Here is a 144,179-nt window from a genome sequence, read left to right as displayed (position 1 = left end):
ATTATATACATTTTGAATGTTGAAAGTGGCACCAAAGAATTGTGAGGCAAAGTTGTTCGAACTAGAGAAAGACATTTGCTGGTGAAGTGACTGGGTGGGGCGAACATCAAGATCAACTTGTTCGACGGTAGACAGTGGTTGTCTAGGCTGCATTTCGGCCATAGTTTCGGTGCATGAAGGTGAACAAGAGGAATCTGTTGGATTGTTACATTTACTGGACTGAGCAAGAATGAACACTTTTGCTGCTGTTCAACAGATATGTTGGAATAATTGGTAATGGACTGGACATTTTTTGCCCTGTTATGGCCATGGTTTCAGTGGGTGGAATGTTTGCATTTCGAAGTTTTTTGACCAGGAATTTGCGAACTGAGTGGTTCGTTATTCTCTTGTGCTTGAGAAAGCCGGCGTCTTTTGCCATGGCCTTCAGCATCTGACCTAGCTTGTTGACACCCAATTGTTGACGCAAGAACCACTGGGATGCAGTGTCATTTGTGCGTATTGCCAGGTTGGAAAGATGCTTTGAAGAAAAATCAGATGGACACATATCCGAGTACAGCTTGTAAATTAACACAGGATTTCTTGGTCCAGACGATTGTTTTCTACGGTCAAAGGGGAGCAACTCGAACTGACTTCTTCAAAGGGGAGCTACAACAACAGAACCTATTTGCATAGTGTTAAATTTACCTAATACTAGAGGTTTTAATAAAAATAAATGACAAAAAAAACACGTTTTTTTGCTACTTTTCTTTGTTTTAAGGTCATTAAGATTGACAAACTTTTGAGTGTTTTTATTATTGATGCACTTGGCAAATACAGGTGACGAGGTGCGTGGAAAAAAGTAGTCCCGGTTCGGCAGTTGATGACGTCATTTCGTGCCATTGATTATAGCCTTGCCGTTGATTACAGATGAAATTTAATCAACGGGGCTTTAATCAACCGAATTCGCTGTAAAAGTGGGATAAAATACGGTAAATCTCAACTATGCATGGCCCCATGACCATTCCTGGGGCGCCCTCACCCACATAGACCACGCCCACGCCAAATTGCCTTCTACTATAAATTCTTCATTTCTACGCCGATTTACTTCAAATTGATACTGAACATATCTTATGACAATACAGTCAATCTCAACTTTGCATGACCCCATTATCAACCCTGGGGCGCCCCCTGGGTCAAACATGGGGCGTGGGGATACGCGTCGGCCTCTGCCGCGCCATTTCTAGTTTGATTTGTTTTAATAAATAACATTTGTATGATAAGTGATTATTGCAGAAATACCATACATCTGGTAATGGTTGACCATAATAGATATTTATATAAATATTGTTTTACCTCACATGTAATCATATATTCATACATCGAAACGTTTAACCATGTTATTTTAATCAATTAAATAAGATGATAAATATAATATTGAAGGAATAAAAATAATACAATTTAACTCACATTCGCATCTGATTTAAGTAGTACTAGTGGAATACCGCGTTATATGTATTCTTAATGTGTCAGCAAAGTTGCATTTATCCACAATATATAGCATTATGTCATCAGATACAAAACATGGTTAAATACAGAAATAAAAAAGATATTAAGTTAAAATAATACAAAAAGTCATTTGATATAATTATACACGACTAAGCTCAAAACAGTAAGGCGAATAGTGTGATATTTCGGTATTTACTAACTTTATGAGTTTAAACATGCTAAGTATGACTCTGTTATAAGTTATCATGATTTGTTTTCTAATTTCTGAAGAATTTGCCAAATCTCAACAGGCAGTGGAATCATTTTCAATTTTATTGCTGTCTCATAATTGACAGGGCAGCAATTTGTTTCTATTCGAGCATTTATATCAGTTTGAAATCTCAGCTTATGTCCACAAATACGTAATTTCGTAATCGCTCTTCTCAATGTTCTAAATAACATCTTCTCTATGATTCAAACGAAATTGTTGTTTTTTTTGCTTTCCATACGATTTGTACAATATCATCTTTAACATCTCGCTTACGCTTTTGTGAGCATTCATCGTTAATCCTTTATTTAAACAAATAACTAACCTCATTCATTTGTGAGATTTTACAAAACACAAAAGTAAGTCTATATCTCGATGGAATGTATCTTATCTTTCCAAACCAGTTCAATTTAAAAATTATTTAAGTAGATCAGACCATCTTCTAATAAAGATAGTACTACACTTGTAAATATATAACGACTTTATAGGCGGTTGATTTTCTGACACCAAGAACAGTTATATACATTTTTAGGTGCATTTTTCAAACTCGTTACGATCAGAGAAACCCGATACTTTTGGAACGAGTACGTAATGGTTGAGGACACAAAGGGCTAATATAAATTAAAAGCTACCTTACAAGTTGGATAACAATATGATAAGCTGAGTACTTATGCTACTAATTCGAATAGTAACTTAATAACGCGATGCCTCTATGGTTACTAGCATCTGATTCATCCCCCTTCTTATGTATCGGGATCATAATTCCTTTAGTTAAAACTAAGGGAAACTTGCCCAAGTTTAGAATCATATTAAAATCGCTGCATGTACTAAAATACTACTAAAAATCGTTGCATGTGGATAAAATACTATTAAAAATTGTTGTGATAGTGCCAACCAAAATTAAAAATTCATTAAGAAGTTTGTTTACACTAGGAGGTTACTTCATTACATACTGTTGTTCGGTAAACAAGATCCCCAAAAACGTTTTGGAAATTTTCAAATTCATGGTTTGGATTAAATTCTTCCTCATAAGCATTATAAATATGTTTTTCATATAAAAAAAAATGTCAAAATGATTTTTTAAATCAGTGATATTCATGATAAAATACCTTAGGAATTGTTGCACGAATGTCCTCTCCTCTGTTAAGAGAGTTTTGGAACATATATAGTGTAATAAAACAATGGAACTTTGTCAGTTAAAACCTTTCATGTGTTCTATTTGAGAAATATCTGAAAAACAAGAAACATCTTAAAAAACGATATGCGGCGTATATCCTGACTTTGAAATCAAGGTAGACAATTTACATTTTTATTAAGTAATTAAATTAAAAACAAAGGTTCAAGTATTGTTGTGTTATTTTTTCACTTAATAGTCACATAATCACTGCATGAAATGTTTGTTATGAAGTGTACGTATATTAAACTACATAATAGTGCTCCTAGATACATATTTTACTACATGACATCACGTCATATGTGTCGTCACATAACTTTTTTTGAATTTATTTCTGCTTCATCGAAACATATGGTATGTTGATATTTGATTAAGACGCAGTCTTCTTTCCACACATTCAAATAACACTGTACAGACGGTATACATAATGCTGACCATAAGTCATTTGGATAATGTATGCGTTGTGTATTTGAAATAACCACAACAGTTGATAGCAAAAATTCCAACTTCATCCAAGAAAATTCACACATTAGAAAAAAAGGGGATCGAAGATACTTTGAAGTGTATAAATAAACTAGCCTCCAGTGATAGCCCTTAAGTCCGATATTGACTAGGATTCGTTATGAAGACCTATTGCAGGTTCCTGCTCCATCTTATGTCCATCCTAACTTACTAAAGAACACAGTTTATGTCCCCGACCTACTCCAGTCTATGATGTCCTGTGAAAATTGACAGCATATGTTAAAGAAGTGATAATTGTAGTAGCAATTGTGTAATTGACTGCCATGCTTCCATGTGGTGGGGCTCAGCCTTGAAGGAAAGGTTAACATTTACAAGATTTGATTAAAACAAACTATTGCGGGCTTTACAAACAGGTTTCATTAAGAACCAGGGGCAGAACAGCAGCTCAGATCGAAGTAGGCTTCCAAATAAGTGATCAATAAGTCCGTTTTGACGCTACCAAACTTTTAACCACGACCAAAAAACCATGAAGCGGTAAACAGGTTGTACCACTGTGTAAATCCTTAAACTGTGACTTTCTCGTGCAACTGTGTAGGCCGAATTAACGCACAGGTTCACAAATTTAACAATAGCTGTGCTGACTATATAATCACAAGAATCGCTTAACTTCATGCTTTCCCATGGGTCAACGATAATTAAGCAGTTATCACATGAAAATAGATTGTTATCATGATCTCTTTTGGCATAAACGACCTCTATCAAGTAGCCCTCGCTTTCATCTACCTTAAAAAGGTTGAACATATCCAACAGAATGAGATATAAATTGAATTAACAATATAAATGTATGTTTTTAAAGTGTATTTCTATGAATGAAAGGAAGTGACAAAGCTTATTTTATTCATTTTTACCAAATATTCTCGCTACAATGTCCGAACTATAAATATGTCCGCCGTTCCATGTTGTTGGTTTTAGGCTATATATTTAAATTTTCTGACTTTACACGCAAGATAATGTTGTTCAAGTGGCGCGTATGGTCACATTTAGCCTGTCAAGGTCATATGTAAAGATTTTGCATTGATAGGCGTGACCGGTCCATATTTTTGTCATTAAATGATGGATTTTAAAATTATGTTGCACACTGTAAATCACAGAATGTCGCGCTCAAGAACCAGGTCCCTAGCTCAAAGGCCTAGTGGATAATAAGACTTTCAAGCTTATATTTCATGATTGTTCATTTATAGGCGTGTTCTGTCCAAAGCTTTGTCATTAGTGGATGGATTATTTAATTACTTGGCACATACATAAAGCACAGTAAGACGAAAACTCGCGCGCAAGGTCCCAAGCTTAAAGGCTTAAAGGTAAATGTAACACAAAGCATTTCAAGCTAATATTTCAATATTGTGCATTGGTAGGCGGGTCCATTCCATATCTTTGTCGTAAATGGATAGATTCTAAATTAACTTGGCACTATTGTGTAGCACAGTAAGACGAAGTATAGCGCCAAAATCCCATGTTCGTAGTTCACTTGTCAAGGTTATGCTTGGACCTTAACGGATTGTGCATTAATAGATGAGAGATGCGAAATTCTTTTTGAATTGTTAATCAGCATAGTAGGCTAGTAGTATACACTTTCTAAATAATGTCCCAAAATATGACCATAACTTGTTTTAGTATTGCGTTGGATGAGGGCGATGCAATGTGGTTTTTTGTGAATTAGTCTGCCCGGATGATGCTTGTCTGGAAAATTACTTTGTCATTAGTAGGCATAGTTTCAAATAAATTATCATAAATGTTCACAATCATGCGACTGATTGACATATCTAAGAACTGTGGAAATGTCTAAAGGTCAAGGTAACAGATTGAAGTCAAAGGTGAAACGCAGGGTATTATGTTTTTGTCCATATTTGTCATTCCTTGGTCGATTGTTAAATAACTTTACACACATGTTCATCACGATGACACGATGTGTCATGAGCAAGACCAACGTCCCTGTCTTCAAGGCGAAGGTCACATTTGGTGGTCAATATTTAAATATTGGGTATTGGGTACATTCTTGAAATGTTTTGTTAGTGAAACACTGTATCACTATGTTTACAATGATAATCCTAAATCCCCAAATAAATGACTGCCAAATAACAAACAACATCTTTTGTTCCCGATTTAACTTCTTGCTATTTACCTATTCACAGTTATCTGACTCGTTGGTTTCCCTTGTTTCTAGTTTGCTATACACAAACATAGCGATACTTCATATACACAAAATGTTAAGTGTAACCCAATTGTTTCAACTCATTCGTTGAATCCTCTGTTGAACATGTAAACATCCAAAATTAGCTGTTTCAACAAAGTTCATCATCATAGTACTAATTAAAAGATTAAAATCCATATTCGCCTAATATAGTAACGTAGTTTAAACTGTTTAGAGTCCAAATGCCTTTAATGACCGCATACCACTTTTGCAAGATCACTTATTCGAATGGTGTGCTTTTCAGACAGGTTCGACTTTATTAAATGCACATCGTATGTTGAGTCTAAATATGTTTTAAGAAAACAAGTATTTTAACGCTTAATAAAAACTATACTTATCTACTTCCGTTTCTTTAGACCTTTCCATGAATAATTTAACACACAACCTTGCTTTTGAAAAGAACAGGGACCTATACATAACCCGGGAGACCATTTCAATAAATATCGTAGTACACTTTTACGAAACGATACAGTTGCCGAAGATGCATAATTGCTAAATTCCATTTCATAAGATTATAAATTATCAGTACTTAGTTAAGTGCTTAATTAATTATCAGTACTGAAGTGGCATCTCTGACGAAGAATATATTTGAGGAGAATGGTGATCAAATACGTCTACATTGTTAGATTACATAATTCTCTCGTAAGTTAAAATTGACGTTTGATCATTTATAAAACAGCCCCCTGAACACTACGGTAAATACTTGTCTCAAAATTTACTACAACTTTTTTTTATCATTTAATTCGATTAAAACTGAGGAATTGCGTCTGTCTGGAACTGTTTCTTTGTAACCTTTACATAAATTTCATGAAACAAGTTTTTCTTCATACTTTGGTTGTTGCCCACATAAATTTAGTCGGATGGTCTCAGTGAACCCAGAGTTATGCCCCCGTAAATGATTCTAATTGATGAATTGTGTCTGTTCGGAGCTGTTTCTCAGTAACCACTGTATTGAGTTTCATTAAACATAACTATGTTTTATACTGTGGTGGTGCATTCATAAATTCTGTCGCAATCTACTTGTAATGCCAGAGTTGGGCACCATTTATTAATTGAACTATTTCTCAGTTACTATAACATAGAAATGTGTATTATCATACTGCGGTAGTGGATGCTGAAGTTTTGTCGGAAACCATTTTCGCCCATAAATTGCATTAAATTGAGGAACTTGTTTGTCCTAAGCTGTTTCCTAAGTTTTGATGTCATGATATGTTAAAAACATCGTACTGTGGAAGTACACTTGCAAGTTGTTTTCGGATCAACTCTAGAATTAATATGGCCTTTTTATTTGCTGAAACTGAGTGTTCTTTTTATCTTTTTTCGTATAGAATTTGATAAAATTCAAATTAAATGTGAATTATCATGCTTAGGTTGTTCTTACATAAGTTTCGTAAGAATGACTTGGAAAGTTCAGAGTTGTAGCCTAATCGATTGAAATATCAATAAGTTTCGGTGGGGATATACATTCTTTTAATATGCTTGTTTTGCCTTTATGTTAAATAAATTCATTTTAAGGAGCACAGTTCACAAGTATGGACATATGATATAACCCTTCCATTTAATTTATTGTATTCTACTATTTTTCAACTTTTACTACTTCTACTACCACCACCACCTTCACCACCACTCCTTCTATTGTTATTATTACTACTACTACTACTACTACTACTACTACTACTACTACTACTACTACTACTACTACTACTACTACTACTACTTCTACTAGTACTTGTACTACTACTACTACTACTACTACTACTACTTCTACTACTACTACTACTACTACTACTACTACTACTACTACTACTACTACTACTTCTACTACTACCACTACTACTACTACTACTGCTGCTGATACTGCTGCTACTAGTAGTACTACTACTTCTACTACTACTTCTACTACTACTACTACTACTTCTACTACTACTACTACTACTACTACTACTACTACTACTACTACTACTACTACTACTACTACTACTACTACTTCCACTACTACTTCTACTACTACTTCTACTACTACAACTACTATTTGTAGTATGATACTTATTAATATTATCATTATTATCATTACTATAATTATTATTATTTTTATATTTTTTACATGCGTTGGATCATCACATTTGTTTAATCCCAGGGTTCATTTGGTGTCTACGATGCATGGGTCAAGGCGAATTTTAACCCCGCCGATTCTTCCGGCGTTGTAAAGTACGAACAACTGATCAACACTGCCGAAGAAGATGGTCACATTGACAGGGAAAAGGCGCTCGATGTGTATACCGCAAGCATGAAGGGGGAGGCCGGATTCTTTGGGGCAATCAATGTTAAATAAGAAGAGACGAAATAGACCAAAATGCAGTGACGTTGGGCCTGATTGTACGGGTCCATCGAGGACATATACATAAAGACTTAGTTTGAACAGAACATAATTTGATTGCACATAAACATTACATTTTCTTAAACAAATTGATAAGAGACGTTGCATAAATATAATACGGCGTTGACCGCTAAATTGTATCGTTTTTTTTTTGACATACAATATTCATATATTGATCAGACTCGAAACGTTTCTGCCCGCGTCATATATTTTTGCGATGTAAATCATGGGCCACTTAGTTGCATAGACACTCCGACAAATGCTATATCAACTGTCTATGCATACCTCAAGACGAAATACGCCAGGAAAGTCATTGTTTTGAAACGCATCGTTCTCTATCTTCTTGCATTGAAGGTTTTTCTCCGCCAAAATACGAGTTTTGGATCTCAATTGATTTGCTTCCTGTTTTCTGTTTCCCGGCTTTAAGGGAATAAGCCACAGTTCCAGACTGGTAAACCACAAATGGCGATATTTTTTTCCAAATACAATTTTGGTTAATATAACCCATCTAAATGTTTAGCCTAAATCCCAATGCAATTAATCGAATAAGATTAGGCGCGAATTCATTTCCTTCGCTCAATTCTAAATCTTATTGTTATTGTTATCCTCGTTAATTAATAAACATTTTTCTAAAAAAGCTTTATTTGTTGAAATAATTTACGCCGGCGATGTTTTAGAGGTCTCATATTTGATATTTCAATTGCGCCCCCTTACAGGTCGAAATTGGTGATCCATTTCCCATTCGCTCTCAGAAAGCAGTTTTACCTGTGATCATGCGCAATAGTTTGGTAAGTTGCGATTGTTATCCATCAGGAACACGATTATTCACCAAATTTAGCGTAATTCCGATTTAACTTTCCAGTATTTTTTATCTTCTTTTTACTTCGTCTGCAACTTTCCACGGTCACATTTATGATTTATATGCATATGGTTACACATCACTATATAAAGATTAGGCCTCAAACCACATAATCTAATAATGTTGTGATCTCCTCGGAATATAATTAGGATTGGGTTGAAAATGTAAGATCACACATTATTTTATTTGCAGAAAATTAGTGGGAGTAAGAAGCCATGCTTGAAAACATTATTTGTGTACCACAACCTTACCCTTTTGTCAAAATCAACAAAAACGACATTTACAAAATGTCTGTTTTGTTTTTTATTTATCAAATTTTATGGGTTTTTTATGGGTTTTCCATTTTTAGGAGCTGTTGTGCTGGGCATCACATAAGCTATTTCATAGAGCAAAACAGACAGTTTTCAGAAATCAACAAAGGAGTGATTCTTGCACTATCAAAGTTTCCTATGAAGAAAGATACAACACGTGGTGATCTTGTTCAATGATTTTCTTGGATGAAACGTATGTGAACTTTTATAGAACTGTGAAGATTCTATATATCTGTCTGTATACAAAAATCAGCTACGTTGTTATGAAGATCAGATGCATTCTATACATAGATGGTGACGTCACTGCGTTATTGTCTGAAAGATCGTTTGTTGACACATTGAGATCGAAGTTCAAACATGGTCAAAGTGTTGTAAAATTAACAATTAGAAGGCAATTAGCATGTTGAAGAAATACGAATCATTCGTAGTCTGCTTGTCGACCAGTGCATGCAAATAAATGTTGAACTAGTAATACAAAAACTAGGTCTACCTAGATCACTGTGTTGTGATCTTTTTTTAGTAAGACAGTGTAATTCTAAACAGTAGCAACAAGCTTGTTTATTTAATGCATAAAGGTAATTTCCTGTTTATTGTGTAATTGATCAATTTGCAGTTTCTTGTTGTTCCATGATAAATTTGTAAACGCTTGTTCAAAACCAGCATTTTGTATTTTTATGTAATACAATTTTATAAGATATTGTTTAAAACAAACTGAATAGAGCTACTGTGCTGTATAATACTTATTTTTCATGCATGTATTAAATGGTTTATGATACATAAGCCAGTGATTTCACCGTTTTAACATCACTTTGTTAGTACATGTACATAAATATTATTGTAAGTTAATGACACTGTTTTAGTATTAATTTATTTTGTTACTATTCTTATACATGCAAATAAGTGATTAATGTGTTTTTAATCTCCAAACATTACCATATACCTTTGTATATATATATATATATATGTACTAAATATATTAACATCTTTGACATGCTTCTGCTAGCAGCTAAGCATAGAAAGACAATCATTGACAATTAAATAAGCTCTTATGCTTACTAATACATATATATTTGTTTTAGGTGTTACGAAAATCACTGCGGGGAATCACGTGATCACAAAAGTACATCGTACGCACAAAATGGCGGAAAAAGCTCTCGCTTAATGACGAAAATCAATGTATTCTCATATTTAATAATATCAAAATAAATGATAACAATGCGCAGAGTACCCGCTTAGTCGCCTTATGTACTCTGGTAATTGTCGTTTTTCTTAGATTTCTGTAGTTTTCTCAAACATTCAGGAACAATAAACAATGAAACTTGTACATCGTCTGAACATACTTTATTTTGATGTGTTTGCTATTCAAGACGACAAACAACGAAATAAATACAACATTTTTTTTGCTTGATAACATGCTTAGAATATTTCGTACAAGGTTTTGCCCGTTGTTTAAGCTTTTTTAGATATGTGGGGAGGAATTTGGAAAATAGTACATCGTCTGAACGTTTTTTGTTTGAGTACATCGTCTGAACGGTTTTGAGTACATCATCTGAACTGCTTCTGTTTTTACTTTTAATGCGATGTTTATCATAATAAAAATGTAATAACATATGTGATCAGCCAATAACTTTATTTATGACGCTAGTATTCTTTTAATTTTACTACAAAAATAATAGACAAAGAAATCCTTAATGCCCATCTGTGAATGTGTGTTTATTCAATGTGTTAAAATGTATTTCCTTTTTATTGACAACTGTATGCTATTATATCTTTAAATTTCAGAACTGAGATCAGATTGTACTACACAAGGTCCAAGAAGACTTTACCATATATGCCAACAGCAAATCGAATCCGGTAATGTTCTACATATCGATGGGCAAATAAATTAAGCCATCAATATGAAATGGACAAATTCCACTGGATTGCTTTTGATTGTTTCATATTGAGAAATATACAACAGTGAACGGAATGAAACAAGCTTCAGTAAAAGCAATTTTATAACTGCACTACCATGAATAATAATATTTGTGCTAAGGTACAGCAGGCTTGGATTGGACACGTCACGAGGCACGAATCTCTGTGCAAGACTGTTCTCCATGGCACGTTAGAGGGAGGTCGACGCCGAGGCCGTAAGAATAAAAGCTGGATGAATAATTTAAGAGTGGACATCCCTTATCATAGCTGAATTACTCTAAGCAGCACACAATAGGGTTGACTGGAGGATGATTTCTGTATTGCTGTCACTCATTTCCCCTCAACAGCCGAACCGGCCAAGGGGTTGATGAGAAAATTATCACCGTGATATGACTTTAATAAATCTTGAGAATGACTGATAAAGAATGTATTTAAACTAACAGTCATGTGTTTGAATTTTTGAAAATGCCAATCTATGTACTGTATATGTGCATAATATTTACCTCTCTGACTATGACATAATCAATATAAAATACTGGCAAATTAGTTTAGTGCAAATAAAAATTACATTTGTTTCATAAAACATATAACGTTAAGTGTCTTATTTGTAGCTCACCTGAGCACAAGGTGCTCATGGTCTGCTTTAAGGCTCACCATTTGTCATTAATGCGTCGTCAACATTTTTCCTTGTTAACACTCTAAAGGTAACATTTATTGCTTGATTGTCATGCAACTTGGTAAGAAAAGTGGTCCCAATGATATATTTTTCGTGTTCAAAACTGGGTCACACCAGGTCAAAACCTAGGTCACTTTGTCAAAATAAAGAAAAAGATTGTTAACACTAGAATTCACATTTGTAGTTCAATCTTCTTGAAACTTGGTCAAAACGTATCTCTTAATGATATATCAGCTTTCTTTGAAAACGGTCCAGGTTCATTGAAAAAGATGGCCGACAGGGGGGCATATTTGCTCACATGGCTATAGTAAAACCTTTTAAACACTCTATAAGTCACATTTATGCTTCAATCTTCATGAAACTTTGTCCGAACATTTGTTGTTATGATACCTCGGCTGAATTCGAAAGTTATTACGGTCCGTTGAAAAACATGGCCACTAGGGAGCGGGGCAGTTTACCTTGTATGGCTATAGCAAAACCTTGTTAACACTATCGTTTATAAGAAAAACCTTGCTGCACTGATGTTGTCTATTGGAACTTGTATCTGACATGTAGAAAATACCATATAAGCACTAGTTTTAATGCACATCATGCTGAAGTGTACAAATGCATAATTTCAACATTTTGCTAGGCTATCAACAGCAGTATCTTATGATAGGAAGACATTCATGTACCGGGTAAAATAGATATAAAATAGATAATAGATATAAAAGTCCTCAAACTGCTTTAATCCAGTAAATTCCTCTTGAAGTATCAAGTATATCTATATATTATATGCTAGTGTCTTATATCTGCCCTCCCCTCCCCCCCCCCCCCATCAAATTGGGCACATGTCCGGTAGAAGTTATTTTAGCTATTATTTAGCTATTCGAGTCAATAAAATATTTTACTTCCTGTGTGTGGCCGCTTCTGACCCCAGTCAAGATTAAATAACACATACATGTATTCGAGGGCCTCTATATGATGCTTCATATAAAATATAAAACTAGGTCATAATGACTTCGTTATTAACATTAAATTGTATTTCATGACATAACATTAACATAATTTGTATTTGGCATAAAGTAGCACAAAGCATTCTCAAAGCATTCGGAAAGTCTATATTAAAAGGAGGTGGTAGAATCTGAGAAGAGTTAAACTATGAGATGTAGATATACAACTATTTTATACCTTAGATACATTAGTACAACATATTTTCTGAATATGTATCTGGTTAAATTGTCTGCTTGTTTTGTAGTATTCTCATAGCTTTGAGATTCACACGATATCGATTCCACTTAACTGTTCGTTTTTTGTTTTGACTGATCCATTGTTAATGTTCAGAAGATAATCTGATTCAGTAGCGAATGAATGCCACAGCATATTTTTTCACAAGATGGCTGCTGCTCAAAAAGATATCTTGCATAATTGCTTTTCTTTGCTCGCGTTTTGGGTGGAGATACTTTATACACTGGTGAACGAAATGGTGACTTAATGGGCGTTTGAACAGGTGTAATTTGTTGCAGACAAACTCCAATGTGACATGCAGTTGACGAAATGCATTTTGGTGTAACTAATCGTAATGTTTGCGATGTTTTCAAGCGCTTTCTCTACAAACGATGAAGCGATCGACTTAACTTTTTGCGCATTCTGAAATAAAAAACAGCTACATATAACAGACATCTAATTATATCAACTTATTTGATGAAATCAATATTTTATCTTCACAAAAATACTTATATATCGATTACCAAATATATGTAATTCAGACTAAAGATTTACATTTAATATTATAAACTACATATATTATTGAAGCTTGAAAAAAATCACCGCAAGCTCAGAGCTGCCACTGTTTCGAGCCGAGCATTATATTTTTAATAAGCACTCACATGTGCCAAGTATGTAAAAAGAAATGGTAAGTTCAGTTTAGTTTTACTGCAAACTACATTTGGTCTTTTAAATATAAATATGTGAAAAGCCAAGTATCTTTCGTCCAAATAACATGCCTCGTATTACATTATTGTCATGCCTTTATATATATATATATATATATATATATATATATATATATATATATATATATATATATATATATATATATATATATATATATATATATATATATATATATAACAACCTTTTTTTCGAGCGTGACTTGTATTTATTTTAATGCTTTCCGGTGGTTTATAGAGAAATATCAGTGAATTAAAACTGATAATTTCACTGTTTCAAACAGTGAAAATTATCAATGAAAATTATCGATAATTTTCACTGTTTACTGTGAAATGACGTCATTTTTTTTGACGAAATAACGTCAGTATTTCAGCGAAATTCTTTCGTTAAACTCTTTAATATAATGTATATGAACTGTTAAAAAAAGCATAAAAAAAAGAAAATTTGTCGGATTCGGTGGAATATCGATTTTAATTCACTCGTGATCATAGAAAAAAATATATTTTCTATAATCAATAGTGAATTAAAATCGATAATCCACCGAATCCAACAAATATCCTCTATTTAATTTTATAAATTTAATTTAATAAAATTAAACACTATGTAAACATGTAAAATAACACAGGATTTTGTGTTTTCTGAACCTAGAACGGAACGTCATTTGGACGAAAAATCGCTTGGTTGATCTCAGATGTTATTACAATTTTGTTATGATAAACATCGCATTAAAAGTAAAAACAGAAGCAGTTCAGATGATGTACTCAAACCCGTTCAGACGATGTACTCAAACCAAAAACGTTCAGACGATGTTCTATTTTCCAAATTCCTCGCCACAGATCTAAAAAAGCTTAAACAACGTGCAAAACATTGTACGAAATATTCTAAGCATGTTATCAAGCAAAAAATGTTGTATTTATTTCGTTGTTTGTCGTCTTGAATAGCAAACATGTCAAAAAAAGTATGTTCAGACGATGTACAATTTTCATTGTTTATTGTTCCTTTATGTTTGAGAAAACTACAGAAATCTTAAGACAAAACGACAATTACCAGAGTACATAAGGCGACTAAGCCTGTACTCTGTGCATAGTTGTAATTTATTTTGATAATATAAAATATGAGAATACCTTGATTTTCGTCATTAAGCGAGAGCTTTTTCCGCCATTTTGTGATTACGATGTACTTTTGTGATCACGTGATTCCCCGCAGTGTAAAATGTATAAATAAAAAATATGGAGTATATAACATTTTGTTTGTTTGCTTACAACCAATTGTATGCAGTTTAGACTGTTATTTATGAATTGCTACACAACGGCTATTTTTTTTAGTGGCAACATAATTTCAACTAAGCAACATTACTTTGCTAACGGAAAGGAAAATCCTTTCAGATGCATGTATTTGTGACACACTTCAATTGCAAAACAAGTACGCTGTCCTTCAGTTCCACATAATTATACATTGTTAATCAAAATTGATTTGACAAATCACATTATTTTATGTTTAATCAGTTTATGTTAGAATCAACGAATTTAGCGAGATTTAATTGAATTAAGACATTTTATGAAACAACATTTTTCCTGGATACGACCAGTACTGGGCGTCTTAAGGGTCATCTAAAGAACACTCACACATAAGGGATCAATACCAAGACCCCACAGTCGCTAAGCGGACACCATATCCACTACGCCGAAGCCACTGAACCAACTTTGAATTACAGAGGCTAACAAGCACGCAATTATAAGATATAAGATCTTAAAGCTTGGCTGATATATAACACTTATAATCAAGCACAAAATATAATTTAATTTTTTGGATGCATAACTTTTTATTAAAGGTCTTGTAATGTTTCTTACACAATAATTTCCACATGTGTATTACAATACATGGTAATCAAATATCTAAGCTTTTGCCCGTAAATTAGGTAGCATCTATTATCATATTAATTGAGTATTGGAGAAATACTATAACTGCATGAGTTTAAAACAGGCTAGGTATACTATTACTCTGTTTTTAAGTTTTAATATATTTTTCTCTAATTTGAACGAATTTGAAAAATTTCAACAACTAGGGGAATTATTTTTTATTTCAATGCTGTCACATAATTGGCAAAGCCGCAAGTTTCTTTCTATTCGATCATATTTACCAATATGCATTTTCAGCTTATGTCCAAACAAACGTAATTTCGTAATTGATGCTCAAAATGTTCTTAATAAAATCGTCTCTAACTATTATTCTAACGAAATAGTTGTTTTTATTGCTTTACATGAAATGAGTACACTTTCATCCGTTGCATATTGTTTCCACTTATGTGAACATTAATCGATAATTCGTTGTTTAAACAAAGAAATGAATAACCTGATCGGTTTGTGAGTTATTAAAGCACGTATAATATAATCCATATTTAGATAGTCTCTGTCCGAACCAATTCAACATAAAATTTATGACTATCTTCCAATATGGATCGTTCATATAATATTTTCACTATAAGTTATTTTAAACAAAGCTTTAACGATACGTCCTCCATTGTTAACATATGACGGCTTTCTACCAACTTCGCCCTAAACGGCTTCGTTTGCAGTTATTTCCTGACACCATGAACAGCTTAACAAAATGTTAGGTGCATTTTTTCCAACTCGCTACAGTTTAAGAAACCCCATACCTCTAAGTTTGAAATACTTGAAGACACAAAGAACCGAGATCACTTAAAAGCTACCTTTGGGTTACAATTAATAGTTTTCAAGTTGGATAACAATATATTAAGTTCTTTAAGACGATTAACACGCAAAGTGTTAGTATTGAGATTGAAATTTCCAATAAAATTACGTGTTACACCCAGATGTATAACATATTTCACAATATCAATGTTATAATTGCCGTGCACATTGGTTAAGTACACATGTATACATTTTTGCAAAGTTACTTAAAAATGTGATGCCTCTATAATAACAAGCATCTGATTTCCCCCCCCCCCCCCCCTTCTTATGTATCGGAATCAAAATTCCTTTAGCCCATGCCACGGACTCTAGATTACACGGATATGAAACGGGACCGTTACGCCAAATATCTTGTTGTGTCTAAGTCACGTGACCGTGTCGTATCTGTCGATCTTTTATCGAAGCGCCGATGTTATATATTTGATGTACCCACTCACGTATTTTGTTAAATTATAGTTTCATTTCTTGGCCGATTTTGACAAATTATATATCATTAGAAAGCTTACATAATGTAGTTTTCAGATATATAAATATATATTAAGTTTTTCTTCTGATTTTGGCAGCTCGGCGAGTTATAACTTTAACTTTTGCAAATATCATACCGTTTTGGAGTTTTAGAATCTAGATTTACGGTTGACATGTTCGTACTTTATACCGATTTGTAGCGTTTATATTTGGAGTTTAGTTTTAAAAATAACATCTTGCTTAGGAGAATAGAATTCTGTATATGATAGAAAAAAAATTGGTTTAAAAATGAAAGCAAGTAAGGAATGAAGGCGGAAATAAGTAGCGCGCGGTCCTAACGAACCGAACTGATGGCGCTTATGCTTTTGTTTAGATACCGGCCATTGAATTTCCTTTGCCACGATTATTATATTTTTTATGGAATATATTGAAATATTTTGTTCTAGAGACATATCCATAAAGCTAAGTATTAATGAAGCTTAATAAATTTACGATTTCAGCTCTTGATTATAACACAGAAAGGGTGTTAATTTTATGATGAAACAGCGTATACAAATGTATAGCGGATCCTCTTGATATTTTTCGGCTTTGCATACTTCAAATATAATGGGTGTCAAAACATTCATCGTTTGTTGTTTATTATCAAAAAGGTAATTATGTAAAATTATATGAAAGGTTATTAACCATAAATTATCAATTAATTAAAATTATTTAAAGATTCTTGAAAATCACGGTCAACTGTCTATGCATGTATATTGAAATATCTTTATAAGTTCACAGAGTTATAAATATATAGAATTCTAAATTAAAACTCTGTATTATTTGTAATTTTCGGAAAGATTATTTAACCCCGTTGTGGTCAAATGAGAATGCTGTTTTTAATTATGTTGTTCCGTACACTACCATACACTCTTTATAGGACTACGAAATGACGGATTTTTTTTACCGGTACCCGCTAAATACGTTAAATGTTAAGTATTAGATTTTTTAAATGTTTAAAATGTACATGTATAGGTATTAATCACTTATAAATATTGTGATTTAGCTGGCTGACATCTATACAGTATTTAGTTTATGGCAATCTGTATGGGCAGATGACTATAAATGTTTTCAATACGCTACATATCTTATAAACGCAAAATTGAGTATTTGGCGTTACATTACTCCAAGAAATGACCACTAATACCACGAGAAGACATGGATGTATCATAAAAAGTGTAATCTGACCAGACATTGCCACCTGTGGTTAGGGACCAATATACAAGTATAGGTCCCTGCTGTGGCGTATGACACCATAGTGTTATTTAGTATTGGTCGGCACAGTTTCTGATCATAACGAGATAATTGGTTTGTGCTGAACACAGGGGCAAAAAAAACACAGATCTATCAATAAACAAGATTATTGAGATATCTTTTTTTTGAACACCGCGATAAAAATGCTCAAACCATGGACTCTAGATTACACGGATAAGAAACATGGCAACATTCTCAGAATCATCACTGCTATATGTGTAATCAGATAACAATTCGTCTAAAAATAATTTATATATTTGAGTTGAAGACGATGTACTGTTGTTTAAGTCTGAATAAACTATCTGTCTGCCTGTCTAAATCCAAGCCGTCATCGTCCCGGTGAAAAAAAAATCTGATTTTCAATAGTTGGACATGATGCCCTGATGTCAAAATACGAAATGACCCGCGTAACACCGACCGTGATTTTCAAGAATCTTTAATAAATTGATAATTTAAGGTAAATAACATTTCAAATAATTATACATAATTATCTTGTTGATAATAAACAGCAAACGATGAATGTTTTTGACACCCATTTTATTTCAAGTATGCGTGCAAAGCCGAATAATATCGAGAGGGTCCGCTATATACGCTGTTTCATCATAAATTTTACACCCTTTCTGTGTTATAAACAAGAGCTGAAATCGTTAATTTATTAAGATTCATTTATAATAAGCTTTATTGATATGTTTCGTGAACAAAATACTACAATATATTCCATAAAAAATATAATAAGATGGCAAAAGAAATTCAATGGCCGGTTTCTAAACAAAAGCATAATCGCCAAGACCGTAGCATCAGTTCAGTGCGTTAGGAACGCGCGCTACATTTTCCCGCCTTCATTCCTTAATTACTTTCGTTTTTAAACAAAATTTTTTTCTATCGTATTCTGAATTCTATTCTCCTAAGCAAGATGTAATTTTTAAAACTGAACTCCAAATATAAACGCTACAAATTGGTATTAAGTACGAACATGTCAACCGTAAATCTAGATTCTAAAACTCCAAAACGGTATGATATTTGCAAAAGTTAAAGTTATAACTCGCCGGGCTGTCGAAATCAGAAGAAAAACTTAATATATATTGATATATCTGTTTACTACGTAACGTAAGCTTTCTAATGATATATAATTTGTCAAAATCGGCCGAGAAATGAAACTATAATTTAACAAAAGACGTGAGTTGGTACATCAAAATGTATAACCTCGGCGCTTCGCTGTACGCTAATCGTAAAAGATCGATAGCCACAACACGTTAAAACGCGCGGTGGTAAAACATAAAATGTGTATTTCTTGTGTTTAACTCGCTATAAATCCATTAATAACAACGGGAATATACTAAAAGTTATATTTTTTTAAAAGAGGAATTAATAAGCAACAAGATAACGTATAAACTAATAAAATCGGATGAATAGTTTTTGCATAAGATTGAATTTACTACAGTAAGGGTCAAATACTCGATTCATCTCCTGTCATTATACACTCCGTGCCCATGCTAAGTGGAATGTGCTTGTCATAAAAATCATATTAAAAGTGTTATCTAACCAGCAAAAAAATATCGCTGGTTGGTTTCTATATAAGATCATTGATAAAATTGTCAAAGGCATTGTTTGACTTTAATTCATCTACATTAGCATTTTCAATATAGTTTTCATCAGAAAACATTTGCTGAAAATGATTCTTAAAATCAGTGATTGTCACGATAAAATCCCTTAGAAATGGTTGCATGAATGTACCTTCCTCCGTTAAGAGGGTTCCAAACAGAAATGTAAATTAAACAGCTAAACTATTTGCATTTTAAATCTGTAATGTTTTCCGTATCTTCTTAAAGGGATCTTTTCACGCTTTGGTAAATTGACAAAATTGGAAAAAGTTGTTTCAGATTCGTAAGTTTTCGTTTTAGTTATGATATTTGTGAGGAAACAGTAATACTGAACATTAACCATGCTCTAATATAGCCATTATATGCATCTTTTGACGATTTTAAAATCTAAAAATTATAAAGCGTTGCAACGCGAAACGATTAAATAATTTGGAGAGTTCTGTTTTTGTCGTTAAATTTTGTGAAACTACGAAGATTGCTTATATAAGGTATAAAATACGTCTGTAATGTGTACTCGGCGGAATAGCTCAGTAGGTTAAAGCGTTTTTACTTCAGGACTCTGGCAGGACTCCAGGGGTCACTGGTTCGAAACCTGCTCCGGGCAATGTTCTTTTCCTTTTTTTATTTTTTTTCTTGATTTTTTACTGGAGCTTTTACGATCCAATGTTTACATTTATCAATATAAAGCATTTAATGAATAAGTTAAAAAAAATGCCAAAATCTGTGAAAAGGCCCCTTTAAATGCATCGCTTTCAAATAAATTGCATTAGGAGTAGTCAATGTTGTGTATATCGTGCATTATCAGGGTGCAGGATCAACGGGGTTTACACACGGGATGGACAGAATGTAAACACACCGATAAGAACTTCATTTTTGTAAATATCTCAAGTTATGAAATACATTCGAAAAAAATCGTTGGTGCATAAAAGACGGTTTTGCTTGCAGTTTGTGCCGATATCTTAAGAGTTTAGAATAAATCATTGAATACGTATGAAATTGGTACAAACATTTTGACAGGTTGAGAAAACGATGTAAACAAAACCGTGTACACGAATGCTGTACACATCGAATTTTTGGCCAAGAACACAGGCGTATAATATAAAGTAATTCTGGCGTATTTCACATTGCCATAAGCAGCATACAAAACTGTCTTTTGGCACTAGTTGAAATTCTTACGAAAAGTTGTTTTAAAAGTTATTTGGAAAAAAAGCACTACTTACCGGTGTGTTTACATACATAAACGTTAAATTGTGATCCCCACAAAGTCACGCGATCCTGCACCCTGATTATAAGGCACGTGTAATTACTAATGGCGGTCGCAAAGTGTACATTGTGTCTTCGAAACCGGGAAAACGGGAATTATTGAATATGCACAATAAATATTTATGTTGCAAATTTTCATGTGTTCGCGTTCATTAACAGGTCATAAGGTTTTGCAGACGTTTTAACACTGCGTTACGATTGTTTAAGCGTATGGTTTTCGAAAAATGTGTGTGAAATTTTAGTCTCATCAAACAAAAATAAGCAATTTAATTCGGAACAAACCAACTGACATGTTACCGAGCTAGAATTTGTCAATCGAATTTACGGGTGCTTTCGAAATAGTCATTAGGTGCTTTCGAAATAGTCGTTATTAGAGAACGTATGAATGTCCTAAAGATATAATTAGGAATCATGTTCATCTCCAGTCGACAGCGGTCCTTGCATGTCTCTACAGACATTCGACGACACCTAAGGTATGGGTAAAAAACAAGAATAATAAATAGCTATTTTCATAAACTGTTTATTTAAATGTCGGGTTGGAAGTGATGTTCGATGTATAACTGAGCGCATTTCAGTGTTTTTCATTTGTTGACTACCGTCTTGCACGGTCAAGAAATACTTTGATGTGTATGTGTGTTATTCCCCGTGCAGACAATACATATGAAATTAATCTGCAACAAAATCATTGAATTAAAAGACACCAAAATATCTGGTATTATGTAGTTCTGATGAAATATAGTGGCTTGGTACTTGTAAGGTTTATAAGATAGATAGAACTTTTAAAATTGTATTTATTCATCCTATGACAATATTCCCCCGGTGTATAAATGGCGTCCCGACATTTCAAATCATATCAATTTCAAATATGTTTTATCAGCCCATTTATCATAAATAAATAGGGTTCTTATATTGAAATAAACAATCTCATCCAGATAAAAGAACGGATGGACAACGCCAAAACAATATCCTCTACCAGATAAAATTATGAAAGAAGAACGGACAGACAAGTCAGCTCTCCCTTATTGGAGCACAAAATCTCTTATCTGTAATTTCTAAGTACAAAGATGTATACATAATTCTGGAAAAAATGCTGGTCAGTTTAGGGGTTTAGCGTATGACCTTACATGAACTTAGCATTTGTGTAACCTTGACCCTTGATGTGAATAGTATGACCTTACATGAAGTATAGTGTGTGACATTGACCTTAACCCTAGACATGAACCTTGACCTTTACCCTAGACATGAATCTTACATATGACACACAGCAAGGAAGAAAATGGAGAAGAATTATGGAAAGTTATTACAGAATCATAGTAAAAAAATGGCTAACTAATAAATATTTCTACAAATGTGTGACCTTTGATGTGTGACCTTTACTTTGGTAAAAAAACACATAGGTCTTGCACTGCCTGATAATTGAGAACAATTACATCAGAACATGTTGAGAATCCATTTTAGTATGGTAGAATCCTTACCAAATAAGGCATATTTAATAAAAATGTGTGATTTTGACCTTTGTGTGTGACTTTGAACATGACCCTAGCAACCTGAATCTTATATTTGACACTCAGTTAGATAATGGAGAACAATTGTGGATGGTTATTACAGAATCCCTTGATGCATAGTAAAGGAATGACTAAATAATGAATAATTCATCAAATTTGTGACCTTTGACCTCAATGTGTGACCTTGCCCTTAGCCCCTAGGATTATGGGTGTTGAATGTGAAGCACCCCCAGATGATTGAGAACAACTATGGCTAGTTTCATGGCTCTGGCTCATGTGTAAATGGAGATAAAGCTCAAAGCTTATATTAAAAAGCATTTTTTCAAGATACAAAGGGCCATAACTCTGTTTTTAACAGATGGTGTACAATGCCATTTGGCGTGCATCATCCTCTTATCCATATATATACTCATACCAAGTTTCAATGAAATCCGCCACAGCACTTCCAAGATATGGCTCCGGACACATAAGTGCCGAACGGACTGAAGGACGGACAGAAAGACGGACGGACAACGCCAAAACAATATCTCTCCGCCTATGGCGAGAGATAAAAAGCTCCGGGTTGCAAAACCTGTACCACAATTTATCTGTTTAAGACAGACTGGACAAACTCAGCCAAATTTTATACACATTTATAAGTTTAAAAAAAAGAAACAACAAAAAAACACGAAAAAAAACATTAAGGACTAACAAAACTTTTGAGACAGCTTTAACAATTTTATTTATTAATATTTTATGAATTTCAATGTATACAAAATATCATCATCACCAATAAAACTATGTTACACTTTCTGAAAACCTACAATTTCACAGGTTACCCTATGAAAACAGGGTATGACGGTTTGTATTAATATGTTCTTGCTTTGGTTTTTCAGCATTGATGCGGACAGCTTTTGACCTACATTTCTTGAAATAACTTTGCATAAAAAATGAGTGCCAATAGAATTGAGCATTTTTCTAATGACGATATGCCAGTTATTACAAACAGGTCATTGTAAACTGATGCATATTTTAGTCGCTAACTGCAAATTGCATTTTTAAATACTTTTTATGCAATTATAAAATGCAGAAAAGTGCTAGACTCAAATCAAAAACTATAAACGCTTAATGCTGCAAAGTGACAAAACACATTATTTAATCACCAATGTTAAAAACAGACGTTCTACAAAGACAAGAGGGCCCTGATGTCCCTTAATGCTCACCTAAGTTCACCTGCCACCCAGACTTGACCTGACAGAACGTTCAAACTTAGTAAGAGAACAATGGGATGGACCTAAATGAACAAGAAAGGAACAAGGATGCCCCAACATTCCACTTTTGTCTAAAAAATCCTCTTATCTCTAGAGTGGTAAGAATGTTTTTCTAACATTTGACCTGGTGCCCTAGTTTTTGACACATGACACGAATTAGAACTTGGCTTCAATATTTTAAACAAAAAAAATCTAACCAGGTTGCATTAAGGTAGCACAAAAATGTGGCCTCTTGAGTTGTAAGAGCTAAAAGTTGACGATGAAAACCATACAACGACGGATACTGAACATATTGTGATCACAATAGCTCCTCAGGGTCCTGATACAGGAGAAATACAAAAACATGGGACAAAATTGTCACAAAACCAGGTTTTCAATAAAAAAGTCTGATAAAGGGAGACAACTGCAACTCAAAATGTGCAATGCTACTAATTGTTAATCACAATTACCCTCCTTGTTTCAAAATCAATCTGTTTTTCGACCCCGTGACCTTGTTTCTGACCCGGCATGACCAATATGCAAACTTAACCTAGATATTGTCTAGATGCAACATCTGACCAAGTTTCGTAAAGATTGGATAAAAACTATTTGAATTAGAGAGCGGACATCATGCTCAATGTTTAAAACGCACTAAGTGACCCCGTGATCTAGATTTTAACCCGGCATGACCCATATTCGAACTTGACCTAGATATTGTCTAGATACAACTTCTGACCAAGTTTAGTAAAGATCGGATGAAAACTATTTGAATAAGAGAGCGGACAAGTTTGTTCCGCCTGCCCGCCAGCCAGCCCGCCCGCATTCGCCAATCTAATAACCAGTTTTTTCCTTCGGAAAACCTGGTTAGTATAATAATGCATAAATAGACCAATAGACTGGCAACTTGTGTGATGTATTTTCTGAACTTCATCAATATCATAAACCATCACATATTTTGTTAATGAATGAAACTTTCAATACATTAACTGATGATCTTAACAGATCTTCTTGAACCCAGCTTAAAGGGGCCTTTTCACGTTTTGGTAAATTGACAAAATTGAAAAAAGTTGTTTCATATTCGAAAAATTTTCGTTTTAGTTATGATATTTGTGAGGAAACCGTAATACTGAACATTTACCATGCTCTAAAACAGCCTTTATATGCATCTTTTGACGATTTAAAAACCTGAAAATTATAAAGCGTTGCAACCCGAAACGATTGAATAATTTGGAGAGTTCTGTTATTGTCATTAAATTTTGTAAAACTACAAGGATCCCTTATATGAAGTATAAAATACATCACTTATTGTATAAGGAAAATGGCCGAGTGGTCTAATGCGTAGACTTTTTACTCCAGGACTCCAGGGGTCAGTGGTTCGAGTCCTGCTCTAATGCGTAGACTTTTTACTCCAGGACTCCAGGGGTCAGTGGTTCGAGTCCTGCTAACGGAAACCTTTTTTTCTTTTTTTTTAAATTTTATTCTTTATTTTTTACTGGAGCTTTTTAGATCCAATGTATACATTTATCAATATAAAGCATTTAATGACAAACTTCAAAACATGTCAAAATCTGTGAAAAGGCCCCTTTAATTGAACAAAAACAAAATAGTAATTGAAATAAAATTCTTTCTTTTGCATTCAGTTTACAATTAAAAGCGTAATCAAAAGTTTGTTTTGAAAGTATATAAAATGTCTAATTTAAAACAACAAAAAACAATAATATTTTCCAATGATATGAATTGACAAAGAAAGCATCAACACCATTGACTTGAAAGTTTCCCATTCTTATTACCCGTGCTTGCATTTCCAACTTATTTTTGTTACTGGTAAACATATTCCCTACATATTTCTGTTAACAGTACATGCATTTCAAGTGGTGTTTCATTGATTTCAACACTATTTTCCATCTCACCCATGTTATCTTGTCCCAGAGTCCATGCAGAAGTATGAGACTTCTTAACAAGAAGTACATCGTTAAATGTAATCTATAACATTTTTATCTGTTTTAAACGTAATCCCACCTCAACAACAAACAAGAGATGTGTTTTTCAGAAACGCAATGCCCCCTACTGCGCCGCTTTGAATTTAAAAAAAAATTGTGTGATTATATCCCTTTAAAAAATATTATTTCCCTTGTGAAAATGATCTGTACCTGCCAAATGATATAAAAATAGAAATTATCTCCCTTAAAAGCTTGTCACTTCCCTTGGATTTTGTTTTTTGACCTTTGACCTTGAAGAATGACCTTGACCTCTCACCACCCAAAATGTGCAGCTCCATGAGATACACATGCATGCCAAATATCAAGCTGCTATCTTCAATATTGCAAGTTCATGTGCTGTTATGTATATAACATCATGTTTTTCAAGTTCATGTGCTGTTATATAATATATATATATATATATATAGATGTGGATTTAAACCAGAAGATGTCCATTCGTATTTTAATGCTCCTAAACTTGAACCTCCTGTCCAGCAATCAGTCATAACTGAAATTAATAGCTAAACTGCCTACTGTTGAAACAAAAGACTGCACAAAGCAGCATGGCTTTCCCATTTCTATGGATATGGAAATCCAGCTCCAAACACAAGATATAACCTCGTGGTCAAGGTCGACCCTCATCTAGTCTAGAGATTGGTACTTTATTCTCTGCTGGGACACCACCTTCGTCATGATGCTTGGTAGAGTTTAGACACATCCTCATATGCAAGGTTTTCAACAAGCCTCCCATTGAGTGGCCCCTGAAAATAAATACCAGTTAAAACTTAATAAAATACATGTTATCAAAAGATGACAAAAAGCATGGGCACATATGAGGTTAATAAAATTCATACAATCATCTGCATATTAAGGTCATTCAAATGGGAATGTTTGAGCTACATCCACCCTATAGTTGAAGAGCAATTGAAAACACAAAATGTTTGGACTTAAAATCCTATTGTGGACAAACAAAGGAAAATAATTCATCAAAACCTAGTCACAGCTACGTTTCCTTTCTTTACAATCATCTACATATCATCTACAAATTAAGGTAGTTCAACTGTGAAAGTTTGAGCAAGATCCACCCAGTATTTAAAGAGAAATTAAAAACTCAAGTTTAGGTACATGAACACAGACCATGGGTCATAATTCTGCCAAACTTTAATGCAGCAAACAATTGCCTGTTTTGCAAGCAACTACACATTAAGTTCATTCAACAGTAAAAGTTTGAGCAAGATCTATCAGTATTTACAGAAGAGTTGAACCACACAAAGTTTTGGGATGGACGCACCGAAAGACAAAACAATGTGCATATTCCCGTATGGCCCTCTATCACCATTCCTAGCATAACTACTGTTTGTGTTATTGCAGCAACCAGATCTTAGTTTTTACTTATTTCTGTTACCATAGCATTTGTAACCATAGCAACCATGTTTTTTGTCTGTCCGAAAAATACAATAGTGTGCACTTTCCCCACTCTATCCACATACCATGTTTCATTAACCTAGCTTAAGTACTTTTTGATTGATGGCAGGATCCATATTCGGACATTCAGACAGTAGGATGGGCCAAATGGACGGACCATTTACACGTAGGTGACAAAAAAAGTTATATGATTTGCCTTACAATATTCACCACATATATATGAACAAAGTAATTACACATATAAGAAATAGAAGCTTGTCATACATACAGAACTTAACTTGACAGAGCAGTTGAACTTTTTTTCATTAATTTCTTCCAGCATGGCCGTATCTCCACGATAAGCCCCATTGACAATAAGCACCAACTTTCCTAAAGTAAATAGATATGTTTAAAAAATAAAATAAACGGGAGACAAGGTATGTGTTTGTCATAAACAATATGTCCCCTTTTGTGCCGCTTTGAAGCTATATATTTTACCTTTGACCTTGAAGGATGACCTTGACCTTTCACCACTCAAAATGTGCAGCTCCATGAGATACACATGCATGACAAATGTCAAGTTGCTATCTTCAATATTTCAAAAGTTATTGCAAATGGTAAAGTTGGCGCAAACAAACGAACAAACACACAAACAAACCAACAGACAGGGCAAAAACAATATGTCCCCCACTATAGCGGTGGGGGACATAAAAATAAGGAAAACATGGAAAGGATTTAAAAACAAACCAATCAAACATGCACAAAATACATTATAATTGGAGACTTTAAGCAAGCTTTAAATGAGGAAACAGTCATGAAAATGTGCTCACATAATGTTACTATTTCTGGTTCATAACAAGAGATGTGTTCTTCAGAAACACAATGCCCCCTACTGTGCCGCTTTGACATTTGACCTTGCAGGATGACCTTGACCTTGAACTTCCACCACTCAAAATGTGCAGCTTCATGAGATACACATGCATGCCAAATATCAAGTTGCTATCTTCAATATTGCAAAAGTTATGGCAAACATTAAAGTGTTTTTTTCGCACGGACGGACAGACTGACATTCTGACTGACTGACTGACGGACAGTTCAACTGCTATATGCCACCCTACTGGGGGCATAACAATAGTGAAGTAAATGGGATGCAAATTTTTTTAAATAATAATTTAGATCAATTTTTGTTACAGGACTCACTTAATTTTTCTTAAAAAACACCAACAAAGTTAATATTGTTATATCCAGGAAAGTGTGAGATATAAATAAGTTTAAACTAAAGCTAAGTATTGATATCTGTAAAAAAGTAATACATTTCATAAATTGTTGTATAGAATAAAATGGTGTAATAAAACAAATTTTTAAAATTAAAAATCATTTTAATTATTAAATACTTACCTGTTATCGTATGCTTATACTTTCCAAGGGGAAATAACTCATCCGGAATTTTAACTGGGAATCCGCCACCTCAATACCGCAACACAGGCCAGGTTAAACATAGTGCAATGCAACCTAGCCAAAAATCGGTAACCAACCCTCAATATTCTTTCAATATATATACAAAAATATTAATCGAATAGCGGGGTGGGAGGTGGGACTTACCGATAACAGGTAAGTATTTAATAATCAAAATGAACTTTATTTTAAAAATTTGTTTTAATGTCATAAATACTGACCTGTTATCGTATGCTGATTTTGCAGCTGCGGTGGGAAGGTTCGTATATATTTTCCCAACACAGTAGAACCCATAAACAGGGTTATCAGCTAATGATATCAAGTAATCTTCGTTAAAACGGTATTAATTATGACTTCTCGGACAGAGTAATTTGTCTATGTCGTAAAGAAGACACTACCGTTAGTGAAACCACAACAAGCCCAAACGAATACAAATTGTATTGTTGGCACTTCAGAAAACGAAGATAAAAAGATGACAAGGTGGTCGGATTCCTCCAGTAAACAGCTTAGAGCACGTCAAAAAGTGGGGTGTGATTAATATATGCCCACAAAACAGACAGAGCTCTTAATTCATGCGGTCAGATCCTAAAAAGGAATGAATCCTTAGATAGGATAAGATTAACTTTCCTTAGTCGAGATCTAACCCCGAGAAATAGAAGCCGCAGACACATCTCCCCCCCCCTTTTTTGGGGAAATGAAGAGTTTCTTTGAGAACCTCGAATGGACTTCTGACTAACACTGCTGAGATAGAACTTCAAAGCCCTGATTGCCCAAAGAAGTTTATCCTCATCTTCATGACTACCAGTTTAAGAAAACTTGGAAACTTCAAGGTAGAAGCCATATAGAGGATTTGATATTAAGCAAGGAATCCTGGCTGACACAACAAAGTGAAAACGACAATAGATCCAACTGGAATTGGTCGTATTCAACAGAAAAAGCATGAATTTCACTTCTCCGTATGGTAAAAGCCATAATAAGAAGGAAAACCGTCTTAAGATTATATTGGAACTGTTAATAAGCCTGATGAAAAAGGTTCATAGGGAGCTCATTAAGCATCCTAACATGTTACACAAGTCAAAACCGCTTAAGAAGGTAAAGGAACGAAAAACATAGTGTTGACGTTCCATAGTTTGGATCAGTTCCAAAATAGGTAAGACAGCACAGAGTTGCGATGACTTACACAAAACAAGGTATACGAAAGCATAATCTCTATCCTTTGATGAAGAAAAGAACAAATTTCTTATCATCAAGAAAAAGATGAGAAAAACCTCTATGTATCTAGCAGAGTGATTAAGGTAATAACTATGCTCTCAATTACCCAGTAAAAAAAAAATGAATTTCCATAGAACCTTTATACAGTTCTGATGGAATTATCCTTGCACAAGTAACAAGGATTGAAACTCTAACAGAAAAACGTTCTTCTGTAGAGATAACTAAAAGTTATTAATGGCCAGACATGTAGTGGCACATGTTTGGATCAGTAAAAATATGTCTCAGTGAGATATGATATTTGACCTGTGAAGAAGTTTCCTGAAAATAATTGTACAGGAGACTTAAAAGGTCGTAGAACCATAATCCCATGGTTCATTAAGTATATTTCATAAAATTATGGCAAAAACTCAGTTATTGCAAAAACTCACCAAGAAGGCAAGATATTCCAGTTTATGTCAATGGACGAATGTATAACAATCGCACACCCAGCTGGATCGATTTCTGTGAACTGCATTATTGACGTTGTTCAGCATACCGGTATACACTGCGATATACGATCGCATAACGCTAATAACTAGCGTTTGATGATAAACAACATTCTTTGATGTACTATGTTCACCATGCAACTCGTCTGCAACTTCACTGCCGCGCATGCGCAATTACATTATTGAACCCAACGGAAAAATAATTCGAAAGAAAGAACTGCAGGACAAAACGTCCAACAGGGCGTTGAGACGAACTGGTATGAGAAAGACGATAGAGAAAATTTGTTGTTCTTGCAAAGAACGAATAAGTTCCTGATTTCCAGTTACAAGGAGTGACAATATGATCACCTCCGTGTCTGTAAGTAAACCACGACCGATGTGTGATAGTTGAAACCATCACAAAGGAATCGTGAAAATGTGTTGTAAATGAAAAACAGCTATAAAGAATTTTCGCTTTTCAAGATTTAGATGTGCAGGTGATATTCGTTTGGATACCACATAATTGAGAAAATCAAGATACTTTGTTCTATGTGATCGTCCATAACCTTCACTGCTCACATCTGTATAAGATGTAAGGAAGGTTGTGGTAGAATAAACTATATTCTTGCCAAGATAATCTTCTAGTCTAGACACCACTGAATAGTGGTAAATAATGACAAAAAGATGGAAATCTGTGTCATTAAATAATCCCGAGATTAAAACAATTATCTTAAAAATAAAGCTGAAACGGACGTAAGAAAAGACGTCTCAGCAGAAGGACCGGTGACCGGACCGGTAAATACCGACCGGTGACCGGAACCATTTGTCAAGGATGGGTGGGCAAAGAAACCACGGCAAGCCAAACTTTCCCACTCCAAACACACTTGAAAATTGGTACAATAGGACAGTGTTTAACACTTATAAGTTTATGACCTATCTACAGAATATAGCCTCTTCTTGAACCAATAACAGGCGCCTTTAAAATCCTGGATAATACAGGTCGCGAAGTCATCGATTTGCGAAGTACGGAAAAATGATTGATAGTGGTACCTCCGGAATCGGAGGTGTGATGGCAGAAAAAGGTGAAAACCCTAGGGGTAACCTTAAGCGGGTCCACGCTTGCCGGTAGAATGCATGGAAGTCTTAAATTCTGACTTGATTAATCCATTTACTTCAAGACTTCTAACCGGGACGAATTCCGAAAGGAATACGACCAGTTATAGGAAGACGGCCTGTTATGGCCAGAAGTGAAATAGAAGAATAACTTTAAGATGAGGTCCCTCCAGATCCTAGGATCTAAGATCTGAGTTCAATAGGTCCTAAGCCATCTACAAGACTGTAGCCGCTATGCGGTCAATCTGATAGGCAATCCTATGTATCAGAACTCTTGTTGATTCCAGTAGCTTGAAAATATGCACTGCCGTAGGAGCAATAGAAAAGCAGAAGTCGATACAAATGTCGTCTTGCTAATCCTGCTAGCGTCATTAATGTGTCCCAACTGTTCCGTGACACTGACTGCAAATTCTGTAGCCGACAGGTAAAAGCGGTTAAAACAATTCATCCTTCGGGTCTCGAACATAAAATAGTAATGTTCGACCTCATTGCTAGTCTCCGAGCCCACTTCAGCCGATCTATCTGCAAGACCAGTAGTCTGCATGTAGCCGGTTAAGATAGAAGTACAAATAACAGATATAGCATGATTTGGTAACCGTCGCCAGTAGAACATCAGTATTGAAAAACACAAAAAGTCATGTAGATTGTTGAATCCATAAAATATAGTATTCAATACAATCATAGCCGGGGTATACAACTATGTAATGTAGACGATACCCGTGATACTAAAAATTGACCGATGAAAACACAGTGGAATACCGGTAATTGGTAAGTGGTGACCGAACCGGACCGGTCAATGACCGGTAACTGTAGCCCGGTGAACGGACCAGTCATAATATGACCGGTGACGTTACCAGTTAAAGACCGAAAAATGGTGGAATCCATATGGTCTGTTATCAATGTCAAGCATTGCTCGGAAAAGAAGATCATGCCAAAAAAATCCAATCCGATGGCGATGAGACATCACTTATTTTGACCGGTGATCAGTGATCGGTGATATGACCGATGAATGGTGACCGATGTCCGGTGATCGGGACCGGTATAATATAACTGCGTCAGAATGGAAATATCTGGTGCAGAAGAATGACCATCCACGAAGTCATCTGATAATGTTAACCGGAAAACAACGGTAGATTATCAGTATTAATAGGCATAAGTGTCCTTGTAGTCGTAGTGGAGAAAAGAACAGCTTATCCCGAAGCCTGAATGTTAAACGAACTAGTGTTCGTATACAACTACGGCTCGGTGACTGCAACATGTGTGGATGCCATAAGAAGAACCATCACACGTGGAATGGAGACATGATATTCCTAAAGGAATAAAATGGAGAACGTCGATATGACCAGTAGGTTCATTAACGCCTACGTGAGAAGTGGCGACATCCATATAACTTCGATGCCGAAATATTGTTCGGCTACGCTGGAAATATTGTCTTCTACAATATTGTCTCCGTGAGCATTGACATGATCGCTTACGAGCGTATCAACGCCGAGAACTGCTCAATGAAGGAGAGGTATGTTCGATAACTATCCAGTGGTGCTCAATGCAGTCCGCTGATGTCTACGTGAAGGTTGACGACGTCCTCGTTTCCTGCGATGTCGAGATCTGGATCGGCCGAGATGTGGATCGGCTGCGATGAGACCGAGATCTTCTAGAATAACGTCTCCGTGAGTGACGACGTGATCGCTTACGAGAGCCGCGACGATGAGAACTGCTCGACGAAGAAGAGCGTGTCCGATGTCTAATCCTTGATGAAGACAATGTATTCAACGAAGAATAGGAGAATAATTCAATGAAGAAGACCGATTCTTCTTCTTGACCGGTGACTGGTGTTATCGGTGGCATGCCTAACTGATGACTGTTGACCGGTGACCGGAGCGGTGATCAATGACCGGACCGGACCGGTGACATGACCGGACCGGTGACATGACCGGACCGGTGACATGACCGGTGACCGGACCGGACCGGTGACATGACCGGTGACCGGACCGGTGACATGACCGGACCGGTGACCGGACCGGTGATCAATGACCGGACCGGACCGGTGACCGGACCGGTGACATGACCGGTGACCTCCGGACCGGTGACCGGACCGGTGACATGACCGGTGACCGGACCGGACCGGTGACCGGACCGGACCGGTGATCAATGACCGGACCGGTGACCGGACCGGACCGGTGACATGACCGGTGACCGGACCGGACCGGTGACATGACCGGTGACCGGACCGGTGACATGACCGGTGACCGGACCGGACCGGTGACCGGACCGGTGATCAATGACCGGACCGGACCGGTGACATGACCGGTGACCGGACCGGCCGGTCAGACGTCGATCAATGGTCCGTGATCAACGTCCCCGGTGACGTACCGGTCATATCATGACCAGTGTTGTCACCGGATAATGACCGTATGGCGGATGCCAAATGGTCCGGCATTGGTCGATGTCCTTGACCAATGCCATCGGGCAAAGACCGGCTGACGGGTGTCGCCATATGGTCTGATGTTGACCGACTGTCTAAGAGACTTAGCATAGTACGGTCGCGATCGTGCCCGATACCCGGTGACTGATACTGCAACTATCATCCATGATCTGCGAAGTCACCGGGTATTTATCCACTCTTGTTTCTGCGACCATCATGTAGTCGAATATATGAAAAACAAGAGCAAAGCATATTCAACCATAAACTGGTCACAGACCAGATTATCATACGGCACATAAAATCATTATTTGACCATAATGAAAATTATAATAATACTGCCGTAGATCATAAATTAAACAAAAGTTTAATTCAAAACAGATGAAAAATAAAATGACGATCAATTAGATTGTCATACGGAACGTTACAATCATTATTGCACACAATGGCAAATGATAAACAATCTGTCAATAGAAGAACACGCTTTGCACGATCTCGTAACACATTAGAAGAACATGCTTTGCACGTTCTAGCAATGTATTAGAAGAGCACGTTTTGCACGTGGTCGTTCGCGCCTGAAAACACCCAGCATGGTAGAAATAAACCATTGTTCGATAAAAACAAGCATGGCTTACCTTTTACAAATGAAACAAAATCCATTAAATCCACACAAATTAATCCGAATGAGAAATAAAAAGATAAATAACACAATTTATCTATTCAAAACCCCAATCAACCAAGTGAAAAACAATATTTTAATTCAGAGCCGTAAAAGACACGTATACACCTGGTTGATCCGGAAAGAATATAGAGGGTTGGTTACCGATTTTTGGCTAGGTTGCATTGCACTATGTTTAACCTGGCCTGTGTTGCGGTATTGAGGTGGCGGATTCCCAGTTAAAATTCCGGATGAGTTATTTCCCCTTGGAAAGTATAAGCATACGATAACAGGTCAGTATTTATGACATTAAAATGCCTTTTTATAACAAAATACAGACTGTATCAATTATTAAAATATGGCAGAAAAACAAAGTTTATTAATTATTATACAACTCAATGTTTTTACCAATACCACATAAAAAACTTTTTATGCATTAAATGTTTTCCTTACACAGCCAAGAGAAAACAATATTCCCATTGTTCATAAATCATCTAGTGAACCTTGGAAAATGAAAGAGAAGGAGTTTTAATAATTAAAGTAATTCTTGGGCAATCTATTGTTTCAAGTGTATCATCAGCCTCTTCAATTACGCCATTTGGTCAAACTTAAAGCAATTCCATTTGTGTCTTGTTCTGAGAAAACTGGTCATAATGCATGTGCGTAAAGTGTCATCCCAGATTAGCCTGTGCAGTCCGCACAGGCTAATCAGGGATGACACTTTCCGCTTTAATGGTATTTTTCGTTTAAAGGAAGTCACTTTTTACCGAAAATCTAGTTTAAGCGGAAAGTGTCGTCCCTGATTAGTCTGTGCAGACTGCACAGGCTAATCTGGGATGACACTTTACGCACATGCATTAAGCCCAGTTTTCTCAGAACAAGACACATGTATGCTCTTGAAACAATCTACGTGCACAACATTCCTGGGGTACCTGTAGCAGGGAGGACTGTTTCCACGTGTGACTGATCCACCTTGATTTTATCTCCACTGTCAATCATCTTGATAATGGCTCCATAAACATCCTGCACTGACTGCAATACATGTAGTTATTGTTTTACAATAATACAAGAGCACCACATAACGGGTGCCAACGCTCGGCTGCGGGTGCAGTTTTGAATAAATGAAAGCTTGTCAGAATTTTTTTTTTTTAGAGGTCAAAGTGACCTTGACCTTTGACTTAGTGACCCAAAAATGGGTGTGGCATGTAGAACTCATCAAGGTGCATCTACATATGAAGTTTCAAAGTTGTAGGTGGAAGCACTTTGATTTAAGAGCCAATGTTCAAAAGGTTAACAAAATGTAAAGGTTTTAGCACAACGCTGGAAGACGACCTGGCTATGACAATACCTCGGGTTTCTCAGAAAACAGCCGAGCTAATAATAATAACATCACCATCATAATCAACCTCAGTATCTCTGTTTTGAAATTGATAAAATCATAAACTCATTTAATCAATAAACTTTAAAAACACTTTTTCATCGAAAAAAATGAGAGGTACTACAAGCAGAGAAACTGAGATTGTAAAAATAAATATGTAATTTAATTGTATGTTTACTACCCAAATTATTTCTGAATCTGTACAATATAGTTCAAATCGTAACAAGTTATTTCACGTAAGAATCAATTTTCCAGCAACATAACAACAACAATTTGTCTTAAAAACTCTTTCTAGACTTTTATAACCTGTTATCAATAAATTTTTGTAAAACACTAAACAACTTACTTTGACATATCCTTTCTTTTTATAATATTTATCACCAAGCTTTTTTGAGATCACTTTCACAACAATTCCCTCATGTAACCAATAGTCTTTTCTGTTCTTCTTTTCCTTCATTTTCTCCTCGTGCTCCATTATTTCATCCAAGGCTGATTTACGCTTATCACCCGTTGAGAGTTTTTTCGAGTCTTTCTGGCCTTGACTATTGTCTTCTTTCCCAGATGGCCCTTTGAAGACATTTTCCACTGGAACAGGCCTATGGATAGTAAAGCAGCTTGTTTGTCATGCTATGTGGTGAATAAAAGCAGCTTGTTTGTCATGCTATTTGGTGAATAAAAGCAGCTTGTTTGTCATGCTATTTGGTGAATAAAAGCAGCTAGTTTGTCATGCTATGTGGTGAATAAAAGCAGTAAATGAGCCTTGTTCTGGGAAAACAGGGCTTAACGCATGTGCGTATTAAAGTGTTGTCTCAGATTAGCCTGTGCAGACTGCACAGTTTCATCAAGATTGAGATGTAAGTGTGGCCTGCAGAGTTGTAATAATGAGTTTTTTGTTGTTTTTTTAATCTAGATTTTTTTAAGATTTGACTTGTTGACCTAGTTTTTGGATGCATGTGACCCAGACTTGAACTATTCTTGAGATAAACGTTCTGACCATGTTTCATCAAGATTGGGTAAAACAGGTTGCCTCTTGAGAGAAAGTTGCAGCATATCCCACAACCAAGGATGATCACAATAGCTCACTTGGAGCATTACATACTAAGGTGAGCTAAAAACTCAAACCTACAATCAAGTAGGCAAGTGGTATTTTTTGATGACCAACTACTGAACAAGCCATGAGCTACCGCTATCCAGTATTATTGTCAAACCCTTCTATTACACATTTTACACATCATATCTTGTATTGCCTATTTTTTATATTGTTTCAAATTATTCCATTTAAAGTTTATAATAAATGTTATACATTTTCTGTATGAACATTCTTTACAAGAAAACTAATGAATGCCTTGACTTTGTATATCTTGGTACAGCGTCAGCATATAGCAATACCTCATGATTTATTACCGTATTAAAAGACATTTCAAAGTAAACCAAATAATAACATGTTTTTTTAATGTATAAATTTTACAGATACATGTACATTTAATTATATATAATTTATCATTGATTCAATTTAAATAAAATAATAACTTACTTTGGTAATTCTGTTTTCTTTGAAGTCCCAAGGCATATTGTCACTGAAAACAGAAATAAACATCCAAGTAATAATTAAACTTAAATCTCAGTACCATTTCTATTTGATCAATGAGGGACACCAAATTAAATGTCTATCTTACAATTAATGGTTTAGCATCAATAAGGTGTTAATAAGTTGTTGCTCTTATTTAGTCAAATAATAAAATGATAACATTATAATTATAAGATATATCAATATATATTTAAACACAAACAAGGACAACGCTTTTATGCTATTTTTCTGTTTAAAGTAAGTCACTTCATAGCAAAAATCCAGTTAAGGTAGAAAGTGTCCTCCCAGATGAGCCTGTGCAGACTGCAAAGGCTAATCTGTGACGACACTTGCATTAAGCCCCACTTTCCCAGAGCAAGGCTCATTTTTATTCCCTCCATCCCCCGCAGCCTGGTCCCACCTTTCTCCTCCTCGTTGTCCCGTTTCAGTTCCGTGTACTCGGCCTCGTGTGCGTTCCTCTCTGCCTTCATTCCCCGCTCCACCTGCTCCTGTATCATCCGGGCCGCCCTCTCGTTGTCATCCATGTCCATACGCTCCTTGGCCTTCACTGAAATCCGTTTGGAGTTATTAAACCTTTGCATGCTGGGAAATTTGTTGTCTGCTAAAATATTGTCTGCTGAATTTCTAAAATTAGCATTTTTTTCGATTTTTTTTCAAAGAATACTATCAGAATAGCAAACAGTTTGGATCCTGATGAGACGCAACGTTTTGCGTTTTGTGGCGTCTCATCTAGATCCAAACTGTTTGCAAAGGCCTTCAAACTTCGGTTCCAGCACTGAAAGAGTTAAGGGCGTTTTTTTCATTTTAATCCATCAACCTGTATTAACACTCCAGTATAACAACAAATCTGTATTTCTACTTTGTTTAAAACAGCAACAACGAATTGGATTATAACTTCATTTTGTCATTTTTAAAACGTCATTAGATGTGTTTTCTTGTTTTTGTTGTTTCTCTTGGTTTTTCCTCCTTTAATTAAATTTTTTTTTTTTTAACTACGACAAATAGGTGAGAAAATGATGGGATAAATAAATACCAATTAACTGTCAAATACATATATGTTTATTTGCTCTGCATTAAACCCTGTCAGAACAAATTGCTAAGCTTGTGGTTAAGATTTTCTTTGCATAACAAACTTATATTTAACTAAACATACCAAATAGCGCATCTTAAAGGGACTGTCAACCACGAGGACGAAGAAAAGACAAGTTGTAAAATACTGTATTATTTTACAATTATTAGTTTATATTGATTAGAATATCACGACATGTATATTACATAACTTGAAAAAAGTTCATATTTTTAGTATATTTGGTAATAAAATTTCGCGATGTGAAATCGAAAGTACATCGCGAAAATAGGTGACATAACGATATACACACTATAAAGAACACAAGTAGATTGATCATTTTATATATACAATATATACAATTCACTACGCATTCACAATTTGCATTCCTATGTTTACAAGGTGACGATGATAATCAATCTTCGGGCGTTATTTATTGTTAACTGGTAGTTACCTGGTAGACATACCCAGTAAAATTTATTACCGAATATACTGAAAATATGAAAACTTAACAACTTTGTTCAAGTAATGTAATATACCAGTGGTGATATTTTAATCAATATAAACTAATAATTGTAAAAAAATACGGTTTTTTACAACTTTTCTTTTCTTCGTCATCATGGTTGACAGTCCCTTTAAGAATGAAAAAACAGCAAATAAGAAAATGCTTGATTTTTGGAACAATATAAAATTCATAAATATAATTTTTATGATCCCACATTGTTTTTTTTAATCAAAATTCTACCATAACCAACACAAACTAGAGCTTTGTCACAGACCTGACGAATACCCCCACATGCCGCATTGACACATAATATTTTGCATGTCGTCTTCACAAAAAACAGCAGACACCATTCTCAATTTTTAAAACGCACTAAGTGACCCCTTGACCTAGTTTTTGACCCAGAAAGGCCCATGTTCTAACTTGGCCTTATGATCATCTCAATAAACTTCTGACCAAGTTTGGTGAAGATCAGATGTAAACTACTTGAATTAGAGAGCGGACACCATGCTGAATGTTAAAAAATGCACTTAGTGACCCAGTGACCTAGTTTTAGGCCCGGAATGGCCCATGTTCAAACTTGTCCTAGAGATCATTTAAATAAAACTTGTGACCAAGTTTGGTGAGGATTGGATGAAAACTAATTGAATTATAGAGCGGACAACATTGTGATGTTTAAAACGCACTAAGTGACCATGTGACCTTGTTTTTGACCCGGCATGACCCATATTCAAACTTTCCCTAGACATTATCAAGATACAACTTCTGACCAATTTTGGTGAAGATTGGATAAAAACTACTTGAATTAGAGAGCGGACAACATGGTGAGGTTTAAAACACACTAAGTGACCCCCTGACCTAGTTTTTGACCCGGCATGGCCCATGTTCGAACTTGTCCTACACATCATCTAGTTACAACTTCTGACCAAGTGTGGTGAAGATCGGATTTAAACTACTTGAAATAGAGAGCGGACACTATGCTCAATGTGTAAAACATACTCAGTGACCCTGTGACCTAGTTTTTGATCTGGCATGGCCCATGTTCGAACTTGGCCTTCAGATCATCTAGATAAAACTTCTGACCAAGTTTGGTGAAGATCGGATGAAAACTACTTCAATAAGAGAGAGGACACCATGCTGAATGTTAAAAAACGCACTAAGTGACCCCTTGACCTAGTTTTTGACCCGGCAAGGGCTATGTTCGAACTTGGCCTTAAGATCATCTAGATACAACTTCTGATTAAGTTTGGTGAAGATCGGATAAAAACTACTTGAATTAGAGAGCGGACAACATGCTGAATGTTTAAAACGCACTAAGTGACCACGTGACCTAGTTTTTGACCCGGCAAAGCCCATGTTGAACTTGGCCTAGACATCATGTAGATACAACTTCTGACCAAGTTTGGTGAAGATCGCATGAAAACTACTTGAGCGGACACTTAATACGGACCGACAGACAGACCGACCGACAGACAAGTTCACTCCTATATACCCCCCTTAACTTCGTTTGTGGGGGTATGATGCACAGAACCAACAATAGCTTAGTCACATATATGATGAGCATCCAGCATCACTTTCTGAGCTATGTTCAAGGGCATTTAACTCAGGCATGTTTGGATGATTGGGGATGAAAAGGTCTTAAACATCAGCACGCTTTACGGGGTGATGAAATACTAGTATGTAAAGTTTAAATTTAATCTCATGAGAAAGTTGGAAGTGGTTCAATCCACACATTCTTTGCTGACAAAAAGTGTGTTAAATAAGTGTGATATTGAAAATGAAGAAATAAGCTGAAATGAGGAAAAATCAAGACCCTAGAATGTCATGCCATTCTCCAGGATCATTGTTAATGCTAAGGGGCAAGGACAAAGACGTTAAGTTGGCAATTATTCATTTTTTCAAATTGTATGTGTACTTTATTAGTTGCTGCCTAAGAAGTACTTCAAAGCAAAAGCAAACAAAAGAAGAAATATTTTAACAAGCATAAAAGAAATATTTGGACACTTTCGTTCAGTGGTTCCCCTGAACAGCACATTCATGTCTGAGATAAGAATGCCTACACTGCTCCTGTTTCTTGATGGTCTCAGGGTCCCTGTCAATGTACTTGACAAACCAGCCCTTCTCTGTGTCATCCACCTCACAGTGACCTGAAACATCCCACATTAACCCATTTATGCCCAGTGTACTCTCACATCCTTCTAAAGTGGAGCAATTTATTTCAAAAATTAAGGGTGTCTAGTATATCTATATTTCTTTATTTAGAATATTTCTTACAGAAATTCCTTAAAGCAAACAGCGCAGACCCTGATGAGACGCCGCATCATGTGGCGTCTCATCTGGATCTACGCTGTTTGCCAAGGCCTTTTTTCTAGACGCTAGGCATAAATGGGTTAAACTCTAAATACAGTAACTTACTGGTATTATAATCCACTGAAATTACAATGTAAAATTCCCTGATTTTTCTTGCTACAAGAAATTTTATTTTGCCTCATTTTAATATATTGTAAACCCTTTACCACTTATGATACGTAGTTTGACGCACTTGTAGTCCCTTAGAAAGTTAAAGTCAATTAAAGACCTTTCTTACTAGATTCAAGTTTTTAAAGCTTCATCTCAAACCCGTACATACTGATGAGCAGCAAACATCATAAAACCTGAACAAACTGCGAGTTACTCGCTGGCTGTTCTGGTTTTTTGCTGTTTGCACATAGCCATTTTCACTTTGCTTTTGAGAGGGAAAGGGTTAATTTACTTTTATAATAAATGCAAGATTTATTGAACATGTTTGCTATGTTAAACTATAATTCACAACAAAACAGCAACACATGGTCATCAAAAACAGAAACATCAACATCATGAAATAATTTGGGAATTGAAAAGACAAAATATTATAGTGAAATCCAATTCACCTTCCCGTCCAAGCCACTTGACAAAGTCCGTAAGTGTCTCCCACTGGGTTGAGTTCATGTGGGTGTGATCCCTCTGGGAGATGTACTCCTGGTACACGACATTGCAGTGCACACGCTTTGTGCCGAACCTGCGCCGTAACAGTTCCAAATATCCGTCTTGAAAGTCCCTGAATTAATATGATTGTACCACTTACTTAGATATTGTTTACACAACACGCTCATATTTCTTGCAACTGAGTTTTTCATCAAATTCTTTGGTGTCAACTTGTTGTCTTTGGAGTTTATTCCATTAAAAATATTTTCTTTGCCTATCCTAAATACTATTAAAACAGAGAAGGTGAAAAAAAGCATAAACATTAGACACAGAACCAAGCCCATAACAACTAGAGCTTTGTCACAGACGTGACAAATACCCCCACATGCCACATTTACACACAATATTTTGCATGTTGTCTTTACAAAAAACAGCGGACACCATGCTTAATGTTTAAAATGTACTAAGTGACCCCGTGACCAGTTTTTGACCCGGCATGGCCCATGTTCGAACTTGACCTACAGACCATCTATAAAACTTCTGACCAAGTGTGGTGAAGATCGGATGAAAACTACTTGAATAAGAGAGCGGACACCATGCTCAATGTTTAAAATGCACTAAATGACCCTGTGACCTAGTTTTTGACCCAGCATGACCCATTTTCGAACTTGATCTAGACATCATCTAGATACAACATCTGACCAAGTTTGGTGAAGATCAGATGAAAACAACTTGAATTATAGAGCGGACACGTAATACGGACCGACCAACTGACCAACCGACAGACAGACAGACAAGCTCACTCCTATATACCCCCTAAACTTCGTTTGTGTGGGTATAATAACTTATGAATTAAAAAAAACATAGATTAGATTTTTAAATAATTACTTGGAAAATGTGTCAATGTATTCATCCGGGTTTTCTGCAAAAAGCAGCAGCTGCCTCTGATGGGACTCCGACATCATGTGACATTTGAAGCCATTCTGAAAGATTGACCAGATGAACCTATTTTACTTGCTTGGAGCCCATTCAAGGTTGTTGGTTCTTCATAAACGACAAAATATGTGTGAGGCTTTGCAAGATTATAACAATCAAGTAGGACAAAATATGTGAGGACTTGCAAGATAATAACAATCAAGTAGAACAAAACACAGGTGGTTAGCGTGTGGCTATGATATTAATTAGTGGAAACATCATTTTGAATGATAAATAATCATATTATAACGAGAAATTAAATTTTATGAAAAAAAAAATCACTATCAAATATATATATAACAAGGTATGCAACTCAAAATCACCCCAAAACGGGGTGCATCGCTTTGAACAGCCATATCTTCATCAATTGTGCAGCGATTTTCACCATCTCGGTCTTATTCAACGCAGAAATGAATTTCCTTTCTGGAAATGTATATGTCTTGCAATATTTTTACAAATGCTGGGTCAACTTTTAAGAAATAACACGATACACAACTCGCATGACCCAGTTGACAATGATCATGCAGACTTTAAAACTGAAATCTTCACAGAGTAAAGGGCATCTTCCCTACAAAGTTCATGTACCTCGATACCATAATTCAATAAAACGTATGAAAAAACATTATTATCGTTCTTGTTGTTACATTATGCATCAAGACTAACTGTCCAGCGCGGTTTGAAACCTTTGTTTACATACATTTCATCTAACTGACATTTTAAACACACGAGTGATTTCATTAGTTCCAATGCGGAGGTGTGTCTTTACAACTGGAGCTTTCATTCATAAAGACTGCATGATCATTGTAAACTGGGTCATGCGAGTTGTGTATCGTGTTATTTCTTAAAAGTTGACCCAGCATTTGTAAAAATATTGCAAGACATATACATTTCCAGAAAGGAAATTTATTTCTGCGTTGAATAAGACCTAGATCGTGAAAATCGCTGCACAATTGATGAAGATATGACTGTTCAAAGCGATGCTACCCGTTTTGGGGTGATTTTGAGTTGCATACCTTGTTATATATATATTTGATAGTGGATTTTTTTTTTCAGAAAAGTTAATTTTTCGTTATAATATGATTATTTATCATTCAAAATGATGTTTTCACTAATTAATATCATAGCAACACGCTAACCACCTGTGGGACAAAATATGTGAGGCCTTGCAAGATTATAACAATCAAGTAAGACAAAATATGTGAAGCCTTGCAAGATTATAACAATCAAGTAGGACAAAATATGTGAGGCCTTGCAAGATTATAACAATCAAGTAGGACAAAATATTTTAAGCCTTGCAAGATTATAACAATCAAGTAGGACAAACCTGTACCAGTAGATATCCCTATTACTAATCCATTCTTATACAATATCAAACACAAACCAATACCAAATTGACACAACTTCTTGGTTCTTGGTTAATTTTTCATATGATTACATTCTTGTGGGGTAAGAATTTAATGTAACAATACGATTGTCTAAAAACAATCCTCTTATAAATTTTAAGAAAAAATATGATTGTCTCAAAACCATCCTCTTATAAATTTTTAGAAACAATATGATTCTCTCAAAGCTACATGTATCCTGGTATGAATTTAAAGTAAGATTTTATTTTCTAAAATCAAGAATGGTATGAATAAGAAGTAACAATATGATTGTCTTAAAAATATCCTGGTACGAAATCGAAGTCACAATATGACAAACATATTGCACCGCATAACGGCAGCCACGCTCGGCTGCGAAAGCTTGTCAGATTTTTTTAATTTTTTTTTAGAGGTCACAGTGACCTTGACCTATTGGCCTAGTGACCCAAAATGTGTGTGGCGTGTAGAACTCATCAAGGTGCATCTACATATGAAGTTTCAAAGTTGTAGGTGGAAGCACTTTGATTTTAGAGGCAATGTTAAGGTTTTTGTTAAAGTGTTATATTAGAGGTCACGGTGACCTTGACCTTTGACCTAGTGACCCAAAAATGGGTGTGGCATGTAGAACTCATCAAGGTGTAACTACATATGAAGTTTCAAAGTTGTAGATGGAAGCACTTTGATTTTAGAGCCTATGTTAAAGTTTGACATTAGAGGTCACAGTGACCTTGACCTTTGACCTAGTGACCCAAAAATGGGTGTGGCGTGTAGAACTCATCAAGGTGCATCTACATATGAAGTTTCAAAGTTGTAGGTGGAAGCACTTTGATTTTAGAGCCAATGTTAAGGTTTTAGCACGACACCTACGGCGAACGTAGACGAGCTGGCTATGACAATAGCTGGGGTTTTCTCCGAAAACAGCCTCGCTAATAAAAAAACAAGCTGTGAATGAATTTTAATGTATTTAAAGTAAATGTTTCATTAATTGATTCGATTTGAAACACTGTAGAAAACGAGTTGACATCAAGGCAGTACACACTTACAACACATCAAAAGTTAAGAATCATGAAAAGCATGCAGTCTTGCTTATTTATGATACATTCTTAGCTCAAATACTAATTTAAAATTAAAACAAGAGATGTGTTCGTCAGAAACACAACGCCCCCTACTGCGCCGCTTTGAAATAATAATTTTTATTTGACCTTGAAGGATGACCTTCACCTTGAACTTCCACAACATAAAATGTGCACGTTCATGAGATACACATGCATGCCAAATATCAAGTTGCTATCTTCAATCGTGAAAAAGTTATGGCCAACATTAAAGTTTTTTTTCGGACGGACGGACAGACGGACAGACTGACATACTGACGGACAGTTCAACTGCTATATGCCACCCTATTTGGGGCATAAGGGGGCCAAAAAATATATCATAAATTTAAGATGTAAACTCTGTATATAATATATTCTGTGTACCACAACCTTACTGACATGACTCTTACCTCATCTCGACACTGTTTCTGACACATCTGACAATACCACCTCAGTTTCTGCAAACCCTTGGCTTTGATGCGATTTGCAATGGCTTTAGGAGTTAAAAAGCCAGCTTTCTCTTTCCCCATGATGGCAAAATTTCCAGTGACGTATTAAAACTAAACTGCAACAGATACAATTCATTAAATGTCCAGTAACGTATTAAAAGTGTAACAGATACGATTCAGTTAACAAGCACATCCATTCAATCACTATAGACCTAAAGTTATGGTTTGGTTCTGGCAACACAGTCCTGACCCTTTTCTCATACTCCAAGGTTTTGGAATCCATTACAGATAAAATTGAGGGATAACAGACCCAACAAATATTTCAAAATCAGCCATGGCATAGTTTCAAGGGATTTGAGTGGTTGATGTTATACATGTACTGTATATATACTTATACTGTTTCCAAGTGTACACTTTTTTATGTTGCCAGTAGGGTGGCATATAGCAGTTGAACTGTCTGTCAGTCACTATGTGTGTATGTCAGTATGTGTGTATGTCAGTGTGTGTATGTCAGTCTGTCCGTCCGTCCGAAAAAAAAACTTTAACGTTGGCCATAACTTTTGCATTATTGAAGATAGAAACTTGATATTTGGCATGCATGTGCATCTCACGGAGCTGCACATTTTGAGTGGTGAAAGGTGAAGGTCATCCTTCAAGGTCAAATGTCTAATATATGGCGTCTGTCCGTCCGTCCAAAAACTTTAACATTGCCATACATTTTTCACTATTGAAGATAGCAACTTGATATTTGGCATGCATGTGTATCTCATGGAGCTGAACATTTTGAGTGGTGAAAGGTGAAGGTCAAGGTCATCTTTCAAGGTCAAATGTCAAATCTATGGCATCTGTCCGTCCGAAAACTTTAACATTGGCCATAACTTTTTCAATATTGAAGATAGCAACTTGATATTTGGCATGCATATGCATCTCACGGAGCTGCACATTTTGAGTGGTGAAAAGTGAAGGGCAAGGTCATCCTTCAAGGTCAAACGTCTAATATATGGCGTCTGTCCGTCCGTCCAAACACTTCAACATTGGCCATAACTTTTTCAGTATTGAAGATAGCAACTTGATATTTGGCATGCATGTGTATCTCATGGAGCTGAACATTTTGAGTGGTGAAAGGTGAAGGTCATCCTTCAAGGTCAAATGTCTAATATATGGCGTCTGTCCGTCAAAAAACTTTAACATTGGCCATAACTTTTTCAATATTGAAGATAGCAACTTGATATTTGGCATGCATGTGTATCTCATGAAGCTGCACATTTTGAGTGGTGGAAGTTCAAGGTCATGGTCATCCTTCAAGGTCAAGGGTAAAAAAAATAAAATCAAAGCGGCGTTCTCATGAAGCTGCACATTGTGAGTGGTGGAAGTTAAAGGTCAAGGTTATCCTTCAAGGTCAAAGGTAAACAAAGAAAAAAAATCAAAGTGGCGTTCTCATGAAGCTGCACATTTTGAGTGGTGGAAGTTCAAGGTCAAGGTCATCCTTCATGGTCAAAGGTCAAAAAAAAAAATTTCAAAGCGGCGCAATAGGGGGCATTGTGTTTCTGACGAACACATCTCTTGTTTCCAAAGCAAAACAATTTCTAACAAGAGCACCGCATAACCAGTGCCATGCTCGGCTACGGGTGCAGTTTTGAATAAATTAAAGGCCACAGTGACCTTGATCTTTGACCTAGTGACCAAAAAATGGGTGTGGCGTGTAGAACTCATCAAGGAGCATCTACATATGAAGTTAAGATTGCAGTGGTGTAGTGGATGAGGTGTCCGCTTTGCGATCGGGAGTTCTTGGGTTCGCTCCCTACTCGGGGAGCGTTCTCATTATCTCCTCCAAAGACACCAAGTACTGGTTCTTCCCAGGAAATGGGCTCGATAATGTCCCTCTGCCTATAATGCTCTAAAGGGCGCTTGGCAGTATATTATAGGTATAGTTTCAAAGTTGTAGGTGGAAGCAATTTGATTTTAGAGCCAATGTTCAAAACCTTAACAAAATGTTAAGGTTTTAGCACGACACGGATAGCGGAGGACATGATGAGCTGACTATGACAATACCTCGGGTTTTCTCCAAATACGCCGAGCTAAAAAGAGAAGTCCTGCCAAGAAACCAGCTGTTTCAACCCAGAAAACAATTGCAATCAATTATTGAATAAAAAGCTGATATGCAAGTTAAATGTTTATATAATTCAACATATTTTTTTAGAAAAAAGCTTGCAAAAGTATTGTCAATCATTTAAAACATTGTTTCTATAAATAATGAAAATAAGTTTCACTGTACAATTTTAATGAATACTTTGAAGCTTCAAACAAATCATGTGATCATATAAAAAGGGCATGGTGGGGTTTGGAGGGGGTAGGGTGAGACGTTGAGGTGCTGCAACCTTTTATTCTAGCCTAGCTTGAGCACTGTTGCAGCATAAGCACACCCCGATACAATTATAATCATTCACAAATAAATATTTTTTATCGTTTTTTTGTAATTAGAGCAATGACTTACAAGGTTGTTCTATTCTAACAGAAATTTTTTAGATCTGAACAGCATATCTAAATGCATAGTGTTAATGTGATGGAGGAGAACAAATCCAGATAAAACAAGATGAGATTTATTTAAAATAATTAGATACAAATGGAACCACAGACAATATATCATATATTTGCCATTTTGAAATAATGGTTTGCAATGTTGTGGATCAGCATTTAAACTGTCATATTCCTTTTTTGCTTTCAGTACAAAAATGGTCAAAAGACAGTCTGCTTATCTGCACATGAAGACGTTCGAAAGAGCAGAAAAAATATAATTTTCGAAATCAACTGACATTTTGAAAACATGCTAACATTTCGGATATTTAAACATAACGATTCATACTTTTGCATCAATCCTATTTTGTTCGCAAGTATTCATAAGTGATCTTACAGTTACGCTAAAATATCATGTATACTATTCAAATCTGTGTATGCTTTTGTTTGCCAGAGCCGTTGATCTACGTCTCTGTGTTTATAACTTTTCTTCTTTAGAACTATCCGAAAACGCTATTTAAATTAAAAGTCGTGAAAATAGCACTTAATAGGCGTGATACCGCCATGAATATCATAGGTTACAAGACCGCGATTCGTCATTGTCGGCTCGGGTACTTCTTAAAGGCGCATTTTCACAGATTTTGGCATGTAGTTGACGTTTGTCAGTAAATGCTTTATATTAATAAATGTAAACATTGGATCTAAAAAGGTCCAGAAAAAAAAAAGAAAGAAAGAAAAAAGGAATCCTTAACTGTGCTCGAACCACTAACCCCTGGAGTAAAAGGCTATCGCTTCGACCACACGGCCATCCGCGCTCATACAATGAAATAGGAATTTTATACTTTATATATGCAATCCTCGTAATATCACACAATTCAACGACAACAACAGAACTATACAAATTATTCAAACGTTTCGCGTTGCAACGCTTCAGAATTTTAAACCGTAAAAAGATGCATATAATGGATATTTTAGAGCATGGTAAATGTTCAGTATAACTGTTTCCTCACAAAGTTCATAACTTAAACGCAAATTTGCGAAGCTGATTTTTGTATTTTGTCAATTTACCAAAACGTGAAAAGGTCCTTTTAAATGTAAGCCGGGTACAGAAAATGTACTAAAACGCACATGTGATTAGCGTGTGGCTATGATATTAATTAGTGAAAACATTATTTTAAATGATAAATAATCATATTATAACGAAAAAATCATTTTTTTTCTGAAAAAAAAATCACTATCAAATATATATATAACAAGGTATTCAACTCGAAATCACCTGAAAACAGGGTGCATCGCTTTGAACAGCCATTACTTAAACAATTTTGCAGCGATGTTCACGAACCCGGTCTTATACTATTTGGTTAATGTTAAAGAATCGACAGGTTCGTCCATTCAAGGGCATGCTCGTGTGTCTGCCGGATTCAATAGCAAGTTTATGAGAGGATGTTCTGAATCTTGCAAGAGCAAATCTGTATTTCTTTTTATGAATTGTTCGCAAATATGGCTCTAATTTGAGTTCTTGTTTAACAAGAAAATATGTTTTTATTTTACATGATGCATTTACGTCGAAATGCCAGGGTTGGAGACAACTATCTATAAATCGCCTTTTAACAATTTCAAGAGTGGTTAAATCTAAATTTTCTGTATTCAAAATTTCACCAAAACCATCAGTTACGAGACATTCCCTTATATTCGATACCCAATTGTTTTTGACATTAATTCTGTTCCTTAGCGTATCTCTTTTAAGCATGTTATATACCTTGTTACAATGTGATCGTTGTGTAAATAGATCAGTTTATACCAATATTTAAGCGCATTATTTTGGCGACATATGAAAAGGGATCCTACCGAGTTCTCCGTACAGTGCGGATGAGTTTGTGGATTTTTTTAGTCCAAGAAATGTCTAAAAAAAATGTGTGTATTAATTCAATGTCGTTTGTTTGATGGATTCCCATGTTTCAGAGCAGATATTTAGGATTGTGCCAACCAGGGAGTCAAAATAATTGTATTCTTTGCTAGGTTGGTAAATCATTTGCATCAAATATCTGACATAATTTACTAAATGAAAATGATGCTTGTTGTGCGATCAATTTTTGGGATTTACCATTTTTAAACAAGTTTATGCCTAGGTATTTGAACAAACTTACAGTTTCAACTAAGGTAAGGTATATATATATATATATATATATATATATATATATATATATATATATATATATATATATATATATATATATATATATATATATATATATATATATATATATATATTCACACATATGGCCAGTTACGGGGTCTCTGATTTAGAAATAGGTTATGGGGTTCCCACTTTAAATACATGTATCTCCATACCCTTTTTTATCCGATATAAACACGAATTAAGGTATATAGGGGTACCTACTATTATTATTGTATATAAATACGTCATTTATTTAACGTCTTATACAAGGAAATATATAGCGAACTTATTTGCGAGGTATATACAATTTCAATTTCAGACCTGATTGTGGTTTTCGATTTAAGACCTTATTGTGAGATTTGATTGCATTACCTCCCCTACACCCCCCTCATAGTAATTAAAGGAGCCTAGAATGCGGGGTTGTATATAGACCCCGTTTTTTATATTGACCTCGTAAGTACAGTCTGAAAACTACCGAGACCGCGTAACTGGCACTATATATTGGTATATATATATATATATATATATATATATATATATATATATATATATATATATATATATATCGCTCAAACTTTGTAGCCCTTCCCCTTTCAAAAACCATAGCTTTTGTTTTTGAGACACTTATGTTTAGCCCCCATGCATCGCAATAATTTTCAACATCTTTTAGCATAATTTTAAGTGTTTCTGGTGATTTAGCGAACAATACCATATCATCTGCAGATAGTAACAGAAAAAATCTTCAGAGTATCAATACATACAATTCCTGAGAGGTTGTTGTGAAGTGTTGAACGATGTTTTGGTTTTGCTTAATATTTGGGTTTATTATAGGCATTTTATGCCGTTCTCATTATTTCAATTAAAAGAAGACCAATACGGTGTTTTCCCCGTTGTTGTTCTTTTATTCTGCAGCAAGCTGTCGTTCACATTCCTGGCATACGCTGTACTAATTACTCCAATCAAAGCGGCAATCAAGTTTCCAATAAACGTGCTAATCAAGCATATGCCATCTTTAATAGTGACACGTGCAAACATCAATGGCTGATTTTTGACAAATGTTATGCTTTATTTAGGAATTTATTTAATTCATATATTATGTATAGTATAATGAAGTAATGTTTAATAATTACTAATTATAATAAAAAGTTGCATAAATTATTCCATTGATGTGAAACATCGGAACGTTGGACATAATGCGACGGCATTAATATATTCTATATCTTTATAAATACGACATACAAGTATATTTATGTTGTATTAATTTCTATCTGTGGTCTGCCATGGCCAGTGTGTGACTGTCCTTGTCTGCTGAGAACAATAGTTAACGTTACAGTAATTTTAAAAGTGCATAATGCCTCGTTTTTATGAATGCTCATTCAACGCTTCTTTTTACAAAATTTCAGCTGGTCCCTTGGAACTCTTATAAAGTGTACCGAAAACTCAGTTGTAGCTGTAAAACAGTTATACATAGAATGTATATTTAATACCCATATACGCATGTGCATAATCAATAATGGGAGTTCTCTGTATTGTATAATTATCATTCTCAAGTAGGCTATGTTTTGCAATACGTGAGTTCGAATCCCACTGGAGGCGTGTATCGAATAACATTTTTTGGCATGGTTTATTTTCTTAACGGTTTCGTCCATTAAATATTGTGACTATATTAACATAATTATGCTTGGCATAAAACGAGACTACGCATTGTTTCAATGTATTATTTATTCTGGTGAAATGCCTTCGATGCGCACATTTAAGCAGGGACCTATACAAACACAATATAGGTTCCTGATTTAGGCTATTGATTGAGATTGAAATTGTTCAAACGGACATACAGTACATGACCACTGAACCCAAACCAATTCAGGGATTAAAAAAACAATAAAGGGGAACAGTTTATGCACTTCAAATTCCGACTTGACATGCATTTGTCTCCCTTGGAATGCTTCGCTTGTGACACTCACTCAGGTGTGAACATCTTCAAAGGAAGCCGCTAGACCGTGACATGTGTCGCTAAAACTACAAGGGAGGACAATGGAACAGCCCCGATAGTATTGAACTCGATCGTAGCCATTTCAGTTTGGATTTTGGGTTACTAGTATTGATTACAAGGAAATTTTGAGCATAGGAGAGGTCATAAAAAAGTGAATGTGTAATTTATGTTGTGTGTTTTATGCACGCTAGTGACTTCAATCTTATCAATTCTAATGAATTAAATAATTAGGAAAGTGTCGTCTGCATTTTGCTTGACGAAATGCTATAGCGGCGCTGTTTGTAAATATTGAAATAATTCGAATCTTTCAACAAAAGTCGGAATAAAGTAAACTGATTTAGGTATTGATATGATGGTATAGGTTCGCGTGATGTTCATGAAAGTTGGCGAATCTTGATTCACACTTTGGAATTACAGGTGTAGTGATCGGAATAAGAGAAAATATGGGGTGGAAAAAGTTTCTATTGGATTTCGCTGCATTGTTGTACATTTTATATGTGCCGGTGGTGAATTGTGTAGAAGTGACGTTCGATTACAAATCGTTCAAAGAAGATGAGACACATGTGGTATTCAATGCCAGCTTGGGGGAGGGGTGGGTGTATAATGTTGCTGGTATCACAGATATTGGAGACGTTTTCATTATGAATTATAACTCTGGAGTGCTGTATATTAGAAACAATAAAGACTTTTGCAATAACATTCATAGCAATCCATTAGAAATCCAAATCTTGGCAACATATCATATAAACTTGAAAGAACTTACTGCATTGAACTCTACAAAATTGGCTCTTGCAATAAGTTTTCTAAATTCACCATGTGGAAAATCAATGCAGAGCAGCCCCCTGCATAATGTTCAAGAGAAGTATTCATTTGAAATTGTGATATTCAGTAAATTATTTTACACAACTCAGTATTTGTACTGCCTTAATAAGGATAACAGTATCATAGCATTGAAAGATTTTTTCCCAAGTGTTGTTAAACAGAATATATGTGATATTCAAATCCAAGACAGATCAAATAAAGATTTATATACTTTAAAAACCAGTTCATATGAAATAGTGTCAACACAAGATCGATGTCTCTATAGACCTGAAATGGTAATACCCACACACTTAACAATGTGTGGAAAGAACGTTTTACCCCTTTATGCCAAGGTGATTTTGCGCCCTTTTGGTTTCAAAAGTTACGATTTTTTGGTAGTGACAACAAATTCTCATTCTTCAAGACTCAAGAGACAGACAAGGTCCTCAGATCCACAGTTTGCAAGGTCTGATTACAACACCTCTATCATGGAAAACCTTCCAGTTGGGACACCAGTCATCACGATCACAGCGACAGACCCTGACTCTGGGGATGATGGTAAGCTGACCTACAGTTTGACAGCTATTCGTAATACACAGAGTATGGACATGTTCGTAATAAATCCTATTTCTGGACAAATCACTACAAAACAGTTGCTTGACAGAGAGGCCATCCCAGTCCATATGTTCTATGTGACCGCTACTGACAACAGTGTTTTCAGAAAGTCTGCAGTTGCGACATTAACAGTCACTGTCAATGATGAAAACGACATCACACCTACTTTTGATAAACAAACTTACACAGTCAACAAACCGGAGAACCTGCCTGTGAATACTGTCATCACTACTGTTCGTGCAATGGATGGTGACTTGGGTGAAAATGCTGATATACGATATAGTATCATTTCTCCGCCAAGCTCAACTATGTTCCGAATTGATCCTACATCAGGAAGCATTTCCACTCTGAAAGTCCTTGACAGAGAATCACAGGCAAATTACACTCTCATTGTTCAGGCTGTGGACCAAGCAACAGTTGGGAGACAGCGATCATCAACTGCAACAATCGAAATCACCGTCAATGATGAAAATGACAATACTCCACAGTTTCTGCAGTCATCCTACGCTATTAATGTTACAGAAAACCTGGATGTTTCAAGCAAACCAGTTATTTTACAAGTTTCTGCAACAGATGCTGACGAAGGACTCAATAAGAATATTATCTACAGCATCTCATCTGGAAATCCAAGCAACACATTTATCATTGATCCCACCACTGGCCAGTTGTCTGTTCAAAAGCCACTTGACTATGAGACAAACACTGATTTCAGGCTTCAAATAAAGGCATCTGATCAGGGCCAAACTGCCAAATCTAACATCACCAATGTGTGGATACAGGTGCTGGATTTGAATGACAACGATCCATACTTCCAGAGCCCAGGAGCTGTGTACAGAGGCTCTGTGTTGGAGGGAACGCCTATCGGTACAAGCGTACTGACTGTTAAAGCTTTAGATAGCGATTCTGGCGAAAATGCCCGTCTGATGTACTCATTGGTTGATGTTCAGCCTGATTTTCCATTCGCGATGGATAGTGTGAGTGGACAGATTTCAATCCGCGCTCCTGTGGACAGAGAATTGAAGGCCAGTTACTCGTTCACAGTCGAAGTGAAAGATAATGGCAAACCGCCGAGGTCTGCAAGAGCGTCTGTAGAAATAACAATCAATGACATAAATGATAACAATCCCATTTTTTCACCCAAAACTTACAGCATAGTTTTACCTGAGGATACACCACAGTACAAGCAGATTATCCAAGTCACTGCTACAGATGCAGATGCTCAACAATTTCCCACACTGACCTACCAAATTCAAAGCGGAAACAATGACCAGACTTTCATGATTAGCAGAGAGAATGGTTGGATCACGTTACAAAAGCTCCTGGATTATAAAACTCAAACCAGGTACATCCTGACTATACGAGCATCAGATGTTGACAATAAATTTGATACAGCTGAGGTGTATATCAATGTTTCAGATATCAACAAGCACACACCTTCGTTCTCGTATGCTCCCTACACTCTGTCTATTGAAGAGGAACTGCCTGTGGGGACAAGCATCGGTCAAGTGACGGCCACAGATGTAGACATTGGTGAAAATGGAAGGATATCCTTCACAATTTTGAGTAACGTACGAGAGTTTGCTATCGATCCGAACAGTGGCGTTATTACCACCAGGGAAAGTCTGGACCGTGAATTGCAGGCTGCATATTCATTCGATGTCAAAGCAAGTGATCACGGAAATCCGCCAAAGAGTGAGGTTGCCAATGTGATTGTTGAAGTGAAGGATGTAAATGATAATCAGCCTGTCTTCAATCCAGCCACTTACAAGGCTAAAGTCAGTGAAGGAGATATTGGAGGAGCGCTTGTTACCACAGTTACTGCGACTGATAAAGACTGGAACATCAACGCACAGATTCGTTATCAGTTTCAAGATGGTATAGAGGGATCTGCAGACTTTGAAATTGATCCAGCAAATGGTCAGATCAGAATAGCTAAAGGAAAATTAGATCGTGAAAGACGTAGCAATTATACACTGACAGTGATAGCGGTTGATGGAGGCTTTAGACCATTGACTGGTTCAGCAGTTGTTGAAATCGAGGTGGAAGACATAAATGACAACGCGCCAATATTCTCACAGGGAGAAATCAATGTCATGGTTCCAGAAAACCAAAAGATTGGATCAACCATTGCCGTGATATCAGCCGTTGACAATGATGTGGGTGCAAATGCTCTAATCCAGTACTCTTTAGAACCAGGCTTTGATGCAGAATATTTTGTTCTCAATCAAAATAAACCTACAGATCCAGCCAGTATTATTAACAAAATTGATCTGGATTATGAAGCAGAGAAAAATGTGTACAGGTTTCGCCTGAAGGCCTCATCCGGACCGCTATTTGGGACTACGGTGGTTGTAGTGAATGTACAGGATGTCAATGACAATGCACCAGTGCTAAAAGATTTCACAATTATTTTCAATAACTATGTCGATCATTTCCCTTCAGCGCCAATTGGACGAATTCCAGCGTTTGATCCAGATGTTTCTGACAAAACTAGGTTAAATTATGTGTTTACGATGGGCAATGAAGCAGGTTTCCTGAAGCTGAATGAATCTTCAGGGGAGATAACACTAGATTCGAGACTTAACTCTGATGTTCCAAGGAACGGGACCATACAAGTCAAAGTTTCAGGTGAGAAAATTAATTTGTTGACCGATTTTTCATTGTTTATAAAAATTGAAAAATGTTACATCTTGAATATTGAAATACTTAACATTTCTTGCTCAGTTTGTACTGAAGAGCACTCGGCGTTTTGGGAATGGGGCCGGGTGCCTTTGGATTGGGAAAATTTGCGGCATTTTGACTAAAATTGGGAAATGAGTGTTGTTGTTTCGCTACAAAATGCTTTAAAATTGAGAATACAAGTGTTTTCAGTATTATATTTACTAAGGTTGCACTCACATGGATGGGAAATGGACAAAATATCAAGATAAAAAACATAATTTTTTTGGCAGCCTTCATTTAGGAATTTTTAGCTTCCATTTGGGAACATGTATACTTTTTTCCATTGGGATTGGGGCCGAATACCGGACTGAATTTTGAATGAAAAAAGACACAGTGAGTACTTGATAACATGTTTACCCAGGAGTAGTGCGAGTAGGTTTGCTGGCCATGAGATTACAGAAATATTGTGTTGAAAATGGAAAACAATCTAAACAAACATAACAAACCCTAGACAAGTAGTGACCCTCCAATATAGGGTTTTTGTTGACAATTTTGCCTTTTATGATAGGTTTTACTTTATTAAGAATTCAAGAATGATTAAACTTAGGACTTCACTAGACTGTGACAGTACTCAATCCATCTTGAACAAAGCCAGTCACTGGCAACCACACTACTTTGAGTGGTAAATCTTTGTTTTAGATCTTGCATGCAAGATGTGTAATCTGTAACCTATTATGTCTGCTTTAGGCTGTAAAATCGTGGCTTATCAAAGTTTTAAATCCGGTGAGATAGGGTCCTTTGATATCACTGACAGTTATCTCCCTGAAATATTTACTCTTGTGATAGGTGAGCTATAATAACTGTTAAAATTGAGATATTACAATCATTTTGTGTAACTTGTATGTGTATGATGAGAAAGGGGAAAGTCATGCATTTAGCTGTATTCAACATTTAAAATGGAGATCCAGGCACACATTTCAAGCAGTTTTACCAATAAAGATTGCACTGGCATTTTTCCCAAAACTTGTCTTATCAAGTCTTCAGTATTCAGTGCATTTTCTCTTGGCTTGACAGCTATTTATTTATTTTTATTTAAAAAAAATGCTAGTAATAAAGATGTCAAAACAATTTAGGAGTGCTTTTGAACTTCTGACGGGCCACTGCAATTGGCTTTTATGATGATTTTATCTGTCTATACGTGTTACAGGGAAATGTTTGATCAGATAATACAAACTAAGGGACCTTTAGGGGCTTTTTAAGGAAGTCAATTGTATGTTGTAGGGTACCTTTCAGTGGTTCACATAAAGTTTCTCTATTGGCATGTACATGTAAATAGCATATATTTAAGATGTCTATGATATCTAATTGCCTGACCTTAATTAAATTAAAATTAAAATGTGCCTAACTGGTAAGTTATCATAGAAGTCCGATAAAAGTCATTCAGTTGTTTTTGTGTTACATTACAATATAACAAAATACTACATGTAGACTCAAGATTAATTATAATTGTTAATATTATAATAAATCAGATACTCATTGTGTTATTAAATGTTACAAAAAAGCATTTTATAATGAAAACAAAACAAACACGTTATGTACTTAAAAATTACACCAGCAATTATTTACCCTCTTTATAAAGAAGCTGGCAAAGGTACGTTCCCAATTAATGAAAAACTACAAAATTGCGGTCAGAAAATTTCCTTAAAGGAAGGAAATTGTTTGTCAATTTTGTTCCAAACATGCATTATCTGAAAAGTGTACAAATAAAAAGATCACTGAAGCTGAACATTTCAAGCCAAAATTCAATTATCAATGAAATTATGAATATTTGAATTGGTTTGTGCAATTTATACCAAGCAATTAAAAAGACCCTTAATTCCCAATCTGAAGATTTCACAATGCAAATGTTCCAAATGTAAGGGTTTTGTGCACTTATTGTTCCCAATTGGTATGGTATGGGTACGTTCCCAGTTGGGCAAACACAAAATCGCTGTACAGATTAGTCAGACACTGCTTATATGCTGCTTATCTTAACAAAGCAACACCATTCTTGTTAAATGTTTCTGTTGACACATGCCTATATCACTCATTTGTTGTAAAATTGTGCATTTCCTTTACGTAAATATCTTTAAGAAAAAATATATACCTGTTAACGGTCTATTTGACATTTTTAATGCTCGCCAGTTTGTGCCTAATCCTTTGTTTATACAGAAATCTTTGCCACAGTGGTTAACCCAGCTTGGATTAGTTAACAATGTGTCACTGTTTTTGATCTTGTTTGATAACTATTTAATAAAACCAACATTTAAAGTTGGGTTTTGGTTCAGACTTTTATGTCTTTATTTAATGTAAGCTGACCTTATAAATATTTTCTTTCATGTTAAAACCAGCCTTTAGGATTGGTGAAGTTTTGCAAATTCATTTTCCCGATTGTTGTGGCACATTGTGAAACTTGAAGTTTGCTTATTTATTTCTCGATTAGAATATATTTTTAAAATGAACACTTTCAACAAAAATTGCATTAGTTTGGTGAAAATGTAACTGTATGACGGTATGCTACAATTTTTTTCCTGATTTTCCATTAAATCCTTACGTCAAAGTTACTTGCGGATATTTTAAATATTAAAATTCTTGTTCATGTCACAAAGACTTTTATGGCTATAAAAGTTAAATGCGAAGTAAATTGTCCATTTTTCACAATACCCAACCTTTTCAGCTGTAGTGCCCTTGAGGTTTTACACTTTGTTACATAAGTGAAATGAGGTTTTACACTTTGTTACATAAGTGAAATGAGGTTTTACACTTTGTTACATAAGTGAAATGAGGTTTTACACTTTGTTACATAAGTGAAATGAGGTTTTACACTTTGTTACATAAGTGAAATGTTTGGCTTAAATTTAATAGAAATGTTTGACAAAACGGTATAAAGAGATTTACACTCCCACAACATTAGGTTAGGAGCTGTTTAATTGCATATTTCCTGTCAAAGTTTTACAACTTCTGAATACCTTTTGTACACTGATTCATATAATTATTGTACCTATATTTAATGGTCAATTTATGCAATCAATGATGAATCATCAAACTTAGCAAATTAAGCTTCATGTTTTGCCTAAAGTAATGGACAGTCTCCTGAATGTTAAATGTATGGAAAATTGACATTGAGATAGCCTTCTCTCTTTCTTTTGTTAAATTTTATCTTAAAGCTTTATATTTATTATCCCTGGATTTTTAAATGTACACTGTATGATTTTCAGATAGTGTAAATGAGGTGCGAGCCACATGTCGACTTCAAGTCAGACTGGTTACTTTTGAAATGCTTCAAAACAGTGTCACAATCCGAATCAACAACATAACAAGTCGTGTGTTCCTATCCCCCCTGTTTAACTTCTTTGTGGACGCGCTGGCTGCCATCATCAATGTGGAAAAGAGCAACATTTTTGTGATCAACATTCGGAGTGACACGGATGTTCAGGCGCAGATTCTAAACATCACGGTAGCAGTACGGCAAAAATCTGTTCTGAAGGACCGCCAGCTGGTTGATGTATTTTACAGTCCAGAGTTTCTGAAGGAACAGATCTATCTGAAGCGCGTTTTGCTTGCAAACCTGTCCACACTTCAGGTAACTGCGTCATAATTATGAATTCAGCCACTTTTGACTCTTGTTTACAATGTCACATCATTTATGGTAGAGACAATTGTGCCAATTGTGCTAAACTCTTATTAGTTTGATACATGTACATCATAATTATTATCTCACATGAGCACAATGTGCTCATGGTGAGCTTTTTTGATTGCCTTATGTCCATTGTTCGTCAGTGCATCGTGACCATTTGCCTTGTTCACACTCTTGCTCAGGCCACATTTATTGTCCGATCTTCATGAATTTTGTTAAGAAGGTCAACACTAATCATATCTTGGACAAGTTTGAAAATGGTTCGGTTTGGATAAAAAACATGGCCACCAGGAGGCAGGGCATTTTTCCTTATATGGCTTTAGTAAAACCTTGTTAACACTCTAGAGGCCACATTTATTGTCTGATCTTAATGAAACTTGGTCAGAGGATTTGTCACTATTATATCTTGGATGATTTGGAAAATGGTTCAGGTCTGTTAAAACATGGCCACCAGGGGCTCGGGAATTGATCTTTATATGGCTATGGTAAAACCTAATGTTAGCACTCTAAAAATTACCTTTTTTGTTCACTCATCATGAAACTTGGTCAGAACATTTGTTCTAATGATATCCTGTCTAATTATACATTTTCTTGACTGAGGTAATTTAAATCAATCATTTGTTTTGGGGATTTTTAGCTCACCTGATTGCTCAGGTGAGCATTTGTGACTGGTCTTTGTCCGTCGTATGTCTGTCCGTCCGTCTGTCCGTAAACATTTGCTCGTAAACACTCTATAGGCCATTTCTTGTCCCATCTTCATGAAACTTGGTCAGAAGCTTTGTCCCAATGAAATCTCGGCCGAGTTCGAAACTGGGTTGTGCTGGGTCAAAAACTAGGTCACTAGGTCAAAAAAAAGAAAAACCTTGTAAACACTGTAGAAGTCACATTTCATGCCCAATCTTCATGTAACTTTGTCAAAATGTTTGTCTCAATGATATCTTGGTTGAGTTCAAAAGTGGTTCCGATCCGTTGAAAAACATGGCTGCCAGTGGGCGGGGCAGTTTTCCTTATTTGGCTATAGAGAAATCTTGTAAACACTCTAGAAGTCACAATTTTTGCCCAATCATCATGAAAGTTGGTCAAACCATTGGTTCAATTGATGTCTTGGATGAGTTCGAAAATGGTCGGGATCGGTGAAAAAACATGGCCGCCAGTGGGCAGAGCATTTTTCTCTATATGTACAGGGAATAATCTAGAATTCACTATCTAGGAGTCCCTTGAACTCGCAGATTTTAGACAAATGAGTCCCAGGCCAAAATTAATGAGTCCACCTTGAAAAAAAAATGGGTCCCAAATTTTGAAATATACCAAGTAATGAAGAAAACGAGTCTTAATCACACTAGCTCACGAACTTTATTATGCATTAAACTTAAAAAAATATCAAAAACATGTTCAAACCAAAACAGCAAATTCAGGTTTATCACTATCTTGTTTGCCTTCTCATAGGCTAGAACATTATCTGTTTCATAAATGTAACCTGTTACAACATTTCAACTTGATTCAAATCAATTATAATATTATTGTTAACATCCGAATTGCGAACCTGATAATATAATTGTTAATGTCCGAATTGCGAGCCGTTGACTTGTTTGTTTTGGATTTACCTTATTTCGGAGGCATTTTCTGTATTATTTATGACTAAGTTACAAAAAGTTAAAGCAGGTTTTTATCCGGGGACTCGAGAAAATATCATAACACACTCTATTTAAAAGGTCAATTCTAATTGGTTCGTATTATACAGCAGCTGCTCGACTAGAGCCAATCAAAAGTCTTGTTGCCGTCTTTAAGCCTCATTCGGTTAAACTCGGCGTTCATCGCTACACTTTTAACTCATACCCAAGATGGTTCGTACTTATCGTGATTCGCGTATGCGTTAACGGATTCGTTTCAGCAATTCGTCCGAGTGGACGCACATATTTCAAAACAATGCGTCTATTTCGATATTTGTGCGTCATAGACGCGGGACGCGCATGTACATTATTCCCTGAATGTATATAGTGGCAGTTTTCCCTATTTGGCTATAGAGAAACCTTGTAAACACTCTAGAAGTCACAATTTTTGCCCAATCATCATGAAAGTTGGTCAAAACATTGGTTTTATTGATATCTCGGACGGGTTTGAAAATGGTCGGGATCGGTGAAAAAACATGGCCGCCAGTGGGTGGGGCATTTTTCTCTATATGTATATAGTGAAAACATGTGAACACAGCAAAGTCACATTTTTGGCCCAATTTTCATGAAATTTACTCAGAACATTTGTTTCCTTGATACGAGAGTTGAGTTCAAAAATGGTTCCTGTCAGTTGAATAACATGGCTGCTGGGAGGGGGGCAGTTTTCTCATTATGCACCCCCCCCCCCCCTTTTAAAGAAGAGGGGTTATATTGTTTTGCTCATGTCGGTCCGTCCGTCCACCAGATGGTTTCCGGATGATAACTCAAGAGCGCTTATACCAAGGATCATGAAACTTCATAGGTACATTGATCATGACTCGCAGATAACCCCTATTGATTTTCAGGTCACTAGGTCAAAGGTCAAGGTCACGATGACCCGAAATAGTAAAATGGTTTCCGGATGATAACTCAAGAACGCTTATGCCTAGGATCATGAAACTTCATAGGTACATTGATCATGACTCGCAGATGACCCCTATTGATTTTCAGGTCACTAGGTCAAAGGTCAAGATCACGGTGACCTGAAATAGTAAAATGGTTTCCAGATGATAACTCAAGAACGCTTATGCCTAGGATCATGAAACTTCATAGGTACAATGATCATGACTCGCAGATGACCCCTATTGATTTTCAGGTCACTAGGTCAAAGGTCAAGGTCGTGTTGACCTGAAATAGTAAAATGGTTTCTGGATGATAACTCAAGAACGCTTAACTCAAGAACACTTATGCCTAGCTAGGTTCATGAAACTTCATAGGTATATTGATCATGACTCGCAGATGACCCCTATTGATTATCAGGTCACTTGGTCAAAGGTCAAGGTCACAGTGCCAAAAAACATATTCACACAATGGCTGTCAAGGTCACGGTGACTCAACTTAGAAAAATGGTTTCCGGATGATAACTCAAGAATGCTTACGCCTAGGATCATGAAACTTCATAGGTACATTGATCATGACTCGCAGATGAAATAATGATGAAACTTGACCAGGATGTTTGTCTGGACAATATCTAGGTCAAGTTTGACATTTGTTAAAGATTGAATGAACCGACTCCTCTCAGGTGAGCAAACTAGGGCCATCTTGGCCCTCTTGTTTATCAATGTTACTAAAAACCCAGTACAATATAATATTAAAGAAATTAAAGCCTGTTTTAAAAATGTTGTTAACGTGGAGTGCAGTGCCGAGTGCAAACTACATTTTAAAGGATATCTTTTACCGTAAATAAAGTTAAAAATAATTCATTGCATGACCCAAATTTGAACATATCATTAAATGCTTTTCTTTATGGTGTTATATAAAAGCCTTCCTTGCACAGCTATGTACTGGCAGCTCTATGTAAACTGAGCTGTCATTTTAAACCTTTTCCAGTTGTAAATTGAAATTGCATGCCGATCAGTGGGATTTCAATGAGCGGATATTATGCTAATTTATTGCCCCCCATTCAACTCAAGCCATGTTTGAATGACAATCCATCCCAAGTTTTTGTCATCTTAGAAAAAAGAGCAGCCATAATAGTTTATATTGAAATTCAACACCTGGGGTGTTAATATGTAGTTTGTTTGAAAAAAGGCATACTGCATATAAAGTTAACAAGAAAATTCCATGAGATAAAAATTATTTAAATGTGTTTGTTACAGATAATTTAGTCAATGGCAGCAATTATAATTTTGGCTTTTGACAATGATTACACTCAAACTTGTGTAAAGTTTCTGTAATAATGCAGAATTAACTTTAAATTTGATTGACACTTAAATTAAAAAAATTATTGTAGACCTATTATTTATCTGATTTAATATGGTTGACAGTTTCTCTTTGTTTAAAAGTCCCTGCTAGTCATCGGTGTTCTAATGATCATGTACATGATCTGTCTATGCTTTCTTTCAACACCTACTTAAGATCAGCAAATATTGTTATATGATCACCGGCTTGTCAGGTTGATAATAATAAGGCCATAAATTTCCAAAATAACAATCTGTAAAGTGGGCTGTCTGAGATGATCTTTGAGGGAGTAAGGTGGTAGCAGGCTGGGGATCCTTAGTTTATGAATCATTATTGGGGTATGACAAGGTGCAGTTGACTTCACTTGGCATTCATTTTCTTTTATGAAAGCTTTCACACAGTAATGACATGTGTTCAAATGTATAAAAATTCTGGTAGAAGTTGTTTGCGAAAGTGAACAGCAAACGAAGCGTTTTATCCTTTATTTACAAAAACAAGAAGCTCATTCATACACAAGGGTAACCAGTTAGTATTCATTGTTTGAGTCAGATGACATTTTAAGGATTCTTTGCTTGCAATGGTTAATTAAAAAGAAACAGAATGGCCTAAACTCATCCGACTAAATATTTACATGGACAACTTATCTTAAAACAACAACATGCTTCACATGTTTGACAATTATAGGTATAAAATGTCATTTATTCAGTTAATATACCATTAAATATTAATAATAAAGCTATACAAATCTTGTTATTGGATACAGTCACTTGTTACACATGGGTTTTTGTCATTTATTACTGGTTAATGGCTGATCATTTGTTCAGCTTTAATGGCCACATGAGAATGAAACAGTGACTTAATGTTCTTTAATATGTGCATAGGTATAATGATTTCAAAGTATAAAGTCCATCAGCGACTGAGGTTGCATATTGTGAGGACCTGAACTGTGTCCTAGCACTCTTACTTAATTCCTTTGCTAGACTCTCAAAAGTTTGGACAAATTTTTATGCTCCCCCAAAATTTATTTATAGGGGAGCGTATAGTCGCCGCTTCGTCTGTCCGTTTGTGCGTCTGTCTGTCTGTCTGTCTGCCTGTCTGTCCATGCACAATTTTTGTCCAGGCTATTTCTCAGCAACTAATGACTGGAATTCAATGAAACTTTATGGGAAGCTTCACTACCAAGAGGAGATGTGCATATTATCAGCGGGTTCTTGTCGGATGATTTTTCACAGAGTTATGGCCCTTTGAAATTTTCTATAAAAAAATTCTTGTCCCCACAACTACTGTGCCCTCAAGACGTTTCCTTTTATCTGAATATATAGTGCAATATTGTGACAAAAAAAGTTTTGGGGAGCATCACCCGTCTCTGACGGTTTCTTGTTTATTATGGCTGCAATTACCAGCTACCTGTTTTAAGTATATATATATATATTTTTTATTTTTTTCATTGAAAAAAACAAAACTAACTGGATTTTGAAAATGATCAGTTGAGCTTAAAATCAGACTCAATTATCTCATGAATATGACGATAGTCTTAATGTTGAAAAGTTAACGTTGAGAAAGTGAATCCCAAATGTAGCATCGGTCAGCATTTGATTTGAGACTTAGAAAGATAAAGTTCATAGTCATATATGTTGCCAATATAAAAAAGAACGAACCTTAATTTCCATGCTCAACTTGAAGCACTGATATTCAAACCTTATTTCTTTCTGAACATGAGATTAATGATGAATGTTGTTCCTGTTACCAGATCTTGCCGTTTGATGACAACCTGTGTCTGGGGGAGGTATGCCCCTACTTTGAGCAGTGCCTCTCCGTGCAGTGGTTTGAGTCAGCCGCCCCCTTCATCACCTCGGAGACCATGCTGTTCCGGCCCATCTACCCAAACAGCGGCTACAGATGTGTCTGCCCGGCGGGATTCACCAGTAAGCACTTAGCATATGACCTTACCGACATTTACTAATCAAGGACAGTTGAATTGGACACTACGCATGCACTAAGCATGTGATTGTTCTCAAAATAAGTCTTTAAAGTTAACATTAACAATGAAATTAACCTGCAATAGGTGGCTAGTATAGATATATCACTATACCCACATTTCTGGAGGAAAGGTTTCAGTGTACGCTTGTATTCTACACATACATGAAATTCATGCAGTTATGTGTTTTGACTTTCTATCACAGTATTATAAACAAGGTGTTTCATTTTACTTGTTGTGTCTTTCTCTGTTATTTTATTTGCAAATGTATCTTAAGTTAAATGTGCATTTTGTTCAAAATATCACTTTTTTGTTAAAAAAATAATTAAACCTTTAGAAAGCTTGGTCTTTTAGCAAAAGAAATAGAATCCTCAGCCCATACGATTGCATTATTTCTGCATAAAAATGAGAAGAATTTAGATGAAGTGATACTATAATGCCTTTCCATATTCTAGCAGTACAGCTATTATAGGTTTTTTATATTAATTGAATAGAATGATGTAAAGCATGGTGTAAAATTACACTGTGGCACTACTTTGAAAAGTGTTATGATTGCTTTTGTGACATTGAAATATATTGCATATACCGGGTAGTTCAGAATTATTTTGAAATACAGGCTTCACTTTAAAGGTTTAGTGTTGCACGATGATTGCAAATACATTCAAAAAAACAAGTTAATCTGTTTTAAGGAAGTAGATTTAGTGAAAAAAAACATCACAAAAAATCAAAAACAAGAAAAGGTTACATATGTATACCATTAAATGCAAAGAAATGTTACTCATTTTTGGATGAAGTTTTTTTTGCACTTGTGAACATTATGTAAAATCTCACATATTTGATGCATGTTCCATACGCAAACAACAAAATTATCATTGAAAAGCTGCCCAATAAACACCTTTAAAAAACCTTATCCTTTGAAAAGTTTTGTTCACATTTCAATCCCAAGAAATTCAGGACCATATGATAATCCAAATAATCACCAATACAGTACTTAAAGGTGTGATTTTTTAAGCAGATAGCTGATTTCCACAGATCCCATTATCCATGGGGTCATTTCTGATTGCGTGATTTTAATTGATAAAAATGCTATTATGACACTGGTACTTGGAATTTGCTAGTTTTTCCTTGGTTACAAGCAAGTTTGCCAGAATTAAGATTGATGATTGATGATAAACAACAAAATATGAAATATATTATTTTAAACAATTACTCTGAAACCTTTGGACCAGCTCAGATGTGACTATAGAAATGACCCTTGTAATGTATGTTGGTCACAAGAGAGCAACATGTTGCGGTAGTTTTCGTTTTGAAACTGACCTCACATCATCCAGTGAAGCATCATTGGCCCACTTTGGCTCTTGGCTCAGTTTTTCTGCTTGTTTACATCATAAATAACTTAGGAGGGATATTGCCTTGCTGGCATTGACATTGTGTCTCCAGGGAACAGATGATTAAGGATTCTTGGCTTGGTATTGTCGACTAATTCAATAGTTATTCAAAGAAATCTTGATTTATGTATTTTTTTAATAAATCTAATATGGAATAGATTTTAAAACTTTTACAATTGAGATACATGTACATGATTATTCTACAGAAACTGATCAATTATTAATGTTCCAATCCATCCTTTCTGTTAATCAATGAACATAAAACATACAAATGCAGGTCAATAACCTAATGCAGACCTTGCATATACACAGTTATTAGATACCCAGGCAAAAGATCTTTCACATTATTCAGGAAATCAATATCTCTACCACCATCCTTCCTTGCTAAATTGCTTTCTGTGTTGACCATGGCTGCAGTGTGTGCAAACCAATCTAACAATTCTTTCTGTTTTGTTTACCATGAAATCTGTAATTATTCAATTAGGTAGGTTAATTAAGGTACTTTAAATAGTGTTTGTTTTTGCACATGACCTTTAGCTTGTGTGTGGCATTTCCATCATGCTAAACAATAATAACACTGTATTTTATTTCTTTGATGGTAGATCAACTGTAACCTGTGTGTATAATGAATACATAAAGCAACTGATATGCTAAGAGTACTAGTGAGGCATGACATCTAATGTGTAGGTTGATGTTCATTTCTGAGTAATAATGCTGCTGTGAAAACTGAAATTCTATGCAAATGCATATAGATTAAGAAATGTTCCCAAGTTATTCACATGCTAAATACCATGAGATGACCACAGTCTTTGTTTGATTGCATGCTTAATAGTGGTATTTTGTGAGTGAATTGCTGCCCAAAACTCATGTGTTTGCTGATATGTCAATAAACATAGAGGTTCACATTTGACACTTCTTAACATGGTAATATTACTATTTAATACTTTTTGGCTTTCTTGTTAATTATTTTTTATATAAAAAAATATGTAAATAAATCTGGGACAATTGTTTTCTGTGAAGCATTACCTTTTTATTCTTGGTTCATGAGGCATTAACCAAGGGCCCCACAAATAGATCACCTGGTTTCCATGGCCACAAAGCCTGTCCCTTTGAACCCCTGAGCTCTTTCTTTGTAAGCCCATGACACGCACATAAGAGGTGTTAGTTGTTATTTATCCACCCAGTATTCCTAATAAACCAGCCATATTTGTGACAAGAAGTGTGAAGCCACATTGTCCAAAGTGAAAGAAATAATTCACAGTGACTGTAGTGACTATTTTAATGCTGTCTGAAAGAGGCCAATCTTATTCAAGTTGTTCATTTGGCTTTGGTTGATTTCCCACGATCATGGTCTTACAAGGGCTTACTTCTTTTAATCTCTGTTATTGAGATGCTTGATTAGTATAATGAGTCTCATTTTAACAGCAAATTGGAGCCCCTACTTTATAGGACAGGTCATGCTGAGCCAATTAGGGGAAATGAATGAAACCCTGTCAAGGGTCACTTCTGTGTATGAGATTTACTCAGAGCTGACATCTGTTACAACAGTTGTAAACCATTGCTATGTTGGTGGATGCCTTGAAATAAAATACAATCTGCTTCAAATCATATCTGTTCCACTAGTTTAAGAAATCTGGAGTTTCCCACAGGGAGTCAGAAGTTGTCAGCATACTCCAAATATAATTTAATACACTGCTGAAATCAATGATATATTACTGCTTCGATTCAGTGTCTGGTTTGTGCCTTTCAGTCTGATACAGTCAGTTTTTCTTCATTGATTTTGTTCTCCTTTGGAGTCCTTGCATGTGCAGCGAATTTTTTTGCCCAATTTGGAAAAGTACCTGTTCCAGCCCATTAGGGAAAAATGAGCGCCAAAACCCCTGAAATTTGGAAAATTCACGTCTTGAAGTATTCACATTGGGAAATTTGTGTATTAAATATTTTGCTCCCAAGTACTTTAAAATTGATAACAAAATGTTGTCAAGTTGTCAATATTATATTAACTTAAGCTCAAGCCAGAGAGTTGCATAGCGCAGCTAACAAAATGTTGCACTTTATTTAAAAAAACAAAAATCAAAGTCCCGTTTTCCGGTACTTTATAAAGAAGGAAAAAAATCGCTGATGTGATATAATGAAATAATGACAAGAATCGGATCCTTTTAGTTTATAAATGTTTTCAGGAACCAGAAGGTGACCCTGATGGCCACCAAAGTCTCCTGTGTTCTTTTGTGTCCCTTTTTATGCCCCCGGATCGAATGATCGGGGGTATATTGTTTTTGGCCTGTCTTTCTGTCTGTCATTCTGTCCCAAAACTTTAACCTTACAGTAAAGTTTTGCAATAACTTTTGAAATATTGAACATAGCAACTTGATATTTGGCATGCATGTGTATCTCATGGAGCTGCACATTTTGAGTGATTAAAGGTCAAGGTCATCCTTCAAGGTCAAAGGTCAAAAATATCATGGCTCCAAAGCTGCGCAATAAGGGGCATTGTGTTTCTGACAAATACATCTCTTGTCTATTTCTTGCTTTAAAAATCTCATCCGCAACTTGTTATGCCACAAATTTCCAACAAACAACTGCATCAGCTTTACTAAAAATAATGCAAATCCTGTATTTCAAGAAAAAACTATTCACAGATAAATAAATAAATCTTATTGATTTCCTAGTCATATATAATCTTATTATGGCTAAAACAATATATATGTAGTTTAATAGTTGCCGCTAGTAGAAAAAGCTTTTGCAAAGAAGGGCTGTTTGTAAAACATGCATGGCCCTCATATGGGCTGTCAGTTGTAGTGGAGCCATTGTGTGAATACGTTTTTTGTCACTGTAACCTTGACCTTTAACCTAGTGACCTGAAAATCAATAGGGGTCATCTGCCACCAGTCATGATCAACGTACCTATGAAGTTTCATGATCCTAGGCATACGCTTTCTTGAGTTATCATCTAGAAACCATTTTACTGTGTCAAATCACCGTGACCTTGACCTTTGACCTAGTGACCTGAAAATCAATAGGGGTCATCTGCGAGTCATGATCAATGTACCTATGAAGTTTCATGATCCTAGGCGTAAGCTTTCTTGAGTTATCATCCAGAAACCATTTTACTGTGTCAAGTCAACGTGACCTTGACCTAAGACCTAGTGACCTGAAAACCAATAGGGGTCATCTGTGACTCATGATCAATGTACCTATGAAGTTTCATGATCCTAGGCGTAAGCGTTCTTGAGTTATCATCTGGAAACCATTTTACTGTGTCCAGTCACCGTGACCTTGACCTTTGACCTAGTGACTTGAAAATCAATAGGGGTCATCTGCGAGTCATGATCAATGTACCTATGAAGTTTCATTATCCTAGGCGTAAGCATTCTTGAGTTATCATCCGGAATCCATTTTACTGGTTTGAGTCACGGTGACCTTTGATCTATTGACCTGAAAATCAATAGGGGTCATCTGCGAGTCATGATCAATGTACCTATGAAGTTTCATGATCCTAGGCGTAAGCCTTCTTTAGCTATCATCTGGAAACCATTTTACTGGTTTGAGTGACCTTGACCTTTGACCGAGTGACCTGAAAATCAATAGGGGTCATCTGCGCGTCATGATCAATGTACCTATGAAGTTTCATGATCCTAGGCATAAGCATTCTTGAGTTATCATCCGGAAACCATTTTTCTTTGTCGAGTCACTGTGACCTTGACCTTTGACCTAGTGACCTGAAAATCAATAGGAGTCATCTGCAAGTCATGATCAATGTACCTATGAAGTTTCATGATCCTAGGCGTAAGGGTTCTTGAGTTATCATCCGGAAACCATTTTACTGGTTCTAGTCACCATGACCTTGACCTTTGACCTGGTGACCTGAAAATCAATAGGAGTCATCTGCGAGTCATGATCGATGTACCTATGAAGTTTCATGATCCTAGGCGTAAGTTATCATCCGGAAACCATTCGGTGGACGGACCGACCGACGGACCGACCGACCGACATGTGCAAAACAATACACCCCCTCATTTTCGAAGGGTTGCATAATAATCAGCAAGCATTTTTGTTGTATGATTTTCTCTAATCTGTTCTATGAAGTGAATCTGGGATGACAGAACCTATTCCATAAAGTATACATGATGACTGTTGTGTATATTTTCAGGATTTGACACTTACAAGTATTGTGACATTGAGGTGAACCTCTGCTACTCCAACCCGTGCAACAATTCTGCCACATGTCACAGTAAAGAAGGCGGATACTCGTGCGAATGCAAGCAGGGATTTACTGGTAACTGATCTTTATTTACAATGCTGTTAAGATTATAGTAATGAGGTAGATTACCACAAAGTATTTGCACATATAGGCCACTTTCATGGCATAAGGTTTTCAATTTGTTCATCAACAAGTCAACAATATTAATTTTCATGTCTGACGGTGTAATTACCCACCTTGGACTATTGGGACAGAAAACTTTCACATCCCTGATGTGTCATTTGATAAAATGGCCAGCAGTTTAATACTATTCTGTGATAAAATTGTCAGTGCAAATTTTGATCAATATAGTGTTCTCTTCAGAAATTAAAACAAAAAGTAATTCCATTGACAAACTTGACATAAACATCAAATGAATGCATAGGCAATTAGGCTGCTCTATGACCAGGGGTCATATCTGCAAGTTTGTAAATATCCCTGTGCAATTCCTGTATCTTCCATTTTACATTTATAAAGGACCTTAATCCTCAGGAGTCAAACATTGTTTATTTGTGTCTTAAATCACATTCAATTTATTACTAATGAGTAAACACAGGCTGGTTGTGGTAGGAGAAATCACAAGACCCTGCAATAATCTGCATTGATAGTAACCTGAATATAACATACATCTGCCGGAGACAGATTAAAAGGAGATTTGCTGAGCATCCTTTGTAGAGTATGTAACTTTGAGCAAGGATGATATTAGTATTTTGGCATTTCATTGACCAAATTGTTCTGTATTTTTCTTAAAATAAGCATTCTCAGTCTATCAAAGCAATTTTAGTGTTCATTATGATTCACTAATAAATGTTTTGAGTGCCTTCATGCAAGAACATACTTGATAAACGTGGAAAACATGCCACTTGTGAATCTAAATCATGGAGCTCATGTTTTTGAAGTTTATGACTTAAATCCAAATATTTCATCTGTTTTATCAGTTGCACTTGAAAACTGGAGTGCAATGATTTATTTCTCACTTTCCATTTCTGTTAAGCAAAGTTTTTTTCTACATACATTTGAAAATTATTCAAGTGTCAGCTTAACTTCATTGCAAAATTGATATGCGGAGGTATTTAATGTTAAACATTTGTTTTTATTAAGCAGAAAAGTTCTTTAAAAATGTTAACTTAAATGTCATAGTGTGAGGAATAGACATTTGTAAAAATAAACACTTGGTTAACTTGGTCAAATGTGGTGTGCAGGTGCAAAATGCTTCTCTTCTAAAAAATTGCTATATCTAATCTCACATAAAAGTATTGCGTCATTTGATTAACTTTGTAACATTTTAATCTTTTGTCAAAAATCTTTGCTGAGTTGTATTAAGAATAAAGAATCTTAAGATTTTCTGAAGGAATGCCAGCGCATGTTATTGTTACAGATTATTCTATGCATGCATAAGACATGCTTTTCTTTCTCTTTTTTTGTAAAAATTGTGAGCAGCACACTACTTAATGTAATTGGTCTTGCAATCCTGTGTCCCCAGAAATTTATGACACTGAGAATAATGAACATTTACAGCTTGAATTCCCACACAAAATTGCTACTACACATAAAATACCTTCATGTGCAACCTGAAGGCTTCACTGTTAATCAATCGCATTGAATATTTATGTTTCATTGTTCTCCATATATTTTTACCTTCTTTTATGACATGCATTTCCTAAATAACTGTTTTGTTAAATCTTGCATCTCAATATCATTTTTAGCTCAGCTGTTTTCGGAGAAAACCCGAGGTATTGTCATAGCTAGCTCGTCGTGTCTGTCGTCGTGTCGTCCGCTTTGTGCTAAAACCTTTACATTTTGTAAAGGTTTTGAACATTGGCTCTAAAATCAAAGTGCTTCAACCTACAACTTTGAAACTTCGTTTGTACATGTAGCTGATCCTTGATTAGTTCTACATGCCTCACCCATTTTTGGGTCACTAGGTCAAAGGTCAAGGTCACTGTGACCTCTTAAAAAAAATAATCTGACAAGCTTTCATTTATTCGAACCTGCACCCGCAGGCGAGTGTGGCACCCGTTATGCGGTGCTCTTGTTATATGAGGAATTATTTGCTTGTTTTGAAGTCTTGACATTTTTGGGGTTGGACTTTGCAATCTTATGTGATAAGTTTAATTACATTAGTGTTGGGGTTCAAGTTAACAATGTAAAGTGGTAAGTTTTTAATTATTATGTGTATTATTACTGATGTCTTTATGACCACTTAGTGGGTTCACATAAATCAAGTGTGTCTTTCCACCTCATAATAAACTGTCCTGCTAGACCATCCAGACTATCTGAGATCAATACTGGGTTGTGTGCACAGCTATTCACCCTTTATCTGAATTACCCAGGTAGAAATCTTCTTAGATCTTATTTAATTGGCATCAGCAATTTGTGATTCCTGATCAATAAAGTTGGATCTCTAAAGCTGTAATCTAATCCTGCTCTAGTGACTCAAATAGCTGGGTGTCTGTAATCTTATAGCCTCACAGGTGCTTTTGTCTCTATAGAATGACAACTAATTATTCTATTTTTTTAATAAATTATCACAATAAAGACATAGTGTAATAAGGACTAAGCTTGAAAATATTACAAATGACTCAAAAATCAGATATAAATTCAATTTTCTCCCTGGTCAAGCATGGATAATTAACAAATATTAATTCATATGAGATGTTATTTATTTGTTTATATTTGTGAAATTTTTTGTACTGATAATACATGTATACAAATCGGATCTTCACTTTTCTTACTTTTATGACATATTAAAACTTAACTGTCACAACATTGTGTACAGCAATCAGTTTAAGGTGACTTCAATAACAATATCCTTTTTTGGGAAGCATATTTTTCATACATTGGTTGAAACAAATGTGCTTTTGCCCATTAATTTTCTTCAGTGAGAAATGCTGTATGCATGAGCAGTGACTCTGGGGAGTCATAAACAATATATCCCCTTGAACACACAACTGCATTGTTATCCCTCAGTCCCTGATTTTCACATGGCATGGCTGCTTTTGTGGAAGATTAAATGCTGTAACATTTAATGCTTCAATGACAAATGTCAGTGTCTCATTTTTTCACTATTTTTATTGTGATGTACCCCAGTTCAGAATGTTGGTTGTGTTTAATTTAGTAACAATTGATAACTTATTATTATGCCCCCCCTTCGAAGAACGGGGGGTAAATTGCTTTGCTCATGTCGGTCTGTCTGTCTGTCGGTCGGTCCGTCCACCAGGTGGTTGTCAGACGATAACTCAAGAACGCTTGGGCCTAGGATTATGAAACTTCATAGGTACATTGATCATGACTCGCAGATGACCCCTTTTGATTTTGAGGTCACTAGGTCAAAGGTCACAGTTACTGGAAATAGGCATTTTAAGGATTTAGCATGGTTCAAACTAGGGAATCAACTACCGTTTATGCATGTTCTTTTTGTTACAGCATTTGTCTCCCTTAAATTCATTTAAAATCTCATCTTACAGCAGAGATTCCAAATATGACCTGTAAATATTTACTGCCAGTGCTAGGTTACCTTTTCCGATTTGATCATTCTTAAGTATTGTTATTGTAATGCTACGTTACCACCACCACCACCACCAGAGGGGGTATATTGCTTTGCTCATGTCAGTATGTCTGTCTGTCTGTCTGTCTGTCTGTCTGTCGGTCAGTCCGTCCACCAGGTGGTTGTCAGACGATAACTCAAGAACGCTTGGGCCTAGGATCATAAAACTTCATAGGTACATTGATCATGACTCGCAAATGACCCCTATTGATTTTGAGGTCACTAGGTCAAAGGTCAAGGTCACAGGTGAAGGTCACAGTTACTAAAAATATGCATTTTAAGGATTTAGCATGGTTCAAACAAGGGAATCAACTACCATTTATGCGTGTTCTTTTTGTTACAGCATTTGCCTCCCTTAAATTCATTTAAAATCTCATTTTACAGCAGAGATTCCAAATATGACCTGTAAATGAGCCCCATATTTACTGCCAGTGCTAGGTTAACTTTTCCCATTTGATCATTCTTAAGTTTTGTTATTGTAATGCTACGTTACCACCACCACCACAACCACCGCCGCCACCGCCGCCACCACCACCACCACCACCACCACCACCACCACCACCACCACCACCACCACCACCACCACCACCACCACCACCACCACCACCACCACCACCACCGTTGTTCACTATGACAAAAAACGTATTCACACAATGGCTGCTACTACAACTTATATCCCATATAGGGGGGCATGCATGTTTTACAAACAGCCCTTGTTCTGAACTTCTGATGATGAAACCTATCATTTGTTGACCATTTAAAACTTTAATTAGAAAACTATTTACAATTCTATTATACATTGGGGTATACATTGTACCAGTATGCAAGTTGATCATTTTAGCTTTTGCAGTAAGAAGACAGAATACTGTATCTTCCAGTCACAAAAGTCAATTTTGGGGCTATAAAAATCTGATCTTTAAAATAATTGTCCCCATAAATTCTACAATTGCTCACATGTTTTCTATTAAACACACATAAACAGCCCATACATAGGGTTCAGTATCACAACTGTGCATCTTTATGAGAGTGTTTACTGAGGGTTCCCTTTTAAGTGGTGCTCAAATGGTCAATTTGTTTTGTTGTTCAGGCAATTTACTTTGTTTGGTCTCTACTGGTCATTTAGATGTGACCATTTTCTTGTCTGTTTTGCCGAACAATTATCTGGGTGTTTTACTAGTAATTGCCAAACAGCTCAACAGTTAAAGGGAAAAATCCCACCCAAATCACCATCATCATTAGCAGCAGCAACAGCAGCAGAATCATAGCTTTTGAATCATTCAACAATAAAATCAAATGTAATTGTGTAATTATTGTAAAGTAGAACATAAGTGGACATTCAGTTTAATATGTTGTTCAGACTGCAACACCATTTCAAAGTTTATACAAACGTAACATGGCAATTTTTGAGTCCCATGATTCGACATTCTCCTGATATTTTGTGTATGTGCCTTGTGTGCCTATTGATTTATCATTTGAAAAAAAGAGTGACATTCAGCAGTCTTTGCAAGATGCTCATTATTCTGTGTACTGTTAACCGTTACAGATCTCCAGCTACCAAGCTGTTTCACACATCATTAGGCCTGCATGGACATCATGATAAAATCTGAATACAAACGTTCTGTGGTCTTTTCACTTTATCTCTGTTAAAACACATTTTGCCCCATGTCAAACTGTATAATTTATTCTATGCATGTATTAAATGCAATTGTTTCTAACATGTTGTGAATTGTACCAAACAATCAGTTCAGATTAAGCTATAATTTGAATACTCTCAAATAAAAAAAAAGAAACTGTGCGTCTATGACAAGTTATGCACATTTCACACAGGTTAATGTAATAATAGACTAATTTACCTTTCCTTAGCTATTGTTTAGGGATTATTTTCCATTCATACAATATCAGAATATTTATCCAAATACGTTGTTGCATGTACATCTTTAATTACTTCATACTAAATTATCTCCAATTATTGGGATAATATTGTATTATTTACACAATTTAATATAACCTGTTTATGCAAATAAAAAAATATCAGCAAATACAGAATCACAAACACTAATAACTGCAACTTTCTTATTCCTCATTTTTTTCATTTCCAGGGAAGCACTGCGAAATTGACACCACCGCCAAGTATGAGAACACGGCCTGCCCGAGCGATGCATGCCCTGCCCCATCCCATTGCGTGCCCCTGATTGAAGGGGGGTACCGGTGTGAGGGCTGTCCCAACAGTAACCATGCCAACCAGTTCTGTCAGCTAAACACCAGGAGCTTCCAGAGAGGGTCATTTCTGACATATCCGACCATGAAGTCTCGCAACAGGTTTCAGATAAAACTGAGGTTTGTATTAAAAAAAAGCTGAAATAACTTATACTCATTATGTTTTGTGTTTTTAATAAAAATGTTGAATTGAATATGTATTTAAGGGATTTGCCCTTAATAACCAATTTTAATCTGGCAGTGATTTATTTCTGTTTACACAAATTGGATTGAAAATTAAATGGACATCATGTTTCATAAGGTGCAATTCAAACAAAATCTACTTGTCATCAGATATACAAGACGGCTGCTCTTGATATTACCAGGTCGTAGTGTAAAGTTTTCTTATCAATACACAATTTCGTTACCATATTTGTTTTTTAAAACCTTTACAAATTTATTTTAACAAATCTTTATCAAACAATGTTCCGCAAGCATTATATTAATTTTAGTGTTTATATAGTCATTTATATCTCTTCATTACACGAGTTGTGAAAGTGGTTGTTTAAATTATTATTAAAAAACAAATTAAAGTCTGAGACACATTTTCTGCTGTGTTTAAAAAATAAAAAATCTCACAACTCTTATCACTGTTTTATCACGGTTTTCCTTTATCGAGTTTTTAAAACAGGAAAATGTTGTGTACTTAACCAGCAAGTATTCTAATCTTTGATGTGCCGAAATCGTACAATTCTTTATTGCCATAATTGTAACAGAAAAATCAATATTATGAATCACTTTGACATTCTCTGTCCTGAAAAAAGCAAACAAAATTCATCTTATCGTATTAACAGCAAAATATGCCTCACAGAATATTGAATTGTCAGTCATAATCATTCCTAGGCCTATATAATGATTTTGAAAGGGCAGTTAAATGCGAGCACTTTTGTTAATAAACCTAGCAGTTCAACGATATAAATCAGCTGATTAAAGGTGTGTGTTCAGTAAAGAATGTCATACATTGTGGTTGAAGAAAAGAATTGACACTTTCCCATTAAACGAGGTACTTTTACAAGGTTGTCCTACAACTGTAAAACACGGGTTTGACATATATGTTTCTGGTTAGCTTCACATTATTAAAAAAAAGTGTTCTTCATGCAGTTTTTCTTTATAAGGGCATTATGTTCTTGTTTTTTGCATACTTTCACCCACCCTGCTAACAAAGTCAAGATTCAACTTTGACTTCAAGTCTCTGTAACTTAAAATTAAAATTTAATCTTGACTTGATGTTGGGGTGTGGGAGATGTAAGTATGTAGCAAGCTTTATTTTTGTGTAAAGTGAAAAAACACAAATAATTGCAATTCTTTAGTCAAACTTCATTTGCTTCAATGGTTCTCATGCTATACTAATCCATTAAGTTTTTTATAGTTATTTTTGTAGAATACTCTCGCACTTAGATGTTGGCATCATGCCTTTAAGTCCTTGAACAAATTATCCATTGATGAAGAGTGATTTTGACAATTTGACAATTTGACGAAAATTGTCAATAATTTCTAATTGAATAGCAGTGGTTAATATTTTTAAAATGCTTTGAGGATTAAATGTACTGAATATAATTAAGCTAACTAAAATAACATGAATGCTAGCCTTTCAAAAGCAATTTTACTTTGATAGGTACCGATATAATTGCCCTCTGCTTTTTATAGCGACAATTTATTGGATTTGGCCATAGTCTGCTGTATAAAAAAAATAGAAGAGAAGCTAAAAGAATTAAGTCATCTAAGCAGTCTTGGCATTAATTGTTTTAAGGCACTAGCCCGGTTGGGCTACCAGCTTTGAAATTTCACTAGCTCGAATCAATTTTAACTAGCCCGAATTAAAAGTTACAATTTTGTTACATATATAACAACATGTATGTTTGTATTGAAGAAACATAGAACAATAAAGATTAACACACTTGATTCTGTTTTTATTCACAGTTAATGTCTGACAAAAAAATTTAAACAATGTGAACAGACATCTCCATTCAATCATGGTCATTGTCTGAGTCTCTGACATCCAGGTCTGACACATTATGTATGCTCCTTAAGGCGGCCTGAAAAAAACAATGTTATAACATGATATAAATTTTCCAAACAAATATATGAATAAAGTAAATAAAATGTAAAACTAGCAATAATATCTGTGCATAAGAAGTAGCACAAGAAGGCAACTTTTCTTCCCAAACGTCTGAGTATTCTAAATCTAAAACGACATTTGTAGCAGTAGTTCTATGGCCTAAGCCACAAATGGTTTATCGCCGACTTGCCGATTTTACCAGCATCTAAAATGCAGTATAATACACATTTGAATTTACTTTCAGGATTTGTACCTTGACAGATAAACTTTATCTGTACAAAAAAACTATACTTGCAAAGTGCATGATATTTAATTGCTTTTTTAGCTCATCTATTTTTTGAAAAAAAATTATGAGCTATTGTCATCACCTTGGCGTCGGCGTTGGCGTTGGCGTTGGCGTTGGCGTTGGCGTCGGCGTCCGGTTAAGTTTTGCGTTTAGGTCCACTTTTCTCAGAAAGTATCAATGCTATTGCATTCAAACTTGGTACACTTACTTACTATCATGAGGGGACTAGGCAGGCAAAGTTAGATAACTCTGGCGTGCATTTTGACAGAATTATGTGCCCTTTTTGTACTTAAAAAATTGCAAATTTTGGTTAAGTTTTGCGTTTAGTTCCACTTTTCTCAGTAAGTATCAATGCTATTGCATTCAAACTTGGTACACTTACTTACTATCATGAGGGGACTGGGCAGGCAAAGTTAGATAACTCTGGCATGCATTTTGACAGAATTATGTGCCCTTTTTATACTTAGAAAATTGACAATTTTGGTTAAGTTTTGTGTTTAGGTCCATTTTATTCCTTAAGCATCAAAGCTATTGCTTTCATACTTGCAACACTTACTAACTATCATAAGGGGACTGTGCAGGCAAAGTAATGTAACTCTGACTGGCATTTTGACAGAATTATGTGCCCTTTTTATACTTAGAAAATTGAAAATTTGATTAAGTTTTGTGTTTAGGTCCACTTTATTCCTACAGTATCAAAGCTATTGCTTTCATACTTGCAAGATTTATGAACTATCATAAGGGGACGGTGCAGGCAAAGTTATGTAACTCTGACTGGCATTTGGACGGAATTATGGGCCCTTTATACTTAGAAAATTGAAAATTTGGTTAAGATTTATGTTTTGGTCACTTTACCCCTAAAGTATCATAGATATTGCTTTCATACTTGGAACACTCACAAACTATCATAAGGGTACAGTAAAAGGACAAGTTGCATAACTCTGGTTGTCATTGTTACGGAATTATGGCCCTTTTTTGACTTAGTAACTTTTAATATATGGTTAAATTTTGTGTTTCGATCCACTCGAAGTATCAAGGCTATTGCTTTCAAACTTCAAATACTTACATGCTATCATGAGGTTACTGTACCTGGCAACTTGAATTTTACTTTGACCTTTGAATGACCTTGACTCTCAAGGTCAAATTATTAAATTTTGCTAAAATTGCCATAACTTCTTTATTTATGATTAGATTTGATTGATACTTTGATGAAACTACTCTTACCTGACATACCACAATAGACTTCACCCAAACCATCCCCCGTGCCCTCCCCCCCCTCCCCCCCTCCCCCCCCCCCTAATTTTTTTTTTTTTTTTTTTTTTTATAAGATCATCTCACAAATGACCACCACACCCTCACACTATACCCCCACCCCACCCCCCCACCCCCCCCCAAATTTTTTTTTTGATTTTTTTTTTTTTTTTTTTTTTTTTTTTAAGATCATCTCACAAATTATCACCACACCCTCACACTATACCCCCCCCCCGATTTTTTTTTTTTTTTTTTTTTTTTTTCGCTTTTTTGGAAGATAATGTAATAAATGTCCACAACCCCACACTATACACCCCTCTTCACTCCACTCCTCCCTCCTTTGTGATTGAAAATGAGAGTCCCTTCACCTTTAAAAAGAAAATAGATGAGCGGTCTGCACCCGCAAGGCGGTGCTCTTGTTTAACATTATTTATGACATGCACATACCAGCAAGTCAGCAATGCAGGCGCATAATCAAATTCCTTGGAGACATCAAAACGAAGCAAAGACCGAATATTTTTCCATGACGTTTGGAATTATTTTCATTTTGTTGTTCATATTTTGTGTTGCTTCCTTCATTCTCATTTTGCGGTTGAAGTTTGTGCGATGCGCGCTCAAAATAACACAGAAAATACATTAAAATAAATGAATGCCGCAAGTTCTACACCCAGTAGTAATAATTGTTATAGCGTCTCGCGAGATCGTCTTACAACACTGTTCGATAAGCGTCTAATCAATAAGTGCACAAGGGAAACAACCAATCCAGTTTTGAATTAGCGTTTATATGAAGCTATTTCGGACTTGTTACTAAGTTCGGACATGAAAAAAAGCACTCGACCCATCGGGCTACCGGCTTGGAATTTTCACTGGACCGACCCAAAAACCACTCGACCCGGTTGACGGTCGAGCGGGTTACGGCCAAGACTGCATCTACCACTTTTTTTCACCAAACAGTGTTGTTTTTTTATGCCCCCAGATCGAAAAATCGGGGGTATATTGTTTTTGGCCTATCTGTCAGCCTGTCATTCATTCATTCATTCATTGTGTGTGTCCCAAAACTTTAACCAAAACTTTAACCTTCGTTAAAGTTTGGTCATAACTTTTTGAATATTGAAGATAGCAACTTTTGATATTTGGCATGCATGTGAATCTAATAAAGCTACACATTTTGAGTGGTGAAAGGTCAAGGTCATCCTTCAAGGTCAAAAGTAAAAAAAATCCAAGGGAAGTAATAAGCATTAAAAGGGAGATAACTTGTAAACCTGTCAAATGATATATTGAAATTTTATTTCAAAGCGGCGCAATAGGGAGCATTGTGTTTCTGACAAACACGTCTCTTGTTCTTTCATAATATTATTGTTGTGTGTTGCAATTAATTCATCACCACAAATCTCACAAATTGTAAGCTTTTTAACATTATGATGTAACTAAAACAAACATGGGGCAACTATTGTACCAGATTATGTAGGTTCAAACACTTTGAACAATAGCCTTTCCTCCATCATTCTTGCAAACAAGAAAAACAGCTTTGTTTTCCAATGCTTAGATGTATCACTCTTTTTTCACAACCAAAGCTCATGCATAAATCCCAATTATGAAAATAAATATAATATAAAACCAACTGCAATTTCAGATTCGCAACACAAGAGCGCAATGGACTGCTTTTCTACAATGGCCGCTTCAACGAACTTCACGACTTTATAGCTCTGGAGATTATAGACTCTCAGATCCAGTTTTCGTTCTCCACTGGGGCAGAGATTGTGAAAGTGTTGCCGTATGTCATGGGCGGGGTAAACGATGGAAAGTGGCACCAGGTCATTGTGGATTACGGGAACACAGTAAGTCAAGATTCAGTTTGTACCATTTTATCAGTTTTTAAATGATTGATGGAATAGGAAGTCTTAAATTTTCATGCAAAAGACTGACCATTTTTACTCTATTAATTTCTGATTTTCATACTTGTTTATGCTTTTGATAGACAAGTAGTTTAATTCAAAAGCTGTGCAATGAAAATGAATATGTATTATGTTAGGAAATTATATTGTTATTATTGAAATAGGTAGGAAAATAAAAGTTCAGATTGCCAAACATTGTGAAAATTCAATAACACAAACAGAGGTACAAAACATAGAATCCTGGTGTTGACCTTTACATAAATTAGACCAGTAACAGTAAAAATCTATTTTCTAGTTCAGTAACCTTTAATTGCCTACCTGGATGGCTGAAAATGTCATAATTGTCGTTTACCTAATTTCTGCACTCTTGGTCATAGCACTTGATCAGCGGGGGGCCCATTGATGACACTGGTAGTACAGGGCTGGGTGCTAATAGGATTGGCTAATATGTATGGGTGAGCGGGCAATTATGCTGTCAAAAGTGATGTCATATTTACACTGATTGCTGGGTAATTGTGGGCATATACAATGAATGCGCTGCCTGAGTGGTCACTGCTTTAATCATTGATGTGAAATCTGACAGTTGAGTTATTGGATTATTGGCAGTTAGGCTTCAACTATATTTTAAGAGTATTTGTTGTGGATCATCTTCATAAATTATTGCACCCTCAATGCTTGTGTACGATACAATGTTTTGGTTCTCTTATATAAGTCATCTCAAAAGTGGCTAAACAACGACTTAGTCATCCAGAGCGGCATTTTAAAAGTGGCCAGTTAAAAAAGATTTGGGCATTAAAAAAGATGCGAACATGCTAACATGTAAATATTTAGTTTGTAATGCAAACGGACATTTCAGAATATAACCATCCAAATAACTTTCGGTGGTTGGAACTGCTGGGCAGGCACTTTTGCAAAGATTGCTAGATTTATAAATATGTCTACTTTAGCACCTTGGACAATTTAATATTGTTAAGATTCACCCTTTTTTTCTTTTACTGTACTTTAACCACTAATGTGTTTATAAGATTTCTATTGTAGTTCATCTATTTAAAAACATGGTCTACATACATCAACATACAGAATACAATTTGCAATAATAAAAAAAAATATTTAGTGAAATAATTAACATAGTTGGCTTTATAGTTTGTATGTGTGCATATTTTCAAAGCACTTATTTTATTACAATTTTCAATTCAATGTTTATTTAGCATGTGTAACATGATTGTGTGTGTTAAATCAAAAATCAGTTTAGCCCTCATTCTTCCACTTGTAAATACCTTTATGTGGGATACCTTTCAAAATAGGCTGTTTAAATCAATTTACCTGTCAAAGTTTGTTAAACAAATCTTTTCATCTGAAAAATTGAATTCTGAAATGCTTGTTTACTAATCTCTCTTGCGAAAAAAAAGAATTATTGATATAATGGGTTCCCATTCAATATTTGCACTATTCTATCTAGGTTGTATTGTATTTGTCTGTGAAAGGCAGTTTGCTTAAATAATAATTAAATTGGCGTACAATGTCCATTGATTTTATTGTCCTAGGGGTGTTTGATTGTATGGTCTCTCTTTCAGAATTTTATGAAAGATTAGTGCATGTTGGAAAGTGATTGACAAGGTTTTTGATTAAAGGGTTAGCGATTGCTTGCAATTATGTTTGGGTAAGTTGTACATTATGAACACATGCCAATGCAGTAAAATCGAATCTATGTGATGATTGTCACATGTTATCAATGTCCCATGTTGACTCAATGATCAGACTGCATTTTGTGTATTTAAATGATTTATTTGAAATGGAAATGCTTATTTGTATTTCATTATTGAAGGCAAGTCTATCGTTAAAAAACAACTGTTAAGGAAGCCATTAAGTTACTCCCCCATCCAACAAAAACAGCAACAACAACAAAAACACACATAATACAACAATAACACACACAAAACAAAAACTGCAACAACAAAACAAACCCACTTCTTCAAACAACCAGAAAAACATAACTCATAATTTTAAAAGATTTTAGCGTAATAATATGATATATAAATTATGCTTATAGATATGATCAGTATAATCTCACAACTACAACATTCTTGAGCTCAATTCTAAATAGTGCATCTTAAACCAAGGAAAATCAATACATAATTGTACCAAGTATTCTCATTGGTCAATTTTTTAAGTGATGACTGAGTTTGAGTTTGATAACATTCACAGTTCTGTGTCGAAGACTTACATGGGTTCATTCTCTTGCAGACTGCCACAGTGACTGTGGGGGAGAACTGTGAGACGGAGATAGCAGTAATGTACGGGGCTGCCATCAACTACACATGTGCAGCCGTTGGGTCACAGACATTTGCACCAGAGTAAGTAATGTATGGGGCTGCCATTAACTACACGTGTGCCGCCGTGGGGTCACAGACATTTGCGCCAGAGTAAGTAATGTACGGGGCTGCAATCAACTACACGTGTGCCGCTGTGGGGTCACAGACATTTGCACCAGAGTAAGTAATGTACGGGGCTGCCATCAACTACACGTGTGCCGACCTGGGGTCACAGACATTTGCGCCAGAGTAAGTAATGTACGGGGCTGCCATCAACTACACGTGTGCCGCCGTGGGGTCACAGACATTTGCACCAGAGTAAGTAATGTACGGGGCTGCCATCAACTACACGTGTGCCGCCGTGGGGTCACAGACATTTGCGCCAGAGTAAGTAATGTACGGGGCTGCCATCAACTACACGTGTGCGGCCGTGGGGTCACAGACATTTGCGCCAGAGTAAGTAATGTACAGGGCTGCCATCAACTACACGTGTGCCGCCGTGGGGTCACAGACATTTGCGCCAGAGTAAGTAATGTACGGGGCTGCCATCAACTACATGTGTGCCGCCATGGGGTCAGCCGTGAGGTCACAGACATTTGCGCCAGAGTAAGTAATGTACAGGGCTGCCATCAACTACATGTGTGCCGCCATGGGGTCAGCCGTGAGGTCACAGACATTTGCGCCAGAGTAAGTAATGTATGGGGCTGCCATCAACTACAGGTGTGCCGCCATGGGGTCAGCCGTGAGGTCACAGACATTTGCGCCAGAGTAAGTAATGTACAGGGCTGCCATCAACTACATGTGTGCCGCCATGGGGTCAGCCGTGGGGTCACAGACATTTGCGCCAGAGTAAGTAATGTATGGGGCTGCCATCAACTACAGGTGTGCCGCCGTGGGGTCACAGACATTTGCGCCAGAGTAAGTAATGTATGGGGCTGCCATCAACTACAGGTGTGCCGCCGTGGGGTCACAGACATTTGCGCCAGAGTAAGTAATGTATGGGGCTGCCATCAACTACACGTGTGCCGCCATGGGGTCAGCCGTGGGGTCACAGACATTTGCGCCAGAGTAAGTAATGTATGGGGCTGCCATCAACTACAGGTGTGCCGCCGTGGGGGTCACAGACATTTGCGCCAGAGTAAGTAATGTATGGGGCTGCCATCAATTACACGTGTGCCGCCATGGGGTCAGCCGTGGGGTCACAGACATTTGCGCCAGAGTAAGTAATGTAGGGGGCTGCCATCAACTACAGGTGTGCCGCCGTGGGGTCAAAGACATTTGCACCAGAGTAAGTAATGTACGGGGCTGCCATCAACTACACGTGTGCCGCCATGGGGTCAGCTGTGGGGTCACATACATTTGCGACAGAGTAAGTAATGTACGGGGCTGCCATCAACTACACGTGGGCCGCCATGGGGTCAGCTGTGGGGTCACAGACATTTGCGCCAGAGTAAGTTATGTACGGGGCTGCCATCAACTACACATGTGCCGCCGTGGGGTCAGCTGTGGGGTCACAGATATTTGCGCCAGAGTTAGGCAACTGTAGTACTTGTAGTTATGATTGCCAGGCGCATTGCTCCTGCCCAGGGGTGGCGAAAACAATGTTCCATATTTCCAATGTTATACCAGAGAATCAAATGGGATTATACTTAATTTAACTGTGAACCGTCATTGCAAACTTCATTTCAACATTGGCTGATGGATGTAATAAATGAGTTTGACACCTGTTCATTAAGTTCAAAAGTAATGGATGCAACATATGTTTTACAGATTTTTAAAAATGTATCACGCATTTTATTATGCTAATACTACTAGCAGACCTGTAAATCATCTTATGCTAATAATACTAGCAGACCTGTAAATCATCTTGAGTCATTTTACAGGCAGTATCATGCAATATTTATTCCGTTTCTTGCCAAATGAATGTTTTGTTCAGTACTGAATTAAAAAGACGTAGCGGACAAAAAGCTCTTTCTTTTGATAAACAGTTGTAATTATTTATATTTATGAACAATTATTAATTCCAGACAGGGCTTCATTTTGTAGATAAACACAAAACTGGGATTACTGCCTCGTAATTGTCATTTAAAATTTTTATCTTTTGCTTACCTGAAAGGTTAAGCTTGATTGCCTTGAAACTGCCATGTAATCAAGACTAATATAGAAGCATGGTATAGAAGCATGTACATATTTTGTTACTAGCTGTGCAAAGGAGGGCAACATATTCAACTGCCCGAAGCTTTTGGACCTAACGGGCCCGCTGCAGGTGGGTGGTCTCCCCTCCCTGCCCTCCAACTTCACCGTGCACAACAAGGACTACGTGGGCTGCATGAGGGACTTCTACATCGACAACCAGCTCCTAGACTTTAACAGATTTGTGGAGAATATCGAAACTGTTGCCGGGTGTGCTGCGAAAGAAGACTTTTGCAAGAGCGGGCCATGTCAGCATGGGGGTAAGTGGGGCAAAATGCTTACAGTGCTACAGCTAGGATTTAATAAAGGGCAGGGTACTCTTTTGTCAAAAGGGCTATTTAGTGTGCTTAGTCATTTTATCCCTGTTGCAAATTTTCAATTATGAATTGTATATCTTTTTGTATATTAAAGGTATTTTTATTTAAAGCATTGTTTTATTATTAATAAAACATATTTTCACTGTGAATATTTAGTAGTTTATTGAAACTTCATATAAAATATGCTATATTAAATGGAGCAGATAAAAAAAGGCATTGTGGGGCTTCAAGGGAGCAGGGTGGGGCTCCAAGGGGAGCAGGGTGGAACCTTAAGGGAGGCTGGGTGTTGTGCCCATCCAATTAGGAGAACTGTGTTTATATTAACACTTATCATAAGATAAAATGTGCCATAGACCAAATGGTAATGTATTTTGCTTTTAACATGTGCAACATGTGAAATTTTGATTTTGAATTTCAATATTATGGTATGAACATACACCTGTTTTGTTCTGAAATAGATCTGAGTGTTACTATGATTCTGTTTGCAGGTACATGTATCGAAGGGTGGGACAGCTACCATTGTCAATGTCCTAGCATGTGGGCTGGCAAGGACTGCAGTCAGTGTGAGTTACTTGTCACTCAGCATTCACAGCTGAAATCTCTTCTTGATAAGAATTTGCATGTGTAATTATTGCATGTCTGAGAATTCAGTCAGTACTACATATTGTGTGTGTTTATGGCATGTTCATGTATCTTGTTCTGTACTGAATTCTGAAGAATCTTCTGTGTGTCATTGATAGTTTATACACCTGCAGGGAGGGTTTTTATTGGAGTCATTTTGTTGGAGACTGTCTGCATAAATTGTATTAGTTTGTACTACTATCACATTTCTCAACCTATCAACTAAAACTTAAAACATGTTATATGATTATTATTGTAATAATTAAATCCCTAGGTTGTTTCCCGTCATCAAAAGTAAACTGGTTGGCTCAACGAAATTTCGGTCCAGCACAAGCCCTGGTCAATATACAGCTTACAATATTCAAATATTTATCAGTTCTCATGTTTAAAACTCTGTAGCTATTGAGGCAGCTCGCAGGCTGACCGGTGGTGGGTTCCTGACGTACCAGACAGAGCTGATACCCAATGTCTACCTCACCTGGTTCAACGGGATATCTTTCAGGACGAGAGCAGAAAATGGCACACTACTGTTTCTACAATCACAAGACCGTGAAAAAGTGCACATAGAGGTTTGTTGTTAATTTGAAATTTTGCTTGATTTTCAAGTATTATATGTAGGTGTGGATGTGGAAAGTGAAGAGTAGAATATCCTTCACCTTATTGTTTCCAAAAACACACCTTCACATTTGACGTTTTGTATTCAAAACATTTCAAGTATTCATCGTAAGCATTCATTTTATGCAACCTTATTTGGAGAATTAAAAAAATGTCTTTACATGTATTTTGTCCAAAGTAATAATATTCAATGATCTACTATCAAATTTAAAATTTGTTGTCTCATTTCTGATTTATGAAACTTTCCATTTAATCTAGAATTTTTTTTTAGGGAAGTTGGACGTATTGATTATTAAATTTGTTTGATATTAAAAACAATTCCAGCATGAGAAGCATATCGGTTTGTTTTGTTATGCAAGAACTTCAACACAGAATGCTGGAACTGTAACACAAAATTACCAGAATCCTTGTGTTGTGTTCACAGATCAAGAAAGGCTTCATTGAGTACACCTATGTGAACACAATCTCCCAGACATTCAGATTTGATTCCGTTGCCGTGAACGACGGAGAGTGGCACTATTTTGAGACACGCTGGCTGGAGAATGGGAGCATGGTCATGCTGTTGAACTACGGGCAAAGAGAGGTGGGTTAAAGTGCTTGTATACATGCTGTATACTTGTACCTTCTTGGCAGAAAAATATCAAATAGATTACTTGATAAAAACAACATGATAAAGGTCAACAGTTTTTTTTTTAATTCAATACATAAATGCTTATTGAAGTTTGACTCATTTCCATCAGCGTTATTTTAAAATACAATGTAGGGTGCAATAAGCCTGCTTTAGCAGGCTTGAAAACTTTGATTCTCTTCTCAAATAACCAAATTTCTGCCAACAATAACTTTCACAGCTTCACAACAAAACAATGCTCAATATTATATTAACTATAAGCACCTCTATGTGAAACCTTGGGATTTAATTTAGAAAGCATTTATTTTCAGTTCAAAATGCATATTGGTTGATCTAATATGAATATTAAGTAAAAAACCTTGTATCTAAATTAAAATACCATTATATGACAGCAATTGATGTTTTGCATTGTTGTGTAAAGTGTGAACAGGTATTGTTTGTTTGACTTTGATGATTTCATTTTTCTCCAGAAAACTGTGAAGCTGCAGAGCACCCTGATAGGCAAGAAAATAACCAGTGTGTATGCGGGGGCCATACGTCTAGAGAACTCACAGACCGGGAACCACTTCACCGGTTGTATACAGGTAGGCAAGGAAATAATCAGTGTGTATGCCGGGGCCATACGTCTTGGTGTATACAGGTAGTCTTAGGGTTAGGTAGGTGTATACAGGTAGTCTGAGGGTTATGTAGGTGTATACAGGTAGTCTGAGGGTTATGTAGGTGTACACAGGTAGTGTGAGGGTTATGTAGGTGTATACAAGTAGTCTTAGGGTTATGTAGGTGTATACAAGTAGTCTTAGGGTTATGTAGGTGTATACAGGTAGTCAGAGGGTTATGTAGGTGTATACAAGTAGTCAGAGGGTTATGTAGGTGTATACAAGTAGTCTTAGGGTTATGTAGGTGTATACAGGTAGTGTGAGGGTTATGTAGGTGTATACATGTAGTCAGAGGGTTATGTAGGTGTATACAGGTAGTCTGAGGGTTATGTAGGTGTATACATGTAGTCAGAGGGTTATGTAGGTGTATACAGGTAGTCTGAGGGTTATTAGGTGTACACAGGTAGTGTGGGGGTTATGTAGGTGTATTCAGGTAGTCAAAAGTGTGAGGGTTATGTAGGTGTATACAGGTAGTGTGAGGGTTATGTAGGTGTCAACAGGTAGTCTGAGGGTTATTTAGCTGTATACATGTAATCTGAGGATTATATAGGTGTATTCAGGTAGTCTGATGGTTATATAGGTTAACACAGGTAGTCTGAGGGTTATGTAGGTGTGCACAGGAAAGTCTGAGGGGTATGAAGGTGTATACAGGTAGTCTGAGGGTTATGTAGGTGTATACAGGTAGTCTGAGGGTTATGTAGGTGTATACAGGTAGTCTGAGGGTTATGTAGGTGTACACAGGTAGTCTGAGGGATATGTAGGTGTACACAGGTAGTCTGAGGGTTATTTAGGTTTACACAGGTAGTCGGAGGGTTATGTAGGTGTATAAATGCAGTCTGAGGGTTATGTAGGTGTATACAGGTAATCTGAGGGTTATGTAGGTGTACACAGGTAGTCTGAGGGTTATGCCTGTGTACACAGGTAGTCTGAGGGTTATGTAGGTGTATACAGGTAGTCTGAGGGTTATTTAGGTGTATACAGGTAGTCTGAGGTTTATGAAGGTGTACACAGGTAGTCTGAGGGTTATGTAGGTGTACACAGGTAGTCTGAGGGTTATGTAGGTGTATACAGATAGTCTGAGGGTTATGTAGGTGTATACAGATAGTCTGAGGGTTATGAAGGTGTACACAGGTAGTCTGAGGGTTATGTAGGTGTATACAGGTAGTCTGAGGGTTTTGTAGGTGTACACAGGTAGTCTGAGGTTTATGAAGGTGTACACAGGTCGTCTGAGGTTTATGAAGGTGTACACAGGTTGTCTGAGGTTTATGTAGGTGTACATAGGTAGTCTGAGGGTTATGTAGGTGTATACAGATAGTCTGAGGGTTATGTAGGTGTACACAGGTAGTCTGAGGGTTATGTAGGTGTATAAAGGTAGTCTGAGGGTTATGTAGGTGTACATAGGTAGTCTGAGGGTTATGTAGGTGTATAAAGGTAGTCTGAGGTTTATGAAGGTGTACACAGGTAGTCTGAGGTTTTTGTAGGTGTACACAGGTAGTCTGAGGTTTATGTAGGTGTACACAGGTAGTCTGAGGTTTATGTAGGTGTACACAGGTAGTCTGAGGTTTATGAAGGTGTACACAGGTAGTCTGAGGTTTATGTAGGTGTACACAGGTAGTCTGAAGTTTATGTAGGTGTACACAGGTAGTCTTAGGGTTATGTAGGTGTACACATGAGGGTTATGAAGTCATGATATTCATGCAGTTTGGGTGTGCTAGAGTTTCTGATATTGTATTTAATTGACCAGTTGCAATGCCACTGATTGAATCTCCCTTTCAGTTTGTCTACTAAGGTTTCTTGTCAAATTGCTTTTAAAAAGGCATAGGGCTTTTATTGGTGAGCAAGAAACTGTCGTGACTGCTGATTTGTATTTTATCAATATTAGATACAATATTTTCAGGATGGACCTTTGATTTTTTGCATGACATAGGCATAATATTGTTTTCATTTAGCAAATAATCACTTGGTGTTATAGAGTTAAGTGTTTGTTCAGGCACAGATTTTTCATGATGTTTTATGTAATAATGTAAACATAATATTTAGCGTAAGACATTTCAACTTAAGTTTAATTCTCAGTGAATTCTCTATTCTAATCATTTTTTATTGAGAACGTTATCTTTTGTGTTGTTTAACATACGGAATCGCACAAACATATTTTTCCTGATGTGTATTTTCAGAATGTGCGGGTGGGGAACACCCAGAACTCTGTGCTGACGACAGTCAATGCGTCAAATGCCCTACAAGGCTGCAGTTCCGGGGATGCCTGCACTGCTAGTCCCTGTAGCCCATCTGCTCAGTGTGTGAACACATGGCAAGGCTACACTTGCCAGTGTCCACCAGGTAAGAGAGTCTCCAGTGGTTTTTTCTCTCACTATTTTGGAAATTGGACTGGGGGTATTATGATTGGGGAAAATTGCATTGTTTCCACTAAAATCTGAAAATTGGTGTTGTTTTGTTGCTAACAAATACTTTAAGATTGAGAATGAACATGTTTTCAATATTATATTGACTAAGGTTCAACATTAAGAGATGAAATGGATTGACCACTTATGCATCGCTTGTGTGTATAAATATATTAAGTTTCATACAACTAATATAAACTAATTAAGGCAAATAAACAGGCTATAAATATGTATTTGGAATATGTCATAAGTGTTAACTGATTCATATATTATAGTTTGTAACTGATGAAAAAAAGATACCAAGTAATTTTTTTATTTATTTATTGATCTTTTTCTCTTAGGAACTTTGGGCCCGGAGTGTAAAAGCATTTGTTCCAACTACAATCCCTGCAAGAACATGGCAACATGCCGTCACCCTGCTGGAGGTAGCTACGTGTGCGAGTGTGGACAGCTGCAGAGCGGGAAGTACTGTGAGACAGTTGTGCGCGAATGCCCCAAGGAGTGGTGGGGGTTCCCCGTGTGTGGACCGTGTCCAGACAACTGCACCGCAGACAACGGCTTCAATCCAAACTGCAACAAACAGACCGGGGAGTGTTCTTGCAAGGTAAGAACATGTTGGGTGCCATTGTTAAAATCAGTCTTGTAGTTTGTGTGTGTTTGGATTGTTTTTGAATATTGATAGAGGTGGATCATTGCGACCTTGGTTAAGAATATACTCGGTTTGTTTTCCTTTTTGCTTATGTGGTTCATGTGTGAAACACACTAATGCTAGATGTCCTGAAGTTTTGATGACGCAAAAGAACCATACTTGAAGTTCATACTTGGAGATCACAAATCCTAATTCTGTATCAAAGTGGTATGTCAGGGTATTTTTAGCTCGGCTGTTTTCGGAGAAAACCCGAGTTATTGTCATAGCCAGCTCATCATGTTGATCGCCGTCCGCTTCGTGCTAAAACCTTCACATTTTGTTAACCTATTGAACAATGGTTCTAAAATGAAAGTGCTTCCACCTACAACATTGAAACTTCATATGTAGCTGCACTTTAATGAGTTCTACACGCCACAGCCATTTTTGGGTCACTAGGTCAAAGGTCACTGTGACCTCTAAAAAAAAATTCTGACAAGCTTTCATTTATTCAAAACTGCACCTGAAGCTGAGCGTGGCACCCGTTATGCGGTGCTCTTGTTCAGTTTTAATATAAATCCAATGTTGACAGTACAATTTCTTTCCTATTGTTATACAATTCAAACATTTTCGTGGACTCTATGAATATGAATTACTACTGCTACATTTACTACTGCTTTCATGTATAGATTATTAATTAAGAATACATTATTTTTACAGAGCAATTACTACCGCCCCCCTGGCAGCCCAATATGTCTACCGTGCAACTGCTATGGTCACGGCTCGGTGGGCCTGGCGTGTCATGCAGTCACGGGTCAATGCACATGTATCGACGGAGTCATTGGACACAGGTGTGACACGTGTCCCAGCAAGTATGCAGAGATCAGACAGGACGAGGAAACACAGAAATATGGATGCATGGGTAAAACATAATTTTGAACATTAATGCACCAAGTTGTGTAGATTTCCTAAATGCATACTAATTTGTGTAAGTCTTTTTTGTAGATTTGATTAAACACAAATAAATAGTACACTTACCCTTTCAAAATAATTGAAGAGATGCAGTTATATCAATTTGTAAAATTAATACATTATGCATGAAGACAATAAATGAAACTAGCATTGATAATTTGCCACCAGTGTCTAACAAGGTCATATGTCCTTTTTTTAAACTGTAGATTGGCTCTTGTAAAACCAAGGTGTTAAATTAATATAAAAAGCATAAGTTATTGACTTAACCATCCAAACAACATATTTCACCAATTATTGTTTATGACACTCACTTCTGCCTTCAGTTGACTATGAGGCATGCCCGCGCATCTTCTCCCACGGTATGTGGTGGGACACCGAGGTAGCCAATGTGGCAGTCCCCCATGAGTGTCCCAACAGGGCCGTGGGGCAGGCGGTACGTAACTGCTCCCAGGACGGGCTCTGGCAGGATCCAGACTTCTTCAACTGTACAAACCTGCAGTTCCTAGACCACCAGAGACAGGTAGGAAAGGCTGATGAGAACAAATTGACTTCACTTAATTAGAGGACAACACTATCAATATGGGCCAAATTGTAAAAGATAGCTATTTTACATCATTTTACTTGGAAATTCCTGATTGGACTGTTATATTGGTTTAGAAGGGTTTAAGTTTAATTCATTTTAATTAAACGAAAAAGGCAAACTCTGGTCTTGATTGCCAAGCAGCCAATGTTCTTTATGGACAATTCATTTAATATGGGACCTTTTACAGATGAAAAGAAATAGTCCATGTATATGTAAAAGTATTTAAATCTTTCTTTAACTTTACATAATTTCATCAAAATCAGATTCAGTACATGAACATAAGATGGGTGTATTTGAATAATTATTTTTTGCTTACAAATATGCTAATATGATTGATTGCTATTTTGTATTCAGATTGAAAAGATTGAAACAGGAGCTTTGGAGATCAACACGTTTGTTGCGAGGACCCTGCTAAAGTCCCTCGGCAATTCTACCACCACAACTGATACCATGTTTGGCAATGACATTAACATCACTCTTCGAATTCTTAATCGTGTCTTGGATTATGAAAACAAACAGTCAGGACTTAACCTTACCAGCGAAAGAGATAGCCATTATTTATATGTGAGTATATCATTTATATGTCATTATATCATTTATATGTGGGTGTATCATTTATATGTGAGTATATCATTTATATGTGAGTACTTCATTTATGTTTGAGTATATCATTTATATGTGAGTATATCATTTATACGTGAGTATATCATTTATATGTGAGTATATCACAACACTGTTTTAATGGCAAACGATTTGAAACTGTTTGCACTCTGTGTGTGATGGTAAAGAAAGTTATGTCATTTAAATCTTGTATTATTATCAAATTAAAATATAAAATTCTCTGAAATGGAAATGATGTAGAATATAAGTAAAGGTTCTTAACACGTTTTTTATTTAATAGAGGAACTATATGTATTATGAGATATTAATATTATAAACACTTCACACATCTTTAAATATCATGAAGTAAATATATTTAAATTAAGTAATAATAAATGCTTATAGATACAGAACAGCATTTTTTTATTACTCTTTCAACAATGACAACATTCTGAGGCATGCATGTCTGTAAAGAATGAGACTCAAAAGGAAATTTTAAAAATCATGCTTGCTTATCCCTTTTCCTCTCAGAAGTTAAGCAAAAATATTTATATGCATAAAACCAGAAACAGCCTGCAAGCAACTGGCAGTCTGTTCAAGTTGTTTGCTGATTGCTACTCCTCAGTATCTAAGAGTAAAGACTTTTAAAATTGAATCTATTAGGGAAGGTCTTACAATAATTTTGGTTTTCTAAAGGACTACAAACCCATCAAAAAGCGTATCTAAGCAGAACAGGGTTATGCAAGAGATATTTGTCCACATTGTAGAACCTGCTGAGTGTGCTGAGTGACGTGCTGCAGTCCAGATACTCCAAGGAGTGGGAGAGACTGAGTCAGAACGGGCAGGGCACAGGGGAGGTAATCCTGAAGATGGAGCTCTACCTGGGAACACTGTTGTCTGCCCTTGAGCTCACCTCCAAGGAGTCCCCCACCCCATACAATGTCATCACAGAGAACATTGGTGGGTAGCACTGCTTAGGTTTAGTGAACAAAAAATAAGTAAGATTAGATACGGAAATCAAATATGTTGCTTTGTTTTTCCCCGGAAGAGCATGAATTTGTTAACAAAGTTCAAATTTACTGATAATTACTAACTCTTAATTGTTGTCATACGGTATGCTTTTAATGTTAAATAAAAATCCCATTCAAAACCAAAGGTTACTTAAAGTATTTATTCAGCTGTTAAGAATACTGTTTCAGTACTCAGTGTTGACTACATTAGCAAGACCAACTTCTCTGGGAAGACTATTCCCAAGTTCAACAACATTGTCCGTGCACCAATGTTTGATGAGGACACAAACATCTTTCTGCCCAAGTCATTGCTGTCTGACCAGGTCATGAGAGGTAAATGCTTGGCGTTTGATAAGAATTGTTAACATAATTTCCACGTCACAACTATTATTTTGGTTTGGGAACATGGTACTTTGGTTTGTAGTTAATGTATAAATCAGTCTGTTTTTATCAGTATTCTAAAAAGACATGTTTACTATAAACAAACAGTTTAGCAAAGAATTGATTTAATAGAATTTGCCATAACATTTTATTGATGCAATCTTAATTAAGAAGTAAAAGAGTGCCATGAAGTATATTTAATCATTTATTGCTGGTAAACAGTAGGTAAAAAGATAAGAGTTTTATAATGAAATCATTTAAGATGTACAGTTCCAGGGATTTCATACAATGTTATCTAAACCCTAGTCTCAAGTAAAAACGAAGTATAAAAGCTATGTTTATTTTAATTGTGTGTATTGTTATTTTGTTGTAGATTTTCTGCAGCCAGAAATCAACATAGCTCCTAAGGCATTCGTTGGGTACATTCTTTACAAAGATCTAGGGGATCTGTTGCCAAAACAGTTTGCTTCAAATGTCAAGTAAGTCATTTATAATTAAACTGATTTGACATTGAATAGATTATTGTATTATTATGTTTTTTTCTGATTAATATAGTTTCAGAAGTTTTTTTTAAAGAATTTTGTTCTCAGTGTGGAAAGATAATATGTTGATTGGTTTCATTTTTTTCGTTAATTGAAAATATCTATGGGTTTATGTGAACAAGAAACTCAATTAAATGAAGTAAGTTAGATATATATATTTTTAAATTATTTGTCACTCAAGGAATGTATGTATGAAGAAAACCATTATGCTGCCCTAGAAATTTGTAATCTTACACCAGAGTTTTTTCTATTCCCCCGGTAGGGTGGCATATTGCAGTTGAACTGTCCATCAGTCTGTCCGTCCGTCCGAAAAGTTTAACATTGGTCATAACTTTTCCAATATTGAAGATAGCAACTTGATATTTGGCATGCATGTGTATCTCATGAAGCTTCACATTTTGAGTGGTGAAAAGTCAAGGTCATCCTTCAAGGTCAAAAGTCAAAAAATACAATCCAAGGGATTTTATTTCAAAGTGGTGCAATAGGGGGCATTGTGTTTCTGACAAACACATCTCTTGTTTTCTGTAATCTACTATAGCCCCCCCCCCCCCCCCACACACACACACATTTGAACCTGTTCATTCTGCATGTTTCAGGGTTTTGGATGGCCGGCCACTCTCCATAAACAGTCCTGTGTTCACAGTCATTGTTCGGGAAAATGGGAAGAATGTGACGGTAAAACCCAGCGATCCAGTGGTCATCACGTTCAGACAGCTGATGTCTGCAAATAGGACCAGACCACAGTGTGCTGCATGGTTGTACAAACCAGACGGGTAATGGATCTTGATTTTACTGGTAGAATTTTTGTGTGTGAAAGTTTTCGGAGTATGTTTTGATAAGGAAATAGAAATCAAACTATTGACATTAAATTTTTATAAAAGTTATCACACGAAAAGATGTAAGTGTAAACCCTAGTGAGCTTCTTTTGGATGCCATCTTGATTTCCATGGTAACCTGTGGTATGCTCCCTGATAACAAGGACATTTATTTCCAGTCTAACAAGTTATAGAATAAAATACTGATATATATATATTTAGTTTTCTAAAAGCGTATCTATACTGACCAAAGTCAAGACAATTAGTTTCTCATTAGACAGTCTTGCCTTTCAGTACTGGAGAGTGGGCTACAGATGGCTGTTCTGTGCAGGAACGATACACGATGGAGGACACCGTGTTTGTGAAGTGTGCCTGCGACCACATGACCAGCTATGCTGTCATTATGGATGTTTCTGAACATGAGGTGGGTAACAGCTGTTTAGTTGTTTACAGATTTCAAGATGTCGTATTGAGAAATTGTCACAAATTCTTTGTATATTGAGGGATGAGCATGGAACGCTGTTGACTGCTAAACCTTTCAACATAAGTTAGTCCTTGTTTTAAATTGTAATGAATAATGGATGGTAAGCATGATACAATAATTCACACTATTATGTTGTAACGTTTCAGTATGTCCCATCAGAGCCTATCACTGTGCAGGTAGTCACGTACATAGGGCTGGTGATCTAACACTATCATGTTGTTATGTTTCAGTATGTCCTATCAGAGCCTATCACTGTGCAGGTAGTCACGTACATAGGGCTGGTGATCTAACACTATCATGTTGTTATGTTTCAGTATGTCCTATCAGAGCCTATCACTGTGCAGGTAGTCACATACATAGGGCTGATGATCTAACACTATCATGTTGTTATGTTTCAGTATGTCCTATCAGAGCCTATCACTGTGCAGGTAGTCACATACATAGGGCTGGTGATCTAACACTATCATGTTGTTATGTTTCAGTATGTCCTGTCAGAGCCTATCACTGTGCAGGTAGTCACATACATCAGGCTGGTGATCTAACACTTTCATGTTGTTGTGTTTCAGTATGTCCCGTCAGAGCCTATCACTGTGCAGGTAGTCACATACATAGGGCTGGTGATCTAACACTTTCATGTTGTTGTGTTTCAGTATGTCCCGTCAGAGCCTATCACTGTGCAGGTAGTCACATACATCGGGCTGGTGATCTAACACTATCATGTTGTTGTGTTTCAGTATGTCCTATCAGAGCCTATCACTGTGCAGATAGTCACATACATCGGGCTGGTGATCTAACACTATCATGTTGTTATGTTTCAGTATGTCCCGTCAGAGCCTATCACTGTGCAGATAGTCACGTACATCGGGCTGGTGATCTGCATGGGCTGCCTTGCCCTCACCTTCCTCGTCCTGTTCATACCCAAGAGGGTCCAGTGTAACGCCAACAGTATCCACATCAACCTCATGTTTGTCATGTTTGTCTGTCAGCTGGCCTTCCTCATTGGCATCAACAGGACGGACAGTGGGGTAAAGAGGGTTCTTTACTTGTAATTCGCGGTTCAACTTCAACAACTTAAAAATAAATTTAAACTAGAATTAACCAACCCTGTTTCTATTAATTATACAATCAAGAATAAAGCCGAACTCGTATGTAATTTAATAAACCAAAACTTATTTTGATTTAATATGATATTCAAGATATTGTTCAATTACTATGCTAAGTTAAGTATGAAACTTTTTGTTCACATATGTAAGTATACAGATTTACAACAATAATTTTGTTCTTTATTTAGGAAGAAAATAACAAATTGCACAAATATTTCGCTAGCCTTTATGTTTTTGATGGTTGTTTGTCAAAGGATGAATAGAAACTTGATTGAATTATGCAGCCATGTGCTATTATTGACTACTGTAATTTAAATACATGACGATCATTTTCCATCACAATTCTTGGTATACTAGTTTTTTTTGGTCCATTGTACATCTGTTAGAATCCTGGCTGGCTATCTTAGTTTGTTAAATGCTCTTCCACACCATTGATTCAAGTAGGGCACTTGTCAGTTACTGGCGTAAAAATGTGCACTGGTTAAGCAGCTTGCTCAGGAGAAATGTTAGATGTTGAACAGACCGCCATCATATGACTGAACTACTGTTGAAAATTGCAAAAAAATCAAACTTGGAAAAAATAAACAAATTAATCTTTAGGCGTTTAAAAAAATCCAGCTTTAACAACAAACAAACAAATAAATCTGTTCACGGCATAAAACTACTAGTATTAAAAAAACTTAAACAAACCAATGTGTTGTGTTCAGTTGTTTTGCCGCCTGGTTGGTATTGCCCTGCACTACTTCTACATGACTGGCTTCACGTGGCTCTTCGTGGACATCCTGCACCTGTATCGCATGCTCACCGAGATACGCAACATCGACTCGGGCTCCATGAAGTTCTACTACCTTCTCGCCTATGTTATACCTGGAATCATTGTCAGTCTTGCTGTCGGCCTTAACACTGAGGGATATGGCACTGGCAACTTGTGAGTAGTTGTTGTTATTTTGCATTGTTCATAACTTCTGGAATCTTTAGGTGTTTTATAAAAAAAATATATGAAAATATGCTCATTCTTATTTAGTAATTAATTAAATGAAGCCATGACTTAAAATTCATTACTCCAATTGTTTCTTTGAATTTATTTTAATTTGTATTATAAAAATTATTTGGTTAATTTTTAGCGTCATTCTAATTTAGATACATGTGTTTGCATGTAATATATTTAATATGAAAAGATTATTATTTTTTTATTAGAAGGCATTATTTTTGTAGACGATGCCTGCAAGAATTATATTTTTTATAAAAACTTAACAACAAAGAAAACGTCTTTTACTATCCATATTATTTTAATGCAATAAACCGTGTGCCACCCCCTTTTAGAGAGAGTTCTCAACCCCCACTGTGTATATTTGCAGCTGCTGGTTATCCATGAAGGACAAGTTCATATGGAGTTTTGCTGGCCCGGTCACTGTGTCCATCATAGTGTCTGTGTTCATATTCGCCCTCGCCATGAAGGCCTCTTGCAGGGAGAAGGTCACAGTGGCTGACATAGCTCCGTACAGGTACTGGAATAGGTCTGGTGTGTAGGGAAGAGAGAGCAAAAGCTAAATAATAACAACAATAATTGACAATAATAAAAAAGAAATCCAGAGGTGTATTAATTGTTGATAGTTATTTTTTTACTTACACCATCAGGGATTCAGTACTGAATCTGTGGTCTAACATCAAAACGCACAGTATATATTCCATTGCCAATACATTATATGCAATGGGTGAACCAGCTAACACAATTTTGTGTGTGTGTGTAAATATTCATGAGTAAACTAAATGGCCAATGAACTATTATTTCATTGTTCAATGTTACTGTTAAATAAAGTGTAGTTTCATTTGTTACATTTTGGTGCAGAATTGTATATGAAGCGATTAAAAGTCTCCTTATGAATACAAACCCTTCTTACCATATCCCCCACAATCAATCAAGGAGCAATATGATGGGAAAAATTCTTGTTCAGAATCTTTGAAATATTGATGTTGCTGTAAAGTGTGACCTGTGTCCTCTTGTTGCAGGGTGGGCATGTTGGCCAACATCCTGCTGCTGTTGCTATGGGGCGTGATCTGGGTCACGGGCCTCCTGTCTGTCAACTACGACCACATGGCCCTCCACTTTGTCTTCGCACTGTTCTGTCTGGCACTCGGAGTGTTCACCTTCATCATGTACATCGTCGTCAACTACAAGGTACTGGCTTGTTTGCTATTATTCACGCATTTAAATATTACAATTAAGAGTTGGCCTGTTTTATTCTTGATTCCAAGGGACAGTTATCACTACTGACTGACTGCTAGAAAATTTGAAGGCCTAATAAATACATGTGATTATCAGTTATTGCCCAAAACTAAATGCAATATTTGCCAAAAAAACACCAAAAAAGTCTTATACCCTTTACCTTCCATTTTACTAGCTTTATTTGAAGTGGACCTTAACATTGTTTTATTAAAATATGGTTCTTGCTTACATGTGTTTTCTTTTGTCCCCTGCGTGGAATAGCAACACGCACATTCTACACTTGGATTGTTTTGTGCAGGTTCGACATGAACTGAAGAAGGCCTGGTACAAATGTCGTGGTCACAAGCTAGATCTGGATGACAACATTGGAGGGACCAGGAGCTCTGTATACAGCGTAAGACTTCCAACCTTGGGCTTAATCAAACTACCTGAATCATCAAATATAAACAGTGCTTTGTTAAATTTCGATTCACCAGATACATTGATATTGTTAAATTTTTATTCACCAGATACATTGATATGATTTAATTAGAATTTGTATGTACCTTTATTGAGGTCCGTCATTTTATGTTGTAAAAATTTGCAGAAAATAAAAGTCTATCTACTGCATTATTTGTGCTTTTCACAATGGACATTGCAGCTCCAACTAAGAACAATTAGCCATGTAGAATATCAGTAATAGAAACAGCACAGAACGTGTTGAATTTTAATTACATTGAATCATTTTTAGCATTAGCATTGACTTTTGTATAATTTTGTTATGATATCAATAAACAGCGGTCAGCTCTGGCGTACCGTAACGACACCTGTGAGGGGGGCACCCTGAACCGTATCAATGTGGGCATCTCCACCAACTCCACGACGAGTCGGTCGACCAGCAAGTCCAGCGGGGGTCTGTACAAGGGCGAGGACTACCTGCGCAGTACCAGCACCTCCACGTCAGGCAACGCGCCAGCCACCAAGTACCCCAAGGGCGGACCCATTCCTGGATACGGATACGACTTTGAGAACCCTGATGGGCTGGGTATGTTGGCTCTATGACTGAATAGCTGGGACCTGTTTTAATGAGCTGCTTATGCAAATATCAGACTTATGCACACAATCTATAATTCTTGAAAGTTTCTCATGGTTTGCATTGTGTCTGTTCACTCATGAAATTTAATCAAAGAAACTATATAGTTAAAAAATGTAATATAATTTATCAAATTCTATGAATTTGAAATATGTGCTAAAATCTACAAAGTTTTGAAGTCAAAAAGGGAACCTGGTCTTTTGGTGTGGCTATAAAACTCGTTGAGAGATTGTTTTTATGAAGGATTTTTCCATTAGATGTAAGTTAGGTTTATATTAGTTATATGTGTTTATATTAGTTATATGTACGTATATATTAGTGGAATGTAATTGTTACATGAACTTAAATGTCAATTCATGCAAAGTCTTCTTTTTGTTTGTTTTTAGTAATTTTTTAACAAAACAGAAAGGATGATTTCTGATTATTATTAAATTTGAAAACTTGTTTAAGAGCATTTTGTTTGGAAAATGAAAGAAAGCTGCACACATGTCTGAATGTATGATTTCAGATCCAGATTTGATGCAGATCCCATCCAAACTAGAAGGCAATGACTCGGACTCATGAATGTCTCGGATGTATGTTTTCAGATCCTGACTCGATGCAGATTCCCTCCAAGCGAGAAGGCAATGACTCGGACTCTGAGAGTGAGATGTCGGAAAGAATGAGCCTCGACTTGGCCTCCAGTCACTCCTCTGACGACGACGATGATATCGACGTGCAGCTCAGCTGGGAGAACCAGTTACCAAAGAATAAAAAAATAGGTACATACTCCTTGATGACATACGCTGTTAATCCAATATAACGTGTACCAATACAAGGCGGAATACAATGCAGGTCTCGGCTCGTATTTTACTCCAATGTTTAATAGGAGCACAAAACTTATAATATTGTCTATTCAAAACAGGGATATAACTTTGGTGACTTTGGCCTTGTCATTCCCATTATATTGGAGTTACAGTTTATTATAAAAATAGAATTTTGAGATGTTAGCTCAGAATAGTTGCCTTTTTGGTTTTGTTGTTTCTGCTTTTGATATGTTTAGGTTGTCCAGAATTCCTTAGTTATATGTTTGCATATTTTGGCATATATAATATATAGATGACTTTTTTCACACTTCCTTTGATTAGTTTAAACCTATTTAATATTTATGCCCCCCTTCGAAGCAGAGGGGGTATATTGCTTTGCTCATGTCGGTCGGTCTGTCGGTCGGTCTGTCGGTCCGTCCACCAGGTGGTTGTCAGATGATAACTCAAGAACGCTTGGGCCTAGGATCATAAAACTTCATAGGTACATTGATCATGACTCGCAGATGACCCCTATTGATTTTGAGGTCACTAGGTCAAAGGTCAAGGTCACGGTGACCCGAAATAGTAAAATGGTTTCCGGATGATAACTCAAGAACGCATACGCCTAGGATCATGAAACTTCATGGGTAGATTGATCATGACTTGCAGATGACCCCTATTGATTTTGAGGTCACTAGGTCAAAGGTCAAGGTCACGGTGACCCGAAATAGTACAATGGTTTCCGGATGATAACTCAAGAATGCATACGCCTAGGATCATGAAACTTCATGGGTAGATTGATCATGACTCGCAGATGACCCCTATTGATTTTGAGGTCACTAGGTCAACGGTCAAGGTCACGGTGACCCGAAATAGTAAAATGGTTTTGGGATGATAACTCAAGAACGCATATGCCTAGGATCATGAAACTTCACAGGTAGATTGATCATGACTCGCAGATGACCCCAATTGATTTTGAGGTCACAAGGTCACAAGGTCAAAGGTCAAGGTCACGGTGACCCGAAATAGTAAAATGATTTTTGGATGATAACTCAAGAATGCTTTTGCCAAGGATCATGACACTTCATTGGTACATTGATCGTGACTCGCAGATGACCCCTATTGATTTTCAGGTCACTAGGTCAAAGGTCAAGGTCACAGTGACAAAAAACGTATTCACACAATGGCTGCCACTACAACGGACAGCCCATATGGGGGGCATGCATGTTTTACAAACAGCCCTTGTTCCTTTTGATTTTTTAATTTAAATTTTAGTTGTTGTTTTGTTTATAGATTGAAACTTCATTTCTTTCATACTGTCCAACACTTGTATCCTCCTCACCTGATAATGTCTTAGTAATATAGTTTATCCAGTTTATACAGTACAACATTGATCTTATAAAGGGGTGACTGGGTAGATTGTCCAATCTCCATCCAGTAGGGAGTGGCAAGGTTTATACAGTTAGTAGTGTATACATAATGGCCAGATAACATAATACACTTGATGTAAGCAGGGGAGTCTTTGAGTATATTTTTCTTTGAGTATATATTTCTTTGATCAAATAAATAACCCTTTATGTCATTATTTATACTTCTTATCAATATTTTTCAAATTTATGAATTTGTTAACCACACATTTTGTAAATTTTTACACCAGTTGTTTAACAGTGAACTGCAAAGTATAAGTAGATTCTAAAAAATAAATAAATACAATCTAAGATTATTCTCACCAGTTTATCTGTAAATTGTTATTTCAAAACCTCCCTTATCTTTCCAAAAACACAGCAACACTGGACATATTTATGCGAAAGTATGTCGGTGTGATGCAATAGCATGTTCTAAAAGTTTATACTGCACTGTCTGACTTTAAATTTAGATGGATACAACAAACTAACATGTTTACAGCTTTTTATGCCCCCGGTTGGGTGGCATATAGCAGTTGAACTGTCTGTCCGTCCAAAAACTTTAACATTGGCCATAACTTTTGCAATATTGAAGATAGCAACTTGATATTTGACATGCATGTGTATCTCATGAAGCTGCACATTTTGAGTGGTGAAAGGTCAAGGTGAAAATTAAAAAAATGCAATCCAAGGGAAGTAATAAGCTTTAACAGGGAGATAATTTCTAAACCTGCCAAATGATATATTGAAATTTTATTTCAAAGCGGCGCAATAGAGGGCATTGTGTTTCTGACAAACACTTCTCTTGTTTAGTATTAATTAAAAAAACACTAAAAATAATGGGATATGAATATAAGGACGATTTTTCAAGCATTAAGCATAAATGCAACATTTTAATTTTAATCTCTGTTATTACACTAATGTGTGTTCAATGTGCAGTTAAGTAGAAACTGGATTAACAGAATGTATTGCAAGTGCCATAAAGCAGAAAGCTTATTCTGTTCGGCACAAAAAATAAAAAGTATGGCAAGCTTAAACACACCCTATTAACACTTTCTAAGCTTCATCGGATAAACTTTCTCCATCCTGTCACTAACTGTGTATTCTCTATTTTGGTTCGCTCAGTTCTGCTTGTTTTGCTTTTCTGCAATTCTTAGTACTGTACTGAAAACTACTCACATTTCAATTTGTTGACATTGAGACAGAAATATGTTGGCAGTGAAACCCAGTGTTTCATGCTTATTGTTTGACGCATTTGAATGTATGGTTTTAGACTGCCAAGAATTACTTTATTATATGAGTCGACTGGTTCCAAAAGGTAACATTTAAAGTTCAGTCGAGATTGTATCTATGCATTTTGATTCTTGTATTGATTCTTCATTTGTATGTAATACAATAATTCATATGGCATTCTTTTGAAATTTTATTGTGGTTTGTTGCCATGGTTCATTGGAGAAATTGTGTCAAAATGCATAGAATAATACTTGACTATGTTTTTGTTTGGGTGAAGGTATAATCACAGTTTAAAAGTTGCCTTGTTTTACAGTGGTTTTCCAAACTGGAGAAAGTATTTGGAGTTTTTATGCCCCCATGCAGTGTTAGGCATTAAGTATTTCACTTGTCAATTCGTAATTTGTCCCAAAACTTGTTTTCATTTGCTTTTTAACTACATAGTGGATCTCACTAAAACAGTTGAATGATGTAATAAAAAATTTTGACTGTAAAAAGATTTGGCAGAATTATGGCCCTTTGTTTTCCACTTAAAAATATGAATTCCAAATTTTTTGTGTTTTGAACTCCTTTTAACTACTTGGCGGATCCCGCTCAAACTTTTATAGTTTAATGACCTTAATGTGCAGATGATTTTAAAGGAAGGAAATTCTATTACAACAAAATTTTACAGAAATATGGTCCTTTGTCTGTCTTTCCTTTATAAAAAATATTCTCCCAACATTTGTTGTTTTCAGCTTTTCTTTATCTTCTGGGTGATCACACTCACAATTCCACAATTGAATAACATCATTGCGTGAATGATTGCAAAGAAAGGAATTTCAGCTGTGACAAGTTTTGGCAGAATCATGGCCCGTTGTCTGTTTATCCTTTATAGAATTAAATTGTCACAAACTCCTCCTTCACTTATATGTGGATCTCTCTCAAAGATTGGAATTTTGTCTGTAACAAGTTTTGGCAGAATTATGGCCTGATTTTCCACTAAGCCCCGAATTTTTGTATTTTCAACTCTGCTTTTACAACTGTATATTGTATTGATCTCACTCAATAGAATTTAAGCCCAAAAGAGTTTTAGCAGAATTATGTCCCTTTGTCTGTTTTTCTATTATAGAATATATAGTTCCAATATTCTGTGCCTTCTTTAATCACTGGGTGGATCTCACTCAATGCTGGTATAAGTTTTGACTGTAACAAGTTTTGGCAAATCTAAGGCTAATTATCTGTGTTTCCACAGTAGAATAGATAGTGCCAAGCATGTGTCCTGGGGACATCTGTGTCTGTGACACGTTTTTCTAGTAAATTTTGGCTTAATGAAGTTTTAGCACTCATTTTGAGAGAAAATAATTGAACATGTTGATAGTAAATCATTGAACTTGTTGATTAGAGATCATTGCAGTGAATTACTGAATTCTTTATTTAAACAATTATATTAGGCTTCCACAAATTATTCCCCTTTTGTTCAAGCTGTTTTCAAGTGAATAAAAATGCTTTGAATAACATAAATTCTCTAAGCATATGTGTTATCCTCGTGTCATTTAATTCAGTTAGTGAGTAAACAGGTATGAAGAGACAAATATGCTGAATTTTATGATTGCATTTGTAGAACATTGTTATACAAATTCAATATTTATATTAATTTAAAATTAATGAAAATTTACTCAATAATCAAATTACTGGAAATTAACTCAAAAATAACTTGATTGTTCAACTAATTTGAGAATCCAATTTGCATGTAGATATTGTCAAGTGATAACACTTGATTGATGATGAGGTTTTATTGGTTACGGTATTTAAACTGTTGTGCACTGTCCTCAAATATAACTGTTTGGTAAAAATATTTAAAATTAACTAACACTGGAAATTGGGTGCATTTTGAAGTAGTAATGTTTTGGTAGAGGATATGATAAGAAATTTATTTTAATGAACATAACAAGCTCTTATGAATACATTAGCAGCAATGCAAATATGATGAATACGCAAATAAGAATTAAGTATTTATTTTATACATGTATATCAGATAATTATCATCATATTGAATTTTCATCATACCTTATTATAAATTGTTTCTAAATATACATTGATAATGTTGTGTAACCACCTTGAAGATCTTTACAGCCAACAGTGGAAAACAAACCGCCATGTGTGCTCCAAATGGTTTTTATTTTTGTCAGTTATGTGACATAAACTATTGTATCTTGTATAGCAATAGGTGACACTCAACTTTTAAGACTGACCATATTTTTGTTTGTTCAGAAGAAGCACGGGAACAGATACGAAAGCAGAAGGAAGAGATGCTACAACAGCAACAGCAGAAACAACAACAACAACCTCCTCCCGTCATACCCACATCTACACATCAGTATCACAATCCATTCGAGCATCATTTGTATTCAGGTATGTGTAGTGGAAAATATCTGCTGTGCATATTGATCCCTCATGAGTAACAGAAATTTATTGGTGTTAAGTCTTTATTATGTGTAACACATAAATTATAATCAATACACTAATAAATTTTATATATTTTACCATAAAATCTATTTAGTTTAAACAATTTATTTAACAATAAATCTTTGCTGTCATGTTTAAAGCATCTTTTTCAATATAAGTTCTACATGTAAGTTGATTAGTTACGCACTAATTAAGAAACTTGTGTTACTTCCCCTTTCAGGCTCCCCATCGCCCCAGTTTCCCCCACGTTTGCCCGGGCCTGTTCAGTGGCCAGGGGACCCCCAGCTGTCGGGCTACACGGGCAGTGAGTCCGAGTACCACAGCTCTGACCAGCCCACCACCCTGTCCAGTAACCAGCCTGACGTGACTCTGCAGACGCCCGAGTACAAAGGTACGGCACGCTATGGCCCGGGAATGTTCTCACACTTTTTGAATCAGCAATAAAAGTATAAGCTGATTGCTTGAAAGTGAGAGAAAAATAGGCTTGTAAAAGGAAGGGGTTAAGTTTGTAAATGACTAGAATAAGATTTAAGGAAAGTTGGAAATGAATCATGACTGGAAAGTGTGTGAGGGGAGCTTGTATATGAAAGATGTAGGCTTGTAATGCTGAAATATAAGTCTGAGTAGCTTTTATTAATTGTCATTAATCATTGTTGTTTTCTAAAATTTGTGTGAATTTTGTTTTCATTCACTTCACAAAATGCATGCCTGCTACTCAATCTTCAGACAACAAAAGCGCATCATTCCATTGATAGCATGACAATGTGTTCTATTTTTCTAGTCATATAAACTTTATATAAGTAGTTGTAATTTTGTATTCAGTACCTTGTAAAGATGACACATTGTGTTCATTGGACGCATTTGATGTCTAGTCAAATACTTGAAAACAACTTGTATATTTAGTGTTGTTGTACAGGTTTAATGGAATTGTAAATATTTGTATGTCTTTTGTCTTTTGTATAATTTTATACCTTGTAAAAATTTTGTATGATTTGTGAATAAAAATATTTAATTTAATTGTAAATATTATGAATTCCTGAATTTGCTATACATTCCTTTGTATTGTGCTATATCTTAACCAGTAATACGCATTTGTGTTAAAAGTGTATGTAAAAAGAATACATTTTTTAATATAAATATTGCAAATAAAACTCAACAGTAAAACATTCAAATGTGTCTCATTTCTTGAAGTTATTAAACATGTTTCTGCAATCTTTATTGACCTTGTTTAAGCATCTTCAAATACATGCGCGCTGCATAATAGTAAAAATAAAACTTGCTTTAAGTATTTTATTGCTTTAATTTAGAATTTTACATACAATAATCAAATGATCAATCTCATTAACGTGGTCACCTTTTAAAGATTTCAGGCATAAGAACAATTTCACTCAAACTAATAACAGCTGACTTATTTCATTGAATAATATAATGCTTTAAAAATAATATATAGTAATTGTTCCACGGTATGGATTCAGGTCGTGAATTTAAAATAGCAACAGCAAGGCACGTGGAGACTTTACAAAGTGAGGCATTAAGCAGTGGTGGAGGGCCTAGCGCCCGGTCCCCACTGGGCTCCCCTCAAACTAAGCACACACCTCAGGTGGCACCTGGCAGCCCCATCTCTGCGCTAGGCAGTCCCTTTATGGGGCCTCTCGATGAAGGTCGGGAAAAGGTCAAAGTTTTAACACATCGGGGCAGCGTTTCCTCAGATTCTGAGTAAGTTTGTAAGTCAAAGAGCAAATCCAAATTTTAATTAACGCAGGACAAATGTATCTGATATGGAAATCAGTTAGGCAAAACAAACAAGTTTTGTGGGGGTTTTCTTTGATGCATAAGCAGAAACAAGATGTAAGTCCGTTTAATGCGACAATTTCAAAACAAGAACTGGATCAAACAAATTTCATGACTTTGCAAAACTAATGTTCAGATGAAGAAAGCTGATCTGTTAATCAATTGAATACTATTTTATGAACTTTATCTGTATTTTTATATTAGATCGTTTTCTTGATTACAATCTAAACATTTAATCAGTAAGTTTCTTCTTTAAAATAGAAAAGTACAGAGTATTTTAGTTTGCACTTGCATTTCTTACTTGGTTAGAGTTAAAAAGAAATCAATAAAATATTATGAACTTGTTTGCAATATTTTTTTGAAGTTAATCAAAACTTCATGATCAGCTTTTTTTAATATGTTGCATGTTGTTCAGTTTAATTTGCTTATTAATTTTGTAACTATTTAGCACAATTAAGTAATTGGTTTGATTTGTCACATTTTTGTTTGCATGAATGGTTTCTTTCAAGTTTCTGTACTTTTTATTTGCTAAATAAATCAGTAAAAAGGCAAAGTCACGTCTACACTTACAGCAAAAGTATGGGGGTGTAAAAAACTTTCAACTGTTTTGAAATGATGAAAGTGTGGGCTTTTTTATACCAGTTATGAACTCTACATACAATTTAACCATCGTAATAATTATTTAAATTTGGCATAATTATACTTGGTCAGTATGAATAAATTTAGAATTTCTTACTTCAAAATTGTGTCCAAAAAAGATTTGTCTTTGACCATGGATTTAAACAAAACGATTTACAAAATGCACTTTTGGTTTCTTGGTTTCATAAAGAGTTGCTATTTAAAACATTGTTGTGCCTGCCATTACAGTAATAATGCATGTTGGTGAACAGCATATATGTGTTAGCTTATCCACATTCTGCCATGGTGCAAACAACTTTAAATGAATTTAAAATATGAGCTAGTTTTGTATGTGAATTAACTTGGCCGCTGCTAATGATAATACGGTTCTAAAAAGTTCTGAACAATTTGTTGAACGAAAATGCCTAATAAAACAACTATTCTAGAACTGCTGATTACAATAATTACACTGACCAATTCAATTTTAGTATTAAAGCACTTTAAAGATACTGTTTATGAAAAACTATTTACCTGGGTACACATTGGCAAGATGTGTTGGACAAATGACAATACTAATGTGGATAAGCTTTCAGATAATACAATCAATTTATGCTTTCCAGTCTAACCTTGTTTTGTGCATGTCTGTTTGAGTTTGCTTAATGTTTGTTTTCTGATTTTCACGCTGTTTCCAGATGGAGTCATGAAACTTGTGTTTGACCTTTGACCTTGGCAACGGGTTTCTTTGACAGCAAAAGCTAGTTACCTACCCTTGGAGATTGGGTTATTAACAAACTCTGCTGTGAACAACAAAGCAACAGAAGTGCTTAACTGATCTCATTCATTAGATACATACAAAGTAGCGACACAAACTCAAGTGCCATCAATTCTTGAAACAACTGATATGTTGCTGATGTTCGTTTATTCGAGCCTAAATTGAAGAACGCCGTCTGCATTAAAATAAAAGCAGCTGCATAATAATTGAGTGACACATTTTGTGTACATTTCTGGCATCATTCTGTGAATGTCATTTACAGGGAATTAAGTGTATTTTCACCACATATACAGCGTATGTGTATATAAACCATAAAGAGTTACCTAGGATAATGTATGAAGTATAATATGTTATTTTATAATTACGTCAAACCTACCTGGTAATAAGAACTTGCACAAAATATTCGTCTTCTATTTCACTGACCAGTATGGGCAAAGACTTCAATAAATATGGAGAAAACCCACAATTGTCTAATTGGTATGCATGTGTGCTTAAAATATACACTCAATTATACAATTATAGACGACACTAATTTAAAGGCTGGCATTGATGCTTTTTACTAACAGAACTTACGACCATAAGGACAGAGTGCAACGGTTTTATCACATAACATTTGGAGCACCATCTCAAAGCTTTATGGTCAAGACACATTCTGTCTTTCACCAATTTAAGCATGTACCCAATTGTAAGTCGCTCTGTCCAATTTCCAAACATTAGTATTTGCTGATTGCCTAAAACATGTATTTTTTTACATAATTGAAAGCTTTTAGGGTTTGGTATGCCTTCATGTGTGGTGAGATTTAACAGTTAGACAATGTCAGATCTACTGTTATTTATCAGATATTGATATAGTTCTTAAATCCATGCATATTGTGCCTGTGCCATAGTAAAACATTACATGTATTTCATTTATGATGTGTTCACAGTAAGATTGGTTTTAAATTCTCACAAAATTTCTTTACAGTTTATGATTGACCAAAATCTTAACCATATAGTGGTTTTGGAACTAAATTCAGTATGTGTTGTGTTTGGTCAATTAAGTTTTGTATGTGATTTTCTAATGTGTGTACATTAGTATATAAAGTGTAAATGTAAATATAGTTTGTATATTAAGCTGAACATGTTGTTCTTGTAAATTCGTACATATTTATTAATTCCAAAAAGTATTGCTTATTTGTGTTATTTTGTGAGCTAATTATTCATGTAAAAAATAATTATTTTAAAATGTTTTTATATGAAAATCATGACAAAGAAATAAATGAGTGAAAGTATATGTTTCTTATATTATGCCTGAACATGAAATACTGGGTACAAATAAACAGAATGACTCAAGATCAATTCAAGCCCCATTAACACTAAACAAGAGGGCCATGATGGCCCTGAATAGCTCACCTGACTAACCAAATACAATCCCAACCCAGATTGCATCAAGATAAACATTTTGACCAAATTTCATAAAGATTAGATGAAAACTGTGACCTCTATTGTCTACACAAGGTTTTTTATTATTTGACCTAGTGACCTAGTTTTTGACCACAGGTGACCCAAATAAATCCCAACCCAGATTTCATCAAGATAAACATTCTGATCAAATTTTATAAAGATTGGATGAAAACTGTGACCTCTATTGTCTACACAAGGTTTTTCTATTATTTGACCTAGTGACCTAGTTTTTGACCCAAGATGACCCAAATACAATCCCAACCCAGATTTCATCAAGATAAACATTCTGACCAAATTTCATAAAAATTGGATGAAAACTGTGACCTCTATTGTCTATACAAGGTTTTTCTATTATTTGACCTAGTTTTTGACCTAGTGACCTAGTTTTTCACCCCAGATGACCCAAATACAATCCCAACCCAGATTTCCTCAAGATAAACATTCTGACCAAATTTCATAAAGATTGGATGAAAACTGTGACCTCTACTGTGTACACAAACAAATTGTTGATGGTTTTTCTATTATTTAACCTAGTGACCTAGTTTTTGACCTCAGATGACCCAAATTCAATCCCAACCCAGATTTCATCAAGATAAACATTCTGACCAAACATCATAAAGATTGGATGAAAACTGCAACCTCTATTGTCTACACAAGGTTTTTCTATTATTTGACCTAGTTTTTGACCTAGTGACCTAGTTTTTGACCCCAGATGACCCAAATATAATCCCAACCCAAATTTTATCAAGATAAACATTCTGACCAAATTTCATAAAGATTGGATGAAAACTGTGACCTCTACTGTCTACACAAGGTTTTTCTATTATTTGACCTAGTGACTTTGTTTTTTTACCCCAGATAACCCAAATACAATCCCAACCCAGATTTCATCAAGATAAACATTCTGACCAAATTTCATAAAGATTGGATGAAAACCGTGACTTCTACTGTCTACACACGGTTTTCCTATTATTTGACCTAGTGACCTAGTTTTTGACCCCAGAGGACCCAAATTCAATCCCAACCCAGATTTCATCAAGATAAACATTCTGACCAAATATCATAAAGATTGGATGAAAACTGCGACCTCTATTGTCTACACAAGGTTTTTCTATTATGTGACCTAGTTTTTGACCTAGTGACCTAGTTTTTGACCCCAGATGACCCAAATACAATCCCAACCCAGATTTCATCAAGATAAACATTCTTACCAAATTTCATAAAGATTGGATGAAAACCGTGACTTCTACTGTCTACACAAGGTTTTTCTATTATTTGACCTAGTTTTTGACCTAGTGACCTAGTTTTTGACCCCAGAGGACCCAAATTCAATCCCAACCCAGATTTCATCAAGATAAACATTCTGACCAAACATCATAAAGATTGGATGAAAACTGCGACCTCTATTGTCTACACAAGGTTTTTCTATTTGACCTATTATGTGACCTAGTTTTTGACCTAGTGACCTAGTTTTTGACCCCAGATGACCCAAATACAATCTCAACCCAGATTTCATCAAGATAAACATTCTGACCAAATTTCATAAAGATTGGATGAAAACTGTGACCTCTACTGTCTACACAAACAAATTGTTGACGGACACACACGCACGCACATACGGACGCCGGACGTCACACGGTCAAAGGCTCACCATGTCACTTCGTGACAGGTGAGCTAAAAACAACAAATATTTTGTTTAATATTTCGTAAAATAAAGTTAACGCATAAAAATTCTTTATAGCAAAATTTAAACGCTAGATGTGGTCTGGTTACATAGATTTTGATGCGTTGATTTTGAGTGTGTATGGGGCTTTAAAGGTCTTCCTTACGACAAACCAGCATACTTGTTTATGTGATTCTAGGTTAGATTTCTCTAGAAATTTTGTGGAAATGGTTTCATTTCGCACGCCCATTTGACCTTGACCTCTTGATGGTTGACTAGAATATCAAACGGATTCTTCCTTTCTTGAATTTGAATAGGTCAAACATTTGCTAGATGTCCTGTGAGAGCAACAATGATCTACTGTTCAAACAGTTTTCATGTTACAAGTATGCAACCTTGACTTGTTGAGCTCAAATGTTGAAAGGCATCTTCCTTTCCTCCAGAGTGTCCAATTTGTCCAGTGTTACATAGATATAAAGAAACAAGCTTGTCTAGGTAGGACCTTTAAATTAATAGAGAGGAGAAAAGCAATTCAAGTGGAGAATTATGTGGGAGAGTGGGGGTGGTTAGACAATCCTTCACTAAAGTGTAACGATAAGTGACATTTCAGGGACATGTAAAATAACAATATGTGTATAATGATAATTTGCAACTTCATTATGACTGCAAAACAGGAATTCTAATTTCTATGTCTGGGGTAAATACAAAAAGACATTTCTTGGTAAATTTTATTCAAATTTACCACACTTCAAAGATCCATAGTAATTAACAAAACATCCTGCAAACACCATTTAATATCACACTTTTTCCCATAAATGGTTTGATATTAAGCACATTCACGTTTGATGAATATTAAATTGTCAGTTAATCAACAGCTTTTCAACTTGTTCATCTAATTTACATCCAACACACATTATTTCGTCCATATATTTCCTAGAATTTAAACACTATAAATAGTCCTTGAATGTCCAGAATTCACCAAATTACAATCTGTACTTCTGCATTCTGCCTCTAATAAGGTTGTAGTCTGGAACCTGCTCAGTTGGACCTGAAAATTCATCGAATTAATGTCATGGTTTGATATACTGGTACATGTATATAGAAACACAGCAATCAGAAAATCTTGTACATTCTACTGTTATCAATTACATCTTACATCGAATAATTAACCCTTTACCACTTACATACGTATTTTGACGCATTTGAAGTCCCTCAGAAAGTTAAATTTAATTAAAGACCTTTCTTAATAGATTCAAATTTAGAAGGCCTCATTTCCATACCGTAGATACTGATGAGCAGCAAACAGCATAAAACCTGAACAGGCTGGTCTGGTTTTATGATGTTTGCACATAACCATTTTTACTTTGCTTCTGAGTGGGAAAGGTTTAAGAAGGAACCTTTCGACATTTAAAAACATTAATAATTTTCAAAATTGTGTATTAGGATTCAGGAATTAAAGGGCAGAATACCACTACATACATAGAAATACACTATAAACACTTAATGTAAATGTAATAGAGAACATTCTAGTGTTTCTAATGTGGGGAAAAATGTCATAGTTTAGAAAGTTCCTTTTGTTGTCATTAAGTAAAAGTACAAGATATAGCTTATTTATGTTATAATATTATGCTGGAATAGCCGAGTGTTTGGGGGTGTTTTCTAACAGGTTTATTCTGAGGGCCCAGATTCGAATCCTAAAAATCTGTTTCTCTTTAATATACATATTTCTGGTTCCTTGTTACTATAATACAACTTCTTAATCTATTTGCAAAAAATCGTCACCACAGAAAGGCTACAAAATATGCAGCAATCTGTATTTTTTTAATATACTTTTATATTATCTAAAATGAATGTTTGTAAAAAATTTATTACAAAACCTCAAACATGATTTTGTAGTCACTTAACAAATATATAAATGTGTATTTAATACCTTTTAGCATAAATACTTTAATTACATAAACAAAATTCTTAATAACGAGAGATGTGTTTGTCAGAAACACAATGCCCTCTTCTGCGCCGCTTTGAAGCCATATAGTTGACCTTTGACCTTGAAGGATCCCCTTGACCTTTCACCACTCAAAATGTGCAGCTTCATGAGATACACATGCATGCCAAATATCAAGTTGCTATCTTCAATATTGCAAAAGTTATGACCAATGTTAAAGTTTTCGAACGGACGAACAGACGCCATATATTTGACCTTGAAGGATAACCTTGACCTTTCACCACTCAAAATGTGCAGCTCCATAAGATGCACATGCATGCAAAATATCAAGTTGCTAACTTCAATATTGCAAAAGTTATGACCAATGTTAAAGTTTTCGGATGGGCGGACAGACTGACTGACGGACAGTTAAAAAACTATATGCCATCCTTCAGGAGCATAAAAACAACTGATACAAAGAGTGCCACTTACCAATAGATGCTATGACTGGGCATTTGTCAAAGAGGTACTTGTTGCAAATGTTTCTTACATCATCTCCGCTCATTGACTGCAACAAAAAACATTCCACTTACCCCACATTCTGCTTTAACACAGACAAAGTACTTTGATAATCAGTGGCTGAGTCCTATATTTTGACATTTGACCTCCAAAATGACTGTGTGCTTCATAGATTAGCATTTATAAACATTTACTTCACATTTCTTCAATTCAGACTCGCATACTGGCACATTCTGTATTAGATAGGCACACTCAACAGTTCAAAATTAGCTGACAGTGACTGCAGGTGACTTACATCTATTCTCTTAATCATCTCTAAGATTGGAACACGTCTCCCATAGCACAGCATATGTCTGAAAGGAAAAAAATCAGATCAAGATCAAGTGATCTGTAAGTATTGTTTATTAGTACAATACACTTAAACCCATTACAAGTTTAGTTTAAACCTATTTATATTAGCTTGATTGCCTCCAAAGCCTCAGGCTTATTGAAACGCTCTTGAGTCCGTTTCCTGGGCCTAGTACCACCTAGAACCAGTGTCTTTAGGGGAGATCTAAAGAACTTTTCCACAGTGGGGATCGAACCTGTGACCTCCCAGTCGCTAGGGGGACACCATATCCATTAAACCACAGGGACCTTTACAAGTTTGCAGAAGATAATACAAACCAAATGTTTTTTAAAAAGGTGTTTGAAAGAGATCACATGGTATTTTTGAAGTATTTATTTCTTACAGAGCAAAATGTTCAAAGTGTCTACTACATAAACTTAAAAGAGCAATATGATGTGTAAAGTGTATCGCCCACCTGCCAATGTCCTCACAGATAGGGGTGGTGCCGTCAAGCTGCAGGATCATGTTTGTTTTCAGGAACCGTTTGGCACGCTCCACTTCAAAGTCTGTGATGGAGCTACACAGGTTCATGCTACAACAGTGACGCTGTACTTCAACAGTGGGACTTTACTTTAACAGTGACGCTGTACTTCAACAGTGGGGCTTTACCACAGATACATCAACCAGCATTTATTTATAATACGAGTTGCAGTCTGCACAGGCTAATCAGGGACGACACTTTCCGCTTAAACTAGATTTTCGGTAAAAAGGGAATTCCTTTAAACGAAAAATACCATTAATGTGGAAAGTGTCGTCCCCGATAAGCCTGTGCGGACTGCATAGGCTGATCTGGGACGACACTTTCGCACATGCATTATGGCCAGTTTTATCAGAACAATACACATATGTTTATCAACTTGACCAAAGTTGATAGCATCCAATATCTAGAGTTCACGAAAATCTTACATGGCTAAATAGATCACGTACACAAGTTTGCTTCAACTTGAAACAAATGAAACAAGACCGTAATCACAAAGGTGAATAATACACCTGCATTGCTTTGAAAGAGGCATGGCAGCAAGGTTTATGGTAAAGTTCAAGGACAAATAAGTATGGAATAAGTGAATCACTGCACATAAAAAAAATTGTCTTGAACATGTTCACGTAATGGTGATAACATTTAAAGTTACATTAAATCAGTTGACCAATGTAGAAGTAGATCGCACCACAAACTTATTATATGTTATATGTCAATTTCGCCCATGGCTTAGCTTGGGCCAATAATTCATGATTGTGTGAATCATGAGCACTAACTGTGTATTTATAGAAAACATAATTCATGCAGATTATCATATCATTATCATATCAGACATCCAAGGGTCTTTGTAAAATGGACATACCAAAGAGATTGTTGAGCAAACATGTAATCCCTGGAAGAGCTGGATCATCAGGCATTAAGAGTCCAACAAATCTACACTTCATGGTGACAACACATTTATTATTCGAGTTTATCGCCTATAAATGTGTAAGTATTTCTGCTAAACAAACCTATAAGTTAGCATGAAAACCAACCTAACACCAACTTACAAAGTGACTCCAATGTAGAAGAATGTATGTTCACCATGAGACTTTGTATTACTGTTATAGAAACTCTGAATACCATTCTACACATCTACTACTGTGCTTCTATTTGACACAGTTATAGAAACTCTAGTACCATTCACAGAGCTACAACATGTTGCACTGTTATAGAAACTCTAGTACCATTTACACAGCTACTACATGTTCACTGTTATAGAAACTCTAGTACTATTCATACAGCTACTACATGTTACACTGTTATAGAAACTCTAGTACTATTCATACAGCTACTACGTGTTACACTGTTATAGAAACTCTAGTACTATTCATACAGCTACTACATGTTCACTGTTATAGAAACTCTAGTACTATTCATACAGCTACTACGTGTTACACTGTTATAGAAACTCTAGTACTATTCATACAGCTACTACATGTTCACTGTTATAGAAACTCTAGTACTATTCATACAGCTACTACGTGTTACACTGTTATAGAAACTCTAGTACTATTCATACAGCTACTACATGTTCACTGTTATAGAAACTCTAGTACTATTCATACAGCTACTACGTGTTACACTGTTATAGAAACTCTAGTTCTATTAATACAGCTACTACATGTTCACTGTTATAGAAACTGTAGTACTATTGATTCATACGGCTACTACGTGTTACACTGTTATAGAAACTGAAGTACTATTCATACAGCTACTACGTCGTCGTGTTACACTGTTATAGAAACTCTAGTACTATTCATACAGCTACTACGTGTTACACTGTAATATAGAAACTCTAGTACTATTCATACAGCTACTACGTGTAACACTGTTATAGAAACTCTAGTACCATTCATACAGCTACTACCTGTATATCATGTTACACTGTTATAGAAACTCTAGTACCATTCATACAGCTACTACCTGTATATGTTACACTGTTATAGAAACTCTAGTACCATATGACATTTCCACAGCTACTAGAGCTTTACATACAGCCCCTACTTACAAGCCCTCCTGCACTGAGAACATCATGTCCGTGATGTCCATCTTGTCTGTAACAAAGTATATGCCCCTGAAAACAAACAGCAATCGTCCACTTCAGTACCACAACAAAAGTATAAGAATAATACATAATAACTTTCAAAAGTACGAGCGTTAAACAACTCAACCCTTTTCCACTCAGAATCAACAAGGGCTGTTTGTAAAACATGCATGCCCCCCATATGGGCTGTCAGTTGTAGTGGCAGCCATTGTGTGAATACGTTTTTTTTTCACTGTGACCTTGACCTTTGACCTAGTGACCTGAAAATCAATAGGGGTCATCTGTGAGTCACGATCAATGTACCTATGAAGTGTCATGATCCTAGGCAAAAGTGCTCTTGAGTTATCATCCGAAAATCATTTTACTATTTTGGGTCACCGTGACCTTGACCTTTGACCTAGTGACCTCAAAATCAATAGGGGTCATCTGCCAGTCATGATTAATTTACCCATGAAGTTTCATGATCCTAAGCGTATGCGTTCTTGAGTTATCATTCAAAAACCATTTTACTATTTCGGGTCACCGTGACCTTGACCTTTGACCTAGTGACCTCAAAATCAATAGGGGTCATCTGCAAGTCATGATCAATGTACCTATGAAGTTTCATGATCCTAGGCCCAAGCGTTCTTGAGTTATGGTCTGACAACCACCTGGTGGACGGACCGACAGACCGACCGACATGAGCAAAGCAATATACCCCCCCTATAAGGGGGGCATAAAAAGAAAATGGCTATGTGCAAACAGCATAAAACCAGAACAGCCTGCTAGTAACTCGCAGTCTGTTCAGGTTTTATGCTTTTTTCTGCTCATTAGTATCTAAGGGTTGGAAATGAAGCCTTTAAAACTTGAACATAGTAAGAAAGGTCTTTAATGAAATTAAACTCTCTTAGGGACTACAAATGCATAAAAATATGTATCTAAGTGGTAAAGGGTTAAAAGGACTTGGTGCGCTTTGGGCAGTGTAATATATACACAAATCGACATTCAAATTTAATTCATTTGTCCACTGCCCTGTTATACAACCTCTCTGACATATCATGCAATTATTCTAATTACAGGTCGTTTTTACTGCTGTCTCAGGTATGATATTTCCAATACCAATGCCAAATACGCATATTTTCCCCCATTTTGACCCCCAAAAATCCAATTGTGTAAAAAAGAAGTTTAAAAACAAACCAATTAAAAATATTATTTTCAATTGTTTTAAAGCCTATTTTCCGACTGAAGATACATTTGGATAGCGTCTCATGTCAATGTAGTTGATAAGGGAGAGCACTTTTTTGCCAGATTTTTAGAAACATTTTCATGTTGCATTCAATCATTATTCAATTTTACTAGTCAATTGATGATTGTGATTACTGTAAATATTTACAGTACCCAATGGGTTACCTGATTTACACATTTATTTAGTGGATATACCCCTGTCTTGATTGGACCAAAATATCTATCAATCCTCACAATTGCACATTACAGGATGAAGTGAAATATTGATTTGTGTAGAACTGCCATGAGGTCATATTTTCCTAACATTTTCATGAGATGTCCCAATTTTGATCAATATTACTGAAGCAACTGGTCTGTAATCCTAAATCTATAATTATCAGTCCAATGAAACATCATCCTTTTAGTAAAATACAGTGGATCAGTAAAAATATTTTGATATGAACAATTATGGCATGTAAGTAATATGAAGTTCTAGAAATATAAAAGTAAATACCTTACACAAACTTGCATACCCTTATAAATTATTTATTAAAATTTGGTATGAAATTTAAGTAATTTTTGCTGATACAATGTACATAAGTAATTACTGCATTCAAACTCAAAATGTCATATTATATGTATGATTTAGCCAAACATATTTTTACCTATTTTTACAATTTAAAGGCTTGAATTTTCCCAATTTGACCCATGCACTTTTCCCCAAAATTGTCAGAAAAAGCCTTATTTATCATAAATATTTCCATTACATCCGAGCACACTGTAACTTTTGCTACACCTGCTAATTTGGACTTCAACTGAAGGACATTAAAAAACATGATCAAACCAAACCCAGATGTTCTTCCAACAGCTCCTACCAGAGTCCAGTGTCTGTGTAGCAGGTATTGAAGGCCATGTAGCTGTGGCAGAGGTTGTCAGCGATGATACGGCTGGTGAAGGAGTTCACGGTGTTGGTGCTCGTGCCGTGTGTCCGGTCCCAGGAGCCGAGGTGTGTGGAGGCAATCATGAGCCCGATGTTGTCCGTGCTCTCCCATGAGGCACCCTCAACTGCCAGCGCTATGTGGGCAGCAGGCATGTCATCCTCACGGTTCTCAATCTGCGGAACACCAATGGTATTGTCAATTCAGGTGATGGACAGACATGCATGAGAGGAATATTTAATTGTCAATCTAGAAGATAGAAAACATTAAATTTGAAGACAATCGCACTATATTAACTCTGTATCTATGGATCATTTTTTGTTAGAAAACAAGATATGTGTTTGTCAGAAACACTATGTCCCCTTCTGCGCCGCTTTGAAGCTATATATTTGACCTTTGACCTTGAAATATGACCTTGACCTTTCACCACTCAAAATGTGCAGCTCCATGAGATACACATGCATACCAAATATCAAGTTGCTATCATCAATATTGCAAAAGTTTTGACCAAGGTTAAAGTTTTGTGACACATACAATGACAGACACATACAATGACTGACAGACAGACAGGCCAAAAACAATATACCCCTGATCATTTAATACGGTGGCGGGGGGGGGGGGGGGGGGGGGGTTAAAAACAAGAGCTGTCAGAGGACAGCGCGCTCGACTATTCAAGTGCTTGACAGTATAACGTAAGTCATCATGGGGAAATTGTTCATAGTCAATAATTTATTAGACGATCTTTCAAAAATAAAAAAGGAAAAAAAACAAGGGCTGTTTGTAAAACATGCATGCCCCCCTATATGGGCTATAAGTTGTAGTAGCAGCCATTGTGTGAATACGTTTTTTGTCACTGTGGTGGTGGTGGTGGTGGTGGTGGTGGTGGTGGTGGTGGTAGTGGTGGTGGTGGTTATAGCAGAAGAAATAGTAGTAGTAGTAGTAGTAGTAGTAGTAGTAGTAGTAGTAGTAGTAGTAGTAGTAGAGTAGTAGTAGAAGTAGTAGTAGAAGTAGTAGTAGTCGTAGTAGTAGTAGTAGTAGTAGTAGTAGTAGTAGTAGTAGTAGTAGTAGTAGTAGTAGTAGTAGTAATAGAGAAGTAGTAGTAGTAGGTGGTGGTGGTGGTAGCAGAAGAAATAGTAGTAGTAGTAGTAGTAGTAGTAGTAGTAGTAGTAGTAGTAGTAGTAGTAGTAGTAGAAGTAGTAGTAGTAGAAGTAGTAGTAGTAGAGCAGTAGTAGTAGTAGTAGTAGTAGTAGTAGTAGTAGTAGTAGTAGTAGTAGTAGTAGTAGTAGTGGTAGTAGTAGTAGTAGTAGTAGTAGTAGTAGTAGTAGTAGTAGTATAGTAGTAGTAGTAGTAGTAGTAGTAGTAGCAGTAGAAGTAGTAGTAGTAGTAGTAGTAGAAGTAGTAGTAGTAGTAGTAGTAGAAGAAGTAGTAGTAGTAGTAGTAGCAGCAGCAGCAGCAGCAGCAGCAGTAGTAGCAGTAGTAGTAGTAGTAGTAGTAGTAGTAGTAGTAGTAGTAGTAGTAGTAGTATGCATTACAAAAATGCAGTTAGCCTTACATTTGGTAAAATTTAAATATATTACAAGGGAGGCGAATCTGTAACAATAAATTTAAACTTATTGCATTTGTTTCCCCTGTAGTGTATTACCTCCCCTGTCCTGCTTATATTTATATTAATCAACAAAATTAAACATTAACACAATATTTAATATACTAAATATACAAAAAATCTCATATTCTGATAATATTTTTACTGATCCACTGTATTTTACTAAAAGGATGATGTTTCATTGGACTGATAATTATAGATTTAGGATTACAGACCAGTTGCTTCAGTAATATTGTTCAGAGTGTGCCCTGTTGGCCGCGTATGCATTCTTGAATTATCATTCAAAAAACCACTTTACTATTTCGAGTCACCGTGACCTTGAACTTTGACCTAGTGACCTCAAAATCAATAGGGGTTTCATGATCCTAGGCCCAAGCGTTCTTGAGTTATCGTATGACAACCACCTGGTGGACGGACAGACCGACCGACCGACATGAGCAAAGCAATATACCCCTCTTCTTCGAAGGGGGGCATAATAAAAAAAAAAATTTAAGGGGGGGGGGGGGGGTGGGGGGGGGTGAGAGGGGGGTGTGGTAATTTATAAGATGATGTTTAAAAAAAACAGTGCTCATGCTGCTGCCAGACATTGTCGCCAATGGCGATTATTTTATCCAACTGGCTATTATTTCTTAAAATTGTCTAGAAAAAATGGCGATTATTTTATCCGCCTACATAAAAAAAAAATGCCTCTAAAAGTTGTCCGATGAGTGCGAAACGCCTGTAAATCGGGCCATCAAGCAGGAAATATCGATAACGAGATTACCTTACTGTGTACACACTCGACCCTGTGTGTTGTCATAAACGCGTCAATAACTTCTGCGACATCGTGGCCTAGAGCGTTTTTCTCAGTGTCCGACAGCAGTGATATATTTCGGAAAAAAACGTCTTTAATCTCCCCGTGCTTTACCAATTATCGATAACTGTTACATCTATTAATTTTTCGCCAATTATAATTTGTCATTATTGAAAATCGCCGCGAATATTTTCGGCTGATTTTGTTTTTCACGCCGTTGAAATTGCTTGATGAAATAATTATTAAATCGCCATCAACGAACTATCCCCATAATTTCCGCTGTTTGTCGTCTGCTTTAATATTTCTTGATGTGTGATAAATTGATAATGATTTCAATTTTTAACCAGGTAACCTGGTAAAAAATAATACTGAAAAACACTTCTTTACTCCATTTGAAGCATTTTTAGCAAAACAGCAACAACACAAATACCCCAATTTTAGTCAAAACGCTGCGAATTTTTCCCAATTCAATGGGACCCGGCATATGCCACGGCCATCTAATTTTAACGAAACACGTGTTTGGAATTACACCAAGGTGGTGTATTTTAAATGACGCGCTGTGACGTAATTTGATGTAAACATGATCGGCAATGCGAAAGTGTTATTGTTGGAATAAATCATTTTCATTTGATATTGGCCTCTGCCTACAATATAGTGGCCGATGGCAAACGTCGTAATAAGACATAAAGCAATCGAACGATATGCACCTTTTATTTAATCAATAATGTGAAAAACGAGTACAATTTTTCGGATTGCCGTTTTCGGATACTTTATTTTTGTCGTCGATTATGATTTAATTTCGAAGTTCATGATAGAAAAAGATTGAATGACGAATACACATGCAGTGATACGGAAGGTGTTGTTTATAATATTTCGAATTGTATTCACCAGAAATTGCAATTGGAAAAACTATAATAAAAAAAGTATAATTAGTAAGGGCTCTGGGTGGGGTGGGGGCTCTGCCCTTTATTCTCATGGGTATGTAACTGTAGCTGATATCTGGTTTGTTAAGTGACACCCACAACCTTGATTGTTTTCTTTATTGTAAAGCCATGATAATATTTTATAAGAAAATAATATATATATTATAACTTAAATTCAATAGATATACAGTAAATAAAACATAGATAAAATGAGAAAGATTGTTTTTGTCTTTTTGCCTTCAGTACCAATTTGCTGAAAAGTCCGTGTCTGTTTTGGCTATTATTTTTTTTAAGGAAAAAAAGTATGGCTATTATTTTCTGAAGGCCAGTGTGAGCACTGAAAAAGATATTTCTTGGGGGGTGGGGGGGGGGGGGGGTAGGGGGGTAGGGGGGGGGGGGGTGAGGGGTGAGAGGGGGGTATAATGTGGGGTGGGGTAATTTATTAGATGATGTTTAAAAAAAAAAAAAAAAATGGGGGGGGGGGGGGGGTGAGAGGGGGGTATAATGTGGGGTGTGGTAATTTATTAGACGATGTTTAAAAAAAAAAAAATTATAAAAGGGGCAATAACTATGACAAAATGCTTGATACAGTTGTCTGCTCTTGTTTATAGGTTGGGGTGATGTTGGTAAACAAGTATGCAAAATATAAAAGCAATATGTCAAGGGACAATGAAAATAAATGGGGTAGTACGAAAACTTTAACATTTGCTGCATATTCTAAGTGGAAAAGGGGCCATAATTATGACAAAATGCTTGATAGAGTTGCCTGCTCTTGTTTATAGGTTGGGGTCATGTTGGCAAACAAGTATGCAAAATATGAAAGCAATATGTCAAGGGACAAAGAAAATATTTGGGGTAGTACGAAAACTTTAACATTTGCACGCAGACGCTAACGCAGACGCCGGGGTGAGTAGGATAGCTCCACTATATATATTTCATATATAATAGTCGAGCTAAAAATTCATGAATGCAATGTACAACAAGGGACAAAATTGTCACAAAACCAGGTTTTCATTGTAAAAAAAAATCTGATAAAGGGAGACAACTCAAACTGAACTTTTGAAATGAACAAAACAAAATTAACCCCCTTTGTAAGTTTGTTTTAAAATAAATCTATTTTTAGTCGTGGCGACTTGACATTGGAGATATTGACGTGATTCTTTCGTGCGACACACCGTCCCATGACGGTGAACAAATGTGCCAAATGATTTTAAAATCTCATAATGAATGACATAGTTATAGCCCAGACAAGCTCATTAATGGCTATTTTTTACCTTTGAACTCAAAGTGTGACCTTGACCTTGGAGATATTGACGTAATTTTTTTCGCGCGACACACCGTCTAATTATGGTTAACAAATGTGCCAAATGATTTTAAAATCTCACAATGAACGACAAAGTTATGGCCCGGACAAGCTTGTTCCGCCAGCCAGCCAGCCAGCCTGCCCGCATTCGCCAATCTAATAACCAGTTTTTTCCTTCGGAAAACCTGGTTAATGACAGCTAGTATACAAATGCAAGGCATGTTCCCTTACAAAGCTTCCAGTGTATCTGGTAGGGAATACTTCTGGTCGCTTGCTGCTGGTCTTGGGTAGTTTACCAAAGTACTTGCCAGCCAGGTCTGTGAGTTGTTTGTGGTCAACACCTGAACATACATAGGCATGATTTGTTATAAAACCCTGTAGAACTGTGACTCACTACTTAACAATACTATGGTATGTTGATATACATTTACTATCAAACAAGTATTGGTATGTTGATATACATCAACTACCCGTATCAAACAATAAGTCTTAAGTGTTTTTGCCATACTTCAGACAGCTAAACAGTTTAATAGTAAAATAACTCATAACATGTTCATAAATTTCCTTAATTTTGATCATAATTTATTGCCATATGTTATACAGCTACATATTCATATTCTTTTGACACTAGGAAAAAGGTCTTTATGTGCTTACACTACTTGTTTAAATTCTTACTGAGCACAAGCATTTTACCGCAGCTTTAAAGCAAAGGCATCCCTGTGCCTGAGTGTCCAAATCAGGGGAACTATTGTGCCTGAATTTTCCAAATCAAGGGTGCCCATGTAACTGAATTTCCCAATTGGTGGGATGCAGGGCATGAATGTCAAATGCAGGAGTACTTTAATTTCTTATTATTATCTGTGACGTACGTGTTTTAGCTCTGGAGAAATTCAAAAATTAATAAAGGAAATATTAATTTTCAAATAAAACAAGACAATTGTCAAGTAATATGGTCCCCTACCGGTGAAACTCCACCATTGTCAGATTTTGTGTGTGTATTTGTTGCCATAGCAACCAAAATTTTTGACGTAGGAACAAAATGAAATGAGGTGCATAATCTCCATATTGCTATGTATCCATGTTCAAGTTTCATTAAAAAATATGAAGAACTTTTAAAGTTATCGCAGGATTCAGAAAAGTGTGACAGACTGACTGACTGACGGAAACACAGCGCAAACCGTAAGTCCCCTCCGGTTTTACCGGAAGGGGACAATAAAACCCAATCCCAAATGTGGGTCTAAGCACTGGTGCCTTAATAAAATCCCAGGAAAAGGCCTGTCAGCACCCAGAGAACGACTCACTGCTCAAGGGAGTTAATATAGTCTTAATACATGACTCTTTCAAGGGCAAGTACCAATCAGTATGGACCGATGGTGCGATGTAACCTTACCTCCAGCCGCAGCCAGAACCATTCGGTCACCAGTATAGTGGGTGTTCACATAGTCTACCAGGTCATCACGCTGTATGCTCCTGAAATCAAGGAATGTACACACATTCAAATATCACCTTCTATGTCAGAGCAGTGTTTTATGCTTAGAATAAATGATGTTATGATGTGACATAATATATGAATAATAATTAAATGTATATGATCTTCACTCTGGGAAAACCGGCTCAATGTATTTGCTTAAAGTCCTCTCAGATAAGCCTGTGCAGTTCCCACAGGCTAATCAGGGAAGATATTTTCCGCTTTTACGGAATTTTTTGTTTAAAGTAAGTCTTTGAAGAAAATCCAGTCTAGTCAGACATAACGTCCCTGATAAGCCAGTGCACACTGCGCAGGCTAATCTGAGGTGACACTTAAGGCACATGCTTTAAGCCCTGTTTTCTCTGAGCGTGGCTCATATTTACTTCACTCTATGTGTCAATCTCAATTTGTATAAATGTTCAGTGAACTCAATATGACTTGCTTTTCATAGTATGTTTACTGAACCAACTTTTACAAACTTGCAATTTCATGCATGTTTACAATTGCTAATCTGTTGAGAATTTCTGATAAAAACATGAGAGTGTTTGTCAGAAACACAATGCTCCCTATTGCGCCACTTTGAAATAAAATTTCTATATATCATTTGGCAGGTTTAGAAATGTTCTCCCTTTTAAAGCTTATTACTTCCCTTGGATTGTATTTTTTTACTTTTGACCTTGAAGGATGACCTTTACCTTCCACCACTCAAAATGTGCAGCTTCATGACATACACATGCATGCCAAATATCAAGTTGCTATCTTCAATATTGCAAAAGTTATGGCCAATGTTAAAGTTTTCAAACGGGCAGACAGACAGACACACTGACGGACATTTCAACTGCCATATGCCACATTTCCCAGGGCATCAAAAACTCTCGAAAGGACATCCCAGCAAGTAGGACTGCGCCCCACACTGCCTAACATACATGATGTTTTCTGTGGGTCCCAGGATGGTTCTGCCAAGGGGTGTTCCCTGATAGGCAGTGGCATGAAGGTAGTCAAACACGACCTCCTGCTGGTTCATGTCCACCTCCTGCAATACCAACAATCACTGCACACAATCATACAGCGTGACAACATTGATCTGACACTAATCAACTTCATTACAATAATTATATGCATGATTACTTTCCTATAGGCGAGCACTGCCCTGACAGAATCACAGGTTGAAGTCAGTGGTGTAGTGGATATGGTGTCTGCCTAGCGATCGGGAGGCCACGAGTTTGATCCCCACTGTTGGAGCATTGTTTAGATTTCTCCGGTAGAAACAAAGTACTTGTTCTAGTTCTCGGACACGGACTCAAAAGTGTTTGAAATAAGCCTTAGGTCTTTATAATCAAACTAAAATAAATAGGTTTAAACTAATATCCTGACAGAATCCCCTAAAAAGCTGTAGCAGACAGTGATTGGTTCTAACAAACGTCATTAGTGCAACATAATTGATAACAAGTCATTGCAGTTTGTATATGGTTTCCAGGTCATAACAGCAGTGAATTTCTATATTTAAGTATCTGCAGTCTCAGTATTAAGTTCTAACACATTGGATATTGAAAATTACAGTGGATTAGTAATCATAAAACTTGAGTATAATAATCATCTGTCAAGATTTAGATGTTTTTACATTTGTTGAACTTTTTATAAAAAAAATGTGTGCATAATATTGATAACAATAAACCCAGAATCTAACAAGAGGGCCAAGATGGCCCTAGTTCGCTCACCTGAGAGGAGTCGGTTCATTCAATCTTTAACAAATGTCAAACTTGACCTAGATATTGTCCCGACAAACATCCTGGTCAAGTTTCATCATTATTTCATCTGCGAGTCATGATCAATGTACCTATGGAGTTTCATGATCCTAGGCGTAAGCATTCTTGAGTTATCATCCGGAAACCATTTTTCTAAGTTGAGTCACTGTGACCTTGACAGCCATTGTGTGAATATGTTTTTTGGCACTGTGACCATGACCTTTGACCTAGTGACCTGATAATCAATAGGGGTCATCTGCGAGTCATGATCATTGTACCTATGAAGTTTCATGATCCTAGGCATAAGCGTTCTTGAGTTATCATCCAGAAACCATTTTACTATTTCCGGTCAATGTGACCTTGACCTTTGACCTAGTGACCCGAAATCAATAGTGGTCATCTTCGAGTCATGATCAATGTACCTATGAAGTTTCATGATCCTAGGCATAAGCATTCTTTTGTTATCATCTGGAAACTATTTTACTATTTTGGGTCACCGTGACCTTTACCTTTGACCTAGTGACCTGAAAATCAATAGGGGTCATCTGTGAGTCATGATCAATGTACCTATGAAGTTTAATGATCCTAGGCCTAAGCGTTCTTGAGTTATCATCCGGAAACCATTTTACTATTTCGGGTCATCGTGACCTTGACCTTTGACCTAGTGACTTGAAAACAATATGGGTTAACTGCGAGTCATTATCAATGTATCTATGAAGTTTCATGATCATAGGCATAAGCGTTCTTGAGTTATCATCCGAAAACCATTTTACTGATTTGGGTCACCGTGACCTTTGACCTAGTGACCTGAAAATCAATAGGGGTCATCTGCGAGTCATGATCCATGTATCTATAAAGTTTCATGATCCTAGGCATAAGCCTTCTTGAGTTATCATCCGGAAACCATTTTACTATTTCGGGTCATCATGACCTTGACCTTTGACCTAGTGACCTGAAAATCAATAGGGGTCATCTGCGAGTCATGATCAATGTACCTTAATAGTTACATGATCCTTGGCATAAGCGCTCTTGAGTTATCATCCGGAAACCATCTGGCGGACAGACGGACCGACATGTGCAAAACAATATACCCTCTCTTCTTCGAAAGGGGGGGGGGGCATAATGAGAAAACTGCCCCCCTCCCAGAAGCCACGTTATTCAACTGACTGGAACTATTTCTTGAACTCAACTTTTGTATCAAGGAAACAAATGTTCTGAGCAAATTTCATGAAAATTGGGCCAAAAATGTGACTTTCTGTGTTCACATGTTTTCACTATATACATATAGAGAAAAATGTCCGCCCACTGGCGGCCATGTTTTTTCACCAATCCCTACCATTTTCAAACTTGTCCGAGATATCAATAAAACCAATGTTTTGACCAACTTTCATGATGATTGGGCAAAAATTGTGATTTCTAGAGTGTTTACAAGGTTTCTCAATAGCCAAACAGGGAAAACTACCACTATATACATATAGAGAAAAATTCCCCGCCCACTAGCGGCCATGTTTTTTCACAGATCTCGACCATTTTCGAACTCATCCGAAACATAAATTGAACAAATGTTTTGACCAGTTTTCATGATGATTGGGCAAAAATTGTGACTTCTAGAGTGTTTACAAGGTTTCTCTTTACCCAAATAAGGAAAACTGCCCCTCCCACTGGCGGCCATGTTTTTCAACGGATCGGAACCACTTTTGAACTCAACCTAGATATTATTAAGACAAACATTTTGACAAAGTTACATGAAGATTGGGCATTAAATGTGACTTCTACAGTGTACAAGATTTTTCTTTTTTTTGACCTAGTGACCTAGTTTTTTACCCGGCACAACCCAGTATCCAACTCGGCCGAGATTTCATTGGGACAAAGCTTCTGACCAAGTTTCATGAAGATGGGACAAGAAATGTGGCCTTTAGAGTGTTTACGAGCAAATGTTTATGTACGGACGGACGGACATACGACGGACAAAGACCGGTCAGAAAAGCTTACCTGAGCAATCAGGTGAGCTAATGTGATAAATTGTGATAATTAAAAAATATTTTCCCTAGAGAGTTAAGTTATTCTAGATTGTCAGTATTAAAAAATGTCAACAGCAATGCAGAAAGTTAGAAGGCACAAGGCTCTTTGGGCTACTTTTGGGTTAAGCCAACATAAATGATCATACATAGAAATTTAACAGCAACAGACTTAAGATTGAACAGGTATTTTTTCATCCTAAAAAATAGCTGCTATTTTTCACAAATTTGAAAAGTTCGCGACTCAAATTAACACCAGTTAAAAAAGTTTCTTTTTTTCCCATTTTTAACAGGTATTTTTTAGCACGAATCTTTTTTTCACAATTCTGCGACTCTTATTTTTAAACAAAATGAGGACGCCAAGGCCACAAAAATGAGGAAAAGCCCTGACTTTAAAATTACCTGCATTTCTCTCAATATCACACCGCGCTCTCTCTCAATCTCTTCCTTGCCCAGCTTGCTGTTCTGTGTGATGTCTGCGAGAATCTCCACCGCTTTCTCGACATCTTTTGCGAAACACTTGGCGTAGTAGACTGTCTGCTCGCGTGACGTGTACGCGTTCAGGTGCGCTCCCATGTTCTCAACCTGCAGCTCTATATCACACTGGGAACGCTTGTCTGTGCCCTGCGAACCAGTTAGGTTATTGGTAGAATAGCAGTGGGTTTATTTCAAAGTTGCGAATGGGGCCAGGGGCCTTTTTGATAAGAAAATATCCTGTTGCTTTTACTTAAATTGGGAAATCAGTGAGTTTTTTTGGCTAAAAAATAATACTTTAAGAATATAGGTGTTTACATTAACTAAGGTTCAACTTAAAGAAATGAAATAGAAAATGAACTTAATACTGCAAATATATGGGTGGGTACCCTAAATTGGGAATTTAAGGTTGTGATTTGGGGAAAATATATATTCGTTGGGAGATTTGAAATTTGAACAAAGAAAAACATTGAATAGATGTAGACACATGTTTCAGATGTTCCATCATGGAAATAGTAATATCTGATCATTGACAGTGCACAGTAGGCCAAGGTTAATGAATCGTCAGATCATAAAAGAATATTTTGACTACAATTACCCATATTGATTCATTCAGTACTTGCTGAATAGAAGCATTTACATTTTTTAAGTATATCTTAATGTTGTGGCCGATGGACTTGTCAGACTCTGCTTAGTTACACCCCTCCCTGTCATGCATTTTAATTCTCTACCATGTAGCTGAAATATTTATATAAACAAGAGATGTGTTTGTCAGATACACAATGCCCTTTACTGCGCCACTTTGATACATGTTTTTTTACCTTTGACCTTGAAGGATGACCTTGACCGTTCACCACTCAAAATGTGCAGCTCCATGAGATACACATGCATTCCAAATATCAAGTTGCAATGTGAAAGGACATAGAAGTTATGAGCATTTTTCAAAACCTAAACACGAAACCTAAACGCAAAGTGTGACGGAAGAACACTATATGCCCTCCCTCGGGGGCATAAAACAGTCCAATCTGACCATAAATTTCCAGATCAAAAATGTATGATAATGTGCATTATAAAATACTCTTGGATTGATAAAATTAGGGTGATACATAAGGGAAAAGAAATTTTATAAGGATAAATAAAATATTGCATTATTTCAATTTTTATCATCAAAATACAATTTACAATTTTAATCTGCACTTTTAAAAAGTAAAAGTGCTCTTAAGTATATGTAAGTAACAAATTTTTACACAAGATAACATTATTTTTGCTATTGGAAAACACCCAAACATTGGTGGTAACTTTTCGCAAACAAAATCACTGTATGTACCTTAATATTAATCTTCTATCTGGTTTAAAAGGTAACAAACAATTTTAGCTGAAATCTTCAACTCCTAACTATAATTCTTAGGAAGTAAAAAACAACAACAACAGTTACACATTTCAACAATATACCTTGAAGATCATGTGTTCTAGGAAGTGTGCCACTCCATTTGTTTTCTCAGTTTCATATCGGCTTCCAGCGTTGATCCACAATCCAACCTGGGGAGTTTTAAAAGCATACACAAGTTACATTGTAGCATGGCAAAATCCTTGCTTCAGAAGGCACAATTATAATACTTATTTTATTTTCTATTGATACAGCTATCAAGAAAAATTATCATTCAATCTTGCAACCACACAAAATTTGATTTCATAGAAAGACTAATGTGGTATAAAATGATATGTACATTGATTATTACATCCTAATGAATATAAATATATACAGAGAAAAACAAGAGATGTGTTTGTCAGAAACACAATGCCCCCTATTGCGCCGCTTTGAAGCCATAAATTTGACCTTTGACCTTGAAGGATGACCTTGACCTTTCACCACTCAAAATGTGCAGCTCCATGAGATACACATGCATGCCAAATATAAGTTGCTATCTTCAATATTGCAAAAGTTATTGCAAAACTTTAACCTTGGTTAAAGTTTTGGAACACAAACATACAATGACTGACTGACTGACTGACACAATGACAGACAGACAGGCCAAAAACAATATACCCCCGATCTTTCGATCCGGGGGCATAAAAAAAGAGATAAATTATTAAACGCTGCATTCACAAATGCCATACATTAATGTACCCATGACACAACAAATCTTAAGAAATAGAAACATGCAAATGCTCATGAAATGTATTGCTGATTGTTTACTTAAATCGAATAAATAATGCAGACATATCTCAGTAGTGATTTTAAAACCTTAAACATAAAAAAATCCATCTTTACAGAATGTATTTCTAAAGATTACAAATTACATTACCAATGTCTAGTTATATATCTTCCTCACACGAGCAATTTTTATACATGTCTTCAAAGCTATTAAATAAGGGAGTGATTATTGTACCGTTTTTTTTTTAAATAACAGTTGAAACGCGATGGCTCAAACTCAAGTGACTCGATTTTCCGGTTGGCTTGAACTCCAATCAAAGCACTGATTTTTTATTGCTATATATTCATATAAAATTTTGTCCGATGGTTCAAGTTTGCAAGGCACAAATTATCAGATGGCTCAAACAGTCCCGGTCACAATTTTCGCATAAACTGTTTATCAATTAGGACCGCTTGATTAAAGGCAAGCAATAATTTTTTTAACAACGCTTGCAAACATGTCATCGACTCAATCGTAAATTGATTTGAGTTAAAGATGACATTTTGTATTAAGCGGAAAAATGTGCTATGTTAAAACGTGCACATAATTTACTTTATGATATTTGTTTGATTGTATTTTTAACTGTTTTAAAAGATTGGAAACTAAAAGTATTAAGTATATATTTGGTTCTTATTAATTCAAAAGCAGAAAGTAGTAAGAAGTAGTAGGTAGCAATATGTGTACCGGCACTCTTCAACTCGAAGTGAAAATGTTCTGGAGACTTGTTCGTAAACAAAAGTTTATTAGAAATCAGATGGCTCGAATTCCTGATGGCTTGAACTTTTGTTTCCGGTCCCGACGAGTTAGAGCCACCGGGTTTCGACTGTAATTTATTTTCTTACAAATTTTAATGACAGAAGATGAATTTGATCAGCAATGTGAAAACCTTGTAATGACTATAACTCCCTCTACAATACCGTGCATGTGGGTTCACCGGATGACTCTGAAGCAATCTTGAGTCCATTGGAAAGCTCTGAGACCCGAGTCTCTAGAAGCTGAACTTGTGACGCAGTAGCAACATCAGTTGAGCCATATCTCTGGCTCACAGGGGCAGTAACTCCAGTTAACTAAAAATTGAAGAAATCTGTCTTTAAGAAAAACTCAAAGAAGTGATATTCATCTTACCACTGGTACATGTACATTTGACGGACAAGACTCATGTTAATGCAAGCATTTCAAAAAACTGCATAAAAAGAACATAACAATAAATGGTGTGATGTTAAATTTCTACCTGTTATGAAAGTACTGGTTAGTTTAATTTAAGTTTAAACCTATTTATTTAGCTTGATTGCATCAAAAGCCTAAGGCTTATATAAACACTCTCGAGTCTATTGCCTGGGCCTAGAACCAGTACTTGGTATCTTTGGGGGAGATCTAAAGAACGCTCCCACAGTGGTGATCAAACCCGTGACCCCCCGGATGCTAGGTGGACACCATATCCATTACACCACGGCGACCTCAGTACTGGTTAACAACATGCTTTGCAAATGCTGGACTCAGTTCTTACAAACTGAGTCCTCTGAACTCAAATGCAAATATTGCATTCATCATTCATAATTGTGTATTAATGTGTCCTTGACACATACATGTAAATAAGAAATCAATGAAAGGGTTTGTTTGTTTGTTTGGTAGTTTATTTTGGTCTTATTTTGCTGTTTAAAAAAAATTACAGTGATTTCACTGACAGTTAACATCTCACACCTACTGGGCTAGCTGGCTTAAGTTATTACTAAATTATTGAAAAATATAAATGCCATTATAAAGCAACAACTTAAATATTGGGTAGGGGTGGAATGGCATAACACAGGATTTCATTATAAATCCCCATACACGTTTGTAGTCCATCGCTCTGCAAACTGGGATCAAAAGTCAGCCCTCATTTAATGGGAATTATATAGGTGTCAAATATGCATTTTAAATGATAGTGTGGCAGAGGAAAAATATCTATTAGTGCACAACATAATACATCTTAAATTGGCACTAAATATCTTATTGACTGATAGTTCTGGCTACCATAACTTAAAATGTCACTTTTTATGATTTTTGACTGGCGTGACTTTATAGTTATGGACCAAGCCCATTAGGAAAGACAACCAGAAATTCCCGAAAAGTTGACAGTTAACAAAGACCGGTCCAGAACAGCTTTTAAAGTTAGTTTAAAGTTGCAGTTATTGGCCCAAATTAACCACTTCATCGGAAAGATTAACATTTTTCACATTTAACTGATATATTCTTTCACAAAATACTATCTTAAACATTTAAAATTTATATATTCTGCTCTTACATATTGAGAAAAACAGCGATGTGACAGACTTTCTCGAAATGCGAATCTCCCGAGATTTCACGGTCATATGACGTTATTTCTATTTTTAGTAACATACCATGTGCTCAAGTGTTTTCAAATTCAGAATGACATTTCCCAGTATTTCAGATTATTCTGGCTTGTTTTGTAAACAAATTGTAGTGTAAATACAAACTCAAAGTAAATATTATTTAAAACTACCTGATTCACACTTAAATCAGTCTTATAATCCACCAGATGTAAGTTGTTAATCACAAATTATAGATTTCAGAAAACAAAAGTAATGTTTACAATTTCAGCATAAAATGTCAAGGTCGATCCGAAAGTATCCAAATGAAAACTCGTCACGTGAAAAAGCGACAATGGCGTCCAAATTGTGATTTTCAGACCGATGAGAGTTATTTTCATCTATTGTAAGATGCATTTGAAACATTTGAACCTTAAAATATTCCTCGATGCAGTAATTTATATTCATTCACCAATATATGTAGAAATGTATCCAAGAAAATGAGCATTCTTTGATTTAGAGCGTGACATAAATACGTTACGACTCTGGTTGACTTTCGATACGGGGTTGGCTTCAGCGTACAGGTATGTCAATACTATATAAACTGTACGCGGAAGTTTCTTTAGCTAACTGACTGACATTGTATAAATGTCTGTAGACTGTGGTGTCAATGCCAATGACAGCTAATAAAAAACAGAAATAAGCTATTGAACCTTTGTTTACATAGCGATTTATTGTTATAACTTTTACGAAGATAACAACGAAAATACAAAACACATTCAAACACAAATGATGATTAGAAATCTGTCTAATACCAGTGATTTTTTTTGCCCAAAATTACCGCCGATATTCGGCTGCTCCCCAATTGCAAAAAATGACGTTTTTTCCCAAAAATCTGACCAAAATTTCCCCAAAAATGACCAAATTTTCCCAATTAAGCCAATAAGATTACAATGTCATTTAGCGTTAATTTCGTAGAACAGGTGCCGATCGAGCTTGTCGAGTCTTCGCCGAATGACAACTGACGTACGAATGTTCGCGAATGTAGCCGAATACGATTTTACGTTGCTATCCACACATCTCTCTCTATATTGCGGAGGATACCGACTATAGTCGATGTATCCCGCTTGTTAACGCCTGTTTTTACACACGTCCAAGATGGCGGCAAGAAGACGAGAAGTTTGCGATGAGCAGCGAAAATGATAAATAACACTTAAATTAACAGCGGATATCACATGGTTATAAGGAGATAATTTAATGTGTGTGTCAATTAACGCAAAATACTATGTTTGAGATGAACAACAACAAATATTTATTAGAAATGTTCACAGTGAATGTGCGTCACGGAAATCTGTGTTGGGAAATTGGAGTTCACAAAGTTAAAGCATTTAAGACGAGAACCGTTCGAAAATGGAAAGAGACAAACATGATTTGATTTATATGTTAGTGGATCTGTGTATATTCAGATTCATATTCTGCTTTATTATGTTTGTCACGCTGTATAGTTAGGTGAAATAGCATTGAACTGAGGATGTCAATTGTGCAAGATATTAAAAGGTAAACAAATGAAATGTATTATTTTAGCTCCATTTAATACAACATTAACACAGCAAGAACACAAAAGCGTGTTTGTTAATATTTGTTAATGTTTTCACCATATCATATTTTACTTTAAAAAACATCCTGAATTAAATTCATACTCTTAAAGAGATTATGATTAAATCAAAATGGTACATGTATATTGAAGAATCTATAGATTATTGCAAGTTTAATATGCCTGTGGAAGGATATTAACTAAACGTTGTAAGAAGACATGAAAGCAACACTTTATAATATAAAAATGCTGTCAAACATGAACTTAGCAATTTTTATTCTGTTCTTATAATCATATTTATTATGTTTCCCAATTTCATGGTCTATCGCGCTATTTTTCCCAGTTTCATGGTTTATCGCGCTAATTTTCCCAATCCAAATGCCACAGGCTGTAACAAAACAAAAGCAAAAAAAATCACTGAATACAATAAATAAAAACAAACGTCAACCGGTGTGGGTGGGGTAGAACCAAAATAATCGTCGGTTGCATCGAAGCCTTTGTCATTATACGTGGCATATTTGAATAGAAGGTGGATAATTAAGTTTACTTAAGATCCATCGATATAATTTCACCTTTTGGACACGTGGCAAAGTTCTTGACAACGAGTTTGCTACCCTCAACAGTTTTGAAGCCATGTTGCCTTCTAAGGACGAACCGAGCAGCGCATGCGCATTAAATACTCTTCAGAGGATTCGTGCACAAGAAGTCTCGAGCTTTTTTTCTGCGCAACGTCTCATTAAATAACATGCCAACAATCAAAGTGCTTTTTACCACATGTGTTCGTTGATAATGTCAATTTAAGGTATTTAAATAATAAACATGTTTTTATTTGAAACCTTACGTTTGCTGTTTCCGATATTCGCTATGTAAATGACAATTAGTTGATAAAAATCAATTATTGACAATGTCAATTGTCAGTGTTTTGTAATGAACTATTTTAATTATTAACATAATAAAACTCATTAATGATAGTTTACTCACGCTATCTTATTAGCATATATGATTATGAACCTAATCTGACAGGGATCATAAAATTGAATTGTATTTCTCCCGATGATATAGATCTAGATCATTAATTAAGAACTAAATGTACAGCATTCCAGTTATTTGTTCAGATGTTATAATTTGGAACATTCATGTTATCAAAGTTTAGGAAGGTCTACCCACCACAAGGTGTTTTTTATCACATATTATATCATCAGTTATCAGTTATTTCATAAATATGAAACTACTAATACAACATTGAAAACCTATTGAACAATTGATGTTTAATATATGATAATGTAGAGCATTTGAATATAATGATATATACAATGAACCATCAAAGGGAAAATAACATTGAATGTCATAAGAAATAGGCGTAAGAAACCTCTGGATTAAAGCTATTACTAAAGGTAAATGATCTATGTTTTATTAGTTTGATTTTTATATAAATGATAATCTGTAAATGCTGTTAATGTAGATTTTTAATATATATACATATCTTGTGTTTTTTAAACATTGACCTATAAGGTACCTTATATAAAACTGATTTTAGGTCTCTGGTTTCAGTACAGGTGTTTTCATGTTGCTTTTGTTCATGTTACCTTTACCCTTTCCCACTCAGAAGCAAATTTAAAAAAATGGCAATGTGCAAACAGCATAAAACCAGAACAGCCTGCAAGTAACTCGCAGTCTGTTCAGGTTTTATGCTGTTTGCTACTCATTAGTATCTAAGGGTTGGAAATAAAGCGTTTAAAACTTGAATCTAGTAAGAAAGGTCTTTAATTAAATTTACCTTTCTTAGGGACTTTCAATGCATAAAAATACATTTCTAAGTGGTAAAGGGTTAAACCAAGTTAATCTAAAAACTAAAAATAGCCTGCAACACGGTATTCTCGCAGCACTAGCGGAATAATCATTCTCATATAAACACCATGTTCATATTATTATATCGAACAATTGATTGAATAATTACCAAAAATCATTTGATATTGTCAGTGAGAGATGTTTTCTTGCAGATTAAAATGTAGGTCGCAAATGTTCATTTGTAAACATTTAAAGCTAGTGCGGCATACATGTGAACAGCTGCTCGCGAGGATACCAGGTTTAAGTATAGGTTGATTTTTATGCTCAAATAGGACTCACTGATCAATTTGCAAGCAAGAGATAAGCATGGGATCCAGAAGCTCTACTCGGCCCCCAGATGTGACCCCAGTGGAGGACCCAGGAAAGCTTGCAGAGCCTCTTGTTGAAAATGGCTGCTTTAAGAACCCATTTCCTACATACCGTGAACCAACGTTTCGGAATCTGATGTCGCTAATTTGGGCATTTCAAACTCAAGATAAAAGTAACGTACCTTCAAAGGAAATGGTAAGATAACTGCTTCTGTTTATTATCCCCACGCTTTTTGAAAAAAAGGTGGGGATATTGTGGTTATCTCCGCCGTCCGTCCGTCCGTCCGTCCGTCCGTCCGTCCGTCCGTCTGTCTGTCTGTCTGTCTGTCTGTCCGTCCGTCCTGGCCACTATCTCCTCCTACACTAAAAGCACTAGAACATTGAAACTTACACACATGGTAGCTATGAGCATATGTGCGACCCTGCACTATTTGGAATTTTGATCTGACCCCTGGGTCAAAAGTTATAGCGGTTGGGGTGGGGCCGCGTCAGAAATTATCACTCATTTTTTTAGGTTATTTTACATTTACTTCTTTATTTCTACACCGATTCACTTCAAATTGATACTGGACCTCTCTTATGACAATACGGTCAATCTCAACCATGCATGGCCCCATTCCCAACCCTGGGGCGCCCCGCCCACATAGGCCACACCCACCAAAAATTTCCATTTACTATAATTTTTTCATTTCTACACGGATTCACTTCAAATTGATACTGAACTTTTGTTATGACATTAGGGTCAATCTCAACTATGCATGGCCCCAATCCCAACCCTGGGGCGCCCGCCCACATAGGCCACACCCACCAAAAAATTCCATTTACTATAATTTTTTCATTTCTACACGGATTCACTTCAAATTGATACTGAACTTCTCTTATGACATTAGGGTCAATCTCAACTATGCATGGCCCCATAACCAACCCTGGGGGCCCGCCCACATAGACCACACCCACCCAAAATTGCCTTTACTATAATTTCTTCATTTCTACACCGATTCACTTCAAATTGATATTGAACTTCTCTTATGACAATACAGTCAATCTCAACTATGCATGGCCCCATTACCAACCCTGGGGCGCCCTGTCCACATAGACCACACCCACCCAAAATTGCCTTTTACTATAATTTCTTCATTTCTACACCGATTCACTTCAAATTGATACTGAACCTCTCTTATGACAATACGGTCAATCTCAACTATGCATGGCCCCATTACCAACCCTGGGGCCCCGCCCACATAGACCACACCCACCCAAAATTGCCTTTTACTATAATTTCTTCTTTTCTACACCGATTCACTTCAAATTGATACTGAACTTCTCTTATGACAATACGGTCAATCTCAACTATGCATGGCACAATTACCAACCCTGGGGCGCCCTGCCCACATATGTCACACCCACCCAAAATTGCCTTTTACTATAACTTCTTCATTTCTACACCAATTCACTTCTAATTGATGATGAACTTCTCTTATGACAATACGGTCAATCTCAGCTATGCATGGCCCCATTACCAACCCTGGGGCACACCTAGGTCAAACATTCGGCGTGGGGATACGCGTCGGCCTCTGCCGCGCCATTTCTAGTGTTGTATTCTGTAGTATGCTTGTTGTCCCCTACCGGTTTCACCGGAGGGGACTTACGGTTTGCGCTCTGTGTGTCTGTCTGTCTCTCTGTCACACTTTTCTGGATCCTGCGATAACTTTAAAAGTTCTCAATATTTTTTCATGAAACTTGAAACATGTATAAATGGCAATATGGACATTATGCACGTCATTTCATTTTGTTCCTACGTAAAAAATTCTGGTTGCTATGGCAACAAATAGACTAGAAATACTGCTGAAAATGGTGGTTTTCTGGATCCTGCGATAACTTTAAAAGTTCTGAATATTTTTTCATGAAACTTGAAACATGGAGAGATGGCAATGTGGACATTATGCACGTCATTTCATTTTGTTCCTACGTCAAAAATTCTGGTTGCTATGGCAACAAATAGACTAGAAATACTGCTGAAAATGGTGGTTTTCTGGATCCTGCGATAACTTTAAGTTTTTAATATTTTTTCATGAAACTTGCAACATGGATAGATGGCAATATGGACATTATGCACGTCATTTCATTTTGTTCCTACGTCAAAAATTGTGGTTGCTATGGCAACCAAACAAAAAAATCTGAAAATGGTGGAATTTCTGACAATGGTGGAGCTGGTAGGGGACCATATTGCTTGACAATAGCCTTGTTGAATGGTGTTAACCAGTTAATCACCTTCGAAACTAATATATATTTCTCTCAGTGTGAAAAGTTGTTTCATAATGTCTACAGGTGATGGTACCAGTTTTCATATACAGTATAAATACATAAAGAGTTTAAGTCATGATTTCAAGTGTTATTACTTTGTACACTTTATCTAAAAAAAATATGCTAAAATGTGTTTAGTCACGAAGTTAATAGCTATAATATGGTTGTTGATGTAATTATGTGAATTGACATTACAAAACGGTTAATTTTTATGAACTTCACAACTAATTCTATTATCTATAGGAAAAGACACAACATATTATAAGGAGCATTTAAGTTTACAAAGAATATTATTGTGGCTATAATATATTCATTTATTTTAGATTTAAAAAAGAGTTTATTTACAGCTGTTGACAAAGTGACATAGTTGTTGATGATTTACCTGACAATTGCTGGTCAATAATAAGATTGT

The 144,179-nt window shown here is 36.0% G+C and overlaps 5 protein-coding genes across 16 annotated transcripts in view; 3 read left to right on the top strand and 2 right to left on the bottom strand.

Annotated features, from left to right (window-relative positions):
• The window catches only part of LOC127831628 (uncharacterized), an 18,570-nt gene extending 9,993 nt beyond the window's left edge, over positions 1-8,577 (top strand). For 2 of the 3 annotated variants that reach the window (XM_052356608.1, XM_052356609.1), the window contains exon 5: positions 1-2,923. This exon is cut by the window's left edge and continues 1,830 nt beyond it. The gene's annotated coding sequence lies outside the window, so the exon portion shown is untranslated. Of the gene's footprint in view, positions 2,924-7,753 lie in introns of those variants that run through there. The other variant, XM_052356610.1, reaches the window with a different exon arrangement.
• Positions 8,578-23,227: 14,650 nt separating this feature from the next.
• On the bottom strand, positions 23,228-48,877 carry LOC127882053 (DNA/RNA-binding protein KIN17-like). 4 transcript variants are annotated; one of them, XM_052430452.1, is made up of 11 exons: positions 48,746-48,877; positions 45,771-45,925; positions 42,822-42,916; positions 41,900-42,066; positions 41,051-41,137; positions 37,823-37,969; positions 37,369-37,411; positions 36,181-36,430; positions 35,389-35,488; positions 27,425-27,525; positions 23,228-26,492 (listed from the first exon to the last, which is right to left on the bottom strand). In XM_052430452.1, the coding sequence occupies exons 2-11, from the start codon at positions 45,888-45,890 to the stop codon at positions 26,421-26,423; spliced, it is 1,182 nt and encodes a 393-aa protein (XP_052286412.1). In that variant the 5' UTR covers positions 45,891-45,925; positions 48,746-48,877; the 3' UTR covers positions 23,228-26,420. The 4 variants fall into 4 exon arrangements, with proteins under 4 accessions (XP_052286412.1, XP_052286411.1, XP_052286413.1 ...); XM_052430451.1 differs by having other exon boundaries at positions 48,727-48,852; XM_052430453.1 differs by having other exon boundaries at positions 48,721-48,840.
• Positions 48,878-52,537: 3,660 nt separating this feature from the next.
• Positions 52,538-113,511, top strand: LOC127882122 (cadherin EGF LAG seven-pass G-type receptor 1-like). 3 transcript variants are annotated; one of them, XM_052430580.1, is made up of 34 exons: positions 52,542-56,539; positions 59,830-60,194; positions 65,889-66,063; positions 71,655-71,780; positions 77,391-77,628; positions 82,777-82,981; positions 85,283-85,392; positions 87,553-87,803; positions 88,349-88,423; positions 88,881-89,050; positions 89,521-89,679; positions 90,195-90,308; positions 92,555-92,717; positions 93,121-93,383; positions 94,125-94,326; positions 94,700-94,896; positions 95,314-95,523; positions 96,327-96,519; positions 96,759-96,902; positions 97,324-97,429; positions 98,089-98,265; positions 98,602-98,731; positions 99,610-99,816; positions 100,602-100,822; positions 101,253-101,399; positions 101,905-102,073; positions 102,420-102,515; positions 102,899-103,145; positions 103,781-103,954; positions 106,655-106,699; positions 108,865-109,005; positions 109,280-109,450; positions 110,535-110,775; positions 112,161-113,511. In XM_052430580.1, exons 1-34 carry the CDS (start codon positions 52,939-52,941, stop codon positions 112,183-112,185), a joined length of 9,258 nt encoding a protein of 3,085 aa, XP_052286540.1. In that variant the 5' UTR covers positions 52,542-52,938; the 3' UTR covers positions 112,186-113,511. The 3 variants fall into 3 exon arrangements, with proteins under 3 accessions (XP_052286542.1, XP_052286540.1, XP_052286541.1); XM_052430581.1 differs by lacking the exon at positions 106,655-106,699 and having other exon boundaries at positions 52,543-56,539; XM_052430582.1 differs by lacking the exons at positions 99,610-99,816; positions 100,602-100,822; positions 101,253-101,399; ... (7 more) ...; positions 110,535-110,775; positions 112,161-113,511 and adding an exon at positions 99,442-99,516 and having other exon boundaries at positions 52,538-56,539.
• Positions 113,512-116,060: 2,549 nt separating this feature from the next.
• Positions 116,061-140,047, bottom strand: LOC127882134 (mitochondrial-processing peptidase subunit beta-like). The gene is made up of 13 exons (XM_052430598.1): positions 139,880-140,047; positions 136,322-136,471; positions 134,662-134,748; positions 133,138-133,359; positions 129,899-130,005; positions 128,895-128,974; positions 127,736-127,845; positions 122,820-123,058; positions 120,706-120,771; positions 118,593-118,709; positions 118,085-118,142; positions 117,763-117,838; positions 116,061-116,394 (listed from the first exon to the last, which is right to left on the bottom strand). Exons 1-13 carry the CDS (start codon positions 139,940-139,942, stop codon positions 116,330-116,332), a joined length of 1,440 nt encoding a protein of 479 aa, XP_052286558.1. The 5' UTR covers positions 139,943-140,047; the 3' UTR covers positions 116,061-116,329.
• Positions 139,981-144,179, top strand: part of LOC127882136 (N-acyl-phosphatidylethanolamine-hydrolyzing phospholipase D-like) — a 16,965-nt gene continuing 12,766 nt past the window's right edge. For 3 of the 5 annotated variants that reach the window (XR_008050419.1, XR_008050418.1, XR_008050417.1), the window contains exons 1-2: positions 140,428-140,701; positions 141,428-141,659. Coding sequence is in view for 2 of the 5 variants with exons in the window: in XM_052430603.1 (XP_052286563.1) it covers positions 141,462-141,659 (198 nt within the window). In the remaining 3 variants the exon portion in view is untranslated. Of the gene's footprint in view, positions 140,110-140,427; positions 140,702-141,427; positions 141,660-144,179 lie in introns of those variants that run through there. The other 2 variants (XM_052430602.1, XM_052430603.1) reach the window with 2 other exon arrangements.

Source organism: Dreissena polymorpha, chromosome 5 (assembly GCF_020536995.1).
Source record: "Dreissena polymorpha isolate Duluth1 chromosome 5, UMN_Dpol_1.0, whole genome shotgun sequence".
NCBI classification, from domain to species: domain Eukaryota; kingdom Metazoa; phylum Mollusca; class Bivalvia; order Myida; family Dreissenidae; genus Dreissena; species Dreissena polymorpha.
This window is presented reverse-complemented; position numbering and strand designations above follow the sequence as displayed.

What these genes read in the sequence shown, in the direction of transcription:
- LOC127882053 (XM_052430452.1), bottom strand. Translation starts at nt 45,890, where the DNA reads ATGGGGAAAGAGAAAGCTGGCTTTTTAACTCCTAAAGCCATTGCAAAT. An exon ending in AACAGTCCTCCCTGCTACAG is followed by an intron (nt 27,526 to 35,388) that starts GTACCCCAGGAA and finishes TATTTACTTTAG; the next exon opens with GAAAGTTGGTGCTTATTGTC. An exon ending in GCTCTGTCAAGTTAAGTTCT is followed by an intron (nt 26,493 to 27,424) that starts GTATGTATGACA and finishes ATTTATTTTCAG; the next exon opens with GGGCCACTCAATGGGAGGCT.
- LOC127882122 (XM_052430580.1), top strand. Translation starts at nt 52,939, where the DNA reads ATGGGGTGGAAAAAGTTTCTATTGGATTTCGCTGCATTGTTGTACATT. An exon ending in CAGTTTGCTTCAAATGTCAA is followed by an intron (nt 97,430 to 98,088) that starts GTAAGTCATTTA and finishes TGCATGTTTCAG; the next exon opens with GGTTTTGGATGGCCGGCCAC. An exon ending in ACCAAAGAATAAAAAAATAG is followed by an intron (nt 103,955 to 106,654) that starts GTACATACTCCT and finishes GTATGGTTTTAG; the next exon opens with ACTGCCAAGAATTACTTTAT.
- LOC127882134 (XM_052430598.1), bottom strand. Translation starts at nt 139,942, where the DNA reads ATGGCTTCAAAACTGTTGAGGGTAGCAAACTCGTTGTCAAGAACTTTG. An exon ending in TAGAACACATGATCTTCAAG is followed by an intron (nt 133,360 to 134,661) that starts GTATATTGTTGA and finishes ACTGGTTCGCAG; the next exon opens with GGCACAGACAAGCGTTCCCA. An exon ending in CCAGATACACTGGAAGCTTT is followed by an intron (nt 123,059 to 127,735) that starts GTAAGGGAACAT and finishes GGTGTTCCGCAG; the next exon opens with ATTGAGAACCGTGAGGATGA.